Here is a 121,896-nt window from a genome sequence, read left to right on the forward strand (position 1 = left end):
GAGAGAAAGAGAGAGAGGGAAACCCCTGTCCATGTGGAAACATACAATAAACAGTAAAATTACATGGTATGTTAGATGGTGATAAGTGCTATGGAAAAAAAATTGAGCAAGATAAGGTTGTTCAGGGGTGCCAGTGTTTGTGTTGGTGGGGGGCTGGCAGGAGTGAGTGAAAGTGAAAGCTTGCAGAATTCAATGGGATGATCAGAGTAAGCCCCATTAATAAGGTGAGATTTGACCAAAAACTTAAAGAACGGGAGGGAATTAGTAAAGTGGATATCTTTGAAATTAATGTATCAAGTGTTGCCTATAGGTCTTGCCACTTAATACAAATATTTTAATTAAACTAAGAGTTTCAATGATCATATTCAAAATGAATATCTGAACTGACACATAATTTAAAAATCAAAGTATTAAACAGAACTATAATTAGTGCAATTTACTAATCATTCTTTCTGTTTGTTGGAAGAGGCCCATGTTTAATTGAGGTAAATTATTTTTACACAGTGTAAAAATAATTAAAAGAGCTAGAGGGAGAGGGACAAGGTACCAGAACAAATATTAGCATTGCCAGTATATCAAAAAAATGCAATTATTTCATCTAGTAGCTTGCAGGCTCTTATTATGTAGTGAAGACTGAGGTAGTTCAAAGGAATGCAATAATAATAAATCATTATTTGGGGGGCATTTGCTATTGGCCACACCCAGGGTTAATCCCTTTTCATGGATTATTTTTATAATTATTTCAACTAATACTCATTTTATGAACAAGAAAATCAGATCCTGGAAATGTTATGTAAGTTACCCAAGGTCACAAAGTTAGCAGGTGGCCAGGTCAGGATATGACCCCAGATTTGTTTGACTTCAGAATCCACCATCTTACTCTTTATGCTGGACCACCTTTCTACTACATTTTACTATTACATTCATGTCTGTGATGGGAGATAAAATATAGGTGAGTTAAATCTTCACAAGAACAGAGCAGAAATGTACATAAGATTTGATAATCGCACTGTATTTTTACCTGGTCCCAGAATTTTAAAAAGGGTTACTCAAGGACATCATAGCCATAATCCACATTCAAGCACTGTGACACTACAGCCTTTGGAAACCAAGGCTGTAGAACTACATCTTAAGTGAGAACACACCAACAAGAACTTTCCAGATTTAGGATTATGAACACACCTGTTCAGGATCTAAGATAGTCCCATGATACTTCAGTTCCATACTTTAGCAGATCAGAGTATTCTGAGGCTCCATTGCAGAAAGCCAGAAAGAAAATACTAAACAGGCAACTGGCCTATTTCTAAGCTATGGAAGTAATTTCAACTCAAGAGAGTGTTGCATAAACCAAAGATGAACAAAGCTCTGAGGAAGGCATGATAGGGTAATGAAAAGATTCCTGAACTGAAGATAGGAGATCTGAGTTCTTGTCCTGGCTCTACCATTAACTCATGTGACCTTGGGCAAGTCACATCACCTCTGAGTCTTGGTTTCCTCATACATTTGATGCCCAATGCTGTAAAGCTTAAAGAATGCCAGGGAGTGTACTTCCTCCAAGAGTTGATGATTGGTTGCCACAAATAATTTATTTGTATATGTGTCTCTGGAACCACAAAGTTTGATTCAAAAAGCTTAGGATGGGAAACTCCAGGGCAGGGGAGGCTATGAATACTAAGTGATAAGTTTTTATGAATTTAGGAACTAAATGGCCAACAGGTACTCCATTGACCCCGAAGAGTCCTCTTTAGAACTAGAGTTATTTAATGGGAATGAGTTGGTTCTCCCAGACTCTCTCTGTGTTCTACACCCTGAACCCCACCATGATGCAGATGAAAAGAAGCAAAGCCCACAGCACTGAGGGGCCCGGTCCATGAAATGGGGAGGAGAGAAGAATAGAGGGGAAACGAGAAGAGAGGCAAGGAGACATTGTTAGCTCTTAGGTGGGCACAGTAAGCGCAATGATCAGGAAGGGAGAGAGACTCAGAATCCTGTTAGAAGCTCTGATAATTCCTCAACATGGTTTGGAGGGGAGAGAATATAGACTCTGTTGAGAGCAGTTTCTGGAGTAGCATGGGCTTCAGGAGTTCCTAGTCTTTGTGTAGGCAGGAGGGATAAGCATGCGGCAGAAGGGGAGGAATGACAGTGACCAGTGTCCATTTAGTGCCTGGCATTTGAGCTTGGCTGACTTGCTTCCCTGGACATGTCAGTCAATTTGCCTATCAACCCCACTGCCCTGCTAGTTTGCCTTAGAAGGGCCAGCTCCTCCTCTCATTCCATTTGCCTGAACTCTGAATAGTTTTTGGTTTCTTTTAATCAAAAGCAATTTGACCAGAGACAATGAGCCTTGAGTCAAGCCTTGAGCCTTGAGCCTTGAGCCTTGAGTCACCATGAGCCTTGCCTGCTGGATCATAAAATAGGCCAGAAACAAGGACAATGATTCTCCCCAGTATCCCTACATCCACATTCCTGGTTCTGTGCCAAGTCTGTAACAGCTGCTAGAGTGGATAGAGAGGACCAGACTCTCCCCATGGATTTGAACTTTGGCTCTACAAATCAAGAGATAGCTCCTCACCTTCTTGGTTTTGGTATTCCTCATTACCTCTGGTAAAATAGCCCCTGGCCCTGGTGCACTTACTAAGGCAACCAGCCCCACCCTTGAAGCAGTGGAATTCAGAGAGTCAGCAGCAGGTCTAAGGAAGTACTCACTGGAACTTAGGGAACAGGCAGCAATAGCAAGGAGAGGAGACCCTAACTATGTGGTGAAGGCACTGTTGTAGCTCCCAGTAACTGATGATGTGGACTTGGGCAAGAATATCCCATAGGGTCATGATCGGGGAATTCTAGGCAATGATCGATGGCTTGTTTCTTAGAATTTCTTCAGATCTGAGTGGCTGCCCCTATTTTCCACATTCCTCCCCAAGGCATGTCCCTGGAAAGGGTTTTCTGGAAAGGGATGGTCTGAGTCTGAGATGCCCACGTTCAAGTATTAGGCCTTAACTTTTCAGGAGAAAACTGAACGTGGAGGGGTTAAAATATCCTATCCACACAGCTTCTGGAGCAGGGCCAGAGCCTGGAAGGAGGCAGGGCCCTCAAGAATGCCAGGTCATCCTTGCCAGGGCAGCTTATGGATACAGCTCATAGGGAAGCCAGACCAGGCCAGTAATGCCAAGGCAGGAGGGGAGAGCCAAGTAATGAATGAGAATATTATATGGTGGGCCAGGGGCCAGAGGGGAAGGTCAACCAAGATGCCAATGCCAGAGACGAACCTTAAACAAATGGGAGGCAGGAAGGACCAAATGGAAGTTGAGCAGGGAGGGGATAAGTCTGGGGAATGAAATAGGGTTTATTAAGATGAAACTGGAAAACTGCCACAGCCCTTCGGTGCACACTTAGTACACTCCCTTAATATCCTGGAGCAAGGCCTTGAAGTGTCAGTTTCTCACTGGACTTGCAGTGCAAGGGCCAGGGCATGCTGGAAACAGAGAAGAAGCCCTGAGCCAAAGTGACAGGAACTTACCAGGGTCAGGGGCAAAGGTAGGACAGAGGTGGCAACCCAGAGGAGAAGATGGCAATAAGAGACCAAGAAGGTATAGAAAATACCGCCCCTTTTCATAGATGTCAAAGTCAAAGGGACAACTAGCATAGAGGAGCAGCTTAAGGGAGTGGCCTTACCGGCCTCTGGCCGAGACCAGGAGTAAGATGGTCTGGAGGATTGTTGGGAAGGAGGAATGTGAGATGTAAAGTTCAATCTTTTAGGGAAGTCTCTCCAATAGAGGTGGAGAAGAGTGTGAGTGGCCCAGTCCCGGGAAATGGGGCAGGAAGGGTAATGCAGGGGAGGCAGATCCCAGCTTGATAGTGGGGTATAGCATGGGACTCCCCTGAGTCAAAAGCCTAAGTGAAGCAAGTGGAAGGAGCTACAGAGGGGCATCCAGGGGCATTCAGGGAGTATCATTGCCCAAAGACCCTGAAGTCCCTGGGTCTTATGTTTCAGTCAGTAAACCAAAGACCATTCCAGAACTCCACTGACTAGTCCAGCAAGGGCCATCAATGTTCTTCCCAAATGGAGCCTTCTCAGTCTTGAGATAGACGGGGTAGCTTTGGATGTCTGGGTACCAATTACAAATGGTGGAGATGAGATGAGGATTAGCATAGAACCTAACAAAGAAAGACTCAGAGAGGACCCAGCAAGAACTCCTGAGGCTCAGTGGGACTCATGCTAACACATGGGAGAAAGAAATCAAGGGCTGCTGAGGTGAGTTGGAAATTCTGATATGCTACTGCCAAGATTATGAAGAGGTATATTCTTTCTGGAGACAATTTGGCAATACGTAGAAAGATCCATAAAAATACGCCTACCCTTTGACCCAAAACTCCACTTCTAGGGATTTAATCTAAGGAAATAAGGATTGGTGTGGACTCAGCTTTGTGTACAAGGAGACTCACCATTGTGTTATTCATACTCAAGGAAAATTGGAAGCAATACAAACATTAAAAGGTAGAGAACTGACCTGGCAAAAGTAAGGAACTTCTGGAAAATGAACTACTATGTAGTCACACTAAATCATGCCTTTGAAGAATCCTAAACGGCATGGGAAAATGCGTATATTATAAAATGCTAGTGGAAAAAAGCAAAAAAAACCACAAGCAAACAGAAGTAGAAAGTGACATATATAGAAAATTTTCAATTTTGCTAAAATATTTAAATATATCAACACAAAAAAGAAGACTAAAAGGAGGAATACTAAGGCATTAATAATCACTATCTTGGGTAGTGATATTATAAATTATTTTAAAATTCTCACAAATTTTCTAAAATGAACTTGTGTTATTATATGCAGAAAGCATAAACATATTGTGTAACACCCAAGGGGAATTAGAGGATGGGGTGAAATTTATTACATTGAGGGGTTCTGCCTCCCCATGGGACCCTTCATAACTGTATCTCAAAACTACACATGTACATAGGGTCTGCATCCTCTAACATCTTTTGACATTACCATTTCTGATGGCAGATAAACCAGACACAAAATAACACAAATCTCTTACTTCTAAATTACTGAAACTTTAAATTCTATTGAGATGTAGTTATACTTGACCCACATGCCTAACACTGTAAAGACAAATGAGACCCCACCTTGTTGAAGCAAACACAAGAGTTTATTACTTCATTATTAAATGGTATCAGTGTTATCAAAATCCATGTGCCTTGATTTACAAGGCATGTCAGAGCTTTTGCAGCAAGAGAATTGGGAAAGGAGAAGCAGCAGAGCTGGGGGTAAGAAGGACTAGCCAAGCTAGAGTAATGAGCAGTCCAAGTGTCAATGTCTAACAGGAGACTGGATACTCAGGCTCACTGGGCTGCTATCCAAGAATTCTAATCTAATGGAATTCAGCAGTGGCAGTTGGTTGTTTCATGGCATGGTTTTTAACATTTCAAGAATAGAGACCCATTTACCTCAGTTAATGGTGGGGGAGACGGGGATAAGAAGATGGTGTGTAGGGAGGTAGAATGTAAGAAAGTCAGGGAACACTCTTAACAGCTGCACAGCTGTGCTTCAGGGGCCAGACCACCATTTAAGAACTAGAAGCCACTTTAGAATACAATGCAGTTTGGGTTATCCTCTGCGCTCCTGGGCATCTGCCAGCCTGACTCTAATGCTCTGCAAGTTTTACAATGATGCAGCTACTCTTGGTCTTTGTTTCTACGGCTCTTGCCACTTACTTCCAACTTCCTGTTCTCCTCTTTTCATCTCTTGATTTCTGCTCACTGATGGCATTTTCTACCTCATGGTTTCTGCTTTCTGTGTCTGTTTTTTCTGTGTGTCTTTTCAACTTCTGTCCATATTACCAACAGCAGGGGCTCTCCAAGGGTCTCTTATTTAAACTCTCCAACACAGAAGGTCCTATTGGTGCTGTTGCTTATCTTTTCCCTCATTGGGTAGAGCTCACTTGCCAGACTGCTTCATAGAACACGGATAGGCCTATGGATGGGCTAGCCTTGGATAAGACATCCAAATTTGGTTGAATCAGCTGAGGTCAGAATGCAGGAGCTGTGACTAGCCTTCCTCAAAAGGGGCAATGGGCATTTCAGGAATTGAGAGTATAAGAGATTTTCCCCCAATACAGAGAGTCCATCCAGTTTGAGGCAGACCCCAGCCAGAGGCTAGAGTAAGGCAGGGATTTGCCCTTAGAGAAATAAAAGCTGGTGATGTTGTCAGAATCATAGTCCCAGGAGAGAAACTGAGTCAGATACCAGTCAGATAAACGGGGTAAATATGGCAGAGAATGGGAAAAGACTACCACATAATGCACACCCCAGTGCCTATGACTCACCCCAGTTCTATCAGATTTCAAGCTTAAGACAGGATGACTAATGGTGGTAGATTGGTAGAGGAATTCCCTAACACAGCCAGTCGTGGTCAGGATTAGCACAGAACTGAGCCATATTGAATCAACATACTGGATGCCTTTTGTCTTCTGTAGAAATTCCACAGATGCTTTTGAATTATATAGGGAGAGAACTTTTCCTCTCTGAAGAGTTTGTTCTTTAACTAATAGTGGGTCATGAAATACTTCTTGAAATTTTGACTTGTGAACTCTGAATTTAAATATTCAATATAGATTCCTCTGCTGCATCCTGAAAGGGCATTACAGCATTCACTTTTTTTTTTTTCTTTTTTTTTTTGCGGTACGCGGGCTTCTCACTGTTGTGGCCTCTCCCGTTGCGGAGCACAGGCTCCGGACGCGCAGGCTCAGCGGCCATGGCTCACGGGCCCAGCCGCTCCGCGACCTGTGGGATCTTCCCGGACCGGGGCACGAACCCGTGTCCCCTGCATCGGCAGGCGGACTCTCAACCACTGCGCCACCAGGGAAGCCCAACATTCACACTTCTTTTTTTTCTTTACGTGCACAAGTTTCTTGTGGCTGCTGTAACAAATTACCACAAACTTAGTTTAAAACAATAGAAACTTATTCTCTCACAGTTCTGGAAGCCAAGAGTCCAAATCAAAGCATTGGCGGGACCGTGCTCCCTCTGAAATCTCTAGAGAATAATCCTCTACCTCTTGCATCATCTGATGATTGCCTGAAGTCATTGGTATTTCTTGCCTTACAGCTGCATTGCTCTAATTTCTACTTATCTTTATATGGCCACCTTCCCTCTGTGTAGGGCTCTGTGTCTCTATCTCATCTTATGAGGATTCCAGTCATCAGATTAGGATTATGGTCCACCCTAATCCAGTATGACCTCATCTTCATTAATTACTAGCTGCAAAGAACTTATTTCCAAATAAGGTCGCATTCTGAAGTTCCAAGCAGAAATGAATTTGGCCAGTGGCAGGGGGTGGGAGGGTGGGGATTATTCAACCCAGTATAACATGTTAAACATTTCCCGATCATTGGTCAAATTAATAATGGAAAGAAAATCCTATGCTTTTTCTTAGTCCCCATTAGATGAGGTCTATTTGTTACTTGTATCTCTAAAATGGATATGGGATACAGAGATGACTGGAGTTATGAAACCTTAAATCTATGACCAGCTGCCTAGCATCACTATAGATTCTCAAAGGGTCTGAGTAGAAGGGGACACCTGGTAAATGAACACTGCTTATGACTAAGTGGGACTTTGGCTTTAAACTCCCTTGGGGTCCCCCATTCCCAGAGATGTGAGCTGAACCACTGGACCTCTGACTTAAAGCCCTCAATAAAAGCGAGAAAATGTCTTCTTGTAGACCCAGAGTCAAGACTATAATTTTCCCTAGTGACAAGAGGTCAAAAAGGATCTACTCAAATGAAAAATGTCCCAAGGGAAAGAGAAAGTTGATCTCTCTACCTTGGGAAGCAGCAGACACAGAGGAAAAAGGCGTGGGCTTTGGAGTTAAGTTTGTCAGGAGTTCAGATCCTGGTTTCGCCACTTACTAGCTGAGTGACTTTGTTCAAACTAATTAGTCACTTAAGTCTCAGTTTCCTCATTAGAACAATGGAGATAGTAATATCTTCCTCACAGACCTATTGTGAGGAGTAAATGAGATAGACTATGCAATGCGTGTAGTTCATGGGAAGTGCTAGCTACAGTCATTACGAAGGCCTAGAACAACAGGTTTAAGCTGCTCATATTATATGTCCTGACTCCACACCGATTTCTACTGGAACTTCATAGAGCAAGAAGGCCCTCCCATGCAGGAGGCATCTGAAGACCCTTTGTCACCAGCTACAAGAGAGAAATGTTCTCCAAAAAGGCAAACCAAAGAGCACTCTCATATCAGCCAGAGGTTTTAACCTAGAGGTTGCAAACAGTCAACTCCAGGCCACATCCTGCTCCTTATGAGTTTTCCCTGGCCTGAACAAAATTTGGAATTTGGGCTTCCCTGGTGGCGCAGTGGTTGAGAGTCCACCTGCCGATGCAGGGGACACGGGTTCGTGCCCTGGTCCGGGAAGATCCCACATGCCGCGGAGCGGCTGGGCCCGTGAGCCATGGCCGCTGAGCCTGCGCGTCTGGAGTCTGTGCTCCGCAACGGGAGAGGCCACAACAGTGAGAGGCCCACATACCGCAAAAAACAAAAAAACAAAACAAAAAATTGGAATTTGTTGGCCACATTAAAAAAATCCAAAGATGTTCTTTAAAACCCAAATTTCTGGCTTGAAAAACCAAAAGACCAGGCAATACTATACCTAAATTTTCCTATAACTAGAGTGCCCATATACTGTATTGTACAAATTGGCACACTTCTGAGAGTAAGAAGAGGCTCTATTAATAATTACGCCTGAACAACAGGCATTAACTGAATCTGCCTGAGGCAAATCAGAATATGTGGTTGGTTACCCTACCCGTGACCTCAGTGATCTGGAGCTAAGTAAGAGTGAATACCTCCTGCAGGGGATCTAGCTCTCTCAGTTTGCCCCTACTTCTAGGATTTTGAGTTTTAAATCTGTATTTTAACTAACCTTTGTATATCACATGGAATAATTTGTCCTCCATCATTTGGAATTCAACATCTCTGAACTGGGCTTCTATCATCTTCCTTCTCTTAGAAGGAAAGAGTGTGGGATGAGTCATCAATCAGTGCATATGCTGGACTTCATTCAGTGCTATCATGGTTTCTGATAGAATTTCCTATAGCATAGCAACGCCTATGTAATATCATTAACACTTTATCATCATCTGGTGTCTTATTAGTTAGTCTTTCTCTGAATCTAGAGAGCATTTATCATTGGGCTATGTCACATGTGTCGTAATAATCATTTGTAGACAATACAAGATTCTTGAAGTGCCTTCTGAATCATATAAGGATTGGTTTAAGGGGAATATAAACAAATTCTCTGAAAATTCTTAATTTTCAAGGAGTTCCCATCCAATGAATGGACTGTATTCCAAAAGTTTGCTTGTAAGTCTAGCATAAAGAATCAAAAGGCATATTCCTATAGGAACAATGTTGTTGCCTCCCCATCTCACACACATATACACACCCCAAATAAAATACTCTATATGTATTATAAAATAAATACAATTTATAATATCTAAAGATTAGTACTAGATCTTAATCGATCCCTGGGTATCAGTAGATGGAACTCTGTGTTTATATAAGGAAAAGTATCTTCTAAGTATTCTTTTTTTAAAAAACACTCATTCTTTAGGAATTCTGGACCAAGGCCAATGGTGTGAGAAGTAACTTACTAGGAGGTTTTGGGGACAGTCTCCTCTTCTGTCCATTTGCATGTGCAAAGTATTTATTCATGTAGTATTTATAGGATAGGTACAATTTGTATAATAAATATCGAATCTCTTTACTACCTGGAATACTTGATGAATACAGAATATGTCATTTTTTGATTAAAGTGGATTGTTTTAAACTTACAGTGGATTATTTGAAACTTACAGCTCTAAACTTATTTAGAGCTGGTGGGGGTATTGGAAAGAGTCCTGCTTGAGGAGACAGTGACCTTGCTTTGAGTTCAATCTCTGATATTAGTTCATTGTGCAATTTTGGGTAAAGAACTTACCCTCATTAAGATACAGCTTTCTGGGCTTCCCTGGTGGCGCAGTGGTTGAGAGTCCACCTGCCAATGCAGGGGACACGGGTTCGTGCCCTGGTCCGGGAAGATCCCACATGCTGTGGAGCGGCTGGGCCCGTGAGCCATGGCCACTGAGCCTGCGCGTCCAGAGCCTGTGCTCCGCGATGGGAGAGGCCACAACAGTGAGAGACCCGCATACTGCAAAAAGGAAGAAAAAAATAAATAAAAAGATACAGTTTTCTTATGAGAAATCTGAATAAAAATGATCACAATAACTCATATTTCACCGACTTATTTTGAAGATAAGTTGAGATAATGTAGCTTTGTACACTGTGAAATGCCATAGAACCAAAAATAATAGAAAAGTAAATTAACACTTATCAAGCTCTTATTATGAACCAAGCACTGTGATGAAATTATTACTGTTAACTAGCCGTTAATACTGCTTGCAGTGGCTTAAAATTGTACCCTTAAAATTGCCACTCTCAAATCTTCCTCTACTGGATATAAATGACGAGGCCAGGGCATCCCTTCCACTCTGAGTAGAAACCAATCAGCCTCCTCCCACTGAAAATACTCACAGAACACCAGGCTTGTAAACATCCTGCCTTCTGATTTTAATGATAATATTACAATGGATATGATGCTCCCTCCTGGCCTACACCCCAGAGTAGGAGTGATATTGACTTATTGCATCTCGTGAATATTATGAAGAAGAAATGGTCCACTTAAAGAGTTGGATTACGGCAACTTTCAGCCAGACTTGGACTTAATATTTCTATGGAGTAGGGGAAGGAAATTATCTTGGGTCCAACTAGAACCCATTAATGGTATTATTATTTGATTCCTAGAACTTAAGTGGTGTTGTCTTATATGTTTGTTATGGCTGCCATAACAAAGTACCACAAACTGGGTGGCTTAACAGAAATATATTTTCTCACAATTCTGCAAGCTAAAAGTCTGAGATCAAGGTGTTGGCATGGTTGGTTTCTTCTGAGGTGTCTCTCAGCTTATAGATGGCTGTCTTCTCTGTGTTTTTGCATGGTGTAGAACTGATCTCCCTGTATTTTATGTGGTCTGTGTGCGTCTGTGTTGTAATCTTGTCTTCTTACAAGGATACCAGTCATATAGGATTAGGGCCTACACTAATAGCTTCATTTTGACTTAAATACCTCTTTGAAGACCCTATCTCCAAATACAGTCACATTCTGAAGTACTAGGGGTTAAGACTCCAACATATGAATTTTGAGGGGATAAAATTCAGCCTACAGCACTTTGTCTGATAAATCAGTGATCTACTTTGTTCTTAAGAAATTTTCCCAGTAATCACTATCTCCGTTATGTTTTCCTCTTCCCCATAGCCCTGACCCATCCCCACTACCAAACCACCTACCACCTACAAAACTACAAAAAGCCCCTTCAGTTTTCATTGCACTTCAAACATTGGTTCGAAAATATAACAATGCCATTGGCATTGGCAGCTCCATTTCACTGACTTGTTGGTATTCAAGAAAAGCTTGTGTAAATTAAATACCAGTTCCCTGTGAAACACGTTTAAAGAGTCCTTCTAGAATCCACTGTTCCTTGATCCACATCCTATGCTTCTAATTTTTTAGTCCCTAAGTAACTCCAAGGTTTATATCAAGACCTCTTGTCTACTGGTCTATTCATTTCCTTAGATTCTGGTTTCTTGGTAAGCTTGTTTTATCTTTCAATAACTTTTCCAGAATGGAACTCTTTTTTTTTCCTCTTGGTTCTTAGTTATTACCCAGAAGGAAGATATTAGAAGTCAGCTTGATATTGTTCATTCTAACCATGAGGATTGTCTTCATCTATTCATAGGAAAGATCTAAAGCATTTCACCTTGCAACCCAGCTTGAGCTAACTCCGAAGCAAGGCAACTGACTGTCTTAATAGCTTGTTTGTCATTCCATCTGTTCTCCACCTTGCGTATACTAAGCAGATGGTTTCAGTGATATTACATAACAGGTATTTCATCAGCTTTTTGGTTAATAAGATATACGTTATGCTTGTGACCTCCTATAGTCTAATACCATGTAGCTCCCAGGAAAATTTAATTACACTGATGAACATCCTAAACTGAATATGTCATCAAGCACAGTAAGTATGTCAAATCCATCAGCAGCAAAGGATGTCAATCCATCAATGATTCTCAGTTACTATTTTTCAAGGTCTTTGACACAAGTTTACAGATATTTCAAGATGCCAATATTATAGGATTATTAAGTCATATAATACTCTTTTTCCTGTATTTTATTTCTTCTAATTTAAATCATACATTGTCAGCTACTGAGTTAATTTCAATATTCATTTAATTAATAATACTGACTTTCAAAATAAAATCATTTAAATCCAGATATCTAAATGATTGAGTAATAATAGTTCTTCTGTTGCTATGGAATGTAATGCCCACTTGAATGAACGTAAAAGGAGATGTCGCTGAAACAGGTTCATATAACTAAATATTTTCAGCTTTTACAAGCAGTCCCTTCCCAATCCACTGGCAAGCATGCCACAGGCAGCCACCCCTATATAAATACGCAGTTAGAAAGATAAACACTCATTAAAGTCCCTAGTGGTTGCATTGTTTCTCAGGGTTCAGCAATATTTGCTCAGTGTGTAGATAAAGAAAGAGATTAGCAATGTTTCCATTGGGCTCTACTCCTTCCTGAAGCCAGCAAGCCTTCTCCCTAGGAGAGAGGCGGTAATCTGTGCGTGTGTTCCAGAATGCCTCAGGACAACTTTCTACTTCAAGAGCAAACCAAGCTCCTCATTGGCTCCATGCTAACCCACCCATTTTTTAAGGGCCAACATTTTTTAGTAACTTAATAAGTCAGAACTCTGAAATAATAGGAGTAAATATGCAGAACAAATTCACATTTAAACATGTTAGTATAGCTTAAATACTTACACATAAATTAAGAACGATTCAGGTAGGGGCTTTGATCTCATTTCATAGACTTACGTACAATTTAAAAGCTTAATTTATCAGTTGGTATAGAAAGAGCCCTGGTCTTGGTTCCAGTCTACTTAGGCCAATGACTAACCGTGTGATCTCTGGGAAAACTGACCTGGGCTTTTTTTTTTTTTTTTAAATAAAATAAAGGAGAATGTAGTAGAGGAGCTCTAACATCCCCTGACACTGAAAGTTACAATATTCTTTTGGGGAAAACAGATCTCATATTCCCATCTCATAAAGGTTTTATATATATATATATATATATATATATATATATTTTACAACTTTATTGGAGTCTAATTGCTTTACAATGGTGTGTCAGTTTCTGCTTTATAACAAAGTGAATCAGTTATACATATACATATGTTCCCATATCTCTTCCCTCCTGCGTCTCCCTCCCTCCCACCCTCCCTATCCCACCCCTCCAGGCGGTCACAAAGCACCGAGCTGATCTCCCTGTACTATGCGGCTGCTTCCCACTAGCTATCTACCTTACGTTTGGTAGTGTATATATGTCCATGCCTCTCTCTTGCTTTGCCACAGCTTACCCTTCCCCCTCCCCATATCCTCAAGTCCATTCTCTAGTAGGTCTGTGTCTTTATTCCCGACTTACCCCTAGGTTCTTCATGACATTTTTTTTTCTTAAATTCCATATATATGTGTTAGCATACGGTATTTGTCTTTCTCTTTCTGACTTACTTCACTCTGTGTGACAGACTCTAGGTCTATCCACCTCATTACAAATAGTTCAATTTCGTTTCTTTTTATGGCTGAGTAATATTCCATTGTATCTATGTGCCACATCTTCTTTATCCATTCATCTGATGATGGACACTTAAGTTGTTTCCATCTCCAGGCTATTGTAAATAGAGCTGCAATGAACATTTTGGTACATGACTCTTTTTGAATTATGGTTTTCTCAGGGTATGTGCCCGGTAGTGGGATTGCTGGGTCATATGGTAGTTCTATTTGTACTCTTTTAAGGAACCTCCATACTGTTCTACACAGTGGTTGTATCAATTTACATTCCCACCAGCAGTGCAAGAGGGTCCCCTTTTCTCCACACCCTCTCCAGCATTTATTGTTTCTAGATTTTTTGATGATGGCCATTCTGACTGGTGTGAGATGATATCTCATTGTAGCTTTGATTTGCATTTCTCTAATGATTAATGATGTTGAGCATTCTTTCATGTGTTTGTTGGCAGTCTGTATATCTTCTTTGGAGAAATGTCTATTTAGGTCTTCTGCCCATTTTTGGATTCGGTTGTTTGTTTTTTTGTTATTGAGCTGCATGAGCTGCTTATAAATTTTGGAGATTATTCCTTTGTCAGTTGCTTCATTTGCAAATATTTTCTCCCATTCTGAGGGTTGTCTTTTGGTCTTGTTTATGGTTTCCTTTGCTGTGCAAAAGCTTTGAAGTTTCATTAGGTCCCATTTGTTTATTTTTGTTTTTATTTCCATTTCTCTAGGAGGTGGGTCAAAAAGGATCTTGCTGTGATTTATGTCATAGAGTGTTCTGCCTATGTTTTCCTCTAAGAGTTTGATAGTTTCTGGCCTTACATTTAGGTCTTTAATCCATTTTGAGCTTATTTTTGTGTATGCTGTTAGGCAGTGTTCTAATCTCATACTTTTACAAATAGCTGTCCAGTTTTCCCAACACCACTTATTGAAGAGGCTGTCCTTTCTCCACTGTACATTCCTGCCTCCTTTATCAAAGGTAAGGTGACCATATGTGCGTGCGTTTATCTCTGGGTTTTCTATCCCATTCCATTGATCTATTTTTCTGTTTTTGTGCCAGTACCATACTGTCTTGATTACTGTAGCTTTGTTGTATAGTCTGAAGTCAGGGAGCCTGATTCCTCCAGCTCCATTTTTCATTCTCAAGATTGCTTTGGCTATTCGGGGTCTTCTGTGTTTCCATACAAATTGTGAAAGTTTTTGCTCTAGTTCTGTGAAAAATGCCAGTGGTAGCTTGATAGGGATTGCATTGAAACTGTAGATTGCTTTGGGTAGTGGAGTCATTTTCACAATGTTGATTCTTCTAATCCAAGAACATGGTATATCTCCCCATCTATTTGTATCATCTTTAATTTCTTTCATCAGTGTCTTATAATTTTCTGCAAACAGGTCTTTTGTCTCCTTAGGTAGGTTTATGCTTAGATATTTTATTCTTTTTGTTGCAATAGTAACTGGGAGTGTTTTCTTGATTTCACTTTCAGATTTTTCATCCTTAGTGTATAGGAATGCCAGAGATTTCTGTGCATTAATTTTGTATCCTGCTACTTTACCAAATTCATTGATTAGCTCTAGTAGTTTTCTGGTAGCATCTTTAGGATTCTCTATGTATAGTATCATGTCATCTGCAAACAGTGACAGCTTTACTTCTCCTTTTCCGATTTGGATTCCTTTTATTTCCTTTTCTTCTCTGATTGCTGTGGCTAAAATTTCCAAAACTATGTTGAATAAGAGTGGTGAGAGTGGGCAACCTTGTCTTGCTCCTGATCTTAGTGGAAATGCTTTCAGTTTTTCACCATTGAGGATGATGTTGGCTGGGGGTTTGTCATATATGGCCTTTATTATGTTGAGGAAAGTTCCCTCTATGCCTACTTTCTGCAGGGTTTTTATCATAAATGGGTGTTGAATTTTGTCAAAAGCTTTCTCTGCATCTATTGAGATGACCATATGGTTTTTCTCCTTCAATTTGTTAATATGGTGTATCATGTTGATTGATTTGCGTATATTGAAGAATCCTTGCATTCCTGGGATAAACCCCACTTGATCATGGTGTATGATCCTTTTAATGTTCTGTTGGATTCTGTTTGCTAGTATTTTGTTGAGGATTTTTGCATCTACGTTCATCAGTGATATTGGCCTGTAGTTTCCTTTCTTTGTGACATCCTTGTCTGGTTTTGGTATCAAGGTGATGGTGGCCTCGTAGAAGGAATTTGGGAGTGTTCCTCCCTCTCCTATATTTTGGAAGAGTTTGAGAAGGATAGGTGTTAGCTCTTCTCTAAATGTTTGATAGAATTCGCCTGTGAAGCCATCTGGTCCTGGGCTTTTGTTTATTGGAAGATTTTTAATCACAGTTTCAATTTCAGTGCTTGTGATTGGTCTGTTCATATTTTCTATTTCTTCCTGATTCAGTCTCAGCCGGTTGTGCATTTCTAAGAATTTGTCCATTTCTTCCAGGTTGTCCATTGCATTGGCATAGAGTTGCTTGTAGTAATCTCTCATGATCTTTTTTTATTTCTGCAGTGTCAGTTGTTACTTCTCCTTTTTCATTTCTAATTCTATTGATTTGAGTCTTCTCCCTTTTTTTCTTGATGAGTCTGGCTAATGGTTTATCAATTTTGTTTATCTTCTCAAAGAACCAGCTTTTAGTTTTATTGATCTTTGCTATCGTTTCCTTCATTTCTTTTTCATTTACTTCTGATCTGATTTTTATAATTTCTTTCCTTCTGCTAACTTTGGGTTTTTTTTTGTTCTTCTTTCTCTAATTGCTTTAGGTGCAAGGTTAGGTTGTTTATTTGAGATGTTTCCTGTTTCTTAAGGTAGGATTTTATTGCTATAAACTTCCCTCTTAGAACTGCTTTTGCTGCATCCCATAGATTTTGGGTCATCATGTCTCCATTGTCATTTGTTTCTAGGTATTTTTTTATTTCCTCTTTGATTTCTTCAGTGATCACTTCGTTATTAAGTAGTGTATTGTTTAGCCTCCATGTGCTTGTATTTTTTACTGATCTTTTCCTGTAATTGATATCTAGTCTCATAGCGTTGTGGTCGGAAAAGATACTTGATACAATTTCAATTTTCTTAAATTTACCAGGGCTTGATTTGTGACCCAAGATATGATCTATCCTGGAGAATGTTTCATGAGCACTTGAGAAAAATGTGTATTCTGTTGTTTTTGGATGGAATATCCTATAAATATCCATTAAGTCCATCTTGTTTAATGTATCATTTAAAGCTTGTGTCTCCTTATTTATTTTCATTTTGGATGATCTATCCATTGGTGAAAGTGGGGTGTTAACGTCCTCTACTATGAATGTGTTACTGTCGATATCCCCTTTTATGGCTGTTAGTATTTGCCTTATGTATTGAGGTGCTCCTATGTTGGGTGCATAAATATTTACAATTGTTATATCTTCTTCTTGGATCGATCCCTTGATCATTATGTAGTGTCCTTCTTTGTCTCTTCTAATAGTCTTTATTTTAAAGTCTATTTTGTCTGATATGAGAATTGCTACTCCATCTTTCTTTTGGTTTCCACTTGCATGAAATATCTTTTTCCATCCCCTCACTTTCAGTGTGTATGTGTCTCTAGGTCTGCAGTGGGTCTCTTGTAGACAGCAAATATATGGGTCTTGTTTTTGTATCCATTCAGCCAATCTGTGTCTTTTGGTGGGAGCATTTAGTCCATTTACATTTAAGGTAATTATCGATATGCATGTTCCTATTCCTATTTTCTTAATTGTTTTGGGTTCGTTATTGTAAGTCTTTTCCTTCTCTTGTGTTTCTTGCCTAGAGAAGTTCCTTTAGCATTTGTTGTAAAGCTGGTTTGGTGGTGCTGAACTCTCTCAGCTTTTGCTTGTCTGCAAAGGTTTTAATTTCTCCATCAAATCTGAATGAGATCCTTGCTGGGTAGAGTAATGTTGGTTGCAGGTTTTTCTCCTTCATCACTTTCAATATGTCCTGCCAGTCCCTTCTGGCTTGCAGAGTTTCTGCTGAAAGATCAGCTGTTAACCTTATGGGGATTCCCTTGTGTGTTATTTGTTGTTTTTCCCTTGCTGCTTTCAATATGTTTTCTTTGTATTTAATTATTGACAGTTTGATTAATATGTGTCTTGGCGTATTTCTCCTTGGATTTATCCTGTATGGGACTCTCTGTGCTTCCTGGACTTGATTAACTATTTCCTTTCCCATATTAGGGAAGTTTTCAACTATAATCTCTTCAAATATTTTCTCAGTCCCTTTCTTTTTCTCTTCTTCTTCTGGAGCCCCTATAATTCGAATGTTGGTGCATTTGATGTCCCAGAGGTCTCTGAGACTGTCCTCAGTTCTTTTCATTCTTTTTTCTTTATTCTGCTCTGCAGTAGTTATTTCCACTATTTTATCTTCCAGGTCACTTATCCGTTCTTCTGCCTCAATTATTCTGCTATTGATCCCATCTAGAGTATTTTTAATTTCATTTATTGTGCTGTTCATCGTTGTTGGTTTCATCTTTAGTTCTTCTAGGTCCTTGTTAAATGTTTCTTGCATTTTCTCTATTCTATTTCTAAGATTTTGGATCATCTTTACTATCATTATTCCGAATTCTTTTTCAGGTAGACTGCCTATTTCCTCTTCATTTGTTAGGTCTGGTGGGTTTTTATCTTGCTCCTTCATCTGCGGTGTGTTTTTCTGTCTTCCCTTTTTGCTTATCTTACTGTGTTTGGGGTCTCCTTTTTGCAGGCTGCAGGTTTGTAGTTCCCGTTGTTTTGGGTGTCTGTCTCCAGTGGCTGAGGTTGGTTCAGTGAGTTGTGTAGGCTTCCTGATGGAGGGGACTAGTGCCTGTGTTCTGGTGGATGAGGCTGGATCTTGTCTTTCTTGTGCGCAGGTCCACGTCTGGTGGTGTGTTTTGGGGTGTCTGTGGACTTATTATGATTTTAGGCAGCCTCTCTGGTAATGGGTGGGGTTGTGTTCCTGTCTTGCTAGTTGTTTGGCATAGGATGTCCAGCACTGTAGCTTGCTGGTCATTGAGTGAAGCTGGGTGCTGGTGTTGAGATGGAGATCTCTGGGAGATTTTTGCTGTTTGATATTTTGTGGAGCTGGGAGGTCTCTTGTGGACCAGTGTCCTGAAGTTGGCTCTCCCTCCTCAGAGGCACAGCACTGACTCCTGGCTGCTGCAACAAGAGCCTTTCATCCACACGGCTCAGAATAAAAGGGAGAAAAAGTAGAAAGAAAGAATTAGTAGAAGTAGAAAGAGAGAAAGAAAGAAAGAAGGGAGGGAGAGAGGGAGGGAGGAAGGAAGGAAGGAGGGAAGGAAGAAAAAAGGAGATAAAGTAAAATAAAATAAAAGAAGATAACATATAATAAAGTTATTAAAATAAAAAATAATTATTAAGAGAAAAGAAAGAAAAAAAATTAAAAAAACAAAAATAAAATGGATGGATAGAACCCTAGGACAAATGGTGGAAGCAAAGTTATACAGACAAAATCTCACACAGAAGCATACACATACACACTCACAAAAAGAGGAAAAGGGGAGAAAATCATAAATCTTGGTCTCAAAGTCCACCTCCTCAATTTGGGATGATTTGTTGTCTAAAAGAGGGAAGGTAGGAAAGAAACAAAGAAAGAAAGAAGATAAAGTAAAATACAGTTATTAAAATAAAAAATTATTAAGAAAAAGATTAAAAAAAATGGACGGTTAGAACCCTAGGACAAATGGTGGAAGCAAAGCTATACAGACAAAGTCTCACACAGAAGCATACACATACACACTCACAAAAAGAGGAAAGGGGGAAAAAATAATAAATCTTGCTCTCAAAGTCTACCTCCTTAATTTGGGATGATTGGTTGTCTATTCATGTATTCCACAGATTCAGGGTACATCAAATTGATTGTGGAGCTTTAATCCGCTGCTTCTGAGGCTGCTGGGAGAGATTTCCCTTTCTCTTCTTTGTTCTCACAGCTCCCAGGGGCTCAGCTTTGGATTTGGCCCCGCCTCTCCGTGTAGGTCGCCGGAAGGCGTCTGTTCTTCGCTCAGACAGGACGGGGTTAAAGGAGCCGCTGATTTGGGGGCTGTGGCTCACTCAGGCCGGGGGGAGGGAGGGGCACAGAGTGCGGGGCGAGCCTGCGGCAGCAGAGGCCACCGTGACGTTGCACCAGCCTGCGGCGCGCCGTGCGTTCTCCCGGAGGAGTTGACCCTGGATCCTGGGACCCCGGCAGTGGCGGGCTGCACAGGCTCCCTGGAAGGGGGGTGTGGAGAGTGACCTGTGCTCGCACACAGGCTTCTTGGTGGCGGCAGCAGCAGCCTTAGCATCTCATGCCCGTCTCTGGGGTCCGCGCTTTTAGCCGCGGCTCGTGCCCGTCTCTGGAGCTCCTTTAAGCAGCGCTGTTAATCCCCTCTCCTCGCGCACCAGGAAACAAAGAGGGAAGAAAAAGTCTCTTGCCTCTTCGGCAGGTCCAGACTCCCTCCCAGCTAGCCGCGGCGCACCAACCCCCGGCAGGCTGTGCTGACGCCACCAACCCCAGTCCTCTCCCGGCGCTCCGACCGAAGCCCGAGCCTCAACTCCCAGCCCCGCCCGCCCCGGCGGGTGAGCAGACAAGCCTCTCGGTGTGGTGAGTGCCGGTCGGCCCTGATCCTCTGTGCGGGAATCTCTCTACTTTGCCCTCTGCACGCCTGTGGCTGCGCTCTCCACCGTAGCTCCGAAGCGTTCCCCCTCCGCCACCCGCAGTCTCCGCCCGCGAAGGGGCTTCCTAGTGTGTGGAAACCTTTCCTTCTTCACAGCTCCCTCCCACTGGTGCAGGCCCCGTGCCTATTCTTTTGTCTCTGTTTATTTTTTTCTTTTGCCCTAACCAGGTACGTGGGGGGTTCCTTGCCTTTTGGGAGGTCTGAGGTCTTCTGCCAGCCTTCAGTAGGTGTTCTGTAGGAGTTGTTCCATGTGTAGATGTATTTCTGGTGTATCTGTGGGGAGGAAGGTGATCCCTGCGTCTTACTCTTCCGCCATCTTCTCGGAAGTCTCCTTTCAGATAAAGACTAGGTGAAGTAATTAAACTTGGCACGTGTTAGTATGTCAGTTATAAGTAGCTAATGTAAAATTTTTGTCAAACAAAGCAATATGTTTCTCTTATCTGATTAAAACTTTCAAAATGTTAAACTAATCTTTTTGAAAGATAAATCTAGTAGTTGGGCTGTACTGTTATTTTCTTTAAGCTATTTTATTTATTGATTAATTCCAAATACTTTTCCAGGAGCTGGGGATACAATGGTGAACAAAACAGTCAGAGTCCCTCTCATCATGCCACTGACATTTCCACACTAGTGAGAGGAAATGAAAAATATACAAATAAATTAACAACTATACCAAGTCAGTAGAGGGGTACATGTTATGGCACTTTATGGTATTTAAAGCAGGGTAAGTGATAAGTTTGCCCAACTCAATAAAAGTGCAGAAACCCTGTGGGACATCCAGATGGACCTAAAGGACCAGTGACTTCTGGCTTCTAGGCTGTAGAAACTAAAAAACTACAGTGTGATTAACCATGAGCCTTTAGTTTTCATCCATGTACGTGGAGCAGTTTTTGCTGTTATCTTCCTAAGTATGGGAATCCGGGCTCCCAGAATCAAAGCCCAGGCTTGCTTTAATGCTTGCAAGATGAGTCCTTGAACAAATAAAATTAACTATTGTAGTAAAAAAAATAAAGCAGGGTAAGGAAGATAGGAGTATCAAAGAGGGGAATGCTCTTTTCTACAGAGTGGTCAGGGAACATGTCAATGACATGGAACATTTGAGCGGAGACTGGAAGGGAGCAAAGAGCAAGTCACATATATGGGGCAGGGGAGCCCCTTCCAGGCAGAGGGAACAGCAGAGGCAAGAGGGACCTTGGGGTATCAGGGGAACAGCAAAAAGGCCAGAGAGGCAGAGGAAGAATAAGAGTGAGTCCCCACTATCTTTTTCTAAGAAAAGTATGGTCAAATTTATCTTCATTTTAAGATCGATTTTCATAAAATCCAAAAGATACTCTTCAGTGAACTTCTTTTGTTCTGTGCCTCAGTTTTTAATTCGTAAAATAGGGATGATAGTATTTCATAGGCTGGTTGTGAGGACTAAATGACTTACTAAATATAAAGAATAATTAAGACAGTGTCTAGCACAGAGTAAACCAGGGAGGGCTACTTATTATTACTATCATCATAATCATCATCTCTTTATTCACAACAATATCAGTAATTCAATTTTTAGCCCAATAGTATAATTTGGCACCAATCATTAATTATCTGGAGAGCTTCCTTACACGTGTTAGGACATTAGGTAGAGTCATGGTATGTGGTGACTCAAGCACAGAGGTTTATGTCATCAAATGTCTTATAGAGAGCTTAAAATAACAAACAAATTGGGGCTTAAAATTTAATACCTTAAGCTAGACATAAAATGAGTATGATATCATATCCATATACTCACTTGAGTTTTTCTTTATTTTTTTCAGTCAGTCTTACCCAGTTCTCACTCCTCAAGACAACACAGAATTCTTGGATGTTTGTAACATCTTTCACATTCATTTCCAGCATGTGGTCTGAATTGATTCCTTGTTTCTCAATTACAACCATCACAGAATCAAGATTAATAACCTGCTTGGTGAGTTTCGTCCACTTTGGAATCTGGAGCCTTTGTACTCACTGTGGCCCATCAGGCTCTCCGTGGTTCTTTCTGAGTGCTCCAGCAGTGAGGGGCAAAGACAGTCTCAGTGACTGGGAACATGCCTGCTTCCATTATCTCTTTTCCTCTCCCAGGCATTTAGCCATGGTTGAAGAGAGTCTGAAAGTGGATCGAAAGGTCACTAATATAACCCCTGTGCTTAGAACAATGCCTGGCACAATGGAGGTACTCAATAAATATTGTCTGGTGGATGATGTTGTGCTCTCCTAAACAGGCTGTCACTGAAGCGTGACTGACAGGAAGAGCACCTGTCCATTGTACTCTCCTTTGGGGCTGGGCTCCCACCTCCATCACTCACGTGGAACATCTGCCTTCATTATCAGCCCCTTCGCCTCTGGGCACAGGGTACCTGGGACCGTCTTTGCTTTAGACATGTGGTTTTTGTGGCCATTGCACTTGATTTCATTAGTTACAACAAATTGAATAGAGCTTACGGTAAAAAAGAAAATGCATCCTAGAAGGATTTTTATTCCTGGACACACTGGTCAGTCCCTAAACATTCCTCTAGAAAATACTTAGTAGGGACCCTTTGTGTACTGGACACAGACTTAGGTAACATAACACTGTAGACCTCCACAATCTAATTAGTATAAATAAACATTGGTATTAGTATAAAGTAAAAGACTGCATGAAAGTCAAAAGTGCCATAAGAATAAGGTTCCATGTACCATATAATATTAAATGGGATGACTAATTTTCAGTGAGAACAGAAGGCTTCAGAGCAGAGGTTGTATTCTCTCTATCACAGAAAGAATGAATAACATTTCAATAGACAAAGTAGTTATGTGTTATTAATAAATACTATAATTATAAAATAGCTATACTAAACATCTGTCATGAATGTTTCATTATTGATCCAGCATCCAATTATGCCTCTGATTTTTGTTTTTTGTCTCTGATTCCTCATTCTCCAAAGACGTGACCCTGAGCCACTTTAACCAAGAAACATTTATAGGTAAAAAACAAGTTGGCTTATAAGGGTAAATGCTGTGACAGTTTATAGGATTTGGTGGAGGTATTTATTTCTACTTTTCTTTACCAAACACATGAGCCACCTGTCCCAGATAACAGACTTTTTTTCCTTTTTAAAAATTTTTATTGATTTATAGTTCGTTTACAGCAGATAACAGATTTTTAATTCTTAATTCTTAATTTTTAATTCTTAAATTCTTTTAATTCTTTAATTCTTAAATTTTAATTCTTAATTTCTAATTCTCAGTTAATTGTATTTATTTTATTGCAAAAATGAGTTACCATTTTCCTCTGAGATGGTTTTTAATATATTTCTCCCAACTAATGAAGAGGAGTGGAGAATATGGCAGATGTTCGATGTATTTTGAAAAAGGTTTAAGGGGAGGAAGAGATTGAGGAACTTTTCCAAATTCCCTTCCCATAATTTTACCTATTTACTCAGCTAATATTTACAGAGTGCCTGCTATGTCTCAGCATAGATGACAGGAAGGGTGTTCTTGGTAGAGTTAAGTGTTACTACTATGTACTCTATTCAATAGAAACGCTGTACTTTTTTCATTATGATGTGTGATCCAAATCTAGATAAATGCTTTAATTTTTGTTGTTCATTTTCCCTATAACGTTGGTGAGTCCCATCAGTAAAGGAGCATTTAATGGTAAGAACTAAGTAGCATGATTAGGGGGACATGCATTCGACTAGTATTTATTGAGCAACTCCCCCGAGCCTGGTACTGTACATAATAGTTGACGTTTTGGGTAATTTAGTTTTCTGAAAATGACAATCAGTCAAAGACAGAAAAGAGTGTGGCAGTTTTAAAGTTAAGGACAAAATGTATTTTTGTTCCTAAAGGGAGAAGGAGGGTGTGGGCAGGGGTAGGACTAAACAAGTTGGGGACCAAATTCCTGACTGGAAGGAATTCAAAATGTCCACCTGAGAAACGTCCTCTTAAACAACAAGGACCTGCTCACTACTGGAGGGTGCAAAAGGTGACTTATCCCTAAGGTTCCTCCGCCTGTCCTGCCGCAAGCCGCACGGGGAGGCTAACACGTTCTACAAGGCTCCGTACCGTTTGCGGGCCGAAGCGAAGCTGGCAGCCTGCGCCGGGCGCTGGAGAGCCAGTGGCCGGCCCCACCTGCCGCAGGAGCCCGTCCCCGCCCCCCGGGCGCGCGGGCCAATGGGCTGGGCCCCAGGAGGCGGGTCGCGGCCAGGCGGGAGGTGCGAGGCCGTGGGCGGGGCTGCCGGGGCTGCCGTGGTCTTGGCTGTAGCTGCAGGGGAGGCGGCGGCGGTTTGGCCGGGCGTCCGCGGGCCGTGGGGGATGGGAGCGGCGAGCTCCAGCCCTCGGCGGCGGCGGCGGAGGCGGCGGCGGCGGCCGTGAATGTCGGGCGGGCATCCGCGTCCGGGACGCGGGATGGAGCGCCGCGGTGAGTGGAGGGTGGCGGCGCTCGCTGCGGCCGCGGCTGGGGGCTGGGGTCACACGCGGCGGCCACCCACGAGTCGCCGTCCAAGGTCCGGGCGGCCCAGGCGGCGGCAAGGGAGTGGAGGCAACTTAGGGCTGTGCTGGTGGCTGGCGGCGGCGGGTCGGGCCGGTGTCCCCGGGACTCCTGGTCCTCCGGGAGGGGTCCGACTGGACGAGGGGCGCGGAGGGCGCGGCAGGAGCGGAGGAGCGGGGAGGGCAAGAACGGGCGTTGCAAGGACCGTCGGACCCCGCTGTCCCCAGTTAGGCGACGCCGCCCGGCCGCTGGGGAGAGGCTCTCGAGGCGGACTTTACTCCTTTTCCAAGTCCCAGCTGAGCGTCTGTAGCCCTTCTCCCTTTTCTAACCACATGCCCTCATCTGCCTTTAAGCGGAGTTCGGGCGGGGGCTCCTTTACTCCTCCCCGCCCCCCTTTTGATTTCCTTAACCGGGTCTTCACATTTGTCTTCTTTACTTGGGATCTTTTCGGAAGTTTGGTGCCCTTTCTGAAATTTTAGTCTGACAAATACAAAGGCTGAGATAAAATAACAAACACCTCATGTTCCCTGTCTACCTTTTATCATATTTCGTCTCACCTAGGCCCGGCTGTTTATTTATTTATTTTTGTTGGGGGGTCGGGAATGAAAAGTAGAAAAACACTCCCCTTTCTACCCAAGTGCCCTACTCTGGTGCATCTCTGTCTGTCTTCACACTCCTCCCTCCCTCTCCCACCACCGCGACCCTCTCTCTCACACCCCTGTAGCCGTCCTACACACACACACACACACACACACACACACACACACACACACACACACACACTCCTCCCTCCCTCTCCCACCACCGCGACCCTCTCTCTCACACCCCTGTAGCCGTCCTACACACACACACACACACACACACACACACACACACACACACACACACACACACACACACACACACGTACGCACGCACGCGCGCGCTAACCCAGCCTGGTCCTAGGGCAAGCCCTGTGCTTTGCGAAATAGAAGTTGACAGGCGGGGGGATTGCAGCTACTAAGAGGAGAGGAGAGCGTATCCCTGTGAGTTTGTTTCCCAGGCTGTCCCAGGACTCCTGTTCCAAACCTCAGCTCGAGGGACGGACTTCCTTTGGCCAGAACAAAGTAGCCAGGGACTCTCCTTGTCTTTGAGCCCCTCTGACATTTCCAGGGTCTATCTCGCTTTTTCATCACCACTCCTCTTTAGAAACGAGGGGGAGGTTTGTTTACCAACTACCCCCACTGGTGGTATTTGGTTTTTTGTTTTGTTTGATCTTCGACATCCTCTATCTATCTCTAACGGTGGATCTTTTAGGAGCTGTTAGGAGGGGAAAGTTCCAAGATGACGGTGGAGCCAAAATAACCAAAGAACTTTTTGTTGCACATTTACCTTTTCCTTTTCTCTTCTTTTTTGACAATTAGTTTTGCCCCTTTGTTCGGTTTGAGGGAGGGGAGTTTCCTGTTCAAGAAAAAGAATTCATAATTATTAATATGAAAGTGAATATTTAGAAGAGTCAAGAAATTACAAATCAAATTATGAGTCTTGGAGATTTAAATCCCTGTCTTCAGAGATTTCTATAGGCAGTTGCCAAGAATGCATAGTTAGAAATGCTTCCTGATTGTAGGAACTGTGCAAGTGAGGAACCTGGACACTAAAGCTTCATTAGTTTTATGGTACAAATAGCTTTAGTCTCCTGATTCTGAGAAAAGTTTTAGAGTGATTTTGAAGGGAAATAGGATAGAGCTGGGTTGAAAATGTTTCAGTCCCCAGATTGGCAGGAGATAAAACTTTGGCTGAGATGAAGAAAGTACTGTTCTGCAAATCTATGGTGGCTGGTCATTCCTGCTCTGCCCACCTCCCTAAAATAGAACATCCACCTAAATTATCAGCACCTTCACTTCCCAGCTGTAAAAGCCCTTGACCTAGGAATGTGTGCTTCTACAACCACTGCTGTTGGTCCCAGTGGTTAGTACTGCATTGAACAAAGCTCATGCCCAGAAGGTACCCTGGAAAGATTTTCATTCCTGTACCATTGGTGATACATTCAGCATTCGCTCAGAAAATTTAGTGTGATCCCACTCTGTGTTAGACAAGGTCCTGTGGAACCTTTCAGTCTATTGGGTAGAAGTAGACAATTCCAAATAAATAGGGCCCAAGGCATAGTATCTTGGGTTACCTGAGAAAAGTATGTTGAATGTCCTATGGGAAAGTTAAAGGGATGATTTATTTTCACTGGAGGGAATGAAAAGGCTTCTTGGAAGAAGTGATGTTTTGTGTGATATTGAAGTTAATTAAGAGAATGATTTTAATAAGCACAGAAGGCAGAAGGATCCTTCAGGGCAGAATTGCTGGTTATCTCTAATACATACAAGGATATCACTGATCAGCTTCCATGATTCTGCTTTGAAGGCTATTTTGTTTGTTTTTAATTTCCCACCTCATCTCCAGTATGATGATGAGCCACAACACAGAAAGACACATTCATGTGTAAAGAAACAAGGAGGTTTAAAAGGAAGGTTAGGAACACGTTTTGATATGGTGAGGATTTTTGTGGAGGGTTTGCAGTTTCTTCTTGCCTTTATCATTACTCTGATAAGCAAAAGAGCCATTTGATGATATTGCCTCCCTAGGATAAGGTTTTTTTCTTTTTCTTAAAAAATGTTCCAGTATTTGTCACTGAGAAAGTTTTCAAATACCGTAGTCTTCCTTTCTAAAGAAGAAAATGGAAAATATTTTGAAAAATATTAAGGGAGAGAGGAAGTTGAATTTCAGGGATTATTCAAACAGAACCTTCTACAATTTTACTTTTAATTTACTTATCTGATATTCATTGAGCACTAAAAAATGATAACAGCTTTTTATACACTATGAGTGAGTTTTGACAATTGTATACACTCATGTAATGCCCGTAATCAAGATACAGAACATTTCCATTACTCCAGAAAGTAATGCTCATTTGGAACTCCCTCCACCTCCCATACTACAACCCCGTCATCAGGCAACCATTCGTGCTTTTTGTTACTAAAGATTAGGTTCATCTTTTCTAGAATTTCATGTAAAAGGAATCATACAGCATATATTCTTTTGTGCCTGACTTTCATTTGGCATAATGTTTTTGAGATTCACCCATGGGTTTTTGCTAGGTCATAGATATTTATTGTTAAGTAGCATTTCATTGTAAGGCTATATCACAATTTGTTTAACCATTTATCTGTTGATGGACATTTGGGTTTTTTCCAGTTTTTGACTATAATGCTACGTACATTTGTGTACAAGTGTTTGGATGACTGTATTTTTCATTTTGGGAGGGTATATAAAAGAGTAGAATTCCTGTATGGTAAATGTATGTTCAACTGTATAAGGAACTGCCAGGCTATTTTCCAAAGTGGTGTTTACCGTGTATAGCAGCAGTGTGTGGGAGTTTTAGTTGCTCTAAATCCTTCCTACACCAAAGTTGGTATTTCAGTCTAGCTAAAATTGAGAATTCCAGTAGATATTTAGTGATATCTCATTGTGGCTTAAATTTGTGTTTCCCTGATACTAATGATGTTGAGCACTATTTCATGTGCTTATTGCCCAGTTGTGTATCTTCTTTTTTGAAGTGTCTGTTCAGATCTTTTACTTATTATTGTGTTATTCACTCTATTATTGCGTTGTAGGAGTTCTTGATGTAATTTGAATACAATTCCTTTGTCACATATTTTCTCCCAGTTTGTGGGCTTAACAGTTGTCTTTCAAAAAGCAGAAGCTTTAAATTTTGATGAAGTCCCGTTTACCAGTTTTTTTTTTTTTTTATGGTTCTTGATTTTTGTGTCTGAGAAATTGTTCCCTGGATTTTCTCCCAAGTTTTCTTTTAGAATGGGGATCTTCAAACATATTCTTAAAGGACCAGATCATAAATATTTTAGGCTTACAGGCTACAGCACCTCAACCACTCAACTCTGCTGTTGTAGGGCAAAAACAGTTATTGACAGTACATAAACAGTTGGGCGTGGCTGTGTCCCCCCATAACTTTTATTTATAAAAACAAGCAGCTGCCTCCTCCAACTCCAGTATTTAAAAGACTGATAGTTTTAGGTTATATGTTTAGGTCTATGACACATGTTGAATTAATTTTAGGGCATGCTCTGAAGTAAGGATCAAAGATCATTTTTTTCTCATATGGTTATCAAGTTATTTCAGCACCATTTATTGAAAAGACCATCTTTTCCCCTATTGAATTACTTTAGCAGCTTTTGAAAATCAACTGATTATATTTGTGGGTCTGTTTCTAGACTCTATTCTATTCTGTTGATCTATGTCTATCTCTATACCAATATCACACTGTCTTGACTACTGTAGCTCTATAGTAAATCTTAAAATCAGGCATTGTGAATCTTCCAGGTTTGTTCTTTTTTCAAAAATTTTTTGGCTGTTCAGATTTTTTACATATTTATATACATTTTAGACTCAGCCTATCAATTTCCATAAAAAAGCCAGGAGGAATTTTGTTTGGGATTGCTCGAACCTATAGGTCAATTTAAGAGAAATTAAAGTCTTAACAGTATTGAGTCTTCCAATCCATGAACATGGCATACTTACTGATTTATCCAGTTCTTTAATTTCTTGCCATTAGTGTTTTGTAGTTTTAAATTTAGGATCTTGCACATGTTTTGTCTAATTTATTCCTAAAAATATCTTGTTTTTTGATGTTATTATAAATGGTATTAATTTCTAAAATGTCACTGTCCAATTGTTTGTTGCTAGTATGTAGAAGTAAAATTGATTATGGTATATTGACCTTGTAATCTGTGGCCTTGCTATATTCATTTATTAGTTGTAGTACCTTATTTATAGGTTCCTTAGGATTTTTGAGATGCACAAACGTGTCAACTTGTAATAAAGTGTTTCACTTCCTCCTTTTCAATCTGAGTGTATCTTATTTCTTGTTCTATTGTACTGGCTAAGACCTTCAGTAACAATATTGATCCTGATCTTAAGGGGAAAACATAGTATTTCATTACTGACTATGATGTTAGCTGTAGATTTTTGTAGCTGTCTCTTATCAGGTTGAAGAAATTCTTTTCTCTTCCTACTTTGGTGACTGCTTTAATCATGAAAGGTTGAAGAATTTTGTCAGATGCTTTTTCTGCATCTGTTAAGATGATCACGTGGTTTTTCTCTATTGAATATTAAACTAAGCTTGATTCTTGGGACAGACTTTCTTGGTTCTAATGTATTATTCTTTTTTATATATGGTTGGGTTTGACCTGCTAATACTGTGTTAGGAAATTTGATCTGTAGCTTTCTTGTAATATCTTTGTCAGCTTTTGGTATCAGAGTAATGTTGACCTCATAAAATGAGTTGGGAAGTTTTCCTGCCTCCTCTATTTTCTGAGAGTTTTTGTAGGACTATTTTATGTGGTTCAATAGATTTCATTAGCGAGGCCATCTGGGTCTGCAGTTTTCTTTGTGAGCTATTTTAAATTATGAATCCAATTTCTTTAATACATATAAGGGTATCCAGATTTTCTATTTCTTGTGTTAGATTTGGTTATTTGTGTCTTTTAAGACATTTTTACATTTTATCTGCGTTGTTGAATTTTTTGGCAAAATTGTTTATAACATTCTTTTGTTTCCCTTTTAATATCTGTAGGGTCTGTACTGATGTTCCTTATTTCATTCATGATATTAGTAATTTGTGTTTTCTCTCTTTTGGATCAGTTCAGCAAGCTATTTATCTATTTAATTGATATTTAAAAAAAAACAACTTTTAGTTGATTTTTTTCTGTTATCTGTCTTCTGTATCATTGATTTCTACTCTTACCATTATTTCCTTCCTTTTACTTACTTCCTGTTCAATTTGCTCTTTGCTTTCTAGCTTCTTAAAGTGGAAGCTTAAATCATTGATTTTAGGCCCTCCTTTGTTTCTTTTTTTTTTTTTTTTGGTTGCATTGGGTCTTTGTTGCTGCACATGGGCTTTCTCTAGTTGCAGCGAGCGGGGGCTACTCTTTGTTGCGGTGTGAGGACTTGTCATTGCGGTAGCTCCTCTTGTTGCAGAGCACAGGCTCTAGGCATGCAGGCTCAGCAGTCGTGGATCAGGGGCTTAGTTGCTCCACGGCATGTGGGATCTTCCTGGATCAGGGCTCGAACCCGTGACCCCTGCATTGGCAGGTGGAGTCTTAACCACTGCACCACCAGGGAAGTCTCCCTCCTTTCTTTTTAATAAAGCATCTAAAGCTGAATATTTCTCTAACCACTGCTTTTACTGTGTAACTTACCCATTTTGAAATATCGTGTTTTCTTTTTTATTCAGTTTAAAATATTTTCAGATTTGCCTTGTGAAAATTTAACCCATGGATTAGTTAAAAATATATTTTACAATTTCCAAATATTTGGGGATTTCTCAATTATCCTACTGTTATTTATTCCAAATTTAACTTTGTTTGGGTCAGAGAACATACACTGTATGATTTCAGTTCTCTTAAACTTATTGGGACTTATTGTATGGTCCTACATATGGTCTATCTTAGTGAATATTTTATGTGTATTTGAAAAGACTGTGTATTCTGTTGTTGGGTAGAATTTTCTATAAATGTATATCAGGTCAAATTGGTTGATAGTATTATTTAAAATTTCTATATCCTTACAGATTTTCTCTTATTCTTTTTTTTTTCTTGTTACACATTTTTCTTTGACCCACTTTTTAAAAAATTTAATTTAATTTTTAAAACAGCAGGTTCTTACTAGTTATCTATTTTATACATATTAGTTATATATGTCAATCCCAATCTCCCAATTCATCCCTCGCCAGCTCCCCCACCCCCGCTTTCCCCCCTTGGTGTCCATACGTTTGTTCTCTTATTTGTTCTCTTATTTGTTCTATCAGTTAATGAAAGAGAATTGTTGAAATCTTAACTATCATTGAGATTTGTCTGTCTTTCCTCACATTTCTGTCAGGTTTTTCCTTGTATATTCTGAAGCTCTATTTTTAGGTGCATACACTTTTAAGATAATGTCTTTATGATGAATTGACTCTTTTATCATTATGAAATGGTACTCTTTATCCTTAGTAAAACGGGTTGTCTCATATAATAGAGCTACTTCTGCTTTCTTATGATTAGTATTTGCATGGCATATCTTTTTCTGTGTTTTTACTTTCAACCTATCTGTGTCTTTATATTTCAAGTCTGTTTCTTACAGGCAGTTATGTAGTTGAGTCTTAAGTTTTTACACAATTTGACAATCTCTGCTTTTTTATAGGGGTGTTTAGAGTATTTATATCTAATGTAATTATTGATATGATTGGGTTTAAGCCTATAATCTTGTTGTTTGTCTTTAATTTTTCTCATCTGTTCTTTGTTTCTTTTTTTTCTGTCCTGCCTTTTTTTGGATTAATTTTTAAAAATTCCATTTATGTCCACTGTTGGCTTATTAACTGTACCTCTGAAGATTTTAATATACATTTTTAACTTACTATAATATACCTTCAAATAATATTATGCTATTTCACATATAATGTAAGAACCTTACTTTGATTTCCCTCCTCCCTTAATTTTTGCTATTGTGATACTTTTTGCTATCCAGCATATGTTGTAAATGCCACACACATTGTTATTACTTTTGTTTTAAATATCAGGTTTTTTTTTAAAGAAATTTACAAAATGACGCTTGTTTTGAAGATTTGTTGGGGTGAGTCTAGAATACTATTTTAGTAGGGCTGGGTTAGATGTACTACTAACACATGTCCTTCTGGGATCTCTCCTTGAGTATTCAACAGGTCTCTCTACTCTGGCTGATGAACACTCAGAGGTCTCCCAGACCTGCGAAAGCCCTGGGAATTGTTCAGCTACAGGTCCCTGGAAATTCTTTGTCTATCCTGTGGGGATTCACCCTATACATATATAGCTTTGTATTCAGCAAGAAACTTAAAGAGTTGCCTATGCAAATTTCTGGAGCTCTTCTTCTGCCTACCTTCTTCCTATCTGGTACTCTGCCCTACAGATTCCAGCTGTCCCAGTCTCCCTGAACTATGATCCCTTTCTCCTCAACCTAGCAAGAGTACCACACTCTGTTTGGCTTCCTCCTTGCATGCCGTGGTCTAGAGTGTGTCTCCAGGCAGAAAGTTGGGGTGACTGTAGGGATCACCTCATTTGTTTGTGATCCCATCTCTCCAGGATCACAGTCCTGTGCTGTTTGTAGTCTAATGTCTGAAAACAGTATAGTGGAAGGGCAAGTCTGATCTCATTTATTCCTGCACTTGATGTATTTGAAATTTTAAGACTTTTTTTTTAAAATCTGGAGATTTTCTTTTCATCGTTTTCCTTGCAATTTATTTGTTTAAGAAACTGTTGTTTGCTCTATAAAATGACCCACAGTCTAGATTTTACTGAGTGCATCCTGTGATGTAATTTAATATACTCCCTTGTCTTCTATATTGCTTATAAAGTGGTAATTGGGTCTAGAGCAAAGTTTCTCGACCTTGACACTATTGGCCATTTGGGGATGGGTAATTCTTTCTTAGAGGTAGAGGTAGGAGGGCTCAGGCATGCTCTCTTGTGCAGGTAGGATGTTTGGCAGCATCCCTGGCTCTATTCACTAGATGTCAGTACAACTCCTTTCCAGTTGTGACAATCAAAGATGTCTCCAGACATTGTAAAATGTTTTTAGAACCATATTCTGTTATGAAAAGTAGGCTACCTGAACTACAGAATCAACTTCAGGAATATGAAGATCCTTACCCGGCAAAAATAGCAATACTACCTATGTTAACACTGAATAGAACACATGAAAAAGATTTTAACAGTATGCAAGTTGAGGCTTCATAGAATGACAGAAGAGCAATATCACAGAGGATGTGATTTCTGTTTTAGAAGGGAAAAATACTAGAGACAATAATAACGTAAAATGGTAAAAACACAATTTTAAGATGTTGGACTTCTACAATAGATATACAGATGGTTTTAATTTTTTTTAACCCTTTATAATTTAATTATAAACCAAGAATTTTGGAGTTGCAAAAAGGTATTGTTTCAATAGTGTACTTTTCATACTTGAAACTTACTTGTGTGACATAAAATTTCTTTAAACAAAATGCAAGTTAGGGGGAATTAATAAAACAACCCTTTTAATTTAAAAGTGAACTACCATTTTTGCTAATGTTTCCAAATATTGTATTCCTCCTTACTAAGGAAAAAGAGTAGAAAGGATGACAGATAATTAATCTATTTTTTTTAAAAGCTATAAGAGGAGGACTGGGATTGAGAGACTTCTCAAAATTTTCCTCAGATAACCGTACTTATAATTTAATGGTCTAATATTCGTTGACGATTCACTCTGTGTTGGTTCTATGCAGAATTATTGGTTGTTTTGAGATCGTTTAGAGGTAGATCTGGTGGGAAGGGTCTTGAGATTAACCCAGAGCGGATCCAAGGGGCAGACTTTCCTCCCTTGAGTTCCCTGAGGGTTACCCTGCCTCTACCTTCCATGGCCTTCAGAATCCTTTCTTCTCTCCCCCATTGGTGTCCTTCAGTTTAGTCATCAGTGGCTTCCATGGTGAGTGTCCATGGTGCATCATTCTCCTCCATTAGGATTTGAAGGAACATTTGGTTGTTAGGTGTCCCCAGCATTTTTAGTGCTTTTGATCTGGCACAGTTATGTTTAAAGTTTTTAAAAATTAAGCAAAGATAAAAGAAATTACAATAAATAGAAATTAAGATAGCTCTACTATCTGCAAAATGATAGTAGAGCCCAGGTAATCAAGGAGCCTGAGGTTCTCATATTTATCCTTTCCAAGTAACAACCTAGGGCCCTAATTGGGTTTATTTGTCCAGAATTGTTTGGGTGTGAAAGGTGTCCGTCTCCCCTTTTTCTGTCCATGGGTAGTCTCCCTATTTCTCTCTCTCTCTATCATTTCTGTCTCTTTTCCTTATTCTGTATGCATCTTATTTTCTCTTTCTCTGCCTCCTTTTGTCTCTGCATCTTTCTTGGTCTTCTTTCTCTCTTCTCCACAATTGTTTCTCACCTTCTCACATCTCTCACGGCTTTTTCCTCTCCTTCCCTCCCATGTGCTCCTTTCTGTCTCTGTCACACCACCACTTCTACCTCACATACCCTTTCTCCCCATGAGGATCTTGTGCGAGACATTGTTCAACTTTAATAAGGAAAACAATTCTCTTTATTAAGGAAATGGTGATAATGGAGTAAGAAAGTAAAAAATAATTAATATACAGGTATTTAAAAATAGATATAAAGGGGTGTTTGAGATTGAGTGACTGCCTTACATTTCTTCCCCAAATCTTCCTTATGATTTAATAAGGGTTGGGATGCTCCAGCCCCCTTTTGCCCTGGGACCCCTGACCTCTCAGTTTGTTTCAGTGCAGGGCATCATCATTTTCCATGGTGAGAGTCCATGGTGCATTGTTCTTTTTATGTGTGGTTAGAAGGAGAGTTTGGTTTTGAGGTTTCCTTAGTGCCTGTGGCATGTCCTTGGTACTGTTGTGTTTGGGGTTTCAAGGGGTAAATTTGTGTAAGCTGAGTCGGACAATTCCAGTGTGGAGCTAAAATATCCAAGACGCTGAGCATTTTCATATTTATCTTTTCCAAGTAGCACCTGAAGGGCCAAATTTGCTCTGTTTCCCCAGCGTTGTTTTTAGTATAAGGATTCAAAGATATGAGAGATGTTCCTCTTCTCTTTGCCAATGAGTGTTTTCTGCCTGTCTCACTACTTCACTTGTTGGCTCTCTCATGCTCACTTCCGTTTTGTCCCTGTAAGTAGGCAGTCTCTCCTTTCTCTTTTATTTCTCAATATTTTCTCTTTCTGCCTCCACCTGTCTCTGCCTTCCTTGGTTTTGCCCCTCTCTCTCCCTATGTCTGCAGCCCCGCTTTCGTCCTACTTCTCCTCACACTCTCCCGTGTCTTTTTCTGCTTTCTCCCACATGCGATAATATTTTTCTCTGCCTCCACCACTGCCGCCAGCCACCCTGCCCATGTGCCCTCTGTTTCTCCATCAGTTCTTTCTGAATGTTCCAGAACTGAGATAACTAATGACGAGGCTTGTTCTCATGAGTAGAATGATGTAGAAGCTTTCAGCCCCTGCTGCTTTCTTTAATTATTCCATCTTTCTCAGACATATTTCTCATTCTGAGCGAGTTTGAGAGTGCAGTTGAAGTAATGTAATATAGGTCTAAGTGGAAAATATGACCCTGTACAGAGGGCAGAGTAGTTGGCTGGTTTTGAGGAAGTTTATTCTTCCGGAAAGGAGCCAGGCCTGTGTTACACTTTACCTGTGTGGGGTCTTGTTTTTGTTTTCTTGAGTTGGAGAGAGAGGAACGAGGTGGTCAAAAGAAGTACCTCATAAAAAATGTAGATTGCTCATCCAAGAAATTCCGATTTGCCAGATGAAGTCATCAGGTGACCTGTTCCTAAGGTTCCTCCGCCTGTCCTGCCGCAAGCCGCACGGGGCGGCTGACACGTCCTGCAAGGCTCGGGACAGTTTGCGGGCCGAGGCGAAGCTGACAGCCTGCGCCGGGCGCGCGAGAGCCAGTGGCCGGCCCCACCTGCCGCAGGCGCCCGTCCCCGCCCCCCGGGCGCGCGGGCCAATGGGCTGGGCCCCAGGGGGCGGGTCGCGGCCGGGCGGGAGGTGCGAGGCCGTGGGCGGGGCGGCCGGGGTTGGCGTGGTAGTGGCTGTAGCTGCAGGGGAGGCGGCGGCGGCGGCGGCGGCGGCTCGGCCGGGCGTCCGCGGGCCGTGGGGGATGGGAGCGGCGAGCTCCAGCCCTCGGCGGCGGAGGCGGCGGCGGCGGCGGCGGCGGCGGCGGCCGTGAGTGTCGGGCGGGCGTCCGCGTCCGGAACGCGGGATGGAGCGCCGCGGTGAGTGGAGGATGGTGGCGCTTGCTGCTGCGGCGGCGGCGGCGGCAGGGGCCTTGGGTCACCCGCGAGTTGCCGTCCGGGGTCCGGGCGGCCCAGGCGGCGGCCCGGAGTGGAGGCGACTGCGGGCTGCGCTGGGGGCCGGCGCCGGCGGGCCGGGCCGGTGTCCCCGAGACTCCTGGTCCTCCGGGAGGGGTCCGACCGGACGTGGGGCGCGGCGGGCGCGGCAGGAGCGGAGGAGCGGGGAGGGCGCGAGCTGTGGCCCTGAGCAGATGATGAAGATAATAAAAGCAAACACATAGCACGTCCCACGTTCGGCGTACAGTTTTCTAAGAGCGCTACACGTTTTAACTTCACGAGAGTTCCACGATTATTTAATTTTTCACACGGGGGAAACCTGCCGGAACACACAGACTCGTAATTGGCATAGTGTGATTTAAAGTCGGACAGTTTTGCTCCAGAATCTGTGCTCCCTACCGCTACAGAGTCCGATCGGATCCTGTCCCACCCCCCCTGCCCTGACAGCAGCCCTCAATTCATCTGGGTCTCTGTCCCGAGATATCTTAGGATTTCCGTGGTGCATTGTTCTCGTCCCTGTCTTTTGAGCTGAGGGAGGGGTGTTTCGTTCCGAGGCCTCTTGAGCCTCAATGTTTTTTCGCCAATTCCGTTGTGGGCGTGTTTGGGGCTTGACTTTTTTTTTTTTTTTTTTTGACGGGTGAGCCCAAGTCTGAGACGTTTCAAGCTGGAGCGCTAGTGGTTCACGAGACTTGTGTCTCCATATTCATCTTTTTTGACTCTCTTCCTCAATAAAGTATTGGCCTGATGCCTCTTCGGAGAGGAGGACTGTTAGTTGCTAAAGGCGGGAGCTGAGCGCCCCTTCCCCTTTCTCCAGGTGTCTCCGAGACGGTATCTCTTGTCCATCGCTATCAGTGCCTGCAGCCCTTTTTGGTTGCTCCATGTTCCCATTCTGTATTTAAATTCTGGGATGGGGAACGTGGTCTTTGGCATTGGGGAGTTTTGGAGAGCCCTGCCTGTCAGGAATGCTGGACATTCTGGAGGTGTGGGAGGTTGGGCAGCTTCATCTTCTTTAAACGTGCTGAATTCTAACTGCCCAGGAATGAAGTGTATGTGCGTTGCACGCCTTTCTTTAGAAATTAGTTATTTGCATATTATTGATAAAACTTTTTAACATGCCCCATTCTGTTTTTGTGAAACGTGCATTTAAAAAACATAATGAAAGACCTCCAGAATGAATTTTCCTGATTTTTAAAAAACATCTCTAGGTATCAATAGATTATTACCAATCAGAAATTTGTTGAAATAGCAGATTTCAGAAATATATGGCGGTTTTTCCTGAGGTAGAAATAGTAAGATAGGGAACTATTAAGTACAGATATTTGGGTTTGTTTTACTCTTCAGTTAGGCAGCCATGTGCCTAAAATGAAAATACTTCTGTAAGGATACATTTGGGGAGGAGGAACATGGGGCAAGAACATTTGATTAACACAGGCTCCTGAAGTCTTGGAAAAGCCACATTCCAGGGTACCAGAAGTTAGTGTTCACATTTCTAATACACATATTACTTAGAATTCAGAATATATAGAGAAAGTAGTTTGGCACAGTGATTTTCTCTTTACTACAAAGTTCTTTGCGAAGTGGATAAAATGCTTTTTTTATGTTGATGGTTTGGAGTTGGAAGAGATGCAGAGAATTAGGAGAGTTTCACAAATATTTTGCTCAACAGTCTGTTTGCACAGTTCAAACTTCACTTGGAAGCCATTTAGTAGGCTTCCATGAAGTCAGTTAAGTTTCTGGAATTGTTTCCAGTCCTATATTTCTTGCTCACAATTTACAGATATACTGTAGTGAAGTCACATTTTGTTCATTACTTACGTATGTTAACAGTCTCCCACAGTAAAGCACGCTAGTGATAATGGCTAACAGTTATTGAGTCTTCATGATCAACCAAGCGTTGTGCTAAGTGCTTTCCATATTATTATCTCATTTAATTAAATTTCCAGTTGCAATTTGTTAGTAACTACATTTTATGTTACCACCAACTAGAGGATGTTCATTTTGGGACATGAGAAAGTAATGTGGATGATCTCGGAAAGTGTATAACCTCCAAACTTTCTCATTATCATAGTTCAATTCTGTGAAAGCTTGGATTAACTTTATGTTAACATTTTTTTCAATTGTAATGTCTCCTTCAGTTTGAAATATGAAAAGTAGTGAAGTATATGTAATAAAAGTAGTACATTGCTTACCGTAATCTCGACTAGAGATAGAGTATAACCCCTTTTAGTTCCTCTCTTCCCCATCGTTTTTGTTCGTTTACAGACATTCTTAGTCTTGACTAAATGTATTCAAGCATTTCTGAAACACTTTTTACAACTTTGGGCTACTAATTTGACAGTTAAAATAATTTTTTTTTACTGAAATACGTGAATTGTTTTATTCGAAGCTTGTGATATATGCTTTAAAATTTATAACCATCTTTTTACCAGTGACAATGACCAATTTTCTAATTTACTAAACTAAAAGCCATCAAAATTAATCAGAGTGACTTTATTAAGTAAGCTGCAAAAGTGATGAATTAAGCTAATAGTCTTCTCAATTAACGATTTGTAAAAGAGCTGCCCAAACAAGGCACTTGAGTGTTTTGTTTGTTTTTGTTGGAGGGGAGACTTAGGACAATTTGGGGGGCACTATTATTATAGCTAAGTTCATTTTAGAAGTTATTTACACATTTAAGGATTAATGTTAGATAGGTTTGAAACTAGATTAAATGTAGAAATTGCATTTCCAGAAATAATTTGAGATTAATAAAAATACTGAATAAAGGAATTTTAAAAGCCATTGAAGAAGTGTCAGGACACCTTATTTAATAATCAGAAGTAGAGAAACAATAATAGAAATCAACCTTTGATTTCAATTTTATGTACTCTTGCCGTTACTCAACTTCATATGCTTGGTTTTTTGGTAAGATACTATTTTAGAGACAGATTTTTAAAAACCGATTCTATTTTCCGTTCAAAACACTGCAACAATCCAGAGTTAAACATTTTTATTTCTGTAAAAATTAATTGAAACTTTATAAACTTTTAAAGTTTATAAATTCATTATAAACTACTTTATTATTATTCATTATTAGTTCTGCCAATTCATCACTCATTCTGCGGACAGTTTTGCGTTGTTTATCCCTCATATGCCAAGCACTGTGCTTTAAGCAGAGAACGCTTGGTTAGCAAACATTGGTCATGATTTTGAGATTATAGTCTGGATGAGGAGACACGAATCACCTATGAGAACTTCGATAAGTGCAGTGATGAAAAGTATAAGATGGTGCAAAGCATATAAAAGGAGATTCTGTTCTAGTTTGGTGGTGGTGGTGGTGGTTATGGGAGCAGGGGAGGTCCAGGAAGGTTTCTTTGAGGAAGTGATCTTTGAGCTGAGATCAGAATGAGTAAACAAAGAGGAAGGAGTAGTCCAGGCAAATGGAGCCGCATATAGACAGGACCCTGAGTCCAACAGTTGGTGTTTCTCAAGTCGTAGGGACAGAACCCATTATAATTCTGAGACCAATTTGGTGGGTTGCAATTGGCTTTTTAAAAAATGAAATGGGATAGGAAAGAAAACATCTGAGTACATCACCTGGCTCCTTAGCCAGAATCTGTTTTATGTTTATGCATTCCTACACACACACCACACACAAACATAACATACTTAATGTGTATACTGGCTCCACTGTGGGTCACGGTAAACAGATACTGTTGGAAAAATGAGAAAGAGGTGTGTGTGGCAGGAGTGTTAAGTGTTAAGTAGGAATTGTGACTCCAGAGGACGTTGCAGAGGTAAGTAGGAGCCAGATTTCATGCTGAGCCTTGTAGTGCACGATAGCATCCACTTGTCTTTTGGAAGAGTTTTGATCAGAGAAATGACATGATGAGATTCATGTTTTGAAAATGTACTCACTACATTTGGAATGAGACAAGAATGGATGTGGAGAGATCATTAGGAAATTAGTAACAGCAGCTAGACTACTCCTTCTTTGTTTACTCATTCTGATCTCAGCTCAAACATTTGAAAAATGTTTTAATAATGCTTGAGCTAATTTAATTCCTCCAGTCATTTCCTTTTTGATTTCAAACAAAATTAGGACTTTTAATTACAGAAAGGTAAAAGGTAAGGATGAAGCAGAAACAAACTAAGATTTTCTTGAGTTCCAACTATGTGCCAGGTTTAGGCGTTTTAACATATGAAGTCTTTAAACTTTGGGTTCCCTTTTAATCTTCATACAGCCTGTAAGCAAATTGTACAGGTCACACATTTAGGAAGTATTCAGTAACGATTCAATTCTCAATCTTTCTCATAACAAATCTTGTATTATACCACCCTGAAATTACCAAAAATATTGCTCCAGTAATCATACATTTATTTGTTCAACCAATCCAGGTGTGTCAGATTAGTGGACATCTTTAGAACTTGTTTTCAGCAGAGAAATGTTCTTGATGAAAGGTGATAATCCGGAATATGTGTGTGTGTGTGTGTGTATGTGTGTATGAGTATGCATTATTGAGAACATACTGTACTTGAATTTCTTTTATGTGTTGGACACTTCTATACCATTGTCTCTTTTAATGCTTACAATAATCTCATGAGGTAGGTATCGTCAGGATGTTATTTCCATTTTATAAATGAGTTTACCAAAGTGAGGAGATTAACAGCTTGTCAGGTCACGCATAGTAAGTGATGGAGGGGGATTTTGAAAACAGGTCTTTCTTTTTTCAAAGCTCATATTTCACCTTTATTTTTGAAGGTGATGTCATGGAGGGAGAATATTTTCTTCCACTAATTGACATTTCAGAATAACTTTTACAGTTTAAAAAATTCTGTACCTTAGGAGTTAAGAGGAAGTTTATTAAGAGCATGGGTTTTGGTGACAAGGCAGATGTGGGTTTAAGTACCAGTTCATTTATCAGCTGAGAGCTTAAACAAATTATTTAACCTCCAAACCTCAGGTTCCTATCTTGTGAAATGAAGAGAATAGTAGCTTGCATATCATAGAGTTGTCAAGGTTATTGGCACTTAATAAATGGAAGTTGCTTTATCAGTAATACAGGGTTTGTTGTTGTTGTTATTGTTTTAAATAGAATATTGAGGCAGGCTTTGGGCTATTTGTGAAAATCTAGTATAATGTCCCCTGATTAATGTAATATTTGTGTTTCTCTCTTTTTCTCACCCCCTTAAGGAGTTCCGTTGTTTTGACTGTTATATGAAAGGATGATTGCTCACAAACAGAAAAAGACAAAGAAAAAACGTGTCTTGTCAACAGGCCAGCTCTCTACTGATGTTACAACTTCTGAAATGGGGCTCAAGTCCATAAATTCCAACTCCATTTTGGATCCTGATTACATCAAGGAGTTGGTGAATGATATCAGGAAGTTCTCCCATGTGTTACTATATTTGAAAGAAGCTATTCTTTCAGGTTCGTCAACTCTTTTCTCTTAGCATTCTTACTGAATAGTTTGTAAAATTTAATTGCCAGCCTAGCTACAGATAAGTGTATACACAGTAGTAGCAACAGGGTATTCTGCTTTAGTTATTCTGTTTTTTATTTTTTGCCAAATGTTTGATGTTTACAGTGTAAAGTATTTTATAATCAGATACAGTGCAATACATAGTAGAAACTTTGGTAAGTGAGGGAACAGGAATCCAAAAAAAAAAAATTCATTCTTTGGTTCTTAAAAGTTGGACCCATTTGACATGGGAGATTTTTAGATAATTGGAATTTTAGCCTTCTTGTTAATGGTAACACAGTGCATTGATTGGTCTTTAATAAGCAGACTGATGTTTTTAATTTACATTGTTGACACTTCTGCCTGGATTCAGTTTTCTATATTGTTCCTAAAAGAATCTAAAATCACTGATTTGAGTGAATTTTTTCCTCAAAAATCAAACTTAATTCTGTTTTGCTATTCTTTTCCTCAATTAAGAGATAATCACAGACTTTATTCTCTGTCTAGTTAGAAATGGATAATGGAGCATGAGACTTGATTCTCCTGAAGTAAAGAGCTCTATGTATTTGTACTCCCTGACTTGATCTTAGTACTTAAGTCTTTCAACTTTCCGTGCCTCTTTTATATCTAATTTTGATGGCAATGGTAATTAATAATCATACAGTTCCTATTCTTTTGTAATAAGTAGCAGTTCAGTCCATATTCATAAAGGTATGTCTGGATGTAGAAAAATGAAGATTCCTAGTGTTACTTATATGAGACCTTCTGAGGCTTCATAGACATTTATAAGATTTCCATAAATATTTTCTGTGTTTATAAATTAGATATTCATTTTCTGACATGCGTTCTGAAAAACAGAAACTGCAACCATGTCTTCTATTTGTCCTAAATGCTGCTTTTAGGAGTTTATTTCTAACCTAATTATAATTTTCAAGTTGAAATGCCCAAAATACCTGGACTTGAATTGTAGCCTCAAAATTTTAGTATTTGAATTTTCCTTAAAATGACAATCACATAAGTCATTCTTTTGACACTATATGTATGTTTTTAGAAAAGAATTTACCTACACTTCTGTTCATTTTAATAGCTTGAGTTTGAAGTCTAATTATGGATAATTAAATGGTAATAAAGTTATCTTGTTAATGTGGAAAGATATTCTAAATACATTAAGCATTATACTGGTAACAGATTCATTACTAAAATGACACATCTGCCATTTATTTAAAGAAGCATAGCTTTGTAATAAAGACTTGTTTTTAACTGAGTTACTTGTTTTAAATTTGTTTTTTAATTCACATACAGTAAAATTTACTCTTTTTGTTGTAGCTGGGTTAATTTTGAATTTGAAATTTAAAATGATGTGTTAATTAACAAATCATTTACTTCACTTAGGGTAAAATCTGATTTTATTTAATGTATCAATAAAAATAGGTTTTCATTAATATAAATAAGATTTTTAGTTAGGATATCTGTTTGTTTTTATTTGTTTTCCATAGGAGATTTATATCATTTGAAATCCTCATCTCGCATATTTATCCCTTGTTTCACAGATTTAAAATGATGGTAATTTAAAGCAAGTTGGACCCACTCCTTATCTCCACAATATTTTTATATGAGTTTTAATTTGTGAGTAAACAGTTCATAGGTTAGGAAGAAAGAGGACTGAAAGCTGATCCTAAGTGAAAAGAAAAGAGAAAATTGGTAATAAGTATAAGACAGCAAAAGGAGATTACCTTTTGAGGTAAAAGGGTGTGTGTGGAAATATGTATTTTAGGAGTGTGTCTGTACTTGTCTCCGTGTTTTATTTAATTTATTTAATTTATTATTTGTTTTTAGACCTTTTATTTTATATTGGAGTATAGCCAATTAACAATGTTGTGATAGTTCCAGGTGCACAGCAATGTGACTCAAGGAAATATATTTTTTACAGAAATGAAATATTAAAAATCCGAAAGGATGTTATTCTTTTAATAAGAAAACCAGTACTTCATAATTTAAGACTTGATTATATTGCTAATAATAAAAAAGCTTGCCGTTTATGATTGGTAAATTAATTTAAAAATGTGAAAACCATCTTTTGGGTAACCAACTCTCATTAGTAGGCAGTGGCCAGAGTATTTTCATTAATTTATCTTTGGATTGATTTTAATGCTTGGTTCTTCAGTCAGAGTTAAAAGGATTTATGTATGCCATCTCAGAATAAATCTTGGATTTAGCAAGAATTTGTTTTCTCTGTTTTTGCATCATTGTTATCAAAATCTAGAAATATATTCTTTAGTTTATTTGAATTGATAGAACCTTTTTTGTTTGTTGTTTTCCTTAAGGGAGTATGTTAAACATATAAATTAACCTCATTATAGATGGCAAGAAATGCTACATAATAATATGCTTCTTTAATTTTGCTCATGATTTTCAGCTTGAGTATCATACTATTTATTTATTTAATAGAATTATTACAACAATCACATGAGATCTTCAGGAAAACAGGTAAAAAGTTTAAATTCTGCAACTATTTAAGGTGGTGTTATTATATATGTTACTGGACGTAGACATAGGCCATGCTTTTGTCTCTGGGTATTGAGAAATATCCCTGGACTTCTGCTGTTCTTTAGTACCAGCATAGTTGTAAACTGTGGCCACTGTTTTTATTTTGGAGTGAGGGATCCTTGTCAATATTGTATCAGCGGCCTTGCCAGTATTTTGTCTTTTGCCTCCTTAAAAGAAAGAAGCCAAATTTTTGGTATTGTTTGTTACTTTTCAATTCATGTCAGTTGGCTGTTAAAAAGCTAAAAAGTTAACTTTTAAGAATATAGACTGTGGGTATACTAATCACCTTTTGATGTTATCTGAATACCATTTTCTCTATGTACTTTACCTGTCATGAGGCAATGGTGTGTAAAATCACTTGACTACTGCTTCAAGTGTTAAATCATGTTGTTGAGACTAGGCTTAGGTTAATAGCTTTGTGATAGGTTTATAGCCACATTTCCCTTTCCTAAACTAGTTACAGAGATGACATATAATTGTGTATGGTGCTTCACATTTTACAGAGTACTTTTACATACAAACGGTATTTAATCATGCAGTCCCCACAAAGGCAGGTACTTTTAGACCTGTTTCACAGATGAGTTGTATGTATAATTTAGATTATGTGATTTCATCAACCTCTTATTGCTGATAAATAGTGGTTTCATTTGGAACCCAGAGGTCATGAATGCAGAATGGTGTGTTCTTTTCTTGCTATCTCAGCTGTTTCACGTGGCAGGTACTATAAAAACACTGCTCAGTTTCCATTATTTCATTAACCAATTCTGTTTTCCGTGGCGTTTATCTCTACCTGCACTATCCAATATGGTAGCCTCTAGACATATGGCTATTTAAATTTAATTAAAATTTAAAATGCAGCTCAGTTGCAGTACCACGTTTCAAGTGCTTATTTGCCACCTCTGGTTAGTGGCTACCATTTTGGATGGTGAAGTTATAAAAATTACCATCATTAACAGAGATTTCTATCAGACAGTGATGGTATGGACATTTGGCATTTATCAATCTCAAGAATATTGAGATGCATTTTTGAGCTATAAGTATTTTTGATTTGTATAGCATGAAAAGGAAACCTAGAAAAAGTTGTTATTGGAGCAAATTAAAGAAAATTTTACCTAGAAATAGGAATTCTTGGAATCTCCCTCAAATTGCCTTTGGAATGTTAGCTTTCATGCCGTTCTTTGATTTGAACTAGCAGATCACTTTCCAAGCATTTTATACAAGTTGGTGAGATTGGTAGTAAGGAATGGCAGAAAGAGCTCAGGAAAGAGAATCACACAATCTAGGTTCTAGGCCTAGTTCTGCTATCAACTAGTTTTGGAATATGGCTTAAGTCATTTAATAATTTGTTAAGAATGAGGCACTTACACCAGATGCTATTGATTTTATAATTCTGTGATCCGAAAATTGATTAGAGTTGGAAATTCTACGTTGTTCGGAATATTGACAATTCAAGGCTGAAGAAAACAGCTAAGTATTTGTTTTCAAACTATGTAATGCATTTTAGAGGACATTCGCCTCCCACCAGTCTGTAGGATTTTTTTTTTTTTTTTTTATTCGGCATGCGGGCCTCTCACCGCTGTGGCCTCTCCCACCGTGGAGCACAGGCTCCAGACGCGCAGGCCCAGCGGCCATAGCCCACGGGCCCAGCCGCTCCATGGCACGTGGGATCTTCCCGGACCGGGGCACGAACACACGTCCCCTGCATCGGCAGGCGGACCCTCAACTACTGCGCCACCAGGGAAGTCCTGTAGGGTTTTTTAATGTGAGTTTTATGATAAGTTTCTTAAGTGTGGGTTTATGAAATTTTCCCAAGTGAGAACGTGAAGCTCGTATTGCAGTAGGTGTTGATGAACTGATTAGAGAAAATTAGTGTCTGCCAAAGAACTCTTTGCCCCCAACAGAGTTAAGATATGTATGCACTGTCTCTACTGTTTTTTTTTTCTTTTAATTAATTAATTATTTTGGCTGCATTGGGTCTTCGTTGCTGCACACCGGCTTTCTCTAGTTGGGGCGAGTGGGGGCTGCTCCTCATTGCGGTGCGTGAGCTTCTCATTGCAGTGGCTTCTCTTGTTGCAGAGCACAGGCTCTAGGTGCGCGGGCTTCAGTAGTTGTGGCTCGTGGGCTCTAGAGCGCAGGCTCAGTAGTTGTGGCACACCAGCTTAGTTGCTCCGTGGCATGTGGGATCTTCCCGGACCAGGGCCCGAACCTGTGCCCCCAGGCAGATTCTTAACCACTGTGCCACCAAGGAATTCCTCTACTGTTTTTATTTACAAAAAGTGGAGAGCTTAATGAGGGAGATCAGAGGACTATGAACATGCTTACTTTGATAGGGTAGGTGATAGTTTGTTTTTTTTTTTTTGTTTTTTTTTTAGTGATAGTTCGTTGATTCTCTGTCTACTACTTATTTCCAGGAGGAGGTTACCCTGTAGTCTTATATAAGTAGCAGATGTGGAATTTGAAGTTTTAGATCTCCATCTTGTGTCATTAAGGTGCATTATGAATAATTACAGGGCAAAATTTTCATCTTATGTTAAAATGCTGAAGGCACGCAATTATGCATATGTCCTTTGTATTTAAATATAACACTGCAGATAATGTATGTGCAGTCTAAGTACCAGTTCAGGTTTATGGTTGCCCCTCTGAGGAATAATGTGTTCTGAATTCCAAAGAACACATTCATAAATGTTCTTCTAGTTTATACAGTAATCTTAAACTCTCTCTTTGTGACATACCTTCCCATTCCCAGGTGGAACACCATGCGTGGAAGTTCAAAATCTGGGAATTTGAAAAGTGCAAGGCTTTTAATTCAGCTAGAAAGAGTAGTGCAAATTGCTTAATTTGTCTGGTACTCAATGCTTGGCAGTGTCCATTGCCGTTATAACATATATTTGAAGAAAAATTGGCAGTTAGTCTAATACTTTTTGTAGCTTTTTGATTATGTAACACTATTTTTTAAATGGATTTTAATAAAAGTTTACTGTTGTGACAGTGGTGGCTTGTTTTTCTGTTTTGTTTTTTAAATAGGCTAGAAAGGAAGATTAAACTTTATCATCAGTTTTAGATAAACTAGTTCTCTCATTATTAAAAATGATTTCTAATTTGAGTGTATCACTTTTAATTTGTAAAAATGTAACTGATCTCTTAAGTGATAGCTTTTGATGAATTCTGGGTCCTAAATTTGACAGAACTATAGTCAGAAGTGGTATATTAACTTTCTAAAGCAAATTTTATTGAAAGAAGGAATTATGTAAAAATTTTAATGGCATTAAATATTATGTTCTGTTGTGAGAGGGAAGTTCTGTATAAATTTTCAAAGTCTTAATTGAAATCCTGTCTTGTGGATTACCCCAGTTTTTTTCCAGAGTAAATGAATATACAGGAGGATGTGTAAATTTATTTAGGCAAATTCCAGTGAGTATTAATTTTACCATTGTTGACTATTACTTAACTTTCACCCTCTATAGTGTGCAAGATATTTTGTGAAATATTGGAAACATTAAGTTGCTAGTCTCAGATATGTCCTCCTGCTATGTTTTTTTAGAAGTAAACCTCTCTAGAAGTGATTTCCAATGGTTACCGTTTAGGAAAAGCTAATATGAATGTTAGTAGTTTATGGCTTAGTGCCTAGGAGGTACAAAATGAATCCTTGAGGAATGAAGTATGAAATCCAGGTAGCTCATTTATTACACATGTGCCAGCTCTTAGGAGATAGCTTTCCTCTTCTGCACTTACCTAGAATGGCTTACATAATGTTACCATTTACAGTAGTTAACTGGTATATTTGATTGGAAGTTAAAGCCTGTTAAATCACAGATTGCAGAGTGTACCTGTCATTAAGCTATAACTTCTTTAACCATGTTAAAGTTCTAGAGCCAGAACCCTGAGGTGGAATCCTCATTCTGCCACTGTTTGTATATAGCCCTGGGCCAATTACTTATATTCTCTGCCTCAGTTTCACGTCTGCTAAAAGGAGATAATAGTACCTACATTATTGAGTTGTGAAAATTAAATAAGTTCATAATTCATTTATATAAAGCTCATAGAATAAGTGTTTTAAAATGTCAGCTATTATTATTTTTACAATCCCCAAGTGGCTGGATAACGAAAGCTGCACTTTAGGCTTCATTTTATCCTGTAAATTCAGGAGTCATTACAGAAAAAAAGAAGTGAGTTTCCTAGTGATAAGTTCTGAAACTTTTTCCTTCCTTCTTGTTTTCATTGCTTTCCCAGAGGGGTTAAGCTGAATTAACAAGACTGATTTTAAAAATTATTGTCAGTTTTTTTAAAATCAAGGAAAAACACCGTAGTTTTTTCATTTATTTACATAAGCATTTCCATGAAGTGTTTGCAATATAAACACTGTGGTATTGTGTTAATGCATGAGAACCAAAAAGTGGAACTGGCTAATCTGTTCTCACTTGATAAGCTGAATGAAGCAGAAAATAAATGGCACAAATGAATGAAACAATAAATTAAAATTCAGATTACCATATAGGGATGGTAGATAAACAAGCAAACATTGGGATACAGGAGTTTTACTCTTCTATATAGCTGGTGTTAAGACTGGTTGAACATTGTAATATTTGCATATATAATACCTTTGTGGTATAAATTGAATTATTACATTTACAACGTGACTACTATAAAACTTAAAAATTACCTGGTAATTATATGACTAAATTAAGTACTATAACTTGATAGGTATAGAAATATTTTTGTAAAATATACTCTTAATTATGATTTTATTTCTAAGTAATTTACTAATTTAGACTTTACATATAAAATTAAATTGAAATTTAACGTCTCTTTTTCATTAGCCAAAATATTGTGGGACCATACTGTAATTTGTTACTGAGTGTAATTCTGTGTGAGACAACTCTGTTTTCAAAGGTATTTGGTTTGAATGGTTTACAGATTTAATAGTAATAATAGCTTACATATATTAAGACTGTAAAGCAGTTTCATTTCTGTTAATTTATTTGATATTCGCAACAACTGTTTTACTGATGATGAATCTGAGGTCAGAGAAACTGAGAGTTTTGTTTATGGTCATTTCAAGCAAGTGGCAGATCAAACATTGGAATTCAGGTTTCTTGCTTTAAATCTATTGTTTTCTACCACACCAATCAGCTACTTACCTTTCTTCTGTATTAGGGAAGAAAAATTACTCTCTTTTGCTTTGTTCATTGCTGCTGCTGTTGATGTAGGGATATTTAGTGTTGGTGAAGGAGCTGCCTAAATTTAAAGCTTTCTGAAAAAAAAAGTTCATGAGGCTTTTGCTTCATAAAAATAATTTGAGGTAGCTTTATTCTACCATAAGAAAATAGAACATTGGAACATTTTTACCACTCGTAAAGCGTAATTAAGGGCTTGCTATTTTATAAAGTCCCAGCTGAAGTATTATCAGAATATACTGATGTCCTAGTAGTTGACTCATCTACTCAAATACATAGGAGAATTTATGAATCTTTGTAATTAACGCTTGTTAAATTTAGCCATCTTGTTCATTTCTGTTGACTTATAGGCTTCAGAGATGTGTTGAATCACAGGAAATTAGACTTATTTATAGGGTAATTTGAGATACTTATGAAATTTCTTACTAAATAACTCAGTTATTGTTTTCTAGTATTTTGCTTTGAAACAACTTCAGTATCTGTTTATAAGGGCTTCCTTGTAGGAAAAAAAGAATTTCAAATTGGTAAAACATTTATGTTGACAATTATTGGAATGTTCTACAGTGATTTTAAAGAAAAATTATAGCAGCAATCCTCAGGACCCGTTATGCTGTTAAAAATTATTGAGAACCCAGAAAAGTTTTTGTTTTTGTGGGCTGTATCTGTTACTATTTACTGTGTTAGAAATTAAAACTAGCAACATTGAAAAACGTATAATAATATGTTTTTAAAACGTACAAAAACACTATAATAATTTTGAAATATGTTTATTCCACATAGTTAATTTCCTTGCCTCTGAGAAGACCAGAATTTACTAACGTGGTTTATTTAGGCATTTAAACCATTAGTATTTTGTAGTTCTTGCTTAATATCCAACCCTAATTTTGAATATTGATGTTGTTGGCACACAAAAATCAAGCTCTTTTGTTCTGAGACCTCAAAATAAGACAAAGTATTTTTACTTAGTATTTCCTAAGTATGTTAGTATCTGTAGATTTTATTGTGAAACATCAGTAGGGGATAGAAATGACTGGCTTTCCTTTCTCTCTCTCTCTTTTTTTTTTTTGACCACACTGTGCGGGATCTTAGTTCCCTGACCAGGGATTGAACTTGGCTCCCAGCAGTGAAAGCGCAGAGTCCTAACCACTGGACCACCAGAGAATTTCCACCTTTCTCTTTTTTAAGGCAAACATAGATTAGGCTTCAGAAAGAGTATAGCACAACTCGTTATGACATTAGATTCAGCCTTGGTTTTGACAAGTAGGCAGAAGTATTACCATAAAATAGCTTTATTTAGTTTTATATATATATATATATACATATATATATATATATATATATATATATAAAACAAAGGATAGACTTTGCAATGCAGAACTGGGAAAAAATACATTTATATTATTTTTTATAGGTATTCAAATTGTATTATTGTCCCAGAAGTTTCTTTCATTTCGAAGCTACTTGATTCTATTTCAGACCTAGCCTATGTTGTTAACCTATTTCTACTTCTGTATAAACTAAAAACAATAGCTGCCAACATTTCTGGAGGGCTTACTATGTTCCAGTCACTATTCCAAGTGCTTTATGTGTTTTAACTCATTTAGTCCAACAACCCTATGAAGTAGCTACCAATAGCTTCTTTTTTTTTTATAGATGAGGCACAGAGAGGTAAGTAACTTGCCCAAGGTTTATCAGCCATGGAGTTGGAATTCAAATTCAGGCAATCTGTTTCTAGAAACTACGCTTTTAACCAACCACTAAGCTGTATTGCCTCAGCTAAGTAAACCGACCAAACTAATATCCACAGTGATAAAACAGACAAAATAGATAGTGATCATTTAATTAAGATAATTCTTGAAATTACATGCTTACATTTTCCTTAGGAATTAAAAAATTATAAATGAATTTTTAAATTATAAAAGTAATATATGTTTATGGGAAAAATTCCAACAGTACATAAAATTTCTAAAATCTTTTGTCCATTTCTATTTCATTTATTAAATAGACTATTTTTAGAACAGTTTTAGATTTGCAGTAACATTGAGAAAATAGTACAGAGAGTTCCCATATACTCCTACACCCAGTTTCCTCTATTTGTTAACATCTTACATTAGTATGGTACATCTGTTAGAGTTAATGAACCAATATTTGATAATAATGATATATTATTATTAATTAAAGCCCATAGTTTATTCAGATTTCCATAAATTGTTTCTAATGTCCTTTTTCCCTTACAGAATTGTATCATATTACATTTAATTGTCGTGTCTCCTTAAGCTCTCCTTAGTTATGACAGTTTCTCAAACTTTCCTTATTTTTGATGACCTTGACAGTTTTAAGGAGTACTGGTCAGGTATTCTGTAGGATGTGCCTTTATTTTTTTTTTTCGGCTGCCTTGGGTTTTCGTTGTTGCGCGCGGCCTTTAGTTGTGACGAGCAGGGGCTACTCTTCGTCGTGGTGCAGTGGCTTCTCTTGTTGCAGAGCGCGGGCTCAGTAGTTGTGGTGCCCGGACTTAGTTGCTCCACGGCATGTGACCACAGCATGTGAGATCTTCCCAGACCAGGGCTTGAACCCATGTCCCCTGCATTGGCAGGTGGATTCTTAACCACTGTGCCACCAGGGAAGTCCCGGATGCGCCTTGATTAGAATTTGTCTGATGTTTTTCTCATGATTAGACTGGTGTTATGGGATACTGAGAAGAAGCTAACAGATGTAAAATGACATATTTCTTATGTCATTATCAAGAGTACATGATTTATCACTGTTAATGGTGACCTTGATCACCTGTCATAAGAAGTAGTTGTCAAGTTTGTTTAGTTTAATCTTTTCGTCCCCCTTTCCATGTTGTACTCTTTGGAAGGAAGTCACTGTGCACATGCTTCACCTCCTTGAGGACAAAATATCTATATAAATTATTAGGAATTCTTTTATACAAGAGAGTTGTCTCTTTCCTTCCATTTATTAATTTATTCAGACATTTATTTGTATCAATATGGACTCATGGATATTTACTTTATACTTTGAGTTATAATCCAGTGCTACTTTTTAAATTTATTGCTCACATTTTTCCACCTTTGGCCATTGGGAGGTCTTTCAGTTGGTTCCTGTGCACCCTTGGCATACCCTCTTCAATGTGAGGGTTTTTTTTTTTTTAAGCTCTTACTTTCTGGCATTACAAGATGCTCCTAACTCATCTTGTGTATTTTCTGACACAGTCCTAGAACCAGCCATTTCTCTAAGGAGCCCTGGTTCCTTTTATTGGAGAATGGTATTAGAAGCCAAGATCAGGGTGCTAGGTATGTTTGTTGCCACTGGGGCATCATTTCTTTTAGGCCCTTTCACCTGATGAAGAAAAGAAATATATGTATGTGTACTAACCTGTATATATACACACATCTATAAATATTTCTAGCCACCTATATCTATGATAAACTAAATACGAATTCTTACAGAAGTATCCAACTCTAATCTATCACCACATGGATCATTATAGCCTCCTCTCCCTGCTTATTTGTAAATTTCCATTCCAACAGTGAGATTCCTGGCTCCCACCATCCACCATCCGGTTACCTAGTTATTCACTTCCAGGATACATGTATAACAATATCAACATTTTTAACCTGAATCGTCATTGAAAACACTTTATCAACTAGAGTACAGTGCTTATGTGCATTTCCTTTGCCTTTAATCTTATAGACTCCAGTCACTTCCAAAGCTGCTTAAGCCAGCACCTAATTGCCTGTGTTTCTTTTTCTATTATTAAAGTTTTTGGATGAATGAGTTGGATTTTTTCCTGAAGGCACTCTATTCTCTCTCCTTCCATCACTACCTGAACTATTCTTTCTTTACCCCTTCCTGGGATACTCTTTGCCCTAATATACCCAGCTCCCCACCTTGCGCTCACCTTGCCTGCTTCTCTTATACTACTTATTTCTCTCTCTTGATAATGCTGTTAATGAATGGAATATTTGATAGATGATAGAATTACTTGTTTTTGTTTTTTATCCTATAGACAATTTTTCTAGTGATTATCGTTTAAGATTTCTGGAAAAAATTGCATAATTATAAAACATTTGTTTTTTAATTTAAATCGGCATCTTACTCTTTTTTTTGATGTTGGGGGTAGGAGTTTTTATTAATTAATTAATTTATTTATTTTGCTGTGTTGGGTCTTCATTTCTGCGCGAGGGCCCTCTCTAGCTGCGGCAAGTGGGGGCCACCCTTCATCGCAGTGCGCGGGCCCCTCACTATCGCGGCCTCTCTTGTTGCGGAGCACAGGCTCCAGACGCGCAGGCTCAGCAGTAGTGGCCCACGGGCCTAGTTGCTCCGTGGCATGTGGGATCCCCCCAGACCAGGGCTCGAACCCGCGTCCCCTGCACTAGCAGGCGGACTCTCAACCACTGAGCCACCAGGGAAGCCCTAAAACACTCTTTTAAGAAATGTTTTTGATTGTTTTTTAAGCTCTTTCAATAGGGAGACAGTATTAAGAGCTTAGCTTCTAGAATTATACTCTCTGGGTTCAAATTCTGACTTGGTAAACTTAGGTTTGCCTCAGTTTTCTCATCTGTACGATGGAGATTTAAAAAATCATCTACTTAATAGAAATGATGTGAAAATTAAATGAGATAATAGGTTTTAAGTGCTTTTAACAGTGCCTGGTACATAGGAAGCACTTAATAAATGTGCCATTGTTAAACACTAGTGCTATGTGTAAGGTTATAGAAGTGAACATTACATCAGAGTATTCTATTTCAGGTGGTTGTCTTTTCAGACTTTTGAGGATTACTTCAGGGTTTTTTAAAAAATTATTCTTTGTTTTTGGCTGTGTCGGGTCTTTGTTGCGGCACGTGGGCTCTTCATTGTGGCGTGCGGGCTCTTCGTTGCAGCGTGTGGGCTTCTCTCTAGTTGTGGCACACGGGCTCAGTAGTTGTGGCATGCGGGCTCAGTAGTTGTGGCGTGTGGGCTTAGTTGCCCCACGGCATGTGGGTATCTTAGTTCCCCGACCAGGAGTTGAACTCACGTCCCCTGTGTTGGGAGGCGGATTCTTTACCACTGGACCACTGGGGAAGTCCCTACTTCAGGGGTTTTACAGGTTAGGATGACTATACTTTCTGGTTTGCCTGGGATGGTGATCCCAGGGATATGCCTGTTTGCTGGCATGATTATGAGTAGTACCCACCTTTTCTCTTGCTAGAGTATTTTGGTTTGGAAGATAAGTTATATGGTCACCTTATTTCCAGGGGTTATAAAACGTTGTCTGTGTCCCTCTGACCAGGGCTGCTGTAAAATGGGTAGAGCAGACTAGGGCTAGGCAGGTAGGGACTGGGAAAGAAGCACACCTAAGAGAGCAGTACTGCTCTGTTTCAGCTGCTTGTGGCCAAGGTGGATGTGGGCCTGGTATAACCAGATTTTGATTTTTCAAGAGTAGGCATAAATCTGGAGCTTTTGTAATGATCCCCCAATTTTTCATCATTGGCAATTATTTCAATTTTTCTAAAAAGTACAGAATTTCATTGAACCATATAAAGATCTATGCATTTTATTGTATGTAAATTATATCACAGTTTTAAAGATGTGCAGGTCAGGTGGTGGCCCTTATATATATGCCTGTGAGTTGCTCATTTCTAATATCTTAATGCAAAGAGTCAATTCTTACATAGAAACTTAACATGTAAGTGCTATTTAATATTAGTTAATATATCAGGCATTATAGGGCTTTAACTCTGTTACCATATATATTAAAAAGTATATTATAGTAAAAACTGTAAGACAGGAAAAACTTGTAAAGTTGCCCCAAGGGAAATCTGGAGAGCACATTTAGACTGAGAAAACTGAAAAAGGTGTGCTAAGTTGACCATGACTGTGAGTGACTTTGAAATCTTTAATGAATTAAAATGATTATGGATTTTTGAAGGCTAAATAAATTGCATATAATTGCAGTAGTGAAAATAAAAGTGAACATACAGTAGGCAAAAGTTGTGGAGCCTCTGCTTCTACCTGAAACGTGCTTCAAAATGGTTGATTTAACAAATTAAAAAAATTTTTTTTTTCTTAAGACTGTTTTAAAGAAGTCATTCATATACGTCTGGACGAACTTCTTCGTGTTTTAAAGTCTGTAATGAATAAACATCAGAACCTCAATTCTGTTGACCTTCAAAATGCTGCAGAAATGCTTGCTGCAAAAGTGAAAGGTAAGAAAGATAATATTAACAGTGGGTTGGCATGGGCAAAAAGGATCCAGGTGATACATTTTCGTTTATAATGGTTATAGAACCATCTCTCTTGGCATCTATATGATGTGTATCAGTAGGAGTTATATACACTTTGGTATTTAAATATCCCCACTGAGTCACACCTAAAATTCTCTTTCTTTTAAAAATTAAAACTTTATTTGGCAGGAAACACTCTAAAAATGCTAACTGAAATGAACTGAACAACTGTGGTTTACAATTTTTGAGTTTTTGAAAGAATGTATGCTCTTTTGAAGTAGGTTATTAGGGTACAAAAAGTCTTTGTTATCTGAGGACAGTTGGTGCTGGAGAATGGCCATTTGTAGTTAGTCCACTTAAAGGAGGGAAACAAATGGAGGAAAAGAAGATTTAATTGGGACCTTATTTTCAAATGTGGAAAAATGAAACTAAAATTGGAAAATAAGTTTATCATATATGTGTATGTATATGTGTGTATATATATATGTGTGTGTATATATATTACATGTGCTAAAAGAAGTAAGAATTGGGACATTTTCCTTTGAAGAAATGATTTGCCACCAAAAATTGTTAGAATCTGTTATCCTAGGCTGCATTATATAAAGATTGAGGGTGAAGATTATATAAAGATTGAGAAGAATGTGACTGGAACCAGGGAGTTCAGTTAGGAGATTGTTAGAAATAATGGGTAGATGAGGGTTAATAGTCTGATTTAAGGCAGAAGCTGGGGTGTGGTAGTGGTGGAATGTGCTTGTCACAGGAGAGGGGATGGCTGTTGAAGAAACATAGGACAGGTTGAATGTTAGGGATTAAGTTGAAGTTTGGAGTTGAGCACGTGGACTTGAGTGTTGTTGGTCTGTGGGTGGTGATGCAAGAGGATGACACCAACTCAGAGTGTACAAACTAAGTAAAGGACTGAGTGTGAGATCCCAGGGACAGAGGGAAGATAGAGGAACCTGAAAAACACTAAAGAAGTAGGGAGATGATCTGGAGAAAGATGTTATGGAATTTTAGAAGTGTCATATTCTAGGAAGTGATTGTCAGTGTTAAATGTCAATCTGATAGGTAATATGAATTAAAATGTTTAACAAAAGTGAGTCACCATGGGTTGAGTAAGGAAACAAAAGGCTTCTTTGGGCAAAGGGATTACCTGTCCTGAGTCTCAAAGGTCAGGTGGGCATTAACGGGGTTAGAGTGGGGATTGGCACTGTGATAAAGGGTGCTTGTGTGAGAACTCTGGATGTGAAGAACAGGATGTGATTAATGAACATACTCACATGTAGAGAGGGTAAAGGGCAAGTGTCAAGGGGATGAGTCAGGAAGAGAAAATAAAAACCTTGTCAATAAAATATAGTCCATATACTTAAGAACTGCCTTCCCTACTTTTTATGTAGATTAATCATGTTTGCATGGTTCTCTTTTTTCTGTATTTCAAGCACTGAAAAAAATGTAGATGGCTTCAAAATGGATAGCTTCTGTTGTGCCTCTTAAAAATGCTTAGTAACCAAATTTGTTTTAAAATAGATTGTTTGTAAGTGCAATTTAACTTAAGTTAGGGAAATTTGTGTCTGTAGATAGTAAAATTTCCATGCTTGGAAATAGCACCACAGTTCTTTCAATTGTTGTCAGTAGCTATTGTGTGCAGTCAGGATGTCCTGGGGAAGGAGTGTGTCTGTTGATGTCCACATTCCAGAAACAGACTTGAAGAAAGTGGCCTCTCAGCTGCCTTATAGATCTTTTTTTCTTTGAGGTAAAGCAATCTTTTGAGTATTATTTCCCTCTAAGACTGTCTTTACTCTTGGAATTATTGTTACGATTTTACTTTTTTGTTGGATGAAATTTTAAAACTTACTTTGTTGTTGGGGAACTTACTCTGTTTCAGTAGGACTCCAGTAGGACTTACTTTGGTGTAAGTTTAAGTTTTTAAATAAACCACCCCCCCATCTTATTGTTGAGGCCATGTAAAAATATCATTGATAACCCAAATGAAAAATATTCAGTAACCTGGAAAATTGATGTCAAATTGGAGCTTATTTAATTCTTTCATTGAATGGTAATTTTGTTTTCAAACCCTGGAAAGGCAAGGGGGAGGTAGAAACCATTCTTGAATGTCTATCTTGTGGCAATCTGAATGTTTTGGATACGCTGTCTACTTTCATGTTTTCAAAAAACTTACAAAGGTACATTTTTACTTCTATATTAAAGAGGAAAACTTAAAAACTATTGTATATTATGATCAGAAAGCTGTCAGGAATGTGATCATTTTGTCTTAACCTCCTAATTACATTTAAAAAACAGTGGTAACCTGACTTGCTTTGGACATCTTGCAACTGTCAGATGCATTTTGCAAACATACCAAACCATTAAAAAATAACATATACAGAGTGATAACTTTAGATCAGGGAGGTATAATCTTATTTGTGCTGCTGCAGGTTTGAATGCATGAAATCTATCCGCTTCCTATGCATAATAAGAATAAGTGCATTGGAATAAACTTGGAATCTTTTAACATCTCTTATTTTTTATTTTAAATGTAGAATTTACCTTTTAATAACTTTAAAAGAAGAATCCTTAGCTTTTCCCCATTCATTCTAATAGTGATTTGTATTTCCTGTGTCTCCTCTTGTTTCCAAGCAGGAAGTTCAGTCTTACAAAATATTTGCAATATGGTAAGAGAGATACAGCTTATTTGTGAAGTAGATGAAGGCATCGTAGCTCTCAGTAATTTATTGTGTACTTAGTATTTGTGTTTTCATCATTTAGAAGTATTCTGGTAAATCTTATTTGTAATATAATTTAAAAGGACCATTTTTAAGGTTTTTCATGATTTGTATTTTGCCCTATATTTAAAAATTGGAAACAAAAAAGAAAAATAAGCTTTAATTACGCATCCAAAATTGTAGATGTCTCATGTTTTCTTTCTGTTTTGAAGCTTAATTTTTTAATAGGCTATTCATTCACGTGATTCATAGTGCAAACGGTATAAAAGAGTATTCAAACAGTGAAGTGTCTTTCTACCTCAGACCTTAGCCACCATTCCTTTCCCTAGATAAGCAACAGCTATTACTGGTTTTTTGTGTATCTTTCCAGAGACATTATACACATATAGAAGCAAACACAGTATGTTCTCTTCTTTACACAAGGGTAGCATTCTGTTCCTTGCTCATTGTTCTGAGTTATCTGTATATAAAAAGTCTTCTTCTTTTGTTGTTATTTGTTTTGTTTTTTCAAAGCTGCATGATAATCCATTATACTGATGTACTATAATTAATTTAACCAGTTCACTACCAATAGATGTGTGGATTGTTTCCAGTTTTTTTTGGTTACAAACAGTGCTTCAATGAATAGCCCTGTATATTCCTAGGTGGGTAGTTACTGGAACAGAGCGCATGTGCATTTATATTTTGTATATTGCTAAACGCCCTCTGTAGAGGTTCTGTCCTTCTGATAGCCGTGCTGAAGAAGCTGATTTCCTACCCCTTTGCCAGCAAAGCTGGTTACCAAACTTTGTTATCCAATCTGATAGTAAAAACTGGTATCTCAGTATAGATTTGATTTACATTTGCCTCATTTTGAGTACAGTTGAGTATCTTTTAATATGTTGCAGAGTCATTTGCACATCCTTTTATGTGACTTGACTGTTTCTTTTTTTCTTGATAGTTGGTCTTTTTTTAGTATTGATTTATAGAAACTTCATATAAGTGAAATTAGCCCTTAATCTTTGATATAAGTTGCAGATTTTCTTTAGTTTGTTTTTTTATCTTTTGATTTGCTTATGGTATTTTGTTTTATTTTGCATTTCTATCTCAATCTTTTATGTGCCTTTTTTTTTTTTTTTTTTTTTTTGCGGTACGCGGGCCTCTCACTGTTGTGGCCTCTCCCGTTGCGGAGCACAGGCTCCGGACGCACAGGCTCAGCGGCCATGGCTCACGGGCCCAGCCGCTCCGCGGCACGTGGGATCTTCCCGGACCGGGGCACGAACTTGTGTCCCCTGCATCGGCAGGCGGACTCTCAACCACTGCGCCACCAGGGAAGCCTTTATGTACCTTTTGTATGCTTTCTGAGTATTAGGGAAGGATTTCCCTGCTTGGAGATTATAGTAGCATTCTCCACTGTTTTTTCTTCTAATGTTTTCATGGTGTTATTTATTAAATTTAAATCTTTGATACATTCTAGAGTATGTTTCTAGCTAATTTATTGAATAATTCATATTTTCCCCATCGGTTTGAGATGCGATCTTTATCATAAACACACTAAATTGTCACATATATTTATTTCTGGACCTTATTCTGTCCCCTTGATTTGTTTAGTTATGTGCCAGTACCATACTGTCTTCATTGTGGTTTTATAGTATGTTTTAGTGTCTGGTTGGGGTAGCTTCTCTTTCCATTACTCTTTTTGTTCAGGTTTTTATTTTTCCATCAAGATTTTTGAATTGGCTTGTCTAGTTCCAAAAAATACCTGTTGGTATTTTGAGGGTGATTTGAGTTAAATATGTAAATTTATAAATTAATTTATAGTTAAGTTTATGAATGTATAAATTATAGTTAATTTATAATTAAATTTATAAATAAAATGAAGGAGAATTTATATACTTAGCATTTTTATCTGAGAATATGGTGTGCATTTAAGTTCTTCAGGTTGTCTTTTTTTGTTTCTCAGAAGCAATGTGAAGTTTTCAGTTTATAAATCTTGTAGCTTTTGTTTCGTTTTTCTCCCTAAGGAATTTTCCCTGTGCAAATGGTGAAAATTTTCTTCCATTATATCTTTTAATTCGGTGGTTTTCAAACGTTGGCTTTTGATTTATGACATCGAGTTAGTGAATTGTAACCAGCATTTTAAAATATGAAAGAGAATAGAAAAGAAAAATCCGAGTGTAACACTCATTGTGTAAGACTTAAGGATATTTCAGAAACTTTGTAGGTGTTATGTAACTGATAACTGTTATGTGTATATGGTATACTTGGTCATGATGTGATATGTATTTCTTACCAAAGGTTGTGGTAAAACTGAAAGTTGCTGTTCTAATAGGTTATATGTATGAAAGCTATTCATGTGTTTTCTTAAAGAGATACTAAATGTGTCTTAGTGCTCATTGTTGTGACTTAATAGGGAACCCAAGGGAGACAATTATTTAAACTTTAAGCAAAATCTTGATTTGATTTTGAAGGTCAGCTAGTAGAGGGGAGAGAGTGGAGACAGAGAGGCCACTTAGCAGGTTGGTAAATAGTCCAAACTAGAAGTAAAATATGGCCTTTGAACTAAGTGTCAACGGAAATGGAAAGAAAGGAAAAAAAAGAGGCATTTTGGAAGCAAAACTAATGAGCTAAGGAATGTACGGAAGAGAGTAGGCTTGAGGGGCAGAGTAGATAGGAAGAGATGAGAGTTCAGTTTAGTACATGTTGAGATTGCAGTGCTGGTGGGTAAAGATTGGGAAATAGGGGGAGGAATGTATCAAACAGACCATCGAAAATATGGGTCTGGAGCTCAGAGGGTAAAACTAGACACGTAGTTTAAGGATTCATTCCGTTAAAGGTATTGAAAGTGGATGAGATTCTCTGGGGGTAATGTATAGAGAAGAAGGCCAAGATGAGAACTGCCGGCTGAGTGGAAACATCTGTATGAAGCACAGATCAGATGTAGAATATGGGGGTGCTCATGTTTACTAGATACCAAGCACTCTACCCTAGGTGTTTTACATTTGTTTTCTCAGTTGTTCCTTTCAGTAACACGCCGTTTTACATATGGGGAAATTGAAGTTAGGTGATGTATCCAGAATAACACAGGAAGTGGTAAGGGTCAGATTTAAACTCAGGTTTGAAACTCTGAAGCCTTGCATTTTCTAGTTGCTATAATGTATTGCTTCTAAGCAAAATGCTTCAAGATAGAAGGAAATGGTTAATATTTGTATTAATAATAGCTGGCATAATATATTGAGGATGTACTTACTGTATGCCAGATGCTGTTAAGCTCTTTACATGGATTACCCATTAATCTTCACAGCAAATTATTATTATATCGACTCCCATTTTGCAGATAAGAAAGCTGGGACATAGAGTGATTTGTCCAAGGTTGCATATGTATGAAGTGGTAGAGTTGTTCAGAGTTGCAGAACAGTGAAGTAGGATGAAAACTTAGAAGGAAAAAGACTTCCAAGTTTGACTAAAACAGTTGGAGGTTATTGTTGACAGTGTTGTTCAGTGGTATTGAGTGAAAATAACTAACATTTATTGAGCATTTTCTATGTAACAAGCTCTGTTCTAAGTTCATTAAATCTTCACAGTGTTTCTCAAAATACATATTATTATCCCCATTTTATAAATGAGGAAACTGAAGAACAGAGCAGTTAAGTTACTTAACCTCGTTAAGAGGCAGATTTAGGATTTAACCTAGGCAGACTGGCTTTGGAACCCATCCTTTTAACCAGGGGTGCACAAACTACTACCAGTGGGCCAAATCTGGCCTGCTGCCTGTTTCTGTAAATAAAGTTTTATCGGAAACAACTACTCTTATTTGTTCATGTTTGGCTACTTTATGCAGAGTTGAATAGTTGCAACAGATTGTATAGCCTGAAAAGTCTAAAATATTCACTATCTAGCCCTTTACAGAAAATGTTTTCCAACCCCTGCTAACCATTAAACTGGATGAAAAGCCAAATCCTGGTGAATTGTCATTATCTATTTATAAAGTTTTAGTAGTAAAGAAATGCTGAATTAGATAGGATGGTAGCTTTAAGAAGAAATATGGTAAATTTAATTTTTTTCCTGTAGAAAAGATTTGGGTATTTTGTTAGTAGCACAAGAAAAAATGTCCGTTAGTAGGAGATAGTGAAGTTATGAGGGAGGAGTAATGGTGGTAAGGGTTTTGGAGAATGCGGGAGAGAATGGGAAGATTTATTATTGGAAAGGAGCCAAAGACTTTTCTTTGAAACACTGGACAGGAGCAAAAAAATGAAAGGATATTAGAAGTATAGAGCTGTTAGAGCTGTTTTGAAGTAGAGGCAAGAGCCGTAATAGGAATTTTCATTAGATGGCTGTAACCTCATTTGAGTAGGGATGAAGATAATGATTGAAGATGGTTCAAATAATTGTCTTTTTACTACTTAGAATTATTTCACTACTTACAGTTATCTCACAGTCATGTTTAGTGCTTTGAAAAATACATTTATAGGAAAAGAAGAAGAATTATAGAATTTTGCGAAGTGTTATAAAGTATTTTTTTTTAAAGTCTAACAGGTTAAAGTTGGGAAATAGGAGTAGGCTTTACGTTTTTGCTGGTATTACATTATAAATTACATTTAAAGTCTACTTTCAAGTGCAGTTTTAAAAACAGCATTATTGAGGTATAATTGACTTAAAATAAACTGCACATATTTAAATTAAGGGTACAATTTGATCAATTTTGATATGCATACTCTTGTGAAACCATCACAATCCAGGTAATGCATGTCCCTTTGTCATCCCTCCCTTCTGTCCTCTCTGCCACCACCTTCACCAATATTTATATGTTGTGTTTTCATTTTCATTGTATTCAAAATACTTTCTAATTTCCCTTTTTCTTCTTTGATCCATGGTTTATTTAGAAGTGTGTTAGTTTCCTAATATTTGAGGATTCTTCCAGAGATTTTTATAATTTAATTCCATCTAGTCACAGAACATACTTTACCTGACTTGAATCCTTTTAAACCCATTGAGACTTGTTTTATGGCCCATAATATGGTCCATCTTGGTAAATATTCAGTGTGTGTTTGAAAAGAACATGTATTTTGCTGTCATCGGGTAGAGTGTTCTTTAAATGCCGGTCTCGTCAAGGTGGCTGATAGTATTGTTGAAGGCTTTCACATCCTTTACTGATTTTCTGTCTACATGTTCTGTCAATTATTGAGAGAGGGTTTTTGAAATCTCTGGCTGTAGTTGTGAATTTGTCATTTCAGTTCTATTAGTTTTCGCTTCATGCATTTTGAAGTTGTTTGTTAGGTGCATAAATGTATAAGATTGTGTCCTCTTGATGAATTGAATCCATCATTATAAGATGACCTTCTTTATCTCTGGTAGTTTCCTTTGCTTAGAAATCTTTGTGTGTTATTAGGCAGTAGGCTTGGGGCAGTTGTAGAGCTCACCATGTTTGTTTCTTGTCTGTTAGGATTTTTGTTCTGTGTGGCCTGATAGCTAATGTCATGAAAACTGCTGTTTCGTATATTTTGTACAGATTTCTTTTAGTTGTTTCAGATATATAAGCCTGTTTTTCCATCTTGACCAGAGCAGAAATCAAAAAATATTTTTAAAATTATTTATGGCGGTTCTTAAGTTTTTCTTCTTGTTTGTATCAGGGATATTTAGAAGAATCTGATTAAAGGTGTGGACCTTACCCCCTCATATCTACAAAGGCGTGTAAAATGTTGGTTGTAATTTCATGAGGCTTCCAGGCTTAAGGTTTAATTCATCCCTGCTTAGGAATCCTGGCTTTCCAGGAAACATTTTCAACCCTAGTTGCACATTAGAATCACCTGGGAGAGCTTTTGAACAAATATATGTGCTTCACCAGGCCTCTGAAATCTGAATCTTTGGTGGTGGGACTCACACTTTTTTTCTAAAGCTGCATAAGCAATTCTGATGTGCAGACAAGCTTAAGAACAACTATGTTTTAAAACAAAGGATAGCTTCCTCTCCACTTGGTTTCTCTCCTTCCGGTTATTGGCAAGGATCCTAGGGAGGGTGGGTTACAGGGAGCCGGTTGCTCCTTAAACTCAATCTGAGTAGAATGAGTTACTTTAAAAAATTTACCTATTCAACCCTCAGATTTTGTCTCTGTAGATTGTATCTGGGCTTTTAACAAAGGTGCATACAGATGAAGTTATTATAAGAAACCTTTTTCAGTTATGTTTCATAATTTTAACAAAATGCAAAATGTTAGACTGTCCCTGTGATAAACAAAAGACAGCTATGTATCAATTAAAATGGACCTCAGAGCCCAAGACCCTATAAGAAATAAGGATATAAATAAATAGGAATTTAAAAATTTTAAAGCTTTGTGTGTTTTTAATTGGTATGCTTTGTATATAGGTTTTATGCTGTGGCAAATGTATATGTGATTTCAAATATTGGTAATTTGTAGTGGAAAATGTACTTCATATTGACTTAAGTGACTTAAACAGTGCATTTAGCTGTTTTTAAAAAATGCCGTGAAGCAATAAGCAAGAGAAAAAATTACGGAGCACTCTTAATGAGAGAAGGCTGGTGTAACATGGACTGTGTGACTCAAGATCAATTGATTTCACATTGAGTCACTTTTTAGATGTGTCAAATTATGTAATGTGTGGAGCAGTCAGGTTGGAATGCTGGCTACTTTTATGCAAGGTGATTCTTTTGTATGATTTCTTTAATGAACATCATATTTATTTTGTGTATTAGGCTTTTCAGTTTCTGAATCTTCTGATGCTTCTAGTAGTAATGATGGATTTTTAAAGGATTAAATGACTTTGTATAAAACTAGTTTAAAGTATTTTCTCCTCATTTATTATAACCAACTTTTCCTTAAAGCTGTGAACTTCACAGAAGTAAATGAAGAAAACAAAAATGATCTCTTCAGAGAAGTGTTTTCTTCCATTGAAACCTTGGCCTTTACCTTTGGAAATATGTAAGTAGAGGACTGTCATTTAAAGAAATTAGGGCCTAGATGTCTCATTGAGAGTATGTCACAATAATTTAGTACATACATGCAAAGTAAAGTATTAACTAACATGAAATATTATCACAACTTCAGAAAAGCTACATTCTATGTTGCTTTACTGGTGTATTTGGAGGTGTTTATAGCTGTTTAGAAGCAACATCCATTTGCAAGTGACTATGTGGTTTATGTGGATAGATTCCTAGCAGTTTATTTCTAAGGTTCTTACTTTTAAAAAATTTAACCTAGATGACATGTTGAATGTAAAGCTTGTGACAGAGCAATGTCATGACTTGTTTATTTCCATTTCTTTTTTTTTAAATTCCCCTGGATAGCCTGACAAACTTCCTCATGGGAGATGTAGGCAATGATTCATTATTGCGACTGCCTGTTTCCCGGGAAAGTAAGGTAGGCCAAGTTTGTATGAAAGCAAAGATTTTAATGTTTTTAACTTAATATTTTAATAATATCCTAATCTTAATCTCAGCATTAGTCTTTAATAGTTGTTTAGTTTAGCAAAGAAAAAAACAGCTCAGTTCATTTTAAATATGATAAATTATGGTCAGTTTCTGGACCAAAAATTTAATTGTACTTTTGAAGTGGAACCATCATTTAAAAAAAAACATAGCTGGTAATTTTATAGTGTCTTATGTAATGAACCTATATGTCTATGGTCCAAAATTTTAGTAAGTAATTCATAGCTGTTTTTCCTTCCTGACATTGTCGCAGATTTTAAGACTGGTAGAAAAATGATGCAAGAAGTAAAGAGGGTGTTAATCTTTTCACACATCCTACAGTTTGTTTGTTACCATGAAACACTTACTAACAGAGCTGAAGGTCTGAATTCTCCCTGAGAGCATCCTTATAAGTATGTTAGAGAATTGGGGTTCTGATTCCTAACTGGAAGAAAATTGCTATGAAATAAAAGAGCATTAGGAATGTATGTAGAATATTGCTTTAAAGATTTATACTAATTGTAGTAGTAATATTTTCATTTGACTAAAATTTTTTCACCAAATGCAAGATATTTAAACAAACTGCATTAGGGACATACGTTGATCATTTCCTGTTAAGGATTTCCGAAAAGGATTGGAATCCAAAAGGATTTCAACAAATATTTGGAAATGTACCAAGTACCTGTTATTATATCAAAATAATATAAAAACTACAGATCTTTCTTAAATAATACAAAATATGAATGACTATTTAAGGCATTTGTTATATGTACTATAGTACTTAGAAAACAATTGTGACTACTTCTGAAGTCATCCATTTGGTGACTGAAGGACTAAAGGAGGATAGTGTAGAAACCGTATCAGAATGATGAAGAATTTTAAGATCTTTAAATATTTCGCTGTTATTTATGATTTTTCCTCAATTTCATATTTTCAAGCTTGCTGCTAATTTAGAAGGTGTAAAAAAACATTATATCAGTGTAAAAGGGGTCTAAACAATTTAAATTTTAGGTGTAAATCATATCTCCTATTCGTGTACTTCTGTTGTGCACATGTATACTAATTCTTAATAGGATAATACTTTTTCCTTTTTGCAGTTTTTAGTTTACCCTAGAAATTGAAATCTAAAACTCCATGATGATATACTACTAATAAAATTACTTTGTTCGATGAAGGGTTTTGAAAAATATCTTTTAAAATAATAGTTGCCATTTATTTAATAGTGCTTAATAGATAGCCATGCACTGTGCTAAACCTATATCATCTTAATCCTTAAAATAGTCTTATGAAGTAATGTTCTTATCCTCATTTTATAGAAGGGCAAACCAAAGTTAAATGAGTATAAATACATAGCTCAGTGTTACACAGCTACTAAGTGATAGAGCTTGACTTCAAACCCAGTTTTATTCCTGTTGCATTGAATTCCTTCATACTCCGTATTGCCCAACTAAATATAAACTCTCACAGTTTCGGTAGGTAACCTTTTCCTGCACTGTCCAATAAGGTAGCCACTTGTCACATGTAATTCATTAAATTAAATTTTTAATTCTCATTTAAGTTAGCCACTTTTCAAATGCTTATATAGCTACATGTAGCTATTAGCTACCTTACTGGACAGTGCAGATATAGAACATTTCCATCATCATAGAAAGTTCTGCACTAAGCTGTCCAATGGACCTTCAGAGACAGCTTATCATATAATGAAATGGTAAAAGATGGCTGAAAGAGAGAGGTCTTTGTCTTCTATTTAGATAGCAGTCTATTTAGATTGCTTCTATAACTTGCTGACTAATATTTTTGAGATCTGCAGAATTTAAAGTTTTGAATGGATTCATTAATGTTAACTAATGCTGTTAGTAAACAATAGGTTATTCATTCTTGGACCTTGAGAACTGCTGTTGTAAAAAGCTATATAATTCTTATTAAATGTTCTGGCATTTAAACAGATTTCTCAGGCCCTTTGAGTTCTAAATGCTTGAAATTCTTTAGTAGGAATTATGTCAGAGTAACAAATTAGAGTGAAAAAATTTTGAAGCAAAGTTCTGTTATCTTCTGCTCTAATCTTAAATTTGTTTTCTTCCGTGTTTTAAGTCTTTTGAAAATGTTTCTGTGGAATCAGTGGACTCATCCAGTGAAAAAGGTAATGCTTGAGGTACTTAAAACTTTAGTCAAACTTTTTACAGTTACTTTTGATAAATGTTTTGGATTACTTAATCTCTCCTTGCTTAGTAACCTAAAGTATTCATTTCAGACATAAAATGAATGATGTGTGAAGTTTTACATATAAAACTTAAGGAAAAAAACCTGCTAGAGTAGATAGATAATGTGATGATAGAGACTGATCAAGAATTATATAGGGCTTGTAACTTGATGAATAATAGAAATACACTATTTATTAAAAAATATAATTTAAAACTATTTTCAGCTTAAACTGTGACCCTTTAATTATGAATTTGTCACATATTTTTTAACCAATTTTCATTGAAGAACATCTTAGTATATGAATGCTTCTTTGTTTAGAGTTATGAGCTCATATTTAATGTATACTTACCTTGATATTTTTATTTTCAGGAAGTTTTTCTCCTATAGAATTAGACAGCATGCTGTTAAAGAACACTAACTCTATAGAATTGGCTTTGTCATATGCTAAAACATGGTTAAAATATACCAAGAACATAGTTTCATGGGTTGAAAAGAAGCTGAGCTTGGGTGAGTTGCCCTTTGGGGCATCTGATTAACTTTGGAACGTAAGAACTGAATTGTTTGTGATTCATGTTCTACAGACATTTATAAATAATATGATTCCAAATTAGTAGCTCTTTCATTGTAGTGCATAAAATCATTGCCCATTTTTCTCTTCTTAAAATAGGAAAGACTCTTCTTACAGTAAATATACTTATTGAACATTGATGTGGACCAACCACTAGGTCTGGGGGCACCAAGACAGATAGTATACTGTCTTTGCCTTTAAAGAAGTCATACTCTAGTGGGTGAAAAGAAATGCAATCAGATAATATGGTTAAAGGAGACAAAAACAACAGTAGCTGTCGGATCAGAAGGCAGTGGAAACATATAAGGAACATCTTAATAGCTAATATTTTCCCAGTGTTTTACAGTTGACAAAATGCTTTCAACATCCATTATCTCATTTAATCCTTACCAAAACCCTGGGAAGTAGGCAGGACAAGATTATTATCCCCATTTTACAGTGGAGGCAAATGAGATGGGTTTTGCCTAAGGTCAGCAGATTTGCCTAAGATCATATTGTATAGGGTATGTATAGAATTTACCCAAAGCCTATGCTCTTTCCACTACATTATTTGCCTGAATAGCCTTAGAAATAGATAATACACAGGCCTAGGTCCCATTCCCCAAGAGAAGTGAGATCTAATCAAGTGCGTTTTGAAAGTTTCCCAGTTGATTTTGATGAGTACTACCAATTAAGAATCATAACTTCGTATCATGTTGCAGATTAGTATTTGTGATCACTTTTTAATTGGGGGATTACAAATAATTTTAGAGAATGGAGGGGGGAAAAATAAGTTGAATTTACCTTCTGATGCCTTCTTTGACCTTTTCAGAATTGGAGTCCACTAGAAATATTGTCAAGTTGGCAGAGGCAACTAGAACTAACATTGGACTACAGGTAAATGGTCAGTGAACTACTAGGGTCCTCTGCCAAGAGATTACTCAGAGGAGCGCCGTGCAAAATCAGATTAAATTTTGTCCTTCACATAGGAAAGAACTTACATGCTAAATAACCTTTTTACTGACAAAATAAAATCTTTTTAAACTTATAAGGATACCCATTATGAAGAAACTAGGAAATCCACAGTTTTATATGAATGTTGATTAACTTGTTAGCTACTAACTTTGCTAACGAGGTTTAGAATAACTTCGTTAATTTTCTTCAGTATTTTTCTCATATGGTCATATTTATGAATGGTCATTTTTCTGAAAAAAATCTAAGCTTAAAAATTTCTCTTTTTGAAGAAGTTTAGTGGGGGTGGGGGGGGATCTAGAACTCTAGTACATTTCTATTGGAAAATTTACTTTTCAATTTTAAATTCTAGGAGTTTATGCCACTGCAGTCTTTATTTACCAATGCTCTTCTTAATGATATAGAGAGCAGTCACCTTTTACAACAAACAATTGCAGCTCTCCAAGCCAACAAATTTGTGCAGGTAAAAATTTATAAATACAATGTACTTTAAAAAAAAAAAACAGCAGTATACCTTTAGAAAACAGCTTTTTTCTCTCTTTCTTTTTTTAAAAATACCCTTGCCAGCCTCTACTTGGGAGGAAAAATGAAATGGAAAAACAAAGGAAAGAAATAAAAGAACTTTGGAAACAGGAACAAAATAAAATGGTTAGTATTATAGTAGAGTTTCATCTATTTGTGAGCATCTAAAAATCATCTGCAGTCTATAAGCATCTACCCTGGGAAGATGCATATCTTACTCTATAGTTTATCTAAAATGCAGTCTTAACTATCTTGCTGAATATGCTAAAGAAACCTGTACATTAGGATTTTTCATATTCTTTATTTAATACTCTTTTTTTTCTGTGTAGCTTGAAACAGAGACTGCTCTTAAAAAGGCAAAATTGTTGTGCATGCAACGTCAAGATGAATATGAAAAAGCAAAATCTTCCATGTTTCGTGCAGAAGAGGAGCATCTGTGCTCAAGTGGTGGATTAGTAAAAAATCTCAACAGGCAGCTAGAAAAAAAGCGAAGACTGGAAGAAGAGGCTCTTCAAAAAGTAATCATCTTTTTTGTTATTTGTTATCATTGAATTAGCACTAATCTGCTAAGGCTTTGGTTCTCAAACTTTAACCTGCATCAGGACCACCTGGAAGGCTTGTTAAAACAGACTGCTGGGCCCCATCCCCAGAGTTTCTGATTCAGCAGGTCTAGGGTTGGCCCCAGACAACCTGCATTTCTAAGTGCCCATGTGCTGCTGCTGCCGGGGATCCACACTTTGAGAACCACTATGCTAAGAGATTTTTGCTTATCTTTTGAATTTTGGGGGTTGTTTGTGAAAGATATATCTTAATATTTTTTACTTGATTGTTCAGAAAGTTCACCATTTGGCAACTGTGTGTATATGCGTACTTATTCTAATACCTGGTAGCAAGACTAGGCTGAAGCTTTGTGTTATTTATGAAATATAATTGATAAATTCTGTAAGAAGATGTATAGAAAATGGTAAATATAAATAGAAGAGGCTATTAAATAGAAGTGGATGTTGATTTTATAGACAAACAGTGTACTAGTTGTAAATCATACTTGACTATTGATAAGAGACAAGTGTCCTTGAATTGCTGACCAAAACAGAATATTTCTTTTTAGAAATATTCTACTTAAAATATAGAATATTTCAGAACTTTCATGCATAAGCCTTTTCAATTATTTAAATCGTGCCGTACTAGAGTAAGCATTTGTTTTAAAATATAGATTCAGTGAACCAGTGTCACTTTTTTCTCTGATACTCCTGAAGGTAGAAGAAGCAAATGAACTCTACAAAGTTTGTGTGACAAATGTTGAAGAAAGACGAAATGATCTAGAAAATACCAAAAGAGAAATTTTAACACAACTCCGGAAACTCGTTTTCCAGTGTGATCTTACCCTTAAAGCTGTAAGTAATTTCTTCAGTATTTTAAAGAGGAAAAAATAATCTATGTATCTGAAGAAGGGAGAGGAATGCTTGATGAGTCATGATTCTTATGGGATTTAATTTCTGAGATTAATGGAAAGTTTAGACTTTAAAAGTCAACTCTCAGTTTTTAATACTGGTATGTGGTTTGAGTTTCATTTTTTTTATCTGGCTCTCCACTCCATGGATTGATGATTTGTTCTGTTAAAACTGAAGTCTGAGAGTTTGAAATTGCCTCTATGCCACTGTCTTTCTTGGCTTGGTTGACAAAATGGATTTAATCCCTGGAACTTCTATAAGCAGTATGAGATCTTTCTTCAAAATTTGAGTAAACTAATAAATATTGAAATTGAACCCAATGGTTTATTTGAAGACAAAGCATCCTGTTCTCAAGTGTTTTCATTTGCCTCTTTACCATGGTTTTTATTTAAAAAAGTATGTGCAAAATACAGTCAGCCCTCTGTATCCACGGGTTCTACATCAGTGGATTCAAGCAACCATGGATTGAGAATATTCAGGGGGAACAATTTTCCTGAAACTTCCAAACAGCAAAACTTGAATTTGTCCTGCACTGGTAACTATTTACATAGCATTTACATTGTATTTACAGCTATTTACATAGCATTTACATTGCATTAGGTATTATAAATAACCTAGAGATGACTTAAAGTATACAGGAGTTTGTGCATAATATATATGCAAATACTATGCTATTTTATATAAGGGACTTGCACATCTGTGGATTTTGGTATTCATGGGTGGTCCTGGAAACAGTTCCCCTCAGATACTGAGGAATGACTGTACCTTTTCTCGGTGTACATTTCACGAGTTTTAACACGTATATAAATTTGTGTAACCACTGCTGTCACAGTCAGGATTCAGAACAATTCCATCACTCCAAAAAAATTTCCTCATGCTGACCCTTTGTAGTCAAACTCTCCACCCATCCCTTATCCCTGGCAAGTATTGATCTGTTCTCCATCTCTGTAGTTTGGTCTTTTCCACAATGTCATATAAATGCAATCATAGTATGTATCTTTTGGAGATTGGCTTCTTTACTCAGCATAATGCTTTTGAGATTCATCAATGTTATGCATGTATCAATAGTTCATTTCGTTTTATTGCTGAGTTGTAGTCCACTATATGAATGTACCACAGTGTTTATCCATTCACCTGTTGGACAATTGCATTGTTTCCAGTTTGGGGTGATTAGGAATAGAGCTACTATGAATACTTATTTACAGTTTTTTGTGTGACTATAAGTTTTCACATTTCTGGGGTGAATACCTAGGAGTGAGATTAATGGGTGGTATGGTAAATGTCTGTTTAACTTTATAAGAAATTGCCAAACTGTTTTCCAGAGTAGCCATAACATTTTTCATTCTAACCAGCAATGTATGAGAGTTCCAGTTGTTCTGCATCCTTGACAACACTTGTCAGTTGTTGTTTTTATATTTTGCTGTTCTTAGGTAGTGGTTTTAATTTGTGTTTTTTAGAATGACTTATGATATTGAGCGTCTTTTAAGGGGCTGGTAGCAATCTGTGTTTTGCCTATTCTTTTGGATTGAGTTGTTTGTTTTCTTATTGTTGAGCTGGCATATATTGTCTTCCAGTCTGAAGCATATCTTTATTCTTTCAGCAGTGTCTTTCAGGGAGCAGAAAGTTTTAAGAAATTAAGTCTAACTTAATTTCTTCCTTCATGGGTCATGCTTTTGGTATTATATCTAAGAGTGCTTGATCTAACCCAAGATCGCAAACACTTCTATGTTTTCTACTAAAACTTTTATAGTTTGACATTGAGAAATGATCCATTTTAAGTTAATGTTTTTAGAAGGTGTGAAGTATAGGTTGAAATTCATTTTTTGCATATGGATGTTGTATTAAAATTATACCCACGGGACTTTAATTTATAGAGGTGACTGAATGTTGACATGGAGAGGTCAATGTCATTGAAAAATGAATTACTTAGATTTCCTGAGAGAAGGGAACACACTATGCCACAAAGGGCCATAAAGGTACCAGGTTTGGTGAAGCAGAAGCAGCAGTGAGGGGAGAGTTGAGTATAAAGCCTTTATTGGGGTTTCTGGGGAAAGGCAAGGTAGGACAGGATAAGCAATAAAGGATTGGCTCGTTTGTGTAATTTCAGTGGGCTTTAGGGAATAGGGATGGCCTGCAATTGCTTGGTACCTGGCCCTGGGATGAGTTAGGGTAAGGGGAAATATTGGCTTGGTGTGTGAGAGTTAGATAGAGATGGTTGGAGTTGCATATGAAAGACATGCATGTTCCCCGGCTAAGAATTGGCTAGCATTGGGAGGAGCAGTCTCTCCCCAGCCAGCAAGCTTTTTAAGATATTAAAACATCATAAAATACAGAAAATAAAAAAAAAACATGATTAATACAGATGTCCACTTGTTCCAATACTGTTTGTTGAAGACACTGTGCCATCGCCATTGAATTGCCTTTGCATCTTTCTCAAAAATCAATTGACCATGTTTTTGTAGTTCAATTTCTAGTTTCTCTATTTTGTTCCATGGATATATATATATGTGTCTATTGTTTTGTCAAAACACTACTAGGTTGATTACTGGTGTTGTCTAGCAAGTCTTAAAATCAGGTACTTTGAGTCTTCCAACTTAATTCTTTTCAGAATCATTTTGAGTGTTTCAGATCCTTTGACTTTCATAAAAATGTTAGAATCAGCTTGTCTGTATCTACAAAAAAATCTTGCTAACATTTTTATTGGAATTTTGTTAAATCTTAATCAGATTAGGGAGAATTGACTATATACATAGCATCTTAACTATGAGTTTCCAATCCGTGAACACAGTATGTGTCTCCCATTTATTTAGGTAAATGATAGTTTTAATCAGCATTTTGTAGTTTTTAACATGTAAGTCTTTCCCATGTTATGTTAGATTTAAGCTTATGTATGTAAGTGTTTATTTGGGGGTCTGTTGTGAATGTGATTGATATAAATAAATACATGATTTATGTGTACATGTGTATATGTATCTATGCATACATACATACACACACTTATTTAATTTCAAATTCACTTATTCATTGTTAGTGTTGAGAAATACAAATGATTTTTGTATGTTGATTTTGTATCTTGCAACCTTGCTATAAACTCACTTATTAGTTCTAGGAATGTTTTTTGCAGAATCATTGGGGTTTTCTACATAAAAAATCACATTGTCTGCAAAGAGGGACAGTTTTCTTTCAAACTATTCCTTTTTTTCTTTTTTCTTATTGCACTGGCTGGGACTTACAGTTCATTGTTGAATAGGAGTGTGAGAAAAGACATCTTTGCCTTATTCTTGATCTTAGGAAGAAAACAGTCTCTCACCATTAAACATGATGATAGCTGTAAGTTTTTTTAAAGATACCTTTTATCATGTTAAAGAATTTCCCCTTTTTCTAGTTTGCTGAGAATTTTATCATGAAGATCTTGGATCTTATCAAATGAGGGTTTTTTTGCATCATTTGACTGATGTGATAATATAATTTTTCTTCAGTCTCTTAATATGATGGATTACATTTGATATTTGAGTGTTCATCTAGCCTTGCGTTCTTGGGATAAGCTGCTCTTGGTTATGATGCATTGTTCCTTTTCTGTATTGCTGGATTCAATTTGCTAATATTTTGTTGAGTACTTTTTTTCTTCTCTGTTAATGAAAGATACTGGTATTATGTTTTTGTTTAGTTTAGTTTTTTTCTTATACTGCCTTTGTCTGGTTTTAGAGTCAGGGTAATTTTGGCCTCATAAAATAAGTTGGGAAATGCTCCTTCCTATTCTATTTTCTGGAAGAGATTGTGTAGAATTGGTGTTATTTCTTTAAATGTTTGGTGTCATTCCCTGGTGAAAGCATCTGGGCTTGGAGTTTTCATTTTTAGAAGATCTTTCACTATGTATTCAATTTCTTTTGATATAAGCCTATTTGAGTTAGTTATTTTTTTTTAGGTGAATTTTGGTATTTTGTGGAATTAGGTCCCTCCCTTTCATCTAAGTTGTTGTATTTATGTGGGTAGAGTTGTTCATAACTCTTACCCTTTCAGTGCCTCAGTGGGCTGTAGTGATATCCTTTCTTTCATTCCTGACTTTGGTAATTTGTGCCTTCTCCTTCACTTCCTCTCTCTCTGGTTAGTCTGGCTACAGGTTTATAAATTTCATTGATCTTTTCTGAGAAACAGCTTTAGATTTCATTGGTTTTTCTCTAGTTGTCTTTTTAAATTTTTATTTCTGCTTTTTATTGTTTCTGTTTGCTTTGTGTTTATTTTGCTATTCTTTTTAGTTTCTTAAAGGTAGAAGCTTAGGTTTCATCAAGATCTCTGCCTGTTTAATACAAATATTTAATGATTTAAATTTCCCTCTAAGCACTACTTATCTACATCCCACAAATTTTGAATTTGTACTTCCCATTTTTATACAGTTCAAAATATTTTCTAATTTCCCTTGAAACTTCATATTTTACCTGTGGATATTGTAGAAGCTTGTTATTTAATTTCTAATTATTTGAGGATTTTCTGGATATCTTCCTGATATTGATTTCTGGTTTAATTCTGTTATGGTGAAAGAAATACTTTGTATGATTTTAATTCTCTTAAATTTGTTATGGTTTGCTTTATGACCCAGGATATGGTCTATCTTGGTGCTTGTTCCATGTGTGTGCACTTGAAAGAATGTGTGTTCTACTGTTGTTGGCTGGAGTATTCTGTAAATGTCAATTAGTTCCTTTTGGTTTATGGTGTTATTTATTTCTTCTATATCCTTGATGATTTACTTTTTATTTATGTCAATTATTGAGAAAGGAGCTTCAAAGTTTTCAATATACTGTACATTTTTAATTCTATCAGTTTTTGCTTTATATATTTTGAATCTCTCAGTTGCTTATATATTAATGATTGTTATATATTCTCGGTGAATTGATCCTTTTATCTTTATGAAATGTCTCTTTTTATCCTGGTAATTTTCCTTGCCTTTTAGTCTACATTATTTAATATTGATAGAAGTATTTAAGTTTTCTTTTTATTATTTTTAGTATGGTATATCTTTTTCCATTTGTTTACTTTTAATCACTATATTTTAAATGAAGTTCTTATATAGCATATTTTTCAATGTTGATTTTTAAAAAATCTATTTTGATGATCTCTATCTTTTAAGTGAAATGTTTAGACCATTTATGTTTAATGTAAATATATGTTAAGATTTAGGCCTACTATTTTTTATTTGTTTTCTGTTTGTACCTTATGTTTCCCTTCACCTGTTTCCCTTTTGCTGCCTAATTTTGTATAAACTGATAATTTTTTAGAATTACATTTTAATTCATCTATTTATCTATTAAAGATTTAATCTGTTTTATTTATATATTAGAATTATATTTTAATTTATCTAAAAGGATTATCTAAATTTTATCTCTTGTATACATTTTAATTTATCTATTGGATCTTTGATTATATCTGTTATAGTGTTTTTTGTTTAAATGGTTGCACTAGATATATATATATATATACACACATATATATGTGTGTGTATATATATATATATATATATATATGAACTTTTCAGTCTACTTAGAACTAATATTTTACCAAGTTCAAGTGGAATGTAAAAACTATACCACCATATAAGTTCCTTTACTCATTTTGGGTTGTGCTTGATATATATATATTACATCTATGTACACTGAAAACCTCATCAGACAATCTTATAATTTTTGTTTTCAAAAGTCTCATATTTTAGAGAAGAAAAATAGTCTCTACATTTACCCAGATATTTACCATTTTTGTTATTATTCTTTCACTCCAAAGTGCCATCTTCTCTGTGGTATTATTTCTCTTTTGTCTAAAGAACTTCCTTTCCCATTTATTTTATAGTTGGTCTTCTGGTGATGAATGCTCTTGGTTGTCTTTCATCTGAGAATGTCTTTACTTCTTCTTCATTCCAGAAGGATATTTTCACTGGTTATAGAATTCGGTTCTTTTCTTTCAACACTTTAAAAATGTTATTCTACTGCCTTCTGGCATCCATAGTTTCTAATGAGAAATCTATAGTCATTTGAATCAGCGTTCCGCTATGTGGCATGCATTGTTTTTTGTTTTGCTTTGGTTTGGTTTTTTGGCTGCTTGCAAAAATTTTTCTTTATCTTTGGGTTTCAACAGTTTGATTACAATGTATTTGGGTATGGATTTTGTTGGGTTTCTCCTATTTGGGGTTCCCTGAACTTCTCGAATCTGCAAGTTTGACTTTTGCAATATTTGGGAAGTTTCTGACTATTTTTTCTTCAAATATTTTTTTGTAACACGCTCCCCTCTTCCTCTAAGACTCTAAAGACTCAAATGTCAGACATTTTGTTATTATCCCACAGGAATATGGGACCTATTTTTCCCCCAGTCTTTTTTTTCTCTTGTTCTACTGATCTAGCTTCAAGTTCACTGACTCTTTCCTTTGTTATCTCCATTTTTTATACCGTCAATCTAGTAAATTTTTTGTTTTGGATATTATATTTTTCAGTAGTAAAATTTCCTCTTGTTTCTTTTTTATATCTTCCAATTCTCTGCTGAGACTTCAGTCTTTCCACGTTTTAATATTGTTGGCCCTTCTTGAAACCGTTATAATATCTGCTTTAAAGTCTTTATCTGATAATTCAAATAGCTGAGTCATCTCAGGGTTGGTGTCTGTTTGTTATCTTTTCTCTTGTGAGTCACTGAGATTTTCCTGGTTCTTTGTGTGACAAGTAGTTTTGGACGATACCCTAGACATTTGCAATATTACCTTATATGACTCTGGTTTTCTTTATAACCTATATTGAATGTTGATTCTTAAAAAGTTTTGCAGGCATTTGATCTAGCTAGGTTCACTCTTCAACTTCTAAGGGCTCCCTTCTATGTTTTCTGGCTGGGAAACTGTAGTCAACCTAGTCTGCTGCTTTAAGAGCCAAGTAGGGGAAGGATAAAGAGAAAGAAAAAACAGAAATTTCAGACCCCTCACTCTTCAGACCACAGTTCATCTACTTATAGAGAATTCCCCTCTGCTTATAGAGAAGAGTTTTTAGATGTCTATTCTGCTGCTACTGCCATCACTGCCACTGCCACAGGACTTCATCTTAGGGCTTGGGGCTTGCTTGGGGGCTGGGGCAGAAGAGAAAACAAACATACAAAAGAGACCAAAGGATTTCCCCCACTCTTTCAGTCACATTTATTTGAGTAGGAGCTGTGTACTAGCTGGGAAACACAGTAGCAGAAAAAAAATAACAGGAAGCATACCACTAATTGGTATAGCTTTGGTACTACATACCTTGATTTGTAGTTTATTTCCACAGTCGACCTGCTACCAGGTCGACTTTTCAGAGCCCTCAGATAGCTAATCCATGCATTCTGTCAAGGGTTCTTAGGAAAATTCATTGAGAGACTGGGAAGTGAGCTTATTCCATCTGAATCAGAAGTCTTCCTTAAAATGTTTCTGGGTGTTTAAAATTGTATTTCATTTATTTATCAAATTCTGATTAATTAATATGTGGTTAATTTACAGAATCAATTTTAGTAAAATTATTTAAAAGAATTACAAAATCCCAGGATCCAAAATTCCCACGTAAATTATTTAAGCCAATCTTTTACCTTTAACAAGTCCTTTTCACCTCAAACAATAGCTAATGATAGCTAAGATTATGTGCTTGCCAGTGCCTTAAGCTCTTTGCCTTCATTAACTCATTTAATTTTCACAGAGTACTACTAGGTAAAAACAGTTGTTTTAAGCTCCATTTTACTGATGAGGAAACTGAAGCTTAGAAAGCCTTTCTTCTCAAAATGTATTCCTTGGACCAGTCACATTGTCATTCCTTTGGGAGCCTGTGAGGAATGCAGAATCTTGGGTTTCAGCCTAGACTTTTGGTATCAGAATCTGCATTTTGAACAAGATTCCCTATAATATGTATTTGTACATTAACTTTTTTGGAAACACAGGTTTAGAGAAGTTATAAATAACTTGATATCAAGGTCACCCAGCATGTAAGTTGTAAAGCTAGGATAGACCCTGGCTGAATAACTTCAGAGCCTGTGCTCCTGAATACTATGCTGTCTTGCTGAATGATTACTTAGCCTGGTTTTGAACAGCTCCAAAATTAATATGATGTTTATATTGAGCTAAAAAAAGATCTGTTTTCTTGTGGACCTTTTCAAGTTGTACTGTACTGATATAATCCCTCGTCCATAAGATAGTACTTTAAATATTTAAAGGTAGTTATTACCTTCTCTCCCTGGATGTTTTTTTCCAGGCAAAACACCCCCAAATCTGATTACTTTTCTTCATGTGACATGGTTTTGAGTTCTCTCATGAGCTTAATCTTGTTTGTCTACCTCCCTTTTAAAAAGTGATGCTATTTGGTGATCCAACAATTATGATTTCTTTTAATTTGATGTGATATAAACAAGAAGTTACCTAATTTTGTATATAACATCTGTCTTTATTAATGCCTACTATTTATTTAAAAGAAATGTAAGACCTGCCCTCAAGGAGTTTAGCATTTATTTAGGGGGAGAGAATTAATACATCTGAAAAATTGGAGAGCAGTACATATCAGTGTATGAAGTAGACTTTGAGGTTAAAGTTCCCCGAACTTGAACAAATCCCCAAACTCCTGAAAATCACTACAGCATGTAATGTATCGAGACAGTTTATAGAAAATTTCTCTATATATATTTGTGAGCAGAATTTCTTACTAGCTGGAGTTCTTTTGAACCAGTTTAATCAGTTTTACTTATTCCGTATGGCATTATTCACATGAAGATCCAAGCAGATACCAAATCCAACATTGAGTTCTTGAATATTGGTGTTCTTTCCCAGGTAAGAGCCATAATTGTCTCAGATTTCTTTATGTTTTCTTCTCCATCAAAGCAGGAGAATTGGGGGATTTTGGTGACTTATTTTGCAACACCATCTCTCAAATTGTTTTTAAAAGAATTTTATTTTCACTCTAGGATATGTTATTGTGCATATCATTGCAGAGAAAACAAAATTATTTGAGATGTAAAGATGCTAGACACAGTTATATTCACTCACTGTCTTAAGAAAGATACACAAATCAGTTTCATGTCCCAGCAAAATTGTAAGTCATATCATAAACATCAAGAATTACTCCTGAATATTCAAAATTGTCTTGAATTGTGAAGTATTGAAGGGTATGGGATGTAGATCATAATTACATTACTAAGTGAGAGGAAGGAGAAATTACCAAGTCAGTCACTAAAGACCTAATCAAATCAATGGGCTTTGAAGAACGGGAAACATTAGCACAAAAGTTTTTCCTTTTGTTTTAAAGAGTATTCAAGAAAAATTTAGCTTTTTAAAAATATAGGATAGAAAATTATATTGAACAAAAATTAATTTTTAGATTATTGCTAATCTATATGGGAGAATCTGTTCCCATTGATTTGATATTATGGCATATTCTGTTTCAACAACTGTCAGAGAAATGGGTGCTAATCTGTGTGCCCATGGAATAGCTAAAAATTAGATGTAGGTGACAAAAGCTGGGCATAGAGTTGGAAGTCCTACGTGCTTGAGTTAGCAGTACCAGGAAATGTGCAGAATTTCAGTATGACCTTGACTGATAACACATTCTACTACTATTCATTTGGTCATTTCGCCTTTATGAAGCACTTAGGACACTGTGCTACACATTGGGGGCCTAGAAGAAAAGGGCCAAGTCCCTGACTCAGGAAGGGATTGGGGGACAAAAAGATCTTAGAGGCATGATGGTTTTTGAGGTACCCATGAGCCACCCCAGTTAAGATGCCCAGCAAGTCCTGTAGGGTCTACCCCATGGGGACCTCAGTCTTTAGCACTTCTGTTAGGTGAGGGAGAAGGCTGAATCATTTAGGGAAAAGAGATTTTAAGATTGGGCTTCCAGTATATATTATTGCTTAAGTCTTTATTATTAATAAGTACCCAGAGACAAACATTCAGCCTATGAGCGATTATGCCAGTATATTCATTTGGCTTTTTAAATTATTGGTGTTTCTAACTAGATTCTGAGAGCTTATTAAAAAGTATTAAAAATGAACATACAGTTAGTTACCTTTACTCAAGAAAGTAAGTTCAGTTTACCATTAACTGGAGAATTCCCTGATTGTAGCTAATTGCTGGACTTAAACTTTACCATCCACAGTTTGAATTTCCTGTGTTCCTTGAAAGAGGGCACAAACAAGCTATTCATTTATGTGCACTTTTCAAATACTATTTATGCTGACTCTTAGTTATCTTTGGAGAATGCCTGTCTATCTTGGAAAGGACTTAGAGGCTAATCAGAAGTTCAACATATCATCTGGTATAATCTAGAGAGATGAAAGAGGAAACATGGCAGTCTTTGAAATAACATTAAGCCAATTGAAATTTGGCATTCATTCACATTTCCCACACAGGAGCCGGAGTGGCATTTAGAAAAATAAATCAGATCATGTTATAGCTCTTAACACCCTTTTAAAACCTTCCACTGGCTTCCTTCAGTTGTACTTAAATCCAGACCCCTTACCTTGGTTTAGATTACATCTTCCCCTTCTGGCTTCATCTCAAACTGAAATGCCACACTGACCTTTCATCTGTTTCTTGAGCATGACAAGTTCTTTCTTACTCACTTTTGCCCTAGGATCTTTGCACTGCCTCTTCCGTTCGTCTGGATTGGTCTTCTCCCTGAAACTTCACACTGGCTCTTTCTTATATCAGGTCTCAGTTCAGATGTTACCTCTTCAGAGAGTCCTTCACCAAACTGTCATGTCAAAAGTACCTTTTTGCAAGCATATACCTGGTCATATTCCATAAGCTGACAATATTATATCGTATTTGTAGCAGTTTTCAGTACCAGAAATTATCTTATTTACTTAGTTTGTCCTCTCTCTCCAACACCACCCTCAGGAAAATGCAGACTCTTATGAGGGCTGGGATCTCATCTGTTTATTTGCTGTAGTGTACCCAAAGCCTGGGTTTCTGTGAACATGAGAGTAGTTAATTCATGTACAGCTCTCAGAATGGATCTGGCATATTGTAAGCACGCTCCAGCTGCTATTGTTGTTGTTACTATAAGTGGCAGTAGTGACAGTGTATTTAGGCATTTGTAGAAACTCAGTGGAATACTGTATTTTGAAGAGACTCAGGATAGTACCTAATTATAAAAACTGAGCGCTGTAGGACACATTATAAGTATAAAGCATTTCTATTTGTAAAGGATTGAAGAAGTGAAAGTCAAAATAACAGTGTTCTGATTGGAATATTTTTCCCCATGTTTTTCAGTTTAGACAGTTGTGGTCAGACCATCAGTACAGAGCTGGGGATCCTCAAAAACATATCTGTCTCCTAAAATTGTGAACCATTAGGGACATGGGGTTGTGCTTTTAAACGTTTCAGATTAAAGCCAGTTTTGCCAGAAATGATTGCTCTTAGGTATTGGATTAAAACTACTTTCTTTTTTTATTTTTCTGATTTAGGCCTGGTACTGAGTCAGGCAACATAGTGTGCTCTCGAGGAGATTCACTGTTGAGCTCTTCACTGTGTGACCTTTTTCTTGGTGCTGTCACTTGAAATAAATGTGTATTTATGCAGCATTCTCTATAACATGAGTTACGTTGCCTTTTGTTTCTGTCTGTTCCCACAGGTAACGGTTAACCTCTTCCAGATGCAACACCTGCAGGCTGCCTCCCTCGCGAACAATTTACAGTCTCTCTGTGATGGTGCCAAACTCTATGACCCAGGCCAGGAGTACAGTGAGTTTGTCAGGGCCACGAATTCAGCTGAGGAAGAAAAAGTTGATGGGTGAGAATTAATGTTAGGTGAAATTATTTCAAGGCATAAAACCTTTACTGCTAAGTTTCCTATCTGGTGTCAGGTGATGTTTTTTTCTAACACGGGTAGAATTGACTTTAAAACCTTCTGAATTTTTAAAATATTATTTAAGATGTGACTCACTTAAGAGTAAAGTTTTCCATTTTAACACAGAGCTCGGTTCTTTGAGATTTAGAAATCCTTTGAGAATGGCAAATCATGGTCATATCAATTTCGAATGTCCACAAACTTAACAACCTACATTTTCCACACAGGTTATACCAGAAGAGTTTAACCATGATATGAATAATGGACTGTACTTTTGCTATTCTTTTCTGTGTTTCAGCTATAATAAATACAAATGATTAATAAGGTTTATTCACATCTCTTTTAAGAAGTTCCACAGTATAATATGGTTTGTTCCTAATATTTAGTTAATTTAATTACTCTGTTCATTAAATTAACAGATTTTCCTGAAAATAGAATAAAGTAGTCATGCTTCTGAATGATGAGTTTTATTTGGGTTTTTCTTAGGAATGTAAATAAACAGTTAACAAATACCCCTCACACTCCTGGATATGGACCTTCCGACTCTTTAGAAGATGTTGTGCGCCTTCCTGACAACTCTAATAAGATTGAAGAGGACAGATGCTCTAACAGTGCAGACATATCAGGTAGTGTTTCACATTAAAGAGAGCACTAATTTATGAAAGATCAAATTGTTTAAATGGGATCATTAAATGAATTGCAGCTCTGGAATTTAAAAATCAGGCCTTGAATTGTAACCTTATGAGGTTTTATTCACAGTTGTGAGCACTGTGCTTGTCTTACAGTCAGTTGCTTAACACTGTTAAAGAAGTTTGACTTGTCTCATTTTAAATAATGTCAGTGTTTTGAAACACTTATGAAATTTGTCTGTAGCCAAGTTTGACTTTAAATATTCTTTTCTTAAAGGTCCTTCTTTTATAAGGTCATGGACATTTGGGATGTTTAGTGATTCTGAGAGCACTGGAGGAAGCAGTGAATCTAGATCTCTGGATTCTGAATCTATAAGTCCAGGTACATAAGTATTTAAGTCTAGAGTGAAAATTCAATGACAGATTAAAATTTTCCTTTGGGGGATATTTTTAACTACTTTCTTTTCCTTTTTTTTTAAATTGACGTATGGTTGATTTACAATATTGTGTTAGTTTTAAGTGTACAGCAAAGTGATTAGGTTATACATATATTTATGTATATATATACTTTTTTGATTCCTTTCCATTATAGTTTAGTACAAAATACTGAATATAGTTCCCTGTGCTATACAGTAAATCCTTGTTGTTTATAACTATCTTATTTTTATAATAAACTGTCTCATAGAGAGGGGTTTGTACATATATGTGTACAGTTTAAATAAAAATAATAGAACAAACCCTTATATATTCAACACCTAGCCTAAGAAATAAAACATTATTAGTATATTAGAAGGTCTCTATGTATACGTCCTTGATAACCTTGCTCTATCACCCCCCAGTTGAGCCATCGTCCTGAATTTTGTTAATCTTTCCCTGGCTCTTTTAAATGTTTTAGTACTTATATCTAGTTGAGCTTTGCCCACTTTGGAATAGTATGCAGATGATATCATACTATTCTTTTGTGACTTCTTTCATGCATCTTTTTTTTGATCATATTGATATGAGAAGCTGTCTTTATTTTATACTGTATGCTGTATAGTATTCCGTTTTATGAACGTAAATGTGATTATCTGTCTTTTGGATTGTTTTGTAGTTAATCACTATAATGAACTGTACAGTTAACAGCAGTTCTTGTGCCTGTGATAATTTCATTTTTTATAAATGTGCTTTAAGGTACTTTGATAGTCTCATGCTCCTTAGAGAGGCAGAATAGATGTTTTGAACTCTCCCTTAGTGGCTTCAAAGAGAATAACTTGCCAGAGGTAATACAGCTAGCAAGAGAAGAAGGTGTCACTTGAACCCTTGAGATTATTACTTTCGATGTTCTTTCTCCTCCGCTTTTCTGCCAGAGACTTCTCCCAGTCTTGTTCTTCCTGGCTAAGTGTCTTTCTCCTATGATCTTGGCACTGTGGGAGATAAGTTAGGATTTAACCTACCTCAGAGTCCAAGGCTTTTTTTTTTTGCCTGGTGTTCTACATATTACAGAAATTTTATTCATGTAAATAAAGCCCTTGAATTTAAAGTTAGAAATGACTTCCATGCCGTACTGGGGTTTATAGGCAGATTGTCAGCAACTACTTTGAGTCCTACTTTAAAATTATTGCTGTTCAGGGACACTCTGGAGATGCAATCCTAAACATTTAACTGAATATTTGTAATTAGCTTTGTAAAAACAGAGTGGTTCTAGCTATCCCCAGAAATTAAGAGACAGTCTAGAGCCAGCTCTAAATTATTTGGAATCCTGTAAGACTTCATGTGGTAAAGACAGAAATTTGGAAACTGGTCGCATGATAAATGGGTGAAGACTGAGGGATGCATAGCCTGGGAAAGAGGAAACCTGGGGACGTGACAGCTGTTCTCAGACATTGAAGTGTAAAAGGGTGAGAGTCAGCCTGCTTGTTTGCTCCTTTAGGGAGACATGTGACCAAGAGCTGGGATTTATAGGTGGCAGGTTTCTGCTCAGCAATACAAGGAAGTCATTTTACAGTTAGAATAGTTCGAAAATCAGCATGTGGTCTCATGATTTCTTAGTCATTGGAGGACACATTCAAAACAAAAACTAGATGACCGCCTTTTAAGCATAGTTTGAAGGCAGGGGGAATCTTTTGGGAGAGATGTGGTTTAAATAATTTGTAAAGCCCTTTCTAACTCTGAACCTAAGACTGTTAAGGGCTTGAGTTAAGTGTAACCTTCCACTTAGACACAGCCCTGTGTGTAATATCAGCAGGGAGCAAATAAACTTCATTTCATTACCTGGTCAGGCTGCTTCCACCCATGCTTTGAGACACATGGCAGAGTCCTTGGCTGACAGCTTATATCCCATGCTCTGCTCCCTGCCAGGATCATTGGTCCTGGTTCCTGGTCTTCTGTCTTACTGGCAACATAAATGTGATGATACTGTTGTATTGCTATATTTGTAGATTTTTGTTTATTTTAGAAAGCTTTAGGTTACACTGTAAGTATTTCTTTATCATTTAATTCAACAAGCATTTAATGACAACTTTACCATTGTGCCAGCTATTCTGTCAGACATTAGATATAAGACTTGAATAGAAAATACTCCCTGTCCTTGAGTTTCTAATCTCTAGCACTTACTATCAGAAGTTGACAATAAGGTTCATTGGAATGTGTGATCCTCAATTTTAAATTTATTTGGAAAAGTCAGATTTGGCTCATTCCTTTTTTGTTCCCAAGAGTATCAGAATCCCCTGTGTCCAAAGTCTGTGAATGGAAGCAAATGTTTACATTGTAGCTAATATAATAGTATGACTTGCGTTATTCAAAAAATGTTGTCACTACCCATTTCTTAAATTCTACAGTGAATTTTCTTTTAGGAGACTTTCACCGAAAACTTCCACGAACTCCATCCAGTGGAACCATGTCTTCTGCAGATGATCTGGATGAAAGAGAGCCACCTTCCCCTTCAGAAGCTGGTATTACACTCACCTGAATCAAGTTTCCACTAAACCAGTTGAATCAGTAGCATTGCATGATATTAGGGAAAAAATAGTATGATTTAAAGAATTCCTTTACTGTGTATTTAAAAAAAAGGCATTATGGTGACTTAAGTATATCCCAGCAAATTATGTACAAGTATGGGTTGATAATGTATTAATCAAATGTTACAAGTAAAAATATAAGAATAAACAGCAAAACCACTGGAGCCAAAATGTATTAGCATGTTGATAAAATAGGCTAGATATTTTGGTCTTTCATAAATCTAGTAGTGACGTAATTGTTCAGAGTGTTGCAATACATGAGAGACATTCTAGCCATGAGAATTTCTATATGAGAAAAGCCTCTTCAAAAGAAATAGTGTAAGAAGCTAGACGGGAAAAGTAAATACATGTACTTCTTGAGGGCAGGGAAAGTTGTGGATGCTGAAGGGTATAAAAGAGAAGTCACGTTAATGGCTTCATTTGAGACCTCCAGATACCTGTTCTGGTATCATTTTCTTAAATAGTATAAGAACATCTGACCTCTGGTAGGATTTTTTTTTTTGGCTGCATTGGGTCTTTGTTGCTGCGCGTGGGCTTTCTCTAGTTGCGGCGAGCGGGGTCCACTCCTCGTTGCGGTGCGCAGGCTTCTCACTGCAGTGGCCTCTCTTGCTGTAGAGCATGGGCTCTAGGTGCGTGGGCTTCAGTAGTTGTGGCTTGCAGGCTCTAAAGCGCAGGCTCAGCAGCTGTGGCTCACGGGCTCAGCTGCTCCGCGGCATGTGGGATCCTCCCGGACCAGGGCTCAAACCTGTGTCCCCTGCGTTGTCAGGCAGACTCTCAACCACTGCACCACCAGGGAAGCCCTCTGGTAGGATATTGATAGATAACTAGCTAGTATTACGTATAATTTTGTAATGAATTGAGAATAGCTTTATCTTTAATGCAAATAATGCTGACACACTAACCTCATATAGCTAGTTTTATTCCAAGCTTTCAAAGGGTCATTTTCTAAGAATGTAATGCCACTTGTGTAATAAAGGACATGTTAATAACTGTAAATTCGCTGATTCTGGAAACATTATGCCATGCTATTTTAGAAGTATCTTATTGGTCTGATGGTGATTTTTACTCGTAGCTTAAATGTTTGATATATGTGTGCCTTGTAAGAGATCTATAAGTTGGATGCTTATTTTGTTATTATAGTAAGAGCTTTTTGTAATCTTATTTAAAGATTTTTTTTAATGTAGTATCATACGGTATAATTTTTCTGTAGTCTTACAATTCTTACATACTATTCTACTTCTGTTACAAGGACCCAATTCCCTCGGAACATTTAAGAAAACTTTGATGTCAAAGGCAGCTCTCACTCACAAGTTTCGCAAACTGAGATCCCCCACAAAGTGTAGGGACTGTGAAGGCATTGTGGTATTCCAGGGTGTTGAATGCGAAGAGGTAAGGTCTTTCTGGAATTACATTAGCCCTTTTATGCTTTTTGCTTTGAGCAATGCTTTTTGTTATTCATTTTACCGATTAGGATCTTTTGCAAATGTATTTTTAATAAATTGAACCACGGTGTATTTCTGTAATTTTATATTTCATTTTGCTAGTAAATGTATTTCAGACACCACAAGTAATACCTTTTAAACTCATTTTTGTTCTGTTACCACTCTACCTGTAGTTTGTCCAGTTGTGAATAGTTTTAAGGTGAGTTAACCATTTTAGACTTTCATTTTCTTGTAGTGTCTCCTTGTTTGTCACCGAAAGTGTTTGGAAAATTTAGTCATCATCTGTGGTCATCAGAAACTTCTGGGGAAAATACACTTATTTGGAGCAGAATTCACACAAGTTGCAAAAAAGGAACCAGATGGCATCCCTTTTGTACTCAAAATATGTGCCTCAGAGATTGAAAATAGAGCCTTGTGTCTACAGGTACATTATAACTTTTAAAATTAAGAATTTTTAAATGTAAATGTGATTTGTTCTAATGATAAGGAGACACTAAAGGAGAACAGTGCTCTCAGTTTTTACTAAATAACTGAATTTATTCAGATTTATTTGGAAAATATTACCTCATTTGGTCCTAGTTTTTTCCTAAAATATTTAGAATTGAAGTAGACATTAAGTATATTTAGAGGTCTGCATTTAATCATTTGTACTGAAGCAGAATTTTGCAAAATTTTTTCTCTTTTCTTCTCAAGGGAATTTATCGTGTATGTGGAAACAAAATAAAAACTGAAAAACTGTGTCAAGCATTGGAAAATGGAATGCACTTGGTAGACATTTCAGAATTTAGTTCACATGACATCTGTGATGTCTTGAAATTATACCTTCGACAGGTAAAGTTTTTAGCCTTGAAATTTACCATTAAATAGAGCAAAAATATAATTTGCGGTTTGCTGATGTTTGCCACACATATTTTTTCATTGACATAGACCATGTTAATATCTTTCCAATTATTAATGTACAGATCAAAGAGTGTATAAAATATATGTACAATTTAAAGACCCATAATAGTAAAAACTCATTTTCCATCACCTAGCTTAAGGAAATAAAATATCACTATACCTTATAGAAGGCCCCTGTTTGCCCCTCCCCAGTTGTAGCCCACAGCTCTACCCAGTGGTCTTTCCTAACCATGTTAATACCTCCCTCTCTTTTCTTAATAGTTTTAATACCTGTTGTGTATTCCTAAACAATAGATCATTAAGTTCTAGAAAACTGAGTAGAAAGCATAAATCTGGCTGTTTAAGAAAAGTCCACCATTCACACTGTTATATGAAGAATTCAGCCAATAAATAGAACAGTGTCTGGGTCATAGTTTGGCTTTACTTTCATAGATATTTTAAAATAACTATTGTGGGAGGTTAGTAGTCAAGGTGTGAATGCATTCAGGGAACATGAAGTTCACCTTAGTTGGGGGGCAGGGCTATCCTATAAACGAGGTACTGTAAATTCAGCAGGAATGTGGTCGGGAGTGGACGTGCTCTATATTTTCTCTTTCTTTGCTCACTCTTGTACCTGCATGCTATAGGAGAAAACGCTTCTGTGGGTGAAGTAAGTGGCCATAGTGGCTCAGGCAGCAGTTCCTGGAAGGGTTACAGGAACAACCAGCACATTGTTATGATAAGCCAAGTACAAAAGATTTGGGACAAGCCCAGCTGCATTCTGTCCTTGGGTGAAGCTCTCTGTCCTTGGGTGAAAGTGAAGAGACAGTTACGGAGAGCATAGTGACGATGGTCCTCACTGTGTCCATCTCAGGAGCTTTGTTCTTCATCTGGGTCCTTTTTAATATGGTGAAGAGCTGTCATCCTGGGATCTCTCTTCTCTACCCAATTCTGTGAGGGAACACCTGTCTTCTGTGTCATGTCTTCCTGTTTTTTATTTATTGTCCTGTTTTGGTTATGCCCATCTTTGAGCAAGGTGGAATAAGAGTAAATATTTGAAACTGTTTGATCTGTAAATGTATTTATTCTGCTTTCTTGAATGGGGATACTGTGAAAGTTTATAGTACTGTAGGCTGAAAATTATTTTTCTTCAGAAATTTGAAGGTGTTTTTTTATTCTCTTTGAAGCCTGAAATCCTTCTCATTCCTGATTCTTTTTATGTGGCCTATTGTTTTCTCTCTGAAAGCTTGTAGAATCTTCTTTTTCTCTCCATTATCCTAAAATTTCACAGTGTATGCCTTGATGTGGGTGTATTTTCATCCGTGGTTTCAGGCAGTCCACAAGCTCTGTCATTCTGCTTACTTGTCCTTTAGTTCTTGGAACTTTAATTTTCTTGCTCATTTCCTCCTCTCTATTTTCTTTCTAGAACTTATATTTGGATACTTAACAACCACAGTGGTTCTCTAGTTTCCTTCCCTTTTCCCTAATTTCATTTGTTTTTGTTTTCTTTTAACACCTTCTAAGAAACTTCCTCAGCTTTTTCTTCCATTCCTACTGTAAACTATTTTATTTCTGAGATCGTCTTTTAATTTCCAAGAATTCTGGTTTTCTGTCCCTTTTATAGCATTCTTTTTTAAATTGAATGCAGCATCTCTTCTACCTGAACTATTCGTAGCTTTTTTTAAAGAGGATTCTTTCCTCTGCTTAGCTTCTAGCCCCATCCAATAGAAATATAATGTGAGCCCTATATATAATATTAAATTATCTAGTAGCCACATAAAAAGAAACAGGTGAAGTTAATTTTAATATTTTATTCAACATATTGAAAATATTATCTGAACATCTAATCAGTATTCTTAAATTATTAATGAAACATTTACCTTTTTGGCCCTGACTCTGGGAAGTATGGTATATACTTTTCATCTAGAGCACATGTTAGTTTGAAGCAGCCACCTTGCCACTGCTCAGTAGCCATATGTGGATAGTGGCCACGATATTGACAGCACAGTTGTAGACCTTCAGGTTGGTTTTTTTCCTACTTATTTTGACTCTGTCTTCCATAGTTGTCTCCTTAAAATTAAAGCTTTGGGAACTGAAATCTATCCAGAAGCTCCTGAATACATGAAGGCTTTGAAGATTTTGAGCTTTACTGTAGTGTTATCTAGGAGAGCTGTTTGGGGAGTACCTGAGGTCTGTATCTCTAGTTCTCTGCTCTTGGGCTGGTCTGATACCCCAGAGAAAGGTCTTTCCCTGCCTACAGGTATGGTTCCAGAACTCTGGGAGCCGTGTTAGGTCAGAAGCTCCAGGATCTCTGCATTCAGCAGGCACACAGTCATTAAATCCTTATTTTAAGATAGTTGCCCCCCTGTTCCTTGTGCTTGGCATTGCCCGTCCAGAGACCCTCTGTTTCACACTGCCCAGAGAAGAAATCCCCAGACTTCTGAGGTTGCTCAGGAGCATGGAGTGGAGACAAGGGTCTGGAAATCTAATGCTGTTCAGATAGCTCACCCTTCCCCGAGATCAGAGGACCTAGTCTGACAATCCCTGAGTCTCCTTAGGATCCGCTAAATCATGTTGGTTCTCAGTTTGGAATTTCAGCTTTCTCAGGAGTGCTACGTCAGCACTTGTTCACCTCCTCTTCAGCCTGTGAAATGTTACTTTTGTCCCCATTCCTGTTCTTCCAGTCCTGTAGGCTTAACTGTATTTCAGTGGGGTGGTAGGAGGGAAAGAAATTAGGTACAAATGTTGGATGTGCCACATTAGCCCAGGAAACTATTGATATCTCTTCAATCACATTTTATAGGATTCTTAACTGAGAAGTGGAAACAGTGTCTTTGAATGACTTTTAATCTCATAATGAATCATCCTTTATTTCTTTTATTCAGTGGAGGAGAGGAAATAAATGGGGTCCAATACTATCAGCTCTCATTTTATCCTAGGAATACTATGGGACCAAAGCTTTAGTGTGGGAAGCCATGCTCAATTCTTACAGTGTTAAGAGAGTAGCCTTTATTTACTCATTACCATGTGGGAAATCTGAAGCTCCGAGAGTGACCAAGATGGTAGAGGTAGAAATTAATCTCAAGGCTTCCCCTCTCTGGGAACAGAAGGGGAAACTGGAGAAGTGGTGCCTACCTCACCACAGATGTTGTAGGACATCAGCTAGCCAGAGAGATGCTGTATTTTCCATCGCTGAGCAGTGGAATCATTGAAATCAGTTATGCCAGTAGACAGATCAAGGTGGTATGCCCATTGACAGTTTGAGAGAGGAACTTTTTTTGACCTACTTATGGCAATTCAAGTTGTATTTAAAAATTGGATGACAAAATGTTGACAGTTTCTTTCTCGTAAGTCATATCGTCTTTTGCTAATCTTCAATCTGGCCCGAGTAAAACACAAGCACCCTATAGCTTTTTGTTCTCTCTCTCCCCCATACCAACAGAAAATAAGCTTTTTCTAATTAATGTGACTTATGTTGCATATTATCCTGGGTTTGTTTTAATAAAATAGTTGAAGATCATGCTAACTTTGGGGCAGTCATGAATGTAATTGGTATAGCATATCTATCAGAGTTTTAAGATCATATCATGTGGCTTTAGGTTTAGAGTTTTACTGATTACCAGTTAAGTCATTTTTAATATAGATATAATGTATGGTGATATCAGATTTACTTTATAGATCACATCTAGCAAACATATGTACATTTCTTTTTTTTCTTGTTCTTGGGTGTAATTTTTTTTCTTCTAGTTGTATTGAGATATAATTGACATACAGCACTGTATAAGTTTAAGGTGTGCAGCACAACGATTTGACTTACACACATCAGGAAATGATTATCACAGTAAGTTTAGTGAACATCCATCATCTCATACAGATACAAAATTAAAGAAATAGAAAAATATTTTTCCTTGTGATGAGACATGTACATTTCTAAATGTGATTGACCTTAAGTCTTGTTACTCTAAAAAGAACATGCTAAACCACTCAGTAGCTATTCAGTAGGTTATTAACAGGGAAAAAATGGGCAGAATGATATTTCTAATGTAATTTTATTTCTTTAGCTACCAGAACCATTTATTTTATTCCGATTGTACAAGGAATTTATAGACCTTGCAATAGAGATCCAACATGTAAATGAAGAACAAGAGATGAAAAAGGATAATCCTGAGGACAAAAAATGTCCAAGTACGTGCATAGAAATAAACCGAATTCTTCTAAAAAGCAAGGATCTTCTAAGACAATTGCCAGCATCAAATTTTAACAGCCTTCATTACCTCATAGTTCATCTTAAGCGGTAAGAATTTGAGTAAGACAGACATTGATTAGTGGGTGGATAATTGATCAGTTTTTCGGGTTTTATGGGTTTTTTAAAAATTGTGGTAACATACACATAACATATAAATTTACCATTTTAGCCATTTTTAAGTGTACAGTTCAGTAGTATTAAGTACATTCACACTCTTGTGGTATTGTTTTTACATTGAATGTTTCATTTCTATTATGTGTTAGGGAAAGAGAGACATTGAATATGTGTTCATGCAGCCAACATCTTTCCCTCAGATGCCACTTATATGCCAGGCTCTGGCTGGGGAAATTAGGATGCAAATATAAGGTTTCTGTCATCTGTTGTGCTTGTCAGCTTGAGGGGCAGACCCGCACACAAGTGCAGCACAGCATCATTCTTGTTCTCACGGAACTTTGCTCAACATGCAGTGGAAGATGGGGGAGAGGGGGTCATGAATCAGGGAAGGTAACCCTGAGCCAGACTTGAAGAACTGAGTAATGGTTTGGTGACAGAGAATGTACAAAAGAGCATTCCAGGCAGAGGGTAATAGACACAGAGACACAAGAGATCATTTTGCTTTTGAGGACATTTAAGTAATTTGGTCAGGCCAGGATATAGCAAGCGTAGCACAAAGTGAGCTGGAGGAGTCCTGGTAAAGTCATACATACCTGGCAGATGAGTCGACTGTCTTCTTTCTGTACTCACTAAAGAATTTTTAGCCGGGAATTTAACATGCTCAGGTTTGCCTATTAGATCTTTATGGCAGCAATATGGAGAATAGGTTGGAGGGGAGGTATTTATTTACTTCAGTTCGGATATCTTTGAATAGCCAGAGAAATAAAAGGTGATGAGAGCTTGAGGTAAGGTCAGAGCAGTGGGATTGGCAATAAAGCAGAGAGATCCTTAGGCTCAACTAGGCTTGGAGACTAGCAGTGAGATAGAAAGTTTCCAGCATATGGACTTGGGAGGATGTAATATATATTTACTAAGGTGGGATGCAGCTTTTAGGGGTGTGTTTTAATTTCTGCTGGTAAAACTGTACTGGTTCCTTCTACTTACTTATATTTAATCCTAATACTGTGAAACCCAACTTGGTGTGTGGTCAGTATTTAAGCAAATAAATAGATCCTTTCCCTAGACTTCTGCAGCCCATTTTTTCCTCCACCCTTCCCAGCCCATAGTAAACGGCTGTCAAGGAAATCTAATACAGCCTTTTGTGTTCTGCATCACAGAGTCGTAGATCATGCAGAAGAAAACAAAATGAACTCCAGAAACTTGGGGGTGATATTTGGACCAAGTCTCATTAGGCCAAGACCCACAGCTGCTCCTATCACCATCTCCTCTCTTGCTGACTATTCAAATCAAGCGAGGTTGGTGGAGTTCCTCATTACCTACTCACAGAAGATCTTCGATGGGTCCCTACAGCCACAAGATATAGCTGTGTGTAGTGCAGGTGGTGGAGCACCTCAGGTTGACCAAGGCTATCTTCCGAAGCCTCTGTTATCACCAGAAGAAAGAGATCCAGAACATTCTACGAAGTCACTGTTTTTCTCTTCAAAGGAAGTGAGTTTTGCTCTTATGGAATTGTGTTGGATCTTTGTAATGTTCACGTTATTAATAAGTTAAGAATCTTTGAACTGTTTATTTTGAGGTGTGTTTTGCTTCTTCAAGTTTAAAAATTTTCTTCCATCCACAGGATATCCATGCTGCAGATAGTGAAAGCAAGAGTTTTGAATCCACTGCATCATTTGAGGAATCAGAACGGAAGCAAAATGCATTCGAAAAATGTGATGCATGTCTCATTGGTGAGTGGCCATGTAAAATGCATATTTGCTGACTTAAAACTGTCCCAATAAACCATGATTAAAAGCCAAGGTGAGTGGCGTTAAGAGAAGTCAGAGAAAGAAGCTTCGTTAGTAAATGCATCTTTGCCAGCCATTAAGAAAGTTGCCTTCATTCTTTACAATAACCCTTCTTATAAAAAGACTTGGAGTTCGAAGGTGTGTTTTGTGTTCTGAAAACTTTTTTTATTTTTATTTTTGCCATTAATTAAAGTCAAGGCAGAATCTGGTAAGCAGTATGATGATTCATTAGCATCTTCTATTACTATAGATCATTGTATTGATCTCATTACTCATAAGGTATCAACTAGACTCCTAAAATTCAAAAAAGTTAGACTCAAAAAACCTCTAAAATTTTTTTCAAATGCCTTTTCCTGTTGCCTGCCTGTAACACATTAAGCACACTTATGTGTATATCTTTTTAATTTCCTTGACTGTAATCATTTTATTCACTGTATGGTAATTTTAGTTTCAGTGATAGCTACCAAGCTATTCATTTGTGGAAAGGCTTCCACTTGTTACTATAATTCTGTACATCACTAGAGCTAACTTGCAGTTTTTTTAAGTGCAGCCATATATTTTAAATTTGAGTATAATGAAGTATTAGTGATCACAGCCTGACAGGTCTAAAAAGTAAGGGAGCTAACATTCACTAAGTACCTGCCTGCTCTGTGCTAAGCACTGTGCTTATTGTTTGATTCCATTTATCAACAATTCTGTGCTATAAATAGGTAGTAATAGCCCCGTTCAACCCATAGCCTAATAGTCAGAGAGAGGTTAAATAATGTCAGAGGTCATGCCCCTAATAAATTGTTCAGTATTTGGACCTATGTCTGTGATTATTTCACTATTCCATGAGCTAGGGCTCCCAATTCGGAATAGTAATGAAAATAAATGTCATTTTTCAAGGGCTAACTGTATACCAGATAAATAAGCACTTTTCATGGTTAGATCTTTTAGGCCACATATAATCATAGATAAAATTATGATTCCTTTTGACAGATGAAGACACTGAGGGGCAGTGAGATTGCCTTGCCTAGTGCAGAAGGGGTAGAGCTGAGTTAAACCTGGCAGATGGGGTTCAGAGTCTGCACTCTTACCCATTACACTCAAGTTTTTTCCCTTAGAACTTAAGAATGCACTTTGGGGCTTCCCTGGTGGCACAGTGGTTGAGAATCTGCCTGCTAATGCAGGGGACACGGGTTCGAGCCCTGGTCTGGGAAGATCCCACATGCCACGGAGAAGCTAGGCCCGTGAGCCACAACTACTGAGCCTGCGCATCTGGAGCCTGTGCTCCGCAAAAACAGAGGCCGCGATAGTGAGAGGCCCACCCACCGCAATGAAGAGTGGCCCCCACTTGCCACAACTAGAGAAAGCCCTCACACAGAAACAAAGACCCAACACAACAAAAATAAATTAATTAATAAACTCCTACCCCCAACATCTTCTTTAAAAAAAAAAGAATGCACTTTGGTGCCTACAGCCTGACCACAGTGTGTCAGGTCCCTTAGGGTGTTTTATACACGTGGGGAAGCACCTGGGAAATCAGAACAAGAGAGCACTGTCCTGGAAGCCCAGAGAAGAGAGGTCCACAGTCTCAGGTAAGGAGAAAGGTCAGATGAGGTAAGGACTGTCAAGTCATTCTGATGGGTTGCTGTTTGCAGACCGCTGCCCAAAAGAGGAGCATGAGCAGAAGGCCAGAACTTACCAGAAATGGGACTATTTTAGGGGAGATGCTACAAAAAAGGATAGGGTCTGAAGGAGTTCAGGGTCCCAGTTTGAGAAAACATGGGTCCAGACTTGATAGGAAAGAGAAGAAAGTACGTCTGGGAGTAAACAGCAAATAAAGAGAATGGCATTTTTTACTTAAAATAAAACTATTCAACCTTAATCAGACAGGATGAATATGATAGTCCATTTATCAGTTGATAAGATGAGGGCATCGAAGGCATTTAATATGATGTGCTCTCACTGTGGGTTGAATGTAACTGAAAAGCAGGTTGAGTTGGCAAAAGCCTTAGGATTCAGGGCATGCTTGCATTTGGCTGGCATGTACATTGGTGTAACTTTTCTGAGGGTGACACACCAATATCTGCCTGTTGAAATCGTGACAACCCTTTCAGCCAGCAAATACTTGTTCATACACAGCACATAAGAGAAGCTACATCAGCAAGTGTGGTTTTTTTTCACTAACCTGCAGTGAATTTTGTAGCTGTTTATTATATTGATTTAAATAAATGTGGAATTCTAACATTTTAATTCAAAGTGTACCTTTAATATTTTATGAGTATTTTACTCCTCTGCCTAGAGAATAACTTGGAAAAAATATATGAAGACCCTTGTTTTGAGAGGGTGTTCCTCTATATAACTCATTTGGACTCTCTTGTTAACTACGTGCCATAAAGTTTGATTTTTAAATGAATCTTTTCCTTTTTCAGACAACAGAGTGCGTTTGCTTGTAGACCAAGAGCTTGAATCAGCATCACAAAAGATGGAAGATGTTTGTAAAACCTCCAAGCTGCCTACTCTGAAGTCCGATAGGGAAATAAATGGTGTCGAGAGGCATACTCCAAGGACCAAGATTAGACCTGTAAGTTTGCCTGTAGACAGACTACTACTTCTTGCAAGCTCTCCTAATGAGAGAACTGGCAGAAATATGGGGAATGTAAATTCAGACAAGTTTTGCAAGAATCCTACCTTTGAAGGAGTTAATAGAAAAGACACCCCAACTATTGTTTGTTCCAAATTTGATGGCTTTGATCAGCAACCTCTACAGAAAACTCGGGAGAAACAGTATGAACAAAATGACCTGACTGCAAAGACTGCAGTGATTGTGCCCAGTGCATTCCAGGAAAGAGAAGTGTCAGTGAGCATCAGGAGTGGTGGGGACCACCCAGTCAGCACCACCAGTAAGCCATACACAGAACCCATCAGGTCAGCCAGACAGGTGTCAGAGAGACGGTCTTCTGACTCCTGCCCTCCTGCTCCTGTCAGAGCACCCAGAACACTGCAGCCCCAGCACTGGACCACGTTTTATAAACCACCTGCTCCTGCTGCTAGTGGGAGAGGGGATGAGGAGAAATCTGTGACATCCTCTGCAGCTGTGCCCCCTTGCACAACTCACGCTCCCCAGGAGCACGTGCTGAAATCAGTTCCAGGTTCTGAAAATGCATCAGCTGGTCCCGTGCAGCCGGTTAGCAAGCCTAAAGAGAAGGCTGAAGAGCGTGACTTACCTGGTGTACATCCAGCATGTCAGAGACCGAGGCTAAAACGAATGCAGCAGTTTGAAGACCTTGAAGATGAAATCCCACAGTTTGTGTAGGGTTGTCAGAATTCAGTTTTTCTTTTTTTGTTTTGTTGTTTTGTGGTGTTGTATTTGTTTTCTGGAAGAAATTTTTGACAGGGCCTCTCTTGTATAGGATTGCCAAATCATGGATTTTGTTTTTTGTCGTTGTGTTGTGTTATCCTGTGTTGGTTATATTGAATGACAGAATGTTTTGATAGGGCCCCATCTGTGCCTCACTGGAATTATATGTATTTTTGAAGTTGTGAATAAATAGATAGACTCATGTTTTTTAAAGTTCAGTTGATTCCCCATAATATGGTCCATTTAAGTGCATCCCTAATATATGATATAGCTATCAACTAATAGGTGCAATTGAGGAAATCAGCTTTATTTTTTTGACGTGAAACTACATGCTTATTTATAAAAGGAATGTTTCTGAGTGCAAGTGCCTGAAAGATCTTTGTTTGGTATGATTGTTTTTTCACACAATTTTATAGTGTATCTTTGACCATTTGTGCTTTTATGGTATGTGTGTAACCTTGTATTTTTCAATTGGCGAGTCACTTAACTTTTTCGTATTTGCGTAATGGCCAAAAGGCTTGCAAATCTGTATTTAATTGCATTTTAATTAATTGCCAGATTTTACACGTGAGAGGCAGTTGAATTGTACAAAGAAAATGCACTTAAGCATGTTTCCAAATTGTATAGTTCAGTCATGTCTTATTTGGTTTTAGCTATTATACATTTAGTAATTTTCACTTCTCGGCTTTGTTCTGCATAAACTTTTGTTGTTCAAAAGCTCTGAAACTTTTGGTATTTTATATAATAGTCCAAAACAGTGTTTTAAAATTCAGTGCCTTTCCTTTTAATATTGTCTGGGATTTTCTTTAAAAAAAAAAAACCTTTCTTTTGTATGAAGTGTTTTCACTTATGAATAATTTTATGTACTTTTTCTACCTGAGTTTATAACCATTGACAATGTATGTTTCATCTGAATCATACAAAGATTTATTTAAGTTGATTCTAAGTATAATTCAATAAGCCTCATTGTTTGGAATTTGAGAGGAGGTATAGATGATTGGATATATTTCATTTATAAAATTCCCAGTTTTTGGAACTAGTATAGTTCTGTTATTTTCTTGGTTTTGTCGTTTTGTGTAAAATAGGATATAAAAGGGACAAAAAAATAAAATAGCCTCTTTTTATATGTGTGAATTATATTTGTAACAAATGCTTTTGTATGACCATGTTATACTTGATAAAAAATATATACATTAACCTGTTAAATTATTTCAAGTTCTTGTGGTTTCTCTGAAATTGTTGCCTCTTAGGGTGTGAGACTCTAAGGTTTATTAACCATTGGCTTAGTGGTCAGCACTTGGGGCTCATATGTCCCTTGACTACAACATGGAATTCATTTTATGGGAAGTTGTTCTATAGTTCTATATGACATTAAGGACTAGGAAGAAAGAATAGCCCAAATCTTTTTGTACTGGAGCCTGGTTTTTAGTCCTCATTGTAAAAAATATAAAAGAATTGTATTGGTATGAAAACCTAAAAAGAAAATAAGAGCCAACATTGATTGAGCCCCTTCTGCGTGCCATGAACTCTGCTAAGTTCCACATAAATTATTTCAAGTTTACAGCATCCTATAATGGGTAGGTAAGTACTTTATTATTCTTGTGTTATGGATAAGGAAACTGACGCTTAGGTAAATAATGTGCTCTACGTTCCACAGGTGTAACAGTTGGAGTCAAAAACACAGGGCTGCCAGATTCTGATGGTTGACCATAATGTTTCTTCGGGTTTTAAGTAAAAATAAAAGACATATTTTTCATTTTCACCAAGAACTTTATTCAACATGTATTCACTGTTTTGTTCCACTACCTTCTTCCATTTTTTAGGCAACTTCATAATTACATCTTCCCAAAACTTTTTATCTCTTTGAGCAAAGAACTGTTCCAGGTGTCTTTTACAGTCTTCCAGAAATGTTTTCCATTAAGAGAATTTTGTAAAGACCAAAATAAATGGAAATCCAAAGGTGCAGTGTCTGGTGAATACGGCAGATGAATGAGAACTTCCCAGCCAAGCTATAACAGTTTTTGCCTGGTCATCATAGAAACATGCAGTCTTATGTTATCCTGATGAAAGATAATGTGTTTTCTGTTGCCTAATTCCAGATGCTTTTCGTCGAGTGCTGCTTTCAGTTGGTCTAACTGGGAGCAGTACCTGTTGGAATTAATCATTTGCTTTTCCAGAAGGAGCTCATAATAGAGGACTCCCTTCCAATCCCACCATATACACAACATCACCTTCTTTGGATGAAGACCGGCCTTTGGTGTGTTTGGTGGTGGTTCATTTCACTTGCCCCATGATCTCTTCTGTTCCACACTGTTGTACAGTATCCACTTTTCATCTCCCGTCACAATTTGTTTTAAAAATTGAATGTTTTCATTATGTTGCAGTAGAGAATCCCATGCAGAAATATGGTCAAGAAGGTTTTTTTCACTTATGTGGAACCCAAGATCAAAGCGATTAACATAGCCAAGCTGGTGCAAATGATTTTCAGCGCTTGATTAGGGTACTTTGAGTATGTAGGCTATCTCCCACATGGTATAACGTTGATTGTTCTCAATTAATGTCTCGATTTGATCACTATCGACTCAGCTGGTCTACCGGACCATGGAGCATCGTCCAGCGAGAAATCTCCAACACAAAACTTCACAAACCACTTCTGACACATTCAGTCAGTCACAGCACCTTTCCATACACTGCACAAATCTTGTTTTTTTTGCGTTTCAGTTGCGTTTTTACCTTTCTTGAAATAGTAAAGCATAATATGCCAAAAATGTTGCTTATTTCTTCCATCTTCAATATTAAAATTACACAAAAATTCACCAATTTTGATAAGTTTTTTTTAATGCACACTGATATGACAGCTGTCACAATACAATCTAACAAAATTGTTTTGCATATAGTTAAAGACAACTAAGTGCTTCTAGAGCCATCTTACGGAAAAAACCAAACAAAATTTTTGGCCAACTCAGTAATATCAGGTGTTTAACAATAGAAAATGCACCTTTAAAATTTTTTTATTGTGGTAAAATATGCGTAACATAGAATTTACCATTTTACTCAGTTTTAAGTGTACAGTTCGGTGGCATTAAGTACATTCACGTTGTTCTGCAACCATGACCACTATCCATGTCCAGAACGTTCTCATCATTTCATACTGAAACTTAGAAGATGTATTTTTTTAATTTTTATACTTGTTATTGCATAATTTCCTCATAATGTACATAGAGTTGTATGTTTGTTTTTAAAAATTTCCCCATAGCATATAAACCCCCAAATTCACATCTCAACACTAAGTTATCATCTTTATTTTTCTCGTGTGGACAAAGCAAAAATAAGAGTAGGGCACACCACGGGATAAAGTCCTCAGGATCTCGCTCAGCCTAATCCCAATGGCAACTACTAGGAAAACACATCAAGGCTTTCAAGTCCTTCATCTTCTTTCTAAGGAGCATAAAGCAGAGACATAACACACTGACTCTGGAGAAGTAATGTCATGAGTGAGCTGTTCCTTCTGCCACGCTTGTGTAAGGAGCAGATTGGTCACTGACCTGGGTGTGGAATACCAGCTGGTAACTTTTCACCCAGTAGAAAATGTACTTTTAAACTTTTAATTTTCTTTTAATCTGCTGAGACAACCCAAAGAGTATATCATAATCAAGTGGGCTCTCTGTTTCCCCTCACTTTTAAACCTCACAAGTGAGGGTTCCACTCCGGCTCCTTTTTGCCTTTAGGGCTCTCCGGCATCTTGTCCAGCTAAAGCTGTTAGTCTGTAGATGCTTTCTGGTTTCCTGGGCCATTAAGCAAGTATCTTGAGATGTTGCTTTTTCCAGAGTACCCACACGTGCCCTGTGCCCTGCTACCCAGTAATGTGGTAGCAGTCCATTCTTTAGGAAGTTGTTTTATTTCACATGGAAAGAATGTGAGCCAAGGAAAAGGGCAAAAGTCAGGAGTCCTTGCAGAGCTGCCAGACCACCAGAAAGCTTGTGGAAAGCATATTGTTCAGGTTTCCAAGAAGTCATTTGTGAAGGCTTGATCATAACTTCCCTAGATAGGCTTGTTTTACATGCTGAGAACTTAATTAGAATTTATGAGTATTTAGAATTACTTTGAGTGCATCTTAGGCAATGTATTTCTTTTGATACAGACTTAAAGAAGATATGATCCTTGTAAGGGACTTGTTGCCTAGAGGTCTCAGAAGCAAATAGAATCATACCTTACCTCCTGATGTGATTTAATTTAAAGATGGTCCATGGCTACACTATTCCCAGCTAACATTATGTCAATGTATTTGTACAACTATAAAAATCTCTTGAAATGGCAGCCATCGTATATTTTTATGACAAGTTATAGTCACCATAATTCTCCGGGTTTTTCTTTCCCAGAGGCAGGAAATTGTTCCTGTGTTGATATGATTATATATGTAGACAATTCAGTAACATCTAGAGTTTAGCAAAGATTCTGCCTTCACAATCAATATGCAAAAGTCAGTTGTATTTGTGTACATCGGCAACTAACAGAAAATGAATGTTTTTAGAAAGATCTCTTAAACAATATCATAAAAAATTTGAAGTACCTAAGAATAAATCTAACAATATACACACAAGATCCTCATGGAAAAAATTTTAGGCTATCTCAAGAGGAATTTAAGGAGATCTTAAATAAATGGAGTGCTCTGTGCTATATGGATTGGAAGTCACCTATTGTAAATATGTTCATATACCTTTATTTATAGATTCAATGTGATTCCATCCAATATAATTTTTGAACCATTTGAAAGTTTCGGATATGATGCCCCATTAATGCTACTTTAGTGATATTTCCTTAAAACAAGAATACTCCTACATAACCATAGTCTGACCGTCAAAATCAGATGAACATTGACATATGCCATCTAATCCACAGACCACATTCAGGTTTTGCCGATCGGCCCAATGATGTTCCTCTCTGCTCCAGCATCCCAGTCCAGGATCACCTGGTGCATTTCGTTGTCCTGTTTCTTTTCTTCTTCAATCTGGAACCGTTTTTCAGTCTTTTCTTTCATGACCTTGATACTTTTGAAGAGTATAGGCCAGGTACTTTGTAGAATGTCTCTCAGTTTGGGTTTACCTAATGTTTCCTCATGATTAGACTCAGGATATACATTTTTTTACAAAAGTACTACAAAAAATGATGTTGTATTCTTTCACTGTATCATATCAGGAAGTGCACCATGTCACATTGTCCCATTCCTGATGATATTAACTTTGATCACTTGTTTAGGATAGTATCTATCAGGTTTCTCCATTGTAAAGTTAAAAGCACTTTGTGAGGATATTCTTTGAGACTATATGAATATCCTTTTTCTCATCAAATTGTCACCAATTAGTTTGAGTCCACTAACAGTTCTTGCCTGAATCACTTATTACTATTCTGGTTGTCAAATGGTGAGTCCATCCTTTCTGATGCTTTGATTCATATTCTGCTTGCTGTAAGCAAGAGCAGCCCCTTCTCCACTTGTTCATTTGTTTATTCATCTCTGTTAGTATGGACTCATGGATTCCTGCTTTATTCGGTAAGTTACAAAATATTACTGTCATTTATTTTGATACTAAACTTTTCCCAGACTTGGTCTATGGGAGCCTCAAGCTCACTGGTATATCCTTTTGACTTCTTTTTGTGTGTGTGTGGTACGCGGGCCTCTCACTGTTGTGGCCTCTCCCGTTGCGGAGCACAGGCTCCGGACGCGCAGGCTCAGCGGCCATGGCTCATGGACCTAGCTGCTCCGCGGCATGTGGGATCTTCCTGGACCGGGGCACGAACCCGTGTCCCCTGCATCGGCAGGCGGACTCTCAACCACTGCGCCACCAGGGAAGCCCTAGTGAAAGTTTTAAATGATTTTTTTGTTTGTTTTAATTGACTCATAAATGCAGAAGTGTGTATATGGGTACATGCAGCATATAAAGAATGATTATAAATTGAACTCCCATTAACCCTCAATCCCCTTAATAGAATGTTAAGAAGCCACCAGAGCCCCCTCCCTGTTCACATGACTGTCTCTCCCTGTCCCCTTCCAGGTGTAACCTCCTTCTTGAATTCTATGTTCATCATTCCCCGGCTTTAAAAAAAAATTATTATCTATGTAATATTTAATTTTGCCTGTTTCTGAAGCTTTTACAAGTGGAATCATGATTGATTCTTTTGTGGCTGGCTTGCTTACATTTAACATGTTTTGGGGATTAATCCATGTAGATGTCAGTAGCTGCAAACATATTTTTTCTTGTTCCTTTTTTTTCAAATCTGAAGTATTCCTGCGGTAAATACATACAATTTAGTATTCATCTCACTGTTGATAGATATTTAGGTTGCTTCTAATTTTTCATCATTATGAACAATGCTGCATTGAAAACTTAATCTTTACTTTTTCTTTATTTCACTTTTTTAAAAAAATCTGTTTTTTGGTTGTTATATCATTTAATCCTTATCAAGGCAGGTATTCTTAATTGCCTTTTTCAGACAAACAAATAGACTTCAAAGAGGTGAAATAACTTACTATAAGTTATATAGCTAATAAGAAAGGGTAATAAGACTTGAGCCCAGGTGTCTTTATTATAAATTCTGTCATTTCTAAATTATTTCATCTTCATTTTTTTAGCCACAGGCTGTGATAAATTGTGCACTTTCAGGCTTTATTTTTTCTTTTTAGTTGCTAGGATATTGAAGTTTACGGTTATCATAGCCCAACTCCAAGGTCATTTGTAGTGTGTGTGGGGGGGTGTTAGACTTTATTCATTTAGTTAAAACCATTGCACCTAAAATTGCTAAAGTTTTCCTGGGTTATAGTGAGTTTTGTAGGCTAAACTTTGCTGATAATGAGAGAAAAACAGAGCAAATGACAGAATAAACAAACAACTCTACCCTCCACCCTCTATCTCAAAAAAACAGTTTGGAAAGCAATTCTGTTGTGGAGAGCTGTTGAAGATTTTATGCATGGAAGAATAGGATTTGCATGAGATCTCTTAGCATCTGCTTGTAATCAGGGAAAGAGTCAGCAATCCAGGTGAGAAATGGGCCCTAAATTAAGCCACTGGCTATGGGGATGATGACCTAAATTCCAATTTATTTTTAGGAACATAACTGACAGGGATTAGTGACCCATCATGAACATGGAGGTGGTGAAGGTTGAGGGTCGACTTGGGCAGGGTGGAGGAAGACATGCTTAACCTGGAAGCCAGGACATAATACCTCTCTTCAATATCATAAGTGAAAACAAATAATTAAAGTTAAATATATTACTTGCTCCTTTAAGAGAATAAGTTTCCATGACTGGGAGTTAAACAGAAGCAGATTTTTTTTCAGTACACTGTAAGGAACCCATTTATGATTAGAACTCTTTTTGAATGAAATGCATTATCTTGTGATTTGGTGAATTCCCCAAAACTGGAAAAGTGTTCAAGGCAAAAACTAAATAACCTCCTATTAGGATTGTTATTAGGGAGGAAATTGGGCTAGATGATCTGTAAAGTCTTTTCAAGCTCTGACCATGATTCTATGACCTTGAATTTAAAGTGAAGGAGATGTTTCTTGGTGCCGTAAATCCTAAAATCACAACATTAAGCAATTTCAGTATTTTCATTATGCCACAGTTTTTGATGTCAACAAGGAAGCATTTAAACCTCATTACCTACAGGACATCCTTAAAGTGCTAGGGGGAAAAATGTTAACCCAAAATTCTATATAGGGTTAAAATATCCTTCAGAAACGAAACTGAAATATAGATGTTTTTGACAAACAAAAAAGAGAGTTGGTCACCAGCAAGACTGCGTTAATCGAAATTCTTTAGAGAAGTCTTTAGTCAGAAGGAAAATGATCCCAGGTGGAAATACAGAATGCAGGAAAGAGTGGAGACCTCTAGAAAAGGAGAATATAAATGAATGTTGCCTGTTATTAAAAAATACTGGTAATGTGGAGTATGAAATTTATGTAGAATTAAAATACATGACAACAATAATGGAAGCATCAAAAATGGAAGTATAAAGTTCAGCATTATCAAGGAAGTGGTAAATATAATAATTTTATTAAATGTAATTCAGATGTAAGTTGTAATATGAAAAAGAATGGTAAAATAGGGATTTCCCTGATGGCGCAATGGTTAAGAATCCACCTGCCAATTCAGGGGACACGGGTTTGAGCCCGGTCCAGGAAGATCCCACATGCCGCGGAGCAGCTAAGCCCGTGCGCCACAACTACTGAGCCTGCACTCTAGAGCCCACAAGCCACCACTACTGAGCCTGTGTGCTAGGACTACTGCAGCCCATGCGCCTAGAGCGCATGCTCCACAACATAGAGAAGCCACCACAATGAGAAGCCCGTGCACCACAACGAAGAGTAGCCCCTACTCATCACAACTAGAGAAAGCCCGCACGCAGCAACTAAGACCCAACGCAGCCAAAAATAAAATTAATTAATTAATTATTTTTAAAAATGGTAAAATAAAAGGAGAGGAAAAATGAAATATTTGAGTAATCCAAAAGAAGGCAAGACAGAAGAAAAAAGGTAAATGAAACAGTGAGTCAAATAGAAAACAAATAGACGGTAGATATAAAAGCACTTAAATCAATGATTACATTAGATGAAAATGGACTAAATAAACTAAGTAATAATAAACCAAGACTAAATAAACCAAGTAATAAACTAATGTTATCAGACTAGGGAAGAAAATAAAACCTATGTTCACAAGAGACATATCTTAAGATGCACAGAAAGTACCAGGATGGAAAAAGATAAACCATGCAACTACTAATGAAAAAACTGATATAGCTATACTAATGTCAGATAAAACAGATTTAAATCAAGAAGCATTACTGGAGATAAAGAGGGATATTCTGTAATGATAAAGAAGTCAATCTACCAGGAAGATTTTATAATTTTAATAACATTGTTTCAAATGTATAAGGCAAAAATAGACAACTAAAAGGAAAAGTGGAGAAATTCACAACCATAGAGTTACTTTAACATACCTGTGAACAGACAAAAGAGTAGTAAAAAGATAGATCTGAAGAACACAGTTAACAAACTTGACCTAATTGACATGCAGGAAACATTGTCAACAATGACAGAATTCATATTTCAGTTGAGCCCATATTTTAAATTTACCCAAATTGATAATAAGCAGGCCATAAGGAAAGCCCTAAAACATTTCAGAGGATTGAAATAATTCAAAATATGCTCTCTGACCTCAGGGAAATTATGGTAGAAATCAGTAAAAAGATAACTAGCAAATCCTCAAGTGCCTGGAAATTAAACAGAACATACTTCTAAATAACCCATAGATCAAAGAAGAAATAACAACAGACATTAGAAAATATTTTAAGCTGAATGATAATGAAGATGTACCGTATCAAAAATTGTAGGCTGCAACTAAAGCAAAGCTTAGAAATTTATAGCCTTCACTACATTTACTATAAAAGTTGAAAGGTTAAAATCAATTAAACTTCACCTCAAGAGTCAAGAAGAATAGTAAATCAAATCTAAAGAATGTAGATAGAAGGAAATAGTAAAGATTAGAAATAAGTGAAATAGAAAACAAAGCTAAAGAAAAATAAGAAAGCTAGTTTTTTGAAAAGTTTCATATACCCCCAGTAAGACATCAGTAAAAGAGAAAAAAGGAATGAAATGGAAAAGGAATGAAAACAAGAATATCATTAAAGACATTACAAACATTGAAAAGATGTAATGACATAATGAACAATTTATAATGAAAAACAAAATTCGAATAAGGACAAATTCCTCAGAAAATTAAACTGACAAAATAAAGAGAAAAATCTAGAGAGTTTCCTTTATTAATGGAAACTGAATGAGTTATTAAAAGCCTTTCCACAAGGAAAATGTAAAGCCTTACCAGTGAATTCTTTCAAACATTTAAGGAAGATATTATACCAATTTTATACAAATTCTTCCAGTAAATAGAAAAAGGGAACACTTCCAAACTAAGTCCATCTACTCATGATACCACAATCTGACGAGGACATCACAATACATAGAAAAGGAACTTGCAATATCGAAAAAGGATAATGTATCACTACCAAGTGAGGTTAACTCTCCATGTATGCAAATATAGTTTAACATTTGAAAAGTCAACATAATTTTCCACCTTAATTTTTTAAAGGGAGAAAAATATGTATCTCACATGCAAATTGAAGAAAGGATTTGATGAATTTCAAAATTTACTATACAAATTCACAGCAAACTATGAATAGAACTTGCCTAAACTGATAGAAATACAGTCTATAGCAGATATATTTAATGGTAAAATATTGAAAGTTTTACCCCTGAGATAGAATACCTGTAATCACTACTTTATTCAACATTGTACTAGAGAGTCTAGCCATGCAATAATGGGGAAAAAGAGAAATGAAAGCATAAAGATTGAAAAGGAAGAAATAAAATAGCCATTTGTTTGCAGATGATATATAACTATGTACATAGAAAATCCAATGAATTTACCAACTATTAGAATTAGTGGGTGAATTTAACAACCTGCTTATCAGTTCAGTACTCAAAAGTCATTATTATTTATATATCAACACCAAATAGAAAATGGAATTTAAAAGAACATTGAAATATCAATGAGCTAGGATATCTAAGGTGGGATATGTAGAGATGTTTATACATTGAAATACACAAAATATTTTGGTATAAATTAAAGAAGAACTAAACAAATGAAGGATATGCCATTTTTGTGGATTGGAAGATTCAATATTCTGAAGATAGGTGTTCTCCCCAAATCGGTCTGTACATTCAACCCAGTCTTCTTTATTTGTGTTAATTTTTTGACAAATATGCTTTAAGGTACTTTGATAAAGATAGTCTCATGATCCTCAGAGAGGCAGAGCAGGTGTTTTGAACTTTCCCTCAGCAGCTTCAAAGAGGATAACTTGCCATGGGACATACCGCTAGCAGGAGAAGAAGGCAATACATAAACCCATGGGATTCTTACTGGGACATTCTATCTTTCTCCTTCATTCTTCCACCAAAGACTGCTCCATTCCTGTTCTTCCTGTTTACGCTCCTTCCTCCTAAGATCTTGGCACTGCTGGAGATACATTATAGGATTTGACCCACCTCAAAGTCCAAGGCTTTTCTTTTTTTTAGTGTTCTACATATTACAGAAAGTTTATTCATGTAAATAAAGCCCTTGAATTTAAAGTTAGAAATGACTTCCATGCAGCACTGAGGTTTATAGGCAGATTGTCAGCAACTCCTTTTGAGTTCTACTTTAAAATTATTGCTGTTCAGGAACACTCTGGAGACGTGAGCCTAAATATTTAATTAAATATTTGTAATTAGCTTTGTAAAAACAAGTTTCTAGGTATCCCCAGAAATTAAGACCCAATCTAGAGCAAGCCCTAAATTATTTGGGATCCTGTGAAGATTTTATGTAATAAAGACAAAAATTTTCCTAGCATGAGGGAGTTGAGTCAGTTGTGTTAGTCACAAATTCTTTTAGTTTATTCACTGAATAAGTCTTTTCTTTCCTTATTGCATCTCTCTCTTTAAGCTAAGTTTAATTTCAAAGAGAATTTTTTAAAGCCCATAGTCTTATTTGGGCTAAGCTATTATCTGACACAAGTCTCCCCATAAAAATAATGTGCCCAGAGCTGCACAGGGTTTCCTCAGTGTTATCTGACTCCCTTGCAATCACATTGAAGTCCTCACCGGTCAGATAATATTTGAAGTATAATTTGTAATAATTCAATGTATAACTTTATAAGACTGTCGACATACACCTGTTGGCAGTGGGGATGGAACACTAAAGATTTACTCAAGAAACTGAGGAACTATAATTGATTTTAGTGACCTATTATGAACATGGAGTTGGGAAAGGTGAGGCTGTAGCTGGACAAGGTAGAGAATAGTCAGAATCTGGAAACTGGTTGCACGATAAATGGGTGAAGACTGAGGGATGCGTAGCCTGGGAAAGAGGAAAACTGGGTATGTGACAGCTGTCCTCAGACACTGGAAGTGTAAAGGGGTGAGAGTCAGAGTGCTTGTTTGCTCTGTGCTGGGCATTGTGCTAGGTTCTTAATTCCATTTATGTTATTTCATATAACAACTCTGAAATATAAAAAAAAAAAAAGGTAGAATTAGCCCCATTAAACTCATAATCCAGCAGGCCAAGGTCAGTTTCATAAAATGGCCCATATCATGACCCTAGTAAATCGTTCCGTCATGATGTGAAAACCCAGTCTGAGTCTTATATCTGTGCTTATTTCACTATCCCATTATCTAGGGTTCCTGGTTGTGAAGAATAATGTCTTTTTTTCTTTTTTTTTTTTTTTTTGGCTTTAAAAACAGACATTTATATCTCATGGTTGTAGAAGCTCGAAGTCCAAGATCAAGGTGTTGGCAGATTTGATGTCTGGTGAGAACTTTCTTCCTAGTTTCCAGATGGTTATTTTCTTGATATACCCTAACATAGTGGAAAGAGAAATGTCATTTTTTGAGTGCTTACAATATATTAGATAATTCTAAGCACTTTTCATGATTAGATCATTTAGGCCCCACACCATGGATTCAACTATGATTCCTTTTGACAGATGGAGACACAGAGACAGTGAGATTGCCTTGCCCAGTGCAAAAGGGATAGAGCTGAGCTATAGCCGGCCACTGGGCTTCAGAGTCTGCACTCTTATCCATTACGCTATAGGTTTTTCCCTTAGAACTTAAGAATGCACTTTGGTGCTTACAGCCTGACCGCAGTGTGTCAGGTCCCTTAGGGTGTTCTATGCACATGGGAAAGGACCTGGGAAATCAAAACAAGAGATCGTTGCCCTGGAAGCCCAGAGAAGAGAGGTCCACAATCTCAGGTAAGGAGGAAGGTCAGATGGAAAGACCACTGTCAAGTCATTCTGATGAGCTCCTATCTGCAGACCGCTGCCCAAAAGATGGGAGAAGAAACTGGCAACAGGGAAAAGGATTGCATGCTGTGCTCAGGGGCAGCTGAAGTCCAAAGCCAGAATGCTGCCATGGCTCAGAGTTGTTTGATGTTTTTCAGCTATAAAAAGGAGTGTGAGCAAAGAGCTGGAATTTTCTGGAAATGGGAATTTTTTAGGAGAGATGCAGCAAAAAGGGACAGGGTTTGAAGGAGCTCAGGATACTAGTTTGAGAAAACATGGACCATGGGTCCAGACTTGATTAAAAAGAGAAGAAAGTGAAGTCTGGGAGTAAACAGTAAAATGGGGAGAATGGCAATTTTTACTGAAAATAAAACTATTCAAACTTAAGCAGACAGGATGAATGTTATAGTCCATGTATTAGTTGATCAGATTAAGGAGGACATCGAAGGCATTTAATATGATGTGCTCTCACTGTGCTGTGGGTTTAGTGTATCTGAAAGGCAGATTAAGTGAGCTGACAAAAGCCTTGGGATTCAGGGCATGTGCATTGGGTTGGTGTGTAAATTGGTGTAACTTTTCTGAGGTTAATTACCAATGTCTGCCCTATTGAAATTATGACAACTCTTTGACACAATTTCCCTTTCAATTTCACAATTTCAATTTCAATTTCACTTCTGTGAATTTGTCTTGTGGAAATTCTTGCTGAAATTTTTATAAATGGAACTTCATAGAAGCAAAGTTTTTTCAAAAAACAGTATATTTTGTAGTCATTTCTTACATTAATTTAAATACACACACACATATATAATTTTACAATTTCATTCAAAGTGTAGCTTTAATCTTTTAATGTAACTTTAGGGATAGGGATTCCTATAGAGTAGGGAGCAGTTTTTGTCTACTAAGCAGAAAGAAATAGTCACTAATTCCTATGTATCCTTTAAGCTGAGAATAACTTGTTTTTAAAAATTATACAATTTCTCTATTGTCCTGGGAATGAATCCATCTGTCAACCCATGCTTTCTTATCAAGTGCCCCCCGAGTTTGATTTTGGTATATAAAGTGACAACTCTTCCTTTTCTTTTTTGTCAGATGACAGTGTATACCTACTCAGAGACCAAGAGCTCAAAACATCATTCCTGCCTTAAAATGCAGAAGTCTGAAAAATCCCTAACCAGCTTCCTCTAAAATCTGACTAGACCTGTAACTCTGCCTGTAGACGGACTTCTTACAAGTCCTCCTAATGAGAGAGAGGCAGAAACAGGAAATGTAAATTAAGACAAGGTTTGCAAGTGTTCTTCTATAGAATATGGAATATCACCATCTTGCCCATCATGGTGAAACTAACCAAGGGGAGTTAAGTAATTCAGTTGGCTGGATATGAACCTAGGCTGGTGGACTTCTAGGCCTGTGGTGATTCTGCTCTCTCATGATATTGAGTACATTATAAGAAATGTTGATCAGGACTTCCCTGGTGGCACAGGAGAATCTGCCTGCCAATGCATGGGACACGGGTTCGATCCCTGGTCCAGGAAGATCCCACATGCCGTGGAGCAACTAAGCCCATGTGCCATGACTGCTGAGCCTGTGCTCTAGAGCCCTCGAGCCACCACTACTGAGCCCATATGCAACAACTACTGAAGCCTGCGCACCTAGAGCCCGTGCTCCGCAACAAGAGAAGCCACCGCAATGAGAAGCCCGCGCACAGCAACGAAGAGTAGCCCCTGCTCGCTGCAACTAGAGAAAGTCCGCTTGCAGCAACGAAGACCCGACACAGCCAAAAATAAAATATAAATTAAAAATAAAAGAAATGTTGATCATAATAAAACAGCTAGGTGTACTGAGAATTTATTAGGTCAGGTACTGTTTATTAGGTCAGGTACTGTTTATTAGGTCAGGTACTGTTCTAAGCACTTTGCATTTCTCTCTCAAAAAACAAGTGTGAACTCAGTCACACTTGGCTACTAATTAAATGCCCTTCAAGTTTGGTCTGTAAAAAATTAATTGACATTTCCTTTTTTCCAAAAAACATCAGGTTTCTGGCCTTGAAACAGGATAGTCTTTTAAAAAAAAAAAATCAGTAAATATCTAGATCTCTCTCAGCTTCAAATTCTTGAACTACTTTCAGGGTGCTGAGAACATTGCAGCCCAAACATGCAATGACGTTCTATTAGTCTCCTGAGTGACTTTTAAGCAGTACGAACATCAACATATTTCGTTTTTGAAACATAAACACAACATGCTGATTTTCAAGTTGTAAAGTTCCATTGGGTTTTTTTTTGCTCCTGTAAAATGATCTCTTTTAATCTACCTTCAAAAAGTACAGTTGTCAAGTGGATAGATACAATCAGTAAGAAACAGTTTCATTTTCTTGAGTGCAACGAAGTGCTTATTTATAGAACTAAGTTTCTGACTACAGTGGTTAAAAAAAAATTAAAAACTTCTTCAGTATAAATTATGAAGTTATAAAAAGAGATAACAGGATTTATTTAACAGTTGTCCTCTGTTAAATGTAAGTTTTGTATTCCAAATAACAATTTACAGCTTCATTTTCTAATATTTTCTATAATAGTCAAAGGCTAGCAACTATATTTATATATTTTCATACCAGGATTGAAATTTTTTACCAGCGACAGTCATCTGGATAGCACAAAGAAAATGCACTAAAACCTGTTTCTGAATCATGTGGTTTAATCTTCTTACTTGGATTTTAAAATATATTAATAGCTTACCTTTCAGCCCTTGGGCTTTGACATATGTAAATTTTAAATTTCCAATTAAATTCAATGCAGCAACAAATATTTTACATAATGGTGAAAAAATTTCAGAACTGGGTTACAGATTTAAAAAACAAAGTGTACATAGAACAAAGAAGAAATATTGGAAGAGAGATGTTTAAGCCATCAAACCATATTTCAAATATTTCCGGAACCTCACAATTCAAAGACCATCTTAACTATATGAAACTGTCAACAACTAACATATACACAGTACTATATATAAAATAAACAACAAGGATCTATTGTGTAGCACAGGGAAGTATATTCAATATCTTATAATAACCTATAATGAAAAAGAATCTGAAAAAGAATATATATATACACACACACACATATATATAACTGAATCATTTTGCTGTACACCTGAAACTAACACATTGTAAATTAACTCTACTTCAATTAAAAAAAAACTTAACAATTGAAATATGGGCATAAAAATAAATACAATACAGTTTTAAGCTTTTTCACAATTATATAAAACATTTAAAACATCATTATATATTTATAGCATATCAATTATATATATAATGATATATTTTCATATGTGATCAGTGCACAGATTGTTAACTAGTACAGAGATCAGATTAATTTAAGCTTGTTTCTGAGTAGTTGAGTAAACTCAACGTTATTTAGAGTATGATATATGGTTTAGTTCAGACCACATCTGGCCTGCCACCTGTTTTTGTTAATAAAGTTTTACTGGAATCCAGTCATGCCCATTCATTTACACAGAGTCTGTGGCTACTTTCCTGCTACAACATCAGAGCTGAGTAGTTGGGACAGAGACCCTACGGCCTGCAAAACGTAAAATATTTACTGTCTGTCCCTTTACAGAAAAAAGTGTACAGACCTCTGGATTTGATGAATGAGTCAGACTGTGAGCTAAATATTACACTTGCTATTCCAATGTCTGTTTTACGTACAGGAATTGACTTTTCTGGGTTTTGACTAATGTGTCTAAAATAGAATATAAGACTGGACAAGATAGCCTAAATGTCCATATTAGCATGTGCATATTATATGTACCAGTAGTAAATGTTTTGTATGACCTTGTTATAGTTGATATATATGTAAACTCAGTTTTTGCAACCTATTTCAAGGACTCATGGCTCCTCTGAAGTCGTGATCTCTTAAGATTTTATTCATATCTGTGAACCATTTGCTTGGTTTTCACTAGTATCACTGACACACCTGTTGATAATTGTCTCTGTTGAGGTATAAACACAAAATTGACTGTTTTGTTTGGATTTTGTGATTTAAAAAAAATATGTTTATCCTCCTAACTCTGAAAAATTCTCTTCAAGTCCAAGTGCTCAAATTACCCAACAGAATCTTCCTGAACCAATACAGAGAATATGATAAGTTAATTAAGCAAGTTTTCTAAGCAGCCTATTAAAAAAGACTCAATGGAATTTTCAGCATTTTTATCATGTGAGGGCCACCTTGGTTTGTTCCCTCCCCTATAATAATAGGGGGCCTACCTGAAAGTTTTCAGTTTATGTGAATTGGGTCTTTTGAACATCTTCAAAGAAAAAGCAACTTTCCAGGCAAGGTTGTTGCAGCTATTTCAATAATCATTGTGCATATGTCTCCTGTAATAATACTTAAAATCAGATGATGCTGACCCAGTTAGAGCTAAGGATTAAAGAAATCTGCTTAGAATTGAACTGAGTCCACTAGAGCAACTGCCAAGAGAAATACATTCCACTGAATGCCCTTCAGAGAACCTCTCATTAGCCAGACTGCAAACCTTTGATTTCTTTTCACCTAATATACAACTGCCTGGAATTCATTTAAACATGGATGTAATATACGTTCATATATGTTCACAGCATGTTGGTTTAGTCTTTCATTTTTTTTTTGTGGACAACATATGCAGAACTTAGTTATTTGCAATTCTACCCTAAAATATAAAGGTCATATAATTTTAATACAAATTGTATATACTCTATGTACATTTTTTGTGTAATTTTAATACAACTTCCAATGCATCAGAATTCTGAAGTTAAAGCATTTCCTTTTAAACTAGAACCACTTTTTCTGACTATAAGCCTTTAATTTGAAATTCACGCACAAAACAACAACAGCAGAGTGTATTATTCCTCCCATCAACTAGATGCAATAGAATCTGCCTAGAGTTATCTCTGTGCTTTCCCTAACCTCTGCCAATTTTGCATTTATCCTTTTGTCTACACATTTGTTTCTATGTCGGACTTAACGCTATCTACCGCTATTGTGTTTTTCCTAATATGTGTTCTTACTATATGTCCTATGACAGATGTATTTACATCAATATTACCTATTGTAGATTAAAAAATCTCAGAAGGTAAGATTTTTAATACCATGGCTTTGAACCTTGGCTCTGCATTAAGACCACCTGGGAGGTTTATACATTTGGTCATAAGGATATTGCCCCTGCTGGTTCTGATTTGGTAGATCACATATAGGGTGGGCCTATACCTCAGTATTTTTTAAAAGCTTTATAGGTAATTCTGATACACAGCTAAGAGTTGGGAAGCACTCTTTTTAATACTATGCTTAATTGCATCCATTGCACCCACTGTAATTGGCACACAGACAACGTTCAAAAACTGTTTATGATATGAAGACTTTCAAGTTGGGTTTCAACGAGGGTCCTCCTGCCCTGTGTCACTCGCGCCAATAGAAGAAGACGGAGTTTCGTTTAAAAGCAAAGGAAAGGGCTTCCCTGGTGGCGCAGTGGTTGAGAGTCCGCCTGCCGATGCAGGGGACGCGGCCCCAGTCCGGGAAGATCCCACATGCCGCGGAGCGGCCGGGCCCGTGAGCCATGGCCGCTGAGCCTGCGCGTCCGGAGCCTGTGCTCCGCAACGGGAGAGGCCCAACAGAGGCCCGCGTATCGCAAAAAAAAAAAAAAAAAAAAAAAAGCAAAGGAAAGCGTTATTCTTTGATCAAAGAATGGAGAGGTGCAAGGTCTCACTCTAGAATACACGCTCTCCGGAAAGGCCGTTTGCAGCGCCGCTTTATTCGGTTCTCATCAGTGCGGGGGTTGGGGGTGGGGGTCAGAGCGCTTGCGTGTCCCGCGCAGGCGTGCTGCTCACTGCACTCATTCCAGATCGCAGTGCCAGACGCGGCGTCTCTGCACACGGCACGCTGCTGCCATCTTGAATTGAGGTGTCGTGCACAGCGCTGCTGCACACGGCCGCCAAGCTGTGTCTGGTGCGGCCATTTTGCACTTGGAATACTGGTGTGAAGCTGGTGTCTGCGTGCGGGACCCTATGAACAAATGAAACTAGACGAAGCACAAAGGAAAAAAAAAGGTTAGACTTTATTACCCAGATTCTATCTTTATTTCCTGGGAATTGTTAATGGATTTTGCCGGTGACAGATCCCTCCTCTGCCGTTTGTCCTGCTCCTCATTTTTGAGGGCCGCTGACAGGCACAGGCTGGTCTTCTGAAACTGCTTCCTGCTGGTTTGCGCATCGTTATAACCCGGTTAGAGGAACAGAACTTCTCCCAAGCTACGTTTACTGTCACCAGGCCTCAGCCCTGATGTTCATATCACTGAGAGACCGCCATTTGTCTAATCTGTGGAGACAAAGGACACCAGAGTGTTTAAGACACATGGCCCAAATACTAGCAAGAGAATAATGGTCACGTATCAAATTCTTCCTGAAAGTGAAGGTATCTAGGTCTTTTGCCTGTAGGCAAAAGTGTTCCCTGATGTCGTGGCTCACTGTCATGGCCAGAATCTCCTCGGTCGTTCTTTCGTTGTTTTTCAGAAGAGAAGTTTCGTGTTGGAGTGAGGTTCCCATGAGTAGCCAAGGGGGGTTATTGCCCCAGGTTGTGTCTCTGGAGGTTGGGGCTTGGGGGCCCTCTTCACTCGAGTGTGATGTCCCACAGAATGACCCCTGCAACCTCAGGGCAGAATGGGTGGGGCATTTTCTTTCATTTTCTTTCTCTCTACGCCCTTTCTTTCCAAATAGCCCTGTGTGCATGTAGGATGGCATATGCATATTGGGAATCTAAGTAAACATTTCAGATCTTCCGGGTCCTGAGCTCTAAGGCTCAGGTGAAGGTTATCAGCTCAGCTTTTTGGGCAGAAGTCCCTGGGGGTAGGCTTCTTGCTTCTGGATCACCAAGTGGGGTCCGTTCTGCTTACGAGTGAGCTGATCTTATGGGCTCCTGGTTTTCCAGGTTACTAGATACACACAGTCTCCTGGTTGGAAGGCAAGGTCAATGGGTATGGGCAGCACCTGGTTACCATATTTCACAAGGGCTTTCATGGTTTCTCCTACCTGTAGGGCACACTTGGGTTATTCTGTTTCAACTAAGGGGGTTAAGGGGGTTAAGGGAGTGAGAGGGTTAAGGTGTCCTTTCTCTCAGGCTTGGGGAATGGGTCTACCATGAATGAGTTCAAATGCACTTAACTTTAACTTATTCCTTGTTGCTAACCACGTGCAGAGCAAGGTGATCCAAGTTTCTTGAGTTTCCTGACATTGGCTAAGGCCCATGTCTTAGCCATGACTATTGGGGTCTCCAGGCTGAGTGCAAGGTCCATTTTATGGCCAGGGCACTTGTAATCCCCTTTGTCACTTGAGATTCAAGACTAGACCATTATTGCTTTGGAGGGATCCTGGGAGCCCAAACCTGGGGATTATTTCTTTTAGTAATGCCTTAGCCATTTCAGCTGCTGTTTAGGTTCTAGCAGAGAATACTTCTATCCACCCAGAAAATGTGTCCACTAGCACCTGAAATTGCCTGGTACTCTTGGCATGACAGTGAAATCAATCTGCCAATCCTCTCCAGGGTATGTCCCTCTGGTCTGAATGGGCCTTATCTGGGGGCCTCTGGGGAGTCTGGTGTTAGGGTTGGTGTTAGGGTTGTTCATTGAGCAGATGGGGCAGGTCTCAACTATTTGATTATACTTTCCATGCCAGGAGTTACCATGATCTCAACTAACCAGTTATATAGGGCTTCCCTCCCATAGTGAGTTCCTTGATGAGTCTCCCTGATGGCTTGACAAGCTGCAGTTTGGGGAAAGAAGTATTGCCCATGTTCATTAACTAGTCACATGTGGCCTCCTGGATCTCTATTGAAGTCCCATTTTCGGACTTTGTCTAATTCTTCCTTTGTGTGGGTTGGGGAGTAATTGGATGGATCTGGCCTTCCGTGTATGAGGAGTAGTTGCCAAGTTCCTGGTTTCAGGGCCCACCTTTTTGGCAGTTATGTCCGCCTTGTTGTTCCCCTTTATTACCTCCCCATCCCTCTTTTGGTGACACCTACAGTGAATCACTGCCACATTTTTGGGAAGCTGTACTGCTTCTAAGAGCTTCGATATACTTAAGCCATGTTTTACCTGTTTATTCTCCACAGTAAGCATACGCCCTTTCTTTCCAAATAGCCCTGTGTGCATGTAGGATGGCATATGCATATTGGGAATCTAAGTAAACATTTCAGATCTTCCGGGTCCTGAGCTCTAAGGCTCAGGTGAAGGGTATCAGCTCAGCTTTTTGGGCAGAAGTCCCTGGGGGTAGGCTTCTTGCTTCTGTGACACGGGTCTGGGAAGTTACTCTGTATCCCACCAGCCCTTTCCCCTCTCTCATAAAACTGCTCTCATCTGTGAACCATTCCTCTTTGGCATTTAGGAGAGGCTCACTTCCTAGGTCGGAGAGACTGGAGCAGATTGTGTCTATGGTTTCTACAGAGTCATGCTCCAGGGGCCCCCTTTCTGTGGGTAGTAGGATGGCAGGATTTAGCATGTAACATTTTTTTTTTGCGGTACGCGGACCTCTCACTGTTGTGGCCTCTCCCGTTGCGGAGCACAGGCTCCGGACGCGTGGGCTCAGCAGCCATGGCTCACGGGCCCAGCCGCTCTGGGCATGTGGGATCTTCCCAGACCGGGGCACGAACCTGTGTCCCCTGCATCGGCAGGCGGACTCTCAACCACTGCGCCACCAGGGAAGCCCTGTAACATGTTTTTATGGTAGCCACTGGACTGTCTAAAAAGCCCAGCCTGAACTTGCACCAACCTTCCAGGGGATAGCCATTGTGTTCCCTTAGAACTTTCTAAAGCCTGAATCTGGTGTGGGGTCCATATAGTGACTGGCTGACCAAACGTTAATTTTTCAGCCTCCTTTAACAGGGTTGTGGTAGCTGCTACTGTCCGTAGTCAAAGTGGCCATCCCGTAGCAGTTTGATATAGTTGTTTAGAGAAAAAAGCAACCACCCGAGTAAGTGTTCCCAGTTTTTGAGCTAATACCCCTAGGGTGATTCCCCTTCTCTCATGAATGTAAAGGTCAAAGGGATTAGCTAAATCTGGGAGGGCCAGGTCAGGGGCCTGATGTAATTGCTTTTTCAATTCTTGAAAGGCCCTTTTGCGTTCTGAATTCCGTTCAAAAGGATCATCATCTTTCAACTTTTCATATAGAGGCCTAGCTATTAGACCATACTTAAGGATCCAGATGTGGCAAAACCTGGCCATCTCCAGGAAAGCCCTAAACAGTCTTTTAGTTTTAGAAGGGCTGAGGCTGCAGATGGCTTGGAACTCTGAGGGCTAATGGAGTACAGAAGAAGGCATCTTTTAAATCTTCTACAGAATAGCAGGTCCTGGTGGACAGTAGAGTGGGCAGCAGAGTGTAGGGATTAGGAATACTGGATGTTCATCCTTGGTGGCTTCACTGACTGCTCTGAGGTCCTGTACCATTCAGTATTTCCCATTGTGTGTCTTTACAGGGAGAATGGGGGTATTACAGGCTGATTGGCATGGTGTAACAAGGCCCTGGTCAGTTAGACCCTATATAACGGGCGACGCCCAAAAAGACCTCACAGCGGAGAGGGTACTGTTTTCTATTGGGCCATGTATGTCAGGGTTTTAGACGGACTATCTCGGGAGTGGCTCCTACAGCTCGTCCCGCCAGTCCCTGGGCCCAGGTCTTGGGATTTACTCTGGAGAGATCGATTTACTCAGTCTGGAGAGGTTTATCCTCAGCTGCTAACATTATCATCTTATGCCCTTTGTCTAAGGGGATGCCAGTCTCCA

The 121,896-nt window shown here is 37.7% G+C and overlaps 1 protein-coding gene across 3 annotated transcripts; it reads left to right on the forward strand.

The window, feature by feature from the left end:
* Positions 1-24,669: 24,669 nt before the first annotated feature.
* Positions 24,670-100,432, forward strand: ARHGAP29 (Rho GTPase activating protein 29). 3 transcript variants are annotated; one of them, XM_082832410.1, is made up of 24 exons: positions 24,670-24,807; positions 41,954-42,190; positions 44,670-44,708; positions 55,999-56,133; positions 65,691-65,787; positions 66,153-66,225; positions 68,364-68,412; positions 68,844-68,981; positions 69,854-69,918; positions 70,346-70,456; positions 70,561-70,641; positions 70,845-71,033; positions 71,772-71,909; positions 83,573-83,730; positions 84,274-84,413; positions 84,694-84,798; positions 87,251-87,349; positions 88,665-88,804; positions 89,093-89,281; positions 89,551-89,688; positions 93,798-94,030; positions 95,254-95,584; positions 95,718-95,826; positions 98,301-100,432. In XM_082832410.1, the coding sequence occupies exons 2-24, from the start codon at positions 41,986-41,988 to the stop codon at positions 99,182-99,184; spliced, it is 3,846 nt and encodes a 1,281-aa protein (XP_082688536.1). In that variant the 5' UTR covers positions 24,670-24,807; positions 41,954-41,985; the 3' UTR covers positions 99,185-100,432. The 3 variants fall into 3 exon arrangements, with proteins under 3 accessions (XP_082688536.1, XP_082688534.1, XP_082688535.1); XM_082832408.1 differs by lacking the exon at positions 44,670-44,708; XM_082832409.1 differs by lacking the exons at positions 24,670-24,807; positions 41,954-42,190 and having other exon boundaries at positions 42,224-44,708.
* Positions 100,433-121,896: the final 21,464 nt, after the last annotated feature.

The sequence above is a fragment of the Leucopleurus acutus genome (genome assembly GCF_964270905.1).
Source record: "Leucopleurus acutus genome assembly, chromosome: 2".
Taxonomy (NCBI): Eukaryota; Metazoa; Chordata; class Mammalia; order Artiodactyla; family Delphinidae; genus Leucopleurus; species Leucopleurus acutus.

Coding starts and splice junctions, on each gene's coding strand:
- ARHGAP29 (XM_082832410.1), top strand. CDS start 41,986: ATGATTGCTCACAAACAGAAAAAGACAAAGAAAAAACGTGTCTTGTCA. Junction 65,788..66,152: donor GCCTTTACCTTTGGAAATAT/GTAAGTAGAGGA, acceptor TCCCCTGGATAG/CCTGACAAACTTCCTCATGG. Junction 68,413..68,843: donor GGACTCATCCAGTGAAAAAG/GTAATGCTTGAG, acceptor TTTTATTTTCAG/GAAGTTTTTCTCCTATAGAA.